The sequence below is a fragment of the Castanea sativa genome, chromosome 2 (assembly GCF_040712315.1).
Source record: "Castanea sativa cultivar Marrone di Chiusa Pesio chromosome 2, ASM4071231v1".
NCBI lineage: Eukaryota > Viridiplantae > Streptophyta > Magnoliopsida > Fagales > Fagaceae > Castanea > Castanea sativa.
Genome location: NC_134014.1, coordinates 55,225,291 through 55,369,469, shown reverse-complemented (window position 1 = coordinate 55,369,469; position 144,179 = coordinate 55,225,291). Strand labels below are relative to the sequence as shown.

At 40.0% G+C, this 144,179-nt stretch overlaps 5 protein-coding genes, 1 long non-coding RNA gene and 2 pseudogenes across 8 annotated transcripts; 5 read left to right on the top strand and 3 right to left on the bottom strand.

Moving 5' to 3' along the window:
* Window positions 1-35,671: 35,671 nt before the first annotated feature.
* Window positions 35,672-37,286, top strand: LOC142626380 (alkane hydroxylase MAH1-like; annotated as a pseudogene).
* A 6,369-nt stretch (window positions 37,287-43,655) lies between these two features.
* LOC142625548 (wall-associated receptor kinase 5-like) lies at window positions 43,656-47,178 on the top strand (annotated as a pseudogene).
* Window positions 47,179-68,549: 21,371 nt separating this feature from the next.
* On the top strand, window positions 68,550-75,556 carry LOC142624716 (uncharacterized). The gene is made up of 11 exons (XM_075798434.1): window positions 68,550-68,855; window positions 68,965-69,065; window positions 69,158-69,290; window positions 69,369-69,416; window positions 69,537-69,663; window positions 69,848-70,374; window positions 70,541-70,655; window positions 71,543-71,595; window positions 74,315-74,421; window positions 74,515-74,602; window positions 75,034-75,556. The coding sequence occupies exons 1-11, from the start codon at window positions 68,685-68,687 to the stop codon at window positions 75,337-75,339; spliced, it is 1,776 nt and encodes a 591-aa protein (XP_075654549.1). The 5' UTR covers window positions 68,550-68,684; the 3' UTR covers window positions 75,340-75,556.
* A 5,929-nt stretch (window positions 75,557-81,485) lies between these two features.
* Window positions 81,486-88,412, bottom strand: LOC142623154 (leucine-rich repeat receptor protein kinase HPCA1). The gene is made up of 19 exons (XM_075796554.1): window positions 88,158-88,412; window positions 87,900-88,023; window positions 87,728-87,799; window positions 87,526-87,600; window positions 87,341-87,412; window positions 87,096-87,257; window positions 86,859-86,933; window positions 86,707-86,778; window positions 86,510-86,581; window positions 86,325-86,393; window positions 86,155-86,229; window positions 85,955-86,026; window positions 85,722-85,856; window positions 85,160-85,632; window positions 84,889-85,041; window positions 84,622-84,761; window positions 84,319-84,538; window positions 83,745-83,980; window positions 81,486-82,134 (listed from the first exon to the last, which is right to left on the bottom strand). The coding sequence occupies exons 1-19, from the start codon at window positions 88,243-88,245 to the stop codon at window positions 81,616-81,618; spliced, it is 2,904 nt and encodes a 967-aa protein (XP_075652669.1). The 5' UTR covers window positions 88,246-88,412; the 3' UTR covers window positions 81,486-81,615.
* Window positions 88,413-94,539: 6,127 nt separating this feature from the next.
* Window positions 94,540-105,867, top strand: LOC142624684 (kinesin-like protein KIN-14E). Of its 3 annotated transcripts, none has more exons than XM_075798370.1 (25): window positions 94,540-94,661; window positions 95,040-95,073; window positions 95,150-95,333; window positions 95,695-95,767; window positions 95,947-96,078; window positions 96,163-96,401; window positions 96,524-96,851; window positions 96,995-97,094; window positions 97,180-97,361; window positions 97,520-97,635; window positions 97,802-97,904; window positions 99,340-99,492; window positions 99,596-99,742; window positions 99,829-100,029; window positions 100,757-100,921; window positions 100,992-101,096; window positions 101,245-101,385; window positions 101,481-101,675; window positions 102,570-102,696; window positions 102,810-103,012; window positions 103,137-103,319; window positions 103,617-103,712; window positions 103,880-104,077; window positions 104,319-104,590; window positions 105,356-105,867. In XM_075798370.1, exons 3-25 carry the CDS (start codon window positions 95,155-95,157, stop codon window positions 105,546-105,548), a joined length of 3,831 nt encoding a protein of 1,276 aa, XP_075654485.1. In that variant the 5' UTR covers window positions 94,540-94,661; window positions 95,040-95,073; window positions 95,150-95,154; the 3' UTR covers window positions 105,549-105,867. The 3 variants fall into 3 exon arrangements, with proteins under 3 accessions (XP_075654485.1, XP_075654483.1, XP_075654484.1); XM_075798368.1 differs by having other exon boundaries at window positions 94,636-94,668; XM_075798369.1 differs by lacking the exon at window positions 94,540-94,661 and adding an exon at window positions 94,860-94,907.
* A 6,079-nt stretch (window positions 105,868-111,946) lies between these two features.
* LOC142624047 (uncharacterized) lies at window positions 111,947-114,692 on the bottom strand. Its single transcript, XR_012842265.1, has 4 exons — window positions 114,595-114,692; window positions 112,523-112,623; window positions 112,356-112,412; window positions 111,947-112,233 (listed from the first exon to the last, which is right to left on the bottom strand). It is a non-coding gene; the product is annotated as an uncharacterized LOC142624047 (long non-coding RNA).
* A 3,449-nt stretch (window positions 114,693-118,141) lies between these two features.
* On the top strand, window positions 118,142-120,238 carry LOC142624017 (2-oxoglutarate-dependent dioxygenase DAO-like). Its single transcript, XM_075797513.1, has 3 exons — window positions 118,142-118,836; window positions 119,333-119,648; window positions 119,758-120,238. Exons 1-3 carry the CDS (start codon window positions 118,490-118,492, stop codon window positions 120,004-120,006), a joined length of 912 nt encoding a protein of 303 aa, XP_075653628.1. The 5' UTR covers window positions 118,142-118,489; the 3' UTR covers window positions 120,007-120,238.
* A 145-nt stretch (window positions 120,239-120,383) lies between these two features.
* LOC142624016 (putative L-type lectin-domain containing receptor kinase S.5) lies at window positions 120,384-124,750 on the bottom strand. The gene is made up of 2 exons (XM_075797512.1): window positions 123,139-124,750; window positions 120,384-121,552 (listed from the first exon to the last, which is right to left on the bottom strand). Exons 1-2 carry the CDS (start codon window positions 124,490-124,492, stop codon window positions 120,711-120,713), a joined length of 2,196 nt encoding a protein of 731 aa, XP_075653627.1. The 5' UTR covers window positions 124,493-124,750; the 3' UTR covers window positions 120,384-120,710.
* Window positions 124,751-144,179: the final 19,429 nt, after the last annotated feature.

The following is a 144,179-nucleotide window of genomic DNA, read 5'->3' as shown; positions in this document are numbered from 1 at the left end:
ACAGGCCACTGAGCCCTGGGCCTGAGCCACAGGCCTGGGCCACTGGGCCTGAGCCCTGGGCCTGAGCCACTGGGCCTGAGCCACTGAGCCTGGGCCACTGAGCCCTGGGCCCTGGGCCACCAGGCCTGGGCCTGGGCCACTGGGCCTGGGCCTGAGCCTGGGCCACTGGCCACCTGAGCCCTGGGCCTAGGCCACTGAGCCCTGAGCCTGAGCCCTGGGCCCTGGGCCTGAGCCCTGAGCCCTGAGCCCTGGGCCCCTGAGCCCTGAGCCCTGGGCCACAGGCCACAGGCCCTGGGCCCTGAGCCTGAGCCTGAGCCCTGGGCCACAGGCCACTGAGCCCTGGGCCTAGGCCCTGAGCCTGAGCCCTGAGCCCTGGGCCACTGAGCCCTGAGCCTGAGCCCTGAGGCCTGGGCCACTGAGCCCTAGGCCACCAGGCCTGGGCCCTGGGCCTAGGCCACTGAGCCTAGGCCCTGAGCCACTGAGCCCTGGGCCTAGGCCTGAGCCCTGGGCCTGGGCCACTGAGCCCTGAGCCCTGGGCCTGGGCCTGAGCCCTGGGCCTGGGCCTGAGCCCTGAGCCTAGGCCCTGAGCCCTGGGCCACAGGCCTGGGCCTGAGCCTGAGGCCTGAGGCCCTGAGCCCTGGGCCTAGGCCTGAGCCCTGAGCCCTGGGCCTGAGCCCTGAGGCCTGGGCCTGGGCCCTGAGGCCTGGGCCACAGGCCTAGGCCCTGGGCCTGAGCCCTGGGCCTGGGCCTGAGCCTGAGGCCTGGGCCTGAGCCTAGGCCTGAGCCCTGAGCCCTGAGCCCTGAGCCCTGAGCCCTGGGCCTGGGCCAGGCCTGGGCCCTGGGCCACAGGCCTGGGCCCTGGGCCCTGAGCCACTGAGCCTGAGCCCTGAGCCCTGAGCCCTGAGCCACTGAGCCTGGGCCTGAGCCCTGGGCCCTGGGCCTGAGCCCTGGGCCCTGAGCCCTGGGCCCTGAGCCCTGAGCCACTGAGGCCTGAGCCCTGGGCCCTGAGCCTGAGCCCTGAGCCCTGAGGCCTGAGCCCTGAGCCCTGAGCCCTGAGGCCTGAGCCACTGAGGCCTGAGCCCTGAGGCCTAGGCCCTGGGCCCTGAGCCCTGAGCCCTGAGCCACTGAGCCCTGAGCCACCAGGCCTGAGGCCCTGAGCCACAGGCCACTGAGCCTAGGCCTGAGCCCTGAGCCACTGAGCCTGGGCCACAGGCCCTGAGCCCTGAGCCCTGGGCCTGAGGCCCTGAGCCCTGAGCCCTGAGCCCTGAGCCACAGGCCTGAGCCCTGAGCCCTGAGCCCTGAGCCACAGGCCTGAGCCTGAGCCACTGAGCCACCAGGCCACTGAGGCCCTGAGCCCTGGGCCTGAGCCCTGAGCCACTGAGCCCTGGGCCACTGACAGGCCCTGAGCCTGAGCCACTGAGCCCTGAGCCCTGAGGCCACTGAGCCTGGGCCACAGGCCACTGAGGCCCTGGGCCTGAGCCCTGAGCCTAGGCCACTGAGCCCTGAGCCTGGGCCACTGAGCCTGGGCCTGAGCCACTGAGGCCACAGGCCCTGGGCCCTGGGCCCTGGGCCACTGGGCCACAGGCCTGGGCCTGGGCCTGGGCCTGGGCCCTGGGCCCTGGGCCTGGGCACTGGGCCCTGGGCCCTGGGCCCTGGGCCACAGGCCCTGAGCCCTGGGCCCTGAGCCTGAGCCACTGAGCCCTGGGCCTGGGCCACTGAGCCCTGAGCCACTGGGCCACCAGGCCACTGAGCCCTGGGCCCTGGGCCTGAGCCACTGGGCCCTGGGCCTGGGCCTGGGCCCTGAGCCCTGGGCCCTGGGCCTGGGCCTAGGCCACAGGCCTGAGCCCTGGGCCTGAGCCTGGGCCCTGGGCCACTGAGCCCTGGGCCTAGGCCTGGGCCACCAGGCCCTGGGCCTGGGCCTGGGCCACAGGCCCTGGGCCTGAGCCTGAGCCTGAGCCTAGGCCTGGGCCTGGGCCTGGGCCACAGGCCTGGGCCTGAGCCCTGAGCCCTGGGCCTGGGCCTGAGCCCTGGGCCTGGGCCACTAGGCCCTGAGCCCTGGGCCCTGGGCCCTGAGCCCTGAGCCTGAGCCCTGAGCCACTGAGGCCTGAGGCCACAGGCCTAGGCCACCAGGCCTGAGCCTAGGCCTGAGCCCTGAGCCTGAGCCCTGGGCCTGGGCCTGAGCCTGGGCCTGAGCCCTGGGCCTGAGCCCTGAGCCCTGAGGCCTGAGCCTGGGCCACTGAGCCTAGGCCCTGAGCCCTGAGCCCTGAGCCACTGGGCCACCAGGCCCTGAGCCCTGGGCCCTGAGCCCTGAGCCTGAGCCCTGAGCCTGAGCCTGAGGCCACTGGGCCCTGGGCCTAGGCCCTGAGCCCTGGGCCCTGAGCCCTGAGCCTGGGCCACTGAGGCCTGAGCCCTGGGCCCTGAGCCCTGGGCCCTGAGCCACAGGCCCTGGGCCACTGAGCCACTGAGCCCTGGGCCCTGAGCCACTGAGCCCTGGGCCCTGGGCCTGAGCCCTGGGCCTGAGCCCTGGGCCTGGGCCTGGGCCACAGGCCTGAGCCCTGGGCCCTGAGCCCTGAGCCCTGGGCCCTGGAGGCCTGGGCCTGAGCCCTGGGCCTAGGCCACAGGCCTGGGCCACTGAGCCCTGAGCCTGGGCCTGAGCCCTGGGCCCTGAGCCCTGAGCCCTGGGCCCTGGGCCTGGGCCCTGGGCCTGGGCCACTGAGCCCTGGGCCACACAGGCCCTGGGCCACTGGGCCTGGGCCTGGGCCCTGGGCCCTGGGCCTGGGCCTGGGCCTGAGCCCTGGGCCTGAGCCTGGGCCACTGAGGCCTGGGCCCTGGGCCTGGGCCTGAGCCTGAGCCCTGGGCCTGAGCCACTGAGCCCTGAGCCTGAGCCCTGAGCCCTGGGCCTGAGCCCTGGGCCTGGGCCCTGGGCCTGAGCCCTGAGCCCTGGGCCTGGGCCTGAGCCCTGGGCCACAGGCCCTGAGGCCTGGGCCTGAGCCTGAGGCCCTGAGCCTGGGCCTGGGCCCTGAGCCCTGAGCCCTGAGCCCTGAGCCACTGAGCCCTGAGCCCTGGGCCACTGGGCCTAGGCCTGGGCCACCAGGCCTGGGCCCTGGGCCTAGGCCTGAGCCCTGAGCCTGAGCCACAGGCCCTGGGCCTAGGCCTGAGCCCTGGGCCACAGGCCTAGGCCCTGAGCCCTGAGCCACCAGGCCTGAGCCTGAGCCTGGCCCTGAGCCCTGAGCCCTGAGCCCTGGGCCTGAGCCCTGAGCCTGAGCCCTGAGGCCTGAGCCCTGGGCCACTGAGCCCTGGGCCTGGGCCTGGGCCTGGGCCTGAGCCCTGAGCCCTGGGCCTGAGCCCTGAGCCCTGAGCCCTGGGCCTGAGCCCTGAGCCTGAGCCCTGGGCCTGAGCCCTGAGCCCTGGGCCTGAGCCCTGGGCCCTGGGCCTGAGCCCTGAGCCTGAGCCCTGGGCCCTGGGCCCTGAGCCCTGGGCCACAGGCCCTGGGCCACAGGCCCTGGGCCACTGAGCCCTGGGCCCTGAGCCACAGGCCTGGCCACTGAGCCACCAGGCCACAGGCCCTGGGCCTAGGCCCTGAGCCACTGAGCCCTGGGCCTGGGCCTGGGCCCTGGGCCACAGGCCTAGGCCCTGAGCCCTGAGCCCTGAGCCCTGAGCCCTAGGCCACAGGCCTGAGCCCTGGGCCACAGGCCTGAGCCACTGAGCCCTGAGGCCTGGGCCCTGAGCCTGGGCCACAGGCCTGAGCCCTGAGCCACTGAGCCACCAGGCCTGGGCCCTGAGCCTGGGCCTGAGCCCTGAGCCCTGGGCCACAGGCCAGGCCTAGGCCCTGAGCCTGGGCCCTGAGCCCTGGGCCACTGAGCCTGAGCCCTGGGCCTGGGCCTGGGCCTGGGCCTGAGCCCTGGGCCTAGGCCACAGGCAGCCACTGGGCCTGGGCCCTGAGCCCTGGGCCACCAGGCCTGGGCCCCTGGGCCCTGGGCCACTGAGCCTGAGCCTAGGCCACAGGCCACTGGGCCACTGAGCCACTGAGCCCTGAGCCACTGGGCCTAGGCCTGAGCCCTGAGCCCTGGGCCACTGGGCCTGAGCCCTGAGCCCTGAGGCCACTGAGCCTGGGCCACTGGGCCACTGAGCCCTGAGCCACTGGGCCACTGAGCCCTGAGCCACTGAGCCTGGGCCCTGGGCCTGAGCCCTGAGCCTGGGCCCTGAGCCCTGAGCCACCAGGCCCTGAGCCCTGGGCCTGAGGCCCTGGGCCCTGAGCCCTGAGCCTGAGGCCCTGGGCCTAGGCCACAGGCCCTGAGCCCTGAGCCCTGGGCCCTGAGCCTGGGCCTAGGCCACTGAGCCCTGAGCCCTGGGCCTAGGCCACCAGGCCACTGAGCCCTGGGCCTGGGCCACTGAGCCCTAGGCCTGAGCCCTGAGCCCTGAGCCACTGAGGCCCTGAGCCCTGGGCCACTGAGCCCACAGGCCTGGGCCTGGGCCTGAGCCCTGAGCCCTGGGCCTGAGCCACTGAGCCTGAGCCCTGAGCCACTGGGCCACAGGCCACTGAGCCCTGAGCCCTGAGGCCTGAGCCACAGGCCTGAGCCTGAGCCCTGGGCCACCTGAGCCCAGGCCCTGAGCCACTGGGCCCTGAGCCCTGAGCCCTGAGCCAGGCCTGAGCCACTGAGCCTGGGCCTGGGCCACTGAGGCCTGGGCCACTGAGCCTGAGGCCCTGAGCCCTGAGCCACAGGCCACTGAGCCCTGGGCCTGAGCCCTGGGCCTGAGCCCTGAGCCCTAGGCCTGAGCCCTGAGCCTGAGCCCTGAGCCCTGGGCCCTGAGCCACTGAGCCCTGAGCCCTGAGCCTGGGCCTGGGCCTGAGCCCTGGGCCACAGGCCCTGGGCCTGAGCCACTGAGCCCTGAGCCCTGGGCCTGAGCCACAGGCCTGGGCCCTGAGCCCAGGCCTGGGCCACTGAGCCCTGGGCCCTGAGCCCTGAGCCTGAGCCCTGAGCCCTGAGCCCTGGGCCACTGAGCCACTGAGCCTAGGCCCTGAGCCCTGAGCCTGGGCCACTGAGCCACTGAGCCTGAGCCCTGAGCCACTGAGCCCTGAGCCTGAGCCTGAGCCTGAGCCTGAGCCTAGGCCTGGGCCACAGGCCACTGAGCCCTGAGCCCTGAGCCCTGGGCCTGAGCCCTGAGCCCTGAGCCACTGAGGCCTGAGCCACTGGGCCACTGAGCCCTGAGCCCTGGGCCACAGGCCTGGGCCACAGGCCCTGGGCCACAGGCCCTGAGCCCTGGGCCTAGGCCCTGAGCCACTGAGGCCTGAGCCCTGAGCCCTGGGCCTGGGCCCTGGGCCCTGAGCCTGGGCCTGGGCCACTGAGCCCTGAGGCCTGGGCCACAGGCCTGAGCCTGAGCCCTGAGCCCTGGGCCACTGAGCCCTGGGCCTGGGCCCTGAGCCCTGGGCCCTGAGCCTGGGCCCTGGGCCACTGAGCCTAGGCCCTGGGCCTGGGCCACTGAGCCACAGGCCTGGGCCCTGAGCCCTGAGCCACTGAGGCCACTGAGCCCTGAGCCCTGAGCCTGGGCCTGAGCCCTGGGCCTAGGCCTAGGCCTGAGCCCTGAGGCCTAGGCCTGGGCCACTGAGCCCTAGGCCTGAGCCCTGAGCCCTGAGCCACTGGGCCCTGGGCCACTGAGCCCTGAGCCTGAGCCTGAGCCCTGAGCCACTGAGCCCTGAGCCCTGGGCCTGGGCCACAGGCCTGAGCCCTGGGCCACTGGGCCTGAGCCCTGGGCCTGAGCCCTGAGCCCTGAGCCCTGGGCCACTGAGCCCTGAGCCCTGGGCCCTGAGGCCCTGAGCCCTGGGCCTGAGCCCTGGGCCCTGAGCCCTGGGCCACAGGCCCTGAGCCCTGAGCCTGAGGCCACAGGCCCTGAGCCCAGGCCACAGGCCTGAGCCACAGGCCTGAGCCCTGAGCCACCAGGCCCTGAGCCCTGAGCCCTGGGCCTGGGCCTGGGCCACAGGCCTGAGCCCTGAGCCTAGGCCCTGGGCCCTGGGCCTGAGCCCTGAGCCCTGAGCCCTGAGCCACTGGGCCACTGAGCCCTGGGCCACTGAGGCCACTGGGCCCTGAGCCCTGAGCCCTGAGCCACTGAGCCACAGGCCACCAGGCCCTGAGCCCTGGGCCCTGAGCCCTGAGCCCTGGGCCTGAGCCCTGAGCCCTGGGCCACAGGCCTGAGCCCTGGGCCTGAGCCTGAGCCCTGGGCCTGGGCCCTGGGCCTGGGCCCTGAGCCCTGGGCCACTGAGGCCCTGGGCCCTGAGCCCTGAGCCCTGAGCCACAGGCCACTGAGCCCTGAGCCCTGGGCCCTGAGCCCTGAGCCCTGGGCCAGGCCACTGAGCCCTGAGCCCTGGGCCTAGGCCACACTGAGGCCTGAGCCACAGGCCACTGAGCCACTGAGCCCTGAGCCTGGGCCACAGGCCCTGGGCCTAGGCCTGAGCCCTGAGGCCTGAGCCACTGAGCCCTGAGCCTAGGCCTGGGCCACTGAGCCCTGGGCCACAGGCCTAGGCCTAGGCCCTGGGCCACTGAGCCTGAGCCTGGGCCACAGGCCACTGGGCCACTGGGCCTGAGCCACTGAGCCTGGGCCACAGGCCACTGAGCCCAGGCCACAGGCCTGAGCCCTGAGCCTGGGCCCTGGGCCTGAGCCTGGGCCACTGAGCCTGGGCCTGAGCCCTGAGCCCTGGGCCACAGGCCACTGGGCCTGAGCCACTGAGGCCACAGGCCCTGAGCCACTGAGCCCTGGGCCCTGAGCCTGGAGCCTGAGCCACAGGCCTGAGCCCTGGGCCACTGAGCCCTGAGCCACAGGCCTAGGCCTAGGCCCTGAGCCTGAGCCTGAGCCACTGAGCCACAGGCCACTGAGCCTGGGCCACAGGCCTGAGCCCTGAGCCACTGAGCCCTGAGCCCTGAGCCTGAGCCCTGGGCCACTGGGCCTGAGCCCTGAGCCTGAGCCTGAGCCACTGGGCCTGAGCCCTGAGCCCTGGGCCTAGGCCTGAGCCCTGAGGCCTAGGCCACAGGCCACAGGCCTGGGCCCTGAGCCCTGAGCCCTGAGCCCTGGGCCACTAGGCCTGAGCCCTGGGCCACTGAGCCCCTGGGCCCTGAGCCACTGAGCCCTGAGCCCTGAGCCTGAGCCACAGGCCCTGGGCCTGAGCCACTGAGCCCTGGGCCCTGAGCCTGGGCCTGGAGCCCTGAGCCTAGGCCTGAGCCCTGAGCCTGAGCCTGGGCCACTGGGCCTGAGCCTAGGCCACTGAGCCCTGGAGCCACTGAGCCCTGAGCCCTGAGCCCTGAGCCCTGAGCCACTGAGCCTGAGCCCTGGGCCCTGGGCCTAGGCCACTGAGCCTGAGCCTGAGCCCTGGGCCACTGAGCCCTGAGCCCTGAGCCACCTGGGCCACTGAGCCCTGAGCCCTGAGCCACAAGCCCTGGGCCTGGGCCCTGGGCCAGGCCTGAGCCACCGGGCCTGACCACTGGGCCACTGAGCCCTGGGCCTAGGCCACCAGGCCACTGAGCCACCAAGCCTGGGCCTGGGCCTGGGCCCCTGGGCCTGGGCCTAGGCCCTAGGGCCACTGGGCCTGAGGCCACAAGCCCTGAGCCAAGCCACTGGGCCCTGAGCCCTGAGCCACACAAGCCCTGAGCCCTGAGCCACTGGGCCACTGAGCCCTGAGCCCTAAGCCACTGGGCCTGAGCCCTGAGCCACAAGCCACCAAGCCTAAACTAAACCCTAACCCTGGGCCACTGAGAGCCCTAAAACCTGAGCCCTTAAAACCACCAGGCCACCTGAGGGCCCTTCCCTGAGGCCCCAAGGGCCTGGGCTAAAACCCTGGGCCCTAAGGCCACAAACCTAAACCCTGAGCCCTAGGGCCACAGCCTGACCACTGAGGCCCTGAGCCAGCCTTGGGCCCCAGCAAGACCTGAGCCTTCAGGCCTGGGCCCTGAGCCCTGAGCCGCCACAAGGGCCTAGGGCCCTAAACCACCTGAGCCCTGAGCCCTGACCTAAAGCCCTGGGCCTAGGCCCTGGGCCTACTGGGCCTAAACCCTGGGCCCTGGGCCCTAAACCTGGGCCACCAGGGCCTGAGCCCTCGGCCCTAGGCCCTCGAGCCTGGGGCCCTGGGCCTGAGCCTAAACCCTCGGCCACAGCCCTGGGCCCAAACCACAAACCTGGGCCCTGAGCCTGGGCCTGGGCCTAAACCCTAAACCCTAAACCTAAAACCCTTAAACCCTAAAACCTAAACCCTAGGCCCTACAAACCCTGAAGCCCTAGGAACCCTAAAACCACTAAACCCTGAGCCACAGGCCACGAACCCTAAACCACTGGGCCTAAACCCTGGGCCACAGGCCACAAACCACAGGCCTAAACCCTAAACCTAAAACCCTAAACCCTAAACCCTAAACCCTAAACCCTAAAACCTAAACCCTAAACACTAAAACCTAAACCCAAAACCCTAAACCTAAACCTCAACCCTCAACCCTAAACCACACGAACCCTAAAACCACTGAACCACAACACACAGCCACGAACCCACGACACCACTGACCACGAACCACACAGAACCACGAACCCTAAAACCCTAAACCCTAAACCCTAAACCCTTAACCATTTATTCAAGTGCTAAACCCTAAACCCTAAACCCTAAACCCTTAACTCTAAACCCTAAACCCTAAACCTTGACCCTTAACCCTAAACCCTAAACCCTAAACCCTAAACCCTTAACCATTTATTCAAGTGCTAAACCCTAAACCCTAAACCCTAAACCCTTAACCCTTAACGCTAAACCCTAAACCCCTACCAATCCCTAAACCCTAAACCCTAAACACTAACCCCTAAGCCCTAAGCCCTAAGCCCTAACCCTAAATCCTAAAACCGTAAACCCCTCCCAAACCCTGAGCCCTAAAACCCTGGGCCCTAAACCCTGAACCCTCAAACCCTCAACCCCAAACCCTTAACCCTCAAACCCTCAACCCCACACCCCAAACCCCAGAGAGATAGAGAGGGATAAAAAAAGACTTCAATCAAAGGAGAGAGTTCACAATGAGGAGAAGTATGAGTAATGAGAGAAACTGAATGAATAACTTTTTATTTCACGTGGATGACACTACAGTAGTGTATTTTTCCTTCAAGTTCAGGTTCGGGGGTGGAGTGTAAAACACACTTCCAATGAGCAAAACATGGCAAGCATGTTGAATCAAGGGTAAAGCCAAAGATGGGAACTGATTTGAGTCCAATTCAACACAAAAATGTCACTTGAAAAGAGAAACTGAATGAATAACTTTTTATTTCACATGGATGGCACTACAGTAGTGTATTTTGCCGTTAGGTTCGAGTTCGGGGTGTAGTGTAAAACACACACCCAATGATCAAAAAATGTCAAGCATGTTCAATCAAGGGTAAACCCAAACATTGGAACTCATTTGTGTCCAATTCAGCACAAAAATGTCACTTGAACATTTTGTCAAACACTTAGCATGAAACACTGTACTACATGAATGGACAATGCATTAACACAAAGAAATTTTCCTAAATACAAGAGTAAAATGCCACAAGTAGCCAACACAGATACACACAACCAAATGGGACTCATCCCAACCAAAATTTTGAAAAAAATTGCTCAAAAATCATAGTTCCTAACCCCTTTTTCTAAAATCCCCAATTCAAGAACCCTAACACAAATTCTGCATAATCTAGAATGTAAAGGTTAAAAGAATGTTAAGAAACATACCTTTGAAAAGATTTTGCAGAGATTTGGACTTGAAATTTGAGGGTTTTGTGTGAAAAATTAGTTTTGGGTTGGGAGTGGTTCGAGTGAGGCAAAGGGAGTGAACTTAAGAGTGTTTTAAAAACTCAGTCACATCAACCCTATAAAATTGAAAACACGCGTTTTTTACGGGTTAGATAGTCGCGAAATTACTCGCGAAAAAAACACCACTGAAGCACAAACACTTTCGCAGGAAGCTTTTGATCGCAAAAGTCGCTGTCTAAAATATGTGTTTTCCTTTTTTTTCCTAAAAATCATTTCGCGATACAGTCGCAATAATCTCTGTATGAAAATGAGATTTTTAGATTTCCCTTAAACTCTTTTCGTGGTAAGCTCTTAGTCGCGGACTTCTCGCGAAAAATGCCTCTGAACCCGTTTTTGATGAACAACACGAAAATGCATTTTGAACAAAAACTTAAAGCATGAAAGTATAAAATCACTTTCAAAAACATATAAAATACTCAAAAAATCTTTTTAGGCTTGATCGATAAGCAATTGAGTATACACATCACATTCGATCATGTATAATAATATAACTGAAATAAGCATTCATTGCACAAAGTTTTGTGTATCGTGTGTGAGTATGAAATGTGGAATAGTCCTTAATCTAGAGTAAAGCTTCAACAATCAATTCAATCAAGTCATATGCAACTAGTACTAAGTCAAGTAGACTATCTCAATTATAGAAATGAACATATATGATCTCCCACAAGAGAATGATTACATTTCTTTGAAACTTTTCATTTGGCTTCTTTACAAATAATAACATTTGATCATTTTGAACAAAATACATCTCATTTTGAGATCAATACTTGAACTTTTTGATATTTCAACTTTGTGAATGGGCCTTTGGCTTTTTGAGACACCATACATTTCAATACAAGTCGCTTTCCCTTTTTCCTAGTTAAATACTAGTATGTGCGATGGCTTTTGCAGCTCAATATCTCTTTTCATTTTGAGATTTACATTTGTTGAGCTCTTTAAGCAAAACGTAAAAACATGGGAAAAGATATAGGCACAAGTCTATGCCTGTATCAAAACCAACAAGACTATTGACTAATCATTCATGACAAGCTTGAAGATCGATTTACAACAGTCACACATAGATTTCAAGATTTTTCCCACAAAGATAGATGTGCATACAAAACAAGCTAAGTTCGTAAATGCACTACACCATTAGTACGAAAGTACTAGGCCAAACTCACATGTGATATACACAACACAACCAATCAAACTTTTTGAAGATTTTTCAATTTTTATGAGTTTTTGAATTTTTCAACACACTCAAAACATAACAAGAAAAGTAAGATCAACAAACACAAAAACAAAATGCAACTAGCAAAAGAAACATGTAATCATACACATGAGACCTATGAAGCATGTATGCAACAATGAACAACATAAGGTCACATAAGGGCTGAAAGTCAAGGGATGATACCGACACCAAAGGTCTTACGAAGAGACTCAAATCGTGAACCATCAAGGGGTTTGGTGAAGATGTCTGCCTTTTGATTGTCGATGTTGATAAACTCCAACCACACAACCTTGTTCTCCACTAGATCTCAAATAAAATGGTACCGAATCTCGATATTTTTCGATTTCAAGTGTTGAACTGGATTTTTTGACATGTTTATGGCACTTGTCTTATCACAAAACACACACATAGTGTCTTGAGTGATTCCATAATCGTGTAAAAGTATCTTCATCCACAATAGTTGCGCACAACAATTTCATGCTACGATGTATTCAGCTTCAGCTGTTGAAAGAGAGACTGAATTTTGTTTTTTGCTCATCCATGACACCAAGTTATTCCTAAGATAAAAATAGCCACCGGATGTATTTTTCCTATCATCAATGCACCCGCCCCAGTCAGCATCTAAATATCCAACTAAGCACTCATCGGAGTCTTTTGAATACCAGATTCCATAATCAAGGGTGCCATTGATATTCCATAATCAAGCACATACTCCTACACTAAAGGCAATGTCCAACCTACTTGTCGTGAGATAGAGAAGACTACCGATCATGCTCCGATAGAGTGTTGGATCTACTTCCATACCGGTTGGATCAAGACTTAATTTTGCCGATGAACTCATGAGAGTGGATGCATGCTATTTGGAGTCTAAGTCGAATCTCTTTACAAGATTTTTGGCATACTTCTCTTGAGAGATAAATATCTCATCATTCCATTGTTTCACTCAAAGCCCTAAGAAGTAGTTCAGCTCCCCCACCATGCTCATTTCAAACTCCTTTTTCATTTCTTCTGAAAATTCTTGAGCAAGGTGATCAATTGTGGATCCAAAGACAATGTCATCCACATAAACTTGAGCAACAAGGAGGGATTTCTCATTTCTTTTAACAAACAGTGTTCTATCGGTTTGACCTCGCTTGAAACCATGATCTACAAGATATGCGATGAGGTGATCATACCATGCTCTTGGTGCTTGCTTCAATCCATATAAAGCTTTCTTCAATCTTAGCACATGGTCCGGAAAGTGAGGGTCTTGAAACCCTTTTGGTTGCTCAACAAACACTTCTTCGTTCAGAAGTCCATTCAAGAAGGCACTCTTCACATCCATTTGGTATAGCTTAAAGGTCATAACACACGCTATGGAAAGAAGAATTCGGATTGACTCTAATCTTGCTACTGGAGCAAATGACTCATCAAAGTCTACGCCTTCAACTTGAGTATATCCTTGAGCCACCAATCTACACTTGTTTCGAACAACCTCACCATCTTCATCAGTCTTGTTCATAAATATCGACTTGGTGCCGATTACATGTGTATCCTTGGGCCTTGGTACCACTTGTCGGACCGTGTGCCTTACCAATCCATCCAATGACCAATTGGTGGAGGATGAGGGGGCATAAATCTTTTATAGCATTCGATCGCAAACCAAGCCCATTGGTATTGGAGCGAATTGTGAAATCCCTCACACAATCAAATTTGGCATGAAATTAAAACAAACACAAAATAGTTCTGAATTACAACTTTACAAAATCATTAATATAAAAGAACGTAATCTTTTTGGCATATCACCCACCGGAAACATATATATAGATAAATCATCTATCAACAACCTTATCTTGAACTACATAACAACTTAATATTTCTTTTCTATCCTAACTGATAATGGACTTCAAAGTAATGGTACACCATTCCTCCACAATAGAAAAGTAGGCGAGGCTTCTATGCAAGCCTACAAAACTTCATACAACTCCAATGGCCATACTTTTGTACCTAGAGATACTTGTAGCAACTTTGGGGCCTAAAGAAGACTATCATATTCAAATGGTTGAAGCCAGACAAGATCCACTCTATTTCATTAGAATCGAAGAAAGTATATCTCACAATGAATTAAGATTTATTTGAGGTAGAAGTCCATACACTTTTAGAAGTGTAATATTTAATTTGAAATTATGAATTAGCTCCATTTCAAATGGAGTTGATATATGGATATTGTTTAATATAGTTGGTATATTACCATTAATTTAATAAGTATTTGCCCAAGCCAATATAATTTGTTAACAGTGCTTAAAATTGAAAGTCTATGACTCAACCAAAATGCCAACCCATAGCCTAAGATACCTATCAATTAACTTAGGCTAAGAAAATAATAAAAATATTAAAATTTAAAGGTGATAAGTGGAGGAAAATTAAGAATATCTCACTTAGCTAATTTCCCTTGGAAAATGAAATATTTTGGCCTCATGTGAAAAGCAGCGGAGAAAATAGGAATTACTATTAATAGTCCATTGTGAATTCTTTGAAAGCGAAGGAGGAATCCTTAGCCTCATTTGCTCACATGATAAGTTATAAGTTATATGCTAAACATGTTTAGCATGTTTGCTTAAAATATGCTAAACATGTTATAAGTTTTTTTTGTGTATGGAGAATGTTCCATTACATCTTAATGCTGTAATCCAAGCTAATAAGACTTTTCTTGAATAGAATTTTTATCCTTCTTCCAATAAAATTAAAAAATAAAAATTAAATTAAATTAAATAAATGTAATGAAAAAGTAAAATGTTTTTCATCTAGGCCTCCCATTTTTCTATCATTACCTAAATTTCTAATTGTGGGGAGTAAAGAACCCAGGCAGGCATTTGGGCCTTTGGGCTCTAGCAAGGAGAGTCGAACTGCTCTTGAACTAAGGATTTGTTAATACTGCAAAACGGCCCATACGCCGAAAGTCCGAGGATATAGCCGAGGGTGAGTTTCTCCTCGGACAGATCCAAGAGAAGTCGGAGATTCACTACGAAAGTCAAGGTAGAATTCTGGAAAGACTGTTGGTTAAAAGGGGGGAAACCCTGAACCTTCTAGATACACCGGTGTTAGAAAAATACCAAGAGCAAAGGCTGCCACCTCCACATTAAGGACTCTGCACCTACCTCCCTGGCCGCATTAATGGGGAAGTGACCCCTAAACAGTAGAACTAAAACTTCTGGTCACTATTCAAAGGCACTAAGAAAAGAAATATCTAGAGGAGAGAGGATTTGAGCAACACGTGGATAAAGCATCAGGGAAAGAAGTATTTAAGGGGGGGATCAGTCAGTAAAGAAGGGGGAGAAAGAAGGAGATTAAGAATTGTAATCTTTAAGAAAGAAAGAGAAATAATACAGAAGTAGTCCTCGGCTCACATCCGAGGAGGTCCATTGTCAATTGTCATTCGTTATTTATAAGCTTTTGCACGCAAAAGCCTGTTGTCAAGTTCTCAGTACTTCTAACCTAGATTTCAAGCCCACACTCTATAAATTTCATTGTTTAAGGCTCATTGGGCCTGAGCCCATAATCGTCTTTGGGTTTAGGTGCAATTATGCACTTACAATTGGCGCCATCTGTGGGAATCTAGTCTGAAAGGAGCTGGGATACTATGGCAGACCTAGGCTCACACCATGCAGAGTCTCAAGGATCACAACCGCAGGATCTTTTCGAGCGTCTAGAGCGTCAAAGGGATCGTGAGGGAAGTGTCCATACAGAATACCCTAGGGCTAGCCATACTCATGGTGGGGGCAGCGCCACCCACGAGCATGGTGCTAAAGCCATGCAAAAGGAGATTAATCGTTTGAAAAGAAAACTGCGCCGCGCCAGACGTAAGTCTTCACCGTCCTCATCTAATCCTTCTTCAGCGGAGGTTCAGGGAGGTAGTTACAGCTCGAGGTCATGCTCACCCCCCAGCGCAATGTCCTCTGGTGAGGAGGACGACCCGCCAACTCGCAGACACAAGAAACTTCCTTCTAGGGGCTTGGGGAACGATGCTATGAGTCAGGCGTTGCACCAACTCTCCAAATCTCCATTTTCACGGAGGATTGAGAAAGGGAGGCTTCCCAGGAGGTTTACCCAGCCCACTTTTACCATCTATAATGGCCGGACTGATCCGGTGGAGCACGTGAGTCACTTTAACCAGAGGATGGCAGTGCACTCTCATAACGAGACCCTGATGTGTAAAGTTTTCCCCTCTAGCTTGGGACCCGTTGCTATGAGGTGGTTCAACGGCCTTAAATCGGGGTCTATAGGTTCGTTCGGGGAGCTTACTAAAGCATTCGCTTCGCGGTTTATCACGTGTAGCAGGGTACCTCGGCCATTGGATTCGCTGTTATCCATAACATGAAGGAAGGGGAAACGTTGAAAGCATATTCCGACCGGTATTGGAAGATGTTTAACGAGATAGATGGTGATTTTGATGAGGTGGTGCTCAATACCTTTCAGGTAGGTCTTCCTACTGATCACGATTTGAGGAAGTCCTTCACCAAAAAGCCCATCCACAGCGTACGTCGCCTCATGGACCGTATTGATGAGTACAAAAGAGTAGAGGAAGACCAGCAGTAAGGAAAGGGTAAGGAGAAGGTTATCCCGTAGGAGAGAAGGGATTTCAGGTCAGACAGGTACCACAACAACAAGCCGAGGAGAGATTACATAGGGCAGTCCGGCTCGGCAGTACCTCAGGCCGTGAACACTATGTTCCGAGAACCAGTACACCAATTATTGGAGAAAGTTCGTAAGGAGCCCTTCTTCAGATGGCCTAGTAAGATGGCAAGAGACCCCGCGAAAAGGAATCAGAACCTCTTTTATCAGTACCATCAGGACGTGGGCCACACTACCGAGAACTGTCGGACCCTTTGGAACCACTTGGAGCAGCTCGTCAACGAAGGAAAACTGAAGCAGCACCTGTGTCAACCTAATGGGTAGGGAAGTCAATCTGGCTCAAACAATCAGAAGAATAATCCATCTCGGCCAGCATTGGGAACAATTAACGTTATCTTTGCTGCGCCCGGCAGAACCAGCTCGGGTCCCACTAGGGTAATGGCGGTTTCCCATTCTCAGGTCGAAGAGGTAGGCTCCAGGCCGAAGAGGTTGAAGGTGAATTTACCCGTCTTGAGATTTTCGGAAGAGGATAAGGTTGGTACCATTCAACCCCATGACGATGCTCTGGTGGTCACTCTCAAGATAGGGAATTATGACGTGAAGAGGGTGATGATTGATCAGGACAGTGGTGTAGATATCATGTACCCTGATTTATTTAAGGGGCTAAGGTTGAAACTGGAAGATCTTACTCCTTATGACTCGCCACTCATAAGCTTTGAAGAAAAGGCCGTTGTGCCGAAGGGACAGATTCATTTGCCCATTCAATTCGGCTCAGAAACGGTTGAAGTGGATTTTCTTGTGGTTGACGCGTACTCCCCATATACAGCCATCCTCGCCAGGCCATGGCTGCACGCTCTAGGAGCCGTCTCATCTACCTTGCATGTTAAGGTTATGTTCCCCTCTGGGGAACATGTTGAGGAGATCCTCGGCAGCCAATCGGTGGCCAGGCAATGCATATCGGCCGCAGTGCTTCATCAGACAGAAGCCGAGTCATCAGCTCTGCTCATCCAAGACTCATAGCAATTAACAGTTCCGGATGCACCCGGAGCGGTGACAAGAGAGGAGGCTGTTTGTGAGGAGTTAGAGAAGTTTTTGATAGCGGATCACCCAGAAAGGTTCTTCCAAGTCGGCATACGCTTGCCGCACCAGGAGAAGATGGAGTTGTTGAAATTTCTGAAAGGCAATATTGATGTTTTTGTGTGGGACCCTTATGAGGCCCCCGGCGTAGATCCGAGCTTCATTTGTCATCATTTAAATGTCAACCCCGCCATTGTTCCGAGAAGGCAGCCACCTCGGCATTCTTCCAAGGAACTTTCCGATGCTGTCAAGGAAGAGGTGCTCAAACTCAAGAGGGCTGGGACTATTAAAGAGGTTTTCTACCCCGAGTGGTTGGCGCATACGGTTGTGGTCAAAAAGAAGAATGGAACGTGGAGAGTATGTGTGGACTTCACGGATTTGAATAAGGCTTGCCCCAAGGATTCGTTCCCAATGTCGCGTATTGACCAGCTTGTGGACGCGACTGTCGGACATCCTTGTATGAGTTTTTTGGATGCCTTCCATGGTTACCATCAGATTCCATTGGTATTGGAGGATCAAGAGAAGACTGCTTTCATTACTCCAACAGGGAACTACCACTATAAGGTCATGCCATTTGGGTTGAAGAATGCTGGGGCTACCTACCAAAGAATGATGACTAGGATGTTCGAACAGCAACTAGGGAAGACCATTGAGGTATATGTAGATGATATGGTGGTGAAGAGTAAAACAATACCTTCACACGTCAAAGATCTGGCCGACACCTTCCAAGTGCTAAGAAAGTACAAGTTGCGCCTTAACGCCTCAAAGTGCTCTTCTGGCGTAGGATCTGGAAAGTTCTTGGGATATATGATCACTCATAGAGGCATAGAGGTAAACCCAGCGCAGGCCAAGGCTATTCAGAATTTGCAGCCGCCTCGGAACCCAAAAGAAATCCAGAAATTGACCGAAATGATTGCCGCACTAAGCAGATTTATCTCTCGGTCAGCTAACCAGTGTCGTCCTTTCTTCCAGTTGTTGAATAAATGGAAGGGGTTTCAATGGACCGAGGACTGCGTGTTGGCCTTCCAACAGCTTAAGCAATATCTTTCTCGCCCACCTATTTTGTCACACCCCAAGGCCGACGAGGTTTTGTTTGCTTATCTGGCAGTGGCCGTCCATGCGGTCAGCCTGGTCCTCATAAGGGATGATAACGGGGTGCAAAGACCGGTTTACTATGTTAGTAAGTCTTTGAATGAGGTCGAGGTGCGCTATCTGCTTTTGGAGAAAGCACTTCTGGCCATAGTTCATGCCACGCGCAAGCTTCCTCATTATTTCCAGTCTCACACTGTGGTCGTTCTGACCTAATTGCCTCTCAAGGCGGTGTTACGCAGCGCCGATTACTCTGGCAGGGTGGCAAAATGGGGAACCATTTTGGGAGCCTTTGACGTTAAGTACAGGCCTCGCACCTCTGTGAAGGGCCAGGTCCTTGCTGACTTGGTGGCTGAGTTTACCAAACCATTGCTAGTAGAAACTCTTAAAGAAGCACACATGGATGGAAAATCAATTAGTGTGATCACGGCCACAGCACCTCCAACTTGGGAAATGTATGTGGATGGGGCAGCTAATCAGAGAAGGTCTGGTGTCGGACTTGTCCTGGTATCCCCTGAGGGAATTGTCTTCGAAAAATCTCTGAGGCTATCATTCTCGGCTACTAATAATGAAGCCGAGTACGAAGCAGTCTTGGTGGGCATGAACATGGTACATAGGATGGGTGGAAATGAAGTCCATGCGTTCTCGGACTCTCAGTTGGTGGTCGGCCAGGTCACGGGGACCATGGAGTCTAGGGACCCAAGAATGCAGGAATACTTGGCCCAGGTCAAACGTCAGCAAGCTAAATTTGATTCCTTTGTCTTGTCTCACATCTCTAGGAGCGGAAACACCCATACAGATTCTTTGGCCACATTAGCCACGTCCTCGGCTCAGTGCTTACCCAGAATTATCCTTGTAGAGGATTTGCTAGAGCCAACTCTTACAGTTGTCAACGCAGCTCGCATCCATCTGATAAGGCCTGGACCTAGTTGGATTGACCCGGTCATATCTTTTCTTAAGAATGACATCCTTCTTAAGGACAAATCTAAAGCAGATAAGATACGTCGAAAGGCGCCACGTTTCTGGTTATCCGAGGATCAGAAACTGTATAAACGATCTTTCTTAGGACCGTACTTATTGTGTGTGCACCCTGAATCAACGGAAGCACTTCTGGAAGAACTGCATGAAGGGATTTGTGGGAGCCACACCGGGGGAAGATCCTTAGCCCACAAAGCTCTGACTCAGGGTTATTGGTGGCCCAATATGCAGAGGGAGGCTCAGGAATATGCCAGAAAGTGCGACCAATGCCAAAGGTTTGCCCCTAATATTCATCAACCTGGAGGGGTTCTAAATCCTCTCTCCAGTCCCTGGCCTTTTGCACAATGGGGATTGGACATCGTGGGGCCATTTTCGAGGGCCGTAGGAAACAAGAGATGGCTGCTCGTGGGGACGGACTACTTCACTAAATGGGTTGAGGCCGAGCCCTTAGCAAATATCAGAGACGTTGATTCCAAGAAGTTTGTTTGGAAAAACATTGTCACTAGGTTCGGAATACCACATAGGCTTATTTCAGACAACGGCGTTCAATTCGACAGCAAGGCTTTTAGGAAATATTGTGATGATATAGGCATCATAAATAGGTATTCCACCCCAGCTTATCCTTAGGGAAATGGGCACGCCGAGGCCGTTAACAAGGTCATAGTCAGTGGGCTCAAGAAAAGGTTGGACGATGCGAAAGGCAAGTGGGTAGAAGAACTCCCACATGTTCTGTGGACGTATCGGACTACACCGCGTAGGTCCACGGGAGAAACACCATTCTCTATGACTTATGGAGCCGAGGCGGTGATACCTCTGGAATCAGGTTTTCCCACCCTGAAGACAAGTTCTTTTAGCCCGGAGAATAACGATGGCCTCCTGGAGAAAGGTCTTGATTTGATTGAGGAACGGCGCGAGGCAGCTTTGGTCCAAATGGCTTATTATCAACAGAAGCTTAAACGGGGATATGATGCCTACGTAAAGCTAAGGCCACTCGCACCTGGGGATCTTGTACTAAGAAAAGTTGTGGGCACCGCTAAGAACCCGGCTTGGGGTAAGCTAGGACCGAACTGGGAAGATCCCTATCGCATTGTTTCAGTAGCTGGCATAGGGTCGTATCGTTTAGCTGATCTAGATGAAAGAATTGTACCACGCCCCTTGAATGTAAATAACCTTCAAAGGTATTATTATTAATAAAATGTGCTTTTGTTAGTTACCAATTCAAAGTTATAAATACTTCGGGGGCTTACTGTTACTATTCTTAAGTGTCAAACAGAAACTTGGTTAAGTATGGTCCTCGGACCACAAACCTTGTGGAAATTAATATCTTATCATTTGTTAAACAGAACCTTAGTTATGCCGGGTCCTCGGACCTCCTACATTGGGAAAATTAACATTTGAAGTTACCATTCTTAAGTGTCAAACAGAAACTTGGTTAAGTATGGTCCTCGGACCACAAACCTTGTGGAAATTGATATCTTATCATTTGTTAAACAGAACCTTAGTTATGCCGGGTCCTCGGACCTCCTACTTTGGAAAAATTAACATTTGAAGTTACTATTCTTAAGTGTCAAACAGAAACTTGGTTAAGTATGGTCCTCGGACCACAAACCTTGTGGAAATTGATATCTTATCATTTGTTAAACAGAACCTTAGTTATGCCGGGTCCTCGGACCTCCTACTTTAGGAAAATTAACATTTGAAGTTACTATTCTTAAGTGTCAAACAGAAACTTGGTTAAGTATGGTCCTCGAACCACAAACTTTGTGGAAATTGATATCTTATCATTTGTTAAACAGAACCTTAGTTATGCCAGGTCCTCGGACCTCCTACTTTGGGAAAATTAACATTTGAAGTTACTATTCTTAAGTATCAAACAGAAACTTGGTTAAGTATGGTCCTTGGACCACAAACCTTGTGGAAATTGATATCTTATCATTTGTTAAATAGAACCTTAGTTATGCCGGGTCCTCAGACCTCCTACTTTGGGGAAATTTACATTTGAAGTTACTATTCTTAAGTGTCAAACAAAAACTTGGTTAAGTATGGTCCTCGGACCACAAACCTTGTGGAAATTGATATCTTATCATTTGTGAAACAGAACCTTAGTTATGCCGGGTCCTCGGACCTCCTACTTTGGAAAAATTAACATTTGAAGTTACTATTCTTAAGTGTCAAACAGAAACTTGGTTAATTATGGTCCTCGGACCACAAACCTTGTGGAAATTGATATCTTAGTCACTGTTCTTATTCTTATCACATGCTTTGTGGAAATCAGTATCTTACCATCCATTAACTTAGATCTTAAGTTCTATATCTTTAAGTGTTAAATAAATTTTTGTAAGGAATAGCCCTCGGACCTTACATCCTACTGAAAGTAATACCTCAAATTACAAAAGTTTAATCATCATATGAGTTTTTTTTTTTAACTAGGGCATTGTTTAATATCCAACTAAGTTAATCTCTGCCAGGTTTTTAAATGTTCTACTTTGCAAAGCAAATATGCGCATGGTTGTTTGGAGGTTATAATTGTGCAACTCCTAGAGTTAGATGTGTTTATTCTGTTCTTCCTTCAATTATGTATTAGTGAGAACTTTCGTGACAAGCACAAAAAGAACAAAGTAAAACAAATACAACATGAGTGAAAGTTGAATAAAATTGTCCTTCATTAATTATATACATCATCAAAAAAAAAAAAAAGGGGAGTATATGAAAGTCCTAAGCCAGGCCCTAAGCTTGGGGAGGAGGGTCTTGGAGAGAGCTGCTGCCAGCCTCAGTATTCTTCAGTTCCAGCTCAAAGGTAGACAAAACTTGCTTCCCTTTGTCTGTTGAAGGAACGAAGGGCTCCACATTCTGAATTTGCTCCTTCTCGGCACCGCCACGCTCATCCTTCTCTTCATGGGAACCTTCAAGTTCTATAGGATCAGGAACGAGTTCTTGCACCACAGGAGGAAGGGCAGGGAAGGCAGCAACAGGAGGGTCTTCTATTTCCTGTATGTCTAGGGGAAGCCAAATGTTTTCGGGCTTCCTCAGCTCGGAAGCTTGAGGAACCCCTGCTGCATTCATGGCCTCTCCCCAGACCTGTTGACAGTACTCTCGGCACAAGGCCGCGAAGGCTTCTGTCAACTTTTCTTGCGTTGCATTTACTCCCTCTTGATAGCTAGCCTTCTTCGCGGCCTCCAGTGCGTGCTTGTGGGCGCAAGCCTCCTCCTTCGCCAACGTAAGCTCCTTCTCCAAGTCAGAGCATGCCTGTTGGGCTTGAGAGAGCTTGTCGTCCTTTTGGTGAAGAAGCTTACGTTGCCCCTCTACTTGGTTTTCCATCGTCTTTAAGCTGGCCTCGGCACCATCCTTCTCTCTTTTTAAATCAGCCAGCTACGATGTGATCTTCCCATTCTCTGCTAGGACCTGGCCTAGGGACCTTTCTGCCTCTTACCGTAGCTCTTGCTCCATCCCAACGCGCTTCCGAGAATCCTCTACGAACTTCTCGGCTGTGAAAACTTCTTGGATGGCCTGCAAAAAATGTCAGGGGGTTAAATATGGTAAAGTATTTACAGATGAATCTAGAGTACGAGTGTGGGGTGGAACTTACCAGAGCTATATCCCTTTTTAATGAAAGGAACAGCTGAGGCTGGCCCATCTTCTCCAAGGTTTCCATGTCCTTAGGCAGCAGAAGAGGACGCTCAAATGCCTCGGCCAAGTGGTGGGCGTGGCCTTGTTGGATTGCCCTAATACTAGAGTGGCAGGGGATTGGTGCGCCGTCCAGTCTTAAGTTAGGAGACCATGTAGCCGATGCTCGGCACACTTCGGCCATATCTCTGATCTCCCCACTCTCGACTGAGCGGGCGCGCCCTTTGCCCTTGTCCAACTTCTGCTACTGGGCCGGCGTTGGCTGCTGTTTTAATTTCTTTTGCTTCTCGCCACCGGCCCCCTCGGCCTCCACCTTCCTTTTCTTCTTCGGATCTTCGGCCGGGGGCTTGGGGTCGACGGGAGGAGGGGGTGGTGGCAAGGCTAGGGGAGCTTAGGACCCCCTCGTCCCCTTTTTGGCCACTCTCGCGGTCATAAGGCCCTTAAGCTCGTCCATGTCTTCCTCAATGGAGCTGTCTTCTGGACGTGCTACCACTAGGCCTGCAATCCCAAAGGTCTCGGCTGGCTCTTCTTCCTCGTCGGAAAGAATGACGAACGGGTTTCCACGAGGTCGTGGGGCATCCTCGAGTTGAAACTGTTCTATCTCCTCGTCCAACGTGTTCGAAGAAGACACTTGCTCCTTTGGGACAATAGTTGCCTGGGAGTGCGTGGCGAGGGTAATCGCAGCAATCGATTGTGAGTACAGTACAGTGTGGGGGTCGTCAGGAAGGTCGTGGTCGGCCAAGAAGTGTGGTCTGGCTACGTGAATCCTCCTACGCCTCTGGTCACCGGCAATGATGGCGTTCTCGATCTCCTGGAAGTCCGAGGAGATGAGGTTGTATCCTAATATCAAATGAGTCGCCCTCAGTTGTAGGTCTTCACTCACGAACACTTCTGAGCGAAGCACTCTGTTCAAATCTGCGACGTTGCAGTGGCTCAAGCAGGGGCACACGTGTTGTTTATCTGCAAAGAAAGACACCAAAACAAACAAACATGGTCAAATTCGAAAAACATGTAATAAACTAAAGTCAAAAAGTTTGTAAAGGCAAATGACATTCTAAGATATTTAGATGGGATTATGGGGCGGGAAGTTAGATCCTAAGGTGTCACACCTGGATCTCCCCACTCAACTGGGCAGTGGGGTCCGTCGTGCCAGTTGCTTGAGACGATGAGGTAGTCGTCCTTCATGCCTTTATTGGACTTGGGCAGACAAGAGATTAACCTAACTACGCTAGAGCGGGATTTGATATAATAACCTACTCTAGTGAGTTTGTAGCATTCGTACATAAAAGCGACATCATGCCAGGTGAGGTTCAGACCCATCTGCTCGTTTAGAGCATCAATGCTTCCTAAGACTCTAAAAACGTTAGGAGCGCACTGATCGGGGCACAACCGGTGGTTACGGAGGTACTCCCTGGTTATGGGTTTCATTGGGAGGGTCATCCCACCTTCTACGAAGGCGATTATTGGGATGATGACCTCTCCGGTTTCCCTAGAACCGGCCACGGCTTCCGCCGGGCAGTATTTTAAACATACGTCGCTGGGAATGTAATACTTAGCTCTAAAACCTTCCATCCCAGTGGCGGTATCAACTAGACACTTAAATTTTCCCATTAGAAAGGAACGAAAGACTAAGTTCTAAGAGGGAGAACGGTTAAAAGGGGAGCCGAGGACAAGATCCGAGGAGAATGGGTTTAGGAAAAAGAATAAGCACTTACAGATTTGAAGTTGTGCGAATTTCCACGGATTTTTGCAGAGAAAAGGTGATTACTGATGTTTTGATGGGATTAGCTTTTGAAGAAATAAATGAAGGCGCAGGTTCCCAAAGCGTCACGACGTGCGGGAAAGCGGCCTCGAAATTGTATTCGTCCCGCCCAAATTTTCGGGGGGGTAACAAGGGCCGTTGGATGCTCATCTCACCGTTGAACGTGGAGGACAGGGTGTAACTTACGGTAATAAATGCGCGCGTTTTTTAAAATTAAACTGCCAAGTGGCATCCTCTAGAACACGAAGCGATCTCCATTCGCGCGGTTATTTACAAAACGTGTGGGGTAAGTTCTCGTTGAATCAAAACCCTATTTTTCTCCTCTGATACTGAAAAATAGAGTTTTAAGGGGCTATTGTGGGGAGTAAAGAACCCAGGCAGGAATTTGGGCCTTTGGGCTCTAGCAAGGAGAGCCGAACTGCTCTTAAGCTAAGGATTTGTTAATACTGCGAAACGGCCCATACGCCGAGAGTCCGAGGATATAGCCGAGGGTGAGTTTCCCCTCGAACAGATCCAAAAGAAGTCGGAGATTCACTACGAAGGTCAAGGTAGAATTCTGGAAAGACTGTTGGTCAAAAGGGGGGAAACCCTGAACCTTCTAGATACACCGGTGTTAGAAAAATACCAAGAGCAAAGGCTGCCACCTCCACATTAAGGACTCTGCACCTACCTCCCTGGCCGCATTAATGGGGAAGTGACCCCTGAACAGTAGAATTGAAACTTCCGGTCACTATTCAAAGGCACTAAGAAGAGAAATATCTAGAGGAGAGAGGATTTGAGCAACACGTGGATAAAGCATCAGGGAAAGAAGTATTTAAGGGGGGGATCAGTCAGTAAAGAAGGGGGAGAAAGAAGGAGATTAAGAATTGTAATCTTTAAGAAAGAAAGAGAAATAATACAGAAGTAGTCCTCGGCTTACGTCCGAGGAGGTCCATTGTCAATTGTCATTCGTTATTTATAAGTGTTTGCACGCAAAAGCCTGTTGTCAAGTTCTCAGTACTTCTAACCTAGATTTCAAGCCCACACTCTATAAATTTCATTGTTTAAGGCTCATTGGGCCTGAGCCCATAATCGTCTTTGGGTTCAGGTGCAATTGTGCACTTACACTAATTTTCTCATATTTTTATTCAATTTTAAATACACTTAATGAAACATACTCTTTGTATAAGAATTCTTTCTTTTTTCTAAGGAATAAGAAAATAAATTCATAAATTTGGAAACAAGAATTCCTTTACCTTTGTACTATCCTAGACTCAGGGACGGACCCAGAATTCAAGCTAAAGGGGGTTGGAATATAAGGGGAAAAAAAACATAAATAGGCATCCGTATAGTATTAACAAACTATAAATACACAAAACTATTTTTTCTTAATACATTAAGATGCAATCACTTACCAACAATGACAAAAAATAATAATAATAATTTTTTAAAATTCTAGGCTGGTTAGGATTTTTATTTTTATTTTTGAAGTTAGAGCATTCACAGTAGTAGTGCTAAAAAATTTAGCTTTAGCACTTCAAAAAGCTTCTTTATCCATTTTACCACCTCATTTTATAATACATCCAACATCAAATGTTCTATTTTTTTACCACTTCATTTAAAATAATATAAATAACTCATTAAAATAATAAAAGAATAGAGAGAATTTGAGTTTTCTAATTGATGGAAGAGAAATAATCTTAATTAAAATATTTTATTTTATTTTTAACAACTTGCTACAATCAACTAGTATTTATACCAATATACGATAGTTTCAAAAAATTTAGTTTTAGCTTCTCAAGTAACACATGGTTTTTTGGTACTAAAATAATTTTTTTGCTATAATACAATCACCATTGTGAATGTTTTTATTGTTTTTTTTTTTTTTGGAGTTGGATAGTTGTTAGTTGAGCTAGGCTAAGCTAGTCTAGGAGGGAGGCCCAACTACAAAAAATGAAATATATAATAAGTATTAAAAAAAAAAAAAAAGGGCCCAGGGGGCTGAGCCCCCTTGGCCCCCCACCTGAATCCGTCCCTGCCTAGACTACCAATAAATGCATCACACCTAAGAAAAGTCTCCTTGAAATAAATGACACTAATGTGGCTTTTATTATTTCTTTCGCAACCTAATTAGTGGTACACTTCCAAGTAGAATATACGTAGTATCGTGCCGTAGAGGGGTAGCCCATTAACAATTGTGAGGTGTAACTTTAACTAATTTAGTTCAGGATAAAATTTGATAACAAACTTGGTTGTAGTTTAATACTATAATTGTGGGGAGTAAAAGGACCCAAGTGGGCATATGGGCCTTTGGACTGTAGCATGGAGGGCCGACCTGCTCCAGAATTAAACTCTACGAATTGGCCCGTACGCCGAGGATCCGAGGATACAGCCGAGGGCAAGCTTCTCCTCGGACAGACCCGAGAGAACTCAAAACTTCATTATAAAGATCAAGGCACAACTCTGGAAAAACTAATGGTTAAAGGGGGACACCCTGAACCTTCTAGATGCACCAATGTTAAAGAAAATATCAAGAGTAAAGGCTGCCACCTCTGCATTAAAGGCTCTGCACCTACCTCCCTGGCCGCATTAATGGGGAAGTGACCCCTGAACAGTAGGACTGAAACTTCTAGTCACTTTTCAAAAAGTATCAGGGAAGGAAGTATTTAAGGGGGGTGAAGGCCAAAGAGAGAGGGGGATCCGCAACAAAGAAAGGAACTAAGAATTGTAACTTTTAAGTAAGAAATAGAAATAATACAGAAGTAGTCCTCGGCTCACGTCTGAGGAGGCCTATTTACAATTATCTTTTGTTATTTACATGTGTTTTGTAACTCTTAGCCTGTTATCAAGTTCTCAGTACTTCTAACCTAGGTTTCAAGCCCACATTCTACAAGTTTTATTGTTTAAGGCTCATTGGGCGAGGCAACTATGGTCCAAATGGCTTATTATCAACAGAAGCTAAAACGGGGATATGATGCCCACGTTAAGCTAAGGCCGCTCGCACTTGGTGATCTTGTACTAAGAAAAGTTGTGGGCACTTCTAAGAACCCAGCTTGGGGTAAGCTAGGACCCAACTGGGAAGGACCCTATCGCATTGTTTCAGTAGCAGGCATAGGGTCATATCGGCTAGCTGACCTAGATGAAAGAATTGTACCACGCCCGTGGAATGTAAATAACCTTAGAAGGTATTATTATTAATAAAATGTGCTTTTGTTAGTTAACATTTCAAAGTTATAAGTACCTCTGGCATTCGAAGCTACTATTCTTAAGAATTAAACAGAAACTTGGTTAAGTGTAGTCCTCGGACCACAAACCTTGTGGAAATTGATATCTTATCATTTGTTAAACAGAACCCTAGTTATGTCGGGTCCTCGGACCTCCTACTTTGGGGAAATTAACATTTGAAGCTACTATTCTTAAGAATCAAACAGAAACTTGGTTAAGTGTAGTCCTCGGACCACAAACCTTGTGAAAATTGATATCTTATCATTTGTTAAACAGAACCCTAGTTATGCCGGGTCCTCGGACCTCCTACTTTGGGGAAATTAACATTTGCTGTTACCATTCTTAAGAATCAAACAGAAACTTGGTTAAGTGTAGTCCTCGGACCACAAACCTTGTGGAAATTGATATCTTATCATTTGTTAAACAGAACCCTAGTTATGCCGAGTCCTCGGACCTCCTACTTTGGCGAAATTAACATTTGAAGCTACTATTCTTAAGAATCAAACAGAAACTTGGTTAAGTGTAGTCCTCGGACCACAAACCTTGTGGAAATTGATATCTTATCATTTGTTAAACAGAACCTTAGCTATGCCTGGTCCTCGGACCTCCTACTTTGGGGAAGTTAACATTTGAAGCTACATTCTTAAGAATCAAACAGAAACTTGGTTAAGTGTAGTCCTCGGACCACAAACCTTGTGGAAATTGATATCTTATCATTTGTTAAACAGAACCCTAGTTATGCCGGGTCCTCGGACCTCTTATTTTGGGAAAATTAAAATTTGAAGCTACTATTCTTAAGAATCAAACAGAAACTTGGTTAAGTGTAGTCCTCGGACCACAAACCTTGTGGAAATTGATATCTTATCCTTTGTTAAACAGAACATTAGCTATGCCTGGTCCTCGGACCTCCTACTTTGGGGAAGTTAACATTTGAAGCTACTATTCTTAAGAATCAAACAGAAACTTGGTTAAGTGTAGTCCTTGGACCACAAACCTTGTGAAAATTGATATCTTATCATTTGTTAAACAGAACCCTAGTTATGCCGGGTCCTTGGACCTCCTACTTTGGAGAAATTAACATTTGAAGCTACTATTCTTAAGAATCAAACAGAAACTTGGTTAAGTGTAGTCCTCGGACCACAAACCTTGTGGAAATTGATATCTTATCATTTGTTAAACAGAACATTAGCTATGCCGGGTCCTCGGACCTCCTACTTTGGGAAAATTAACATTTGTGGTTACTATTCTTAAGAGTCAAACAGAAACTTGGTTAAGTATAATCCTCGGACTACAAACCTTGTCACTGTTCTTAATATCTTGTCACTGTTCTTATTCTTATCATACGTTTTATGGAAATCAGTATCTCACCATTCATTAATTTGGATCTCAAGTTCCACATTTTTAAGTGTTAAACAAATTTTTGTAAGGAATGGTCTTCGGACCTTACATCCTACTGAAAGCAATACGTCAGATTACAAAGGTTTAATCATCATGTGAGTTGTCTAACTGTGACATTATTTAATATCTAAATTAAGTTATGTGGCTGTTTTGAAGTTAGACTTATTTATTCTGTTTTCCCGTTAACTATTTGTTATTGAAAACTTTCATGGCAAGCACAAAAAGAATAAGGTAAAACAAAGACAACATGAACGAAAGTTGAATAAAAATGTTCTTCATTACTTATATACAAAAAAGGGGGAGGAGTACAAAAGATTCTATCCTAGGCCTTAAGCTTGTGCAGGGGGGTCTTGGAGGGAGCTGCTGCCAGCCTCGGTACTCTTCAACTCTAGTTCAAAGGTAGACAAAACTTGCTTCCCTTTGTCTGTTAAAGGGACGAGGGGTTCCATGTCTTGAACTTGCTCCTTCTCGGCGCCATCACACTTGTCCTTCTCTTTATAGGAACCTTTAGGTTCTGTAGGATTAGGAACAAGTTCTTGCACCACAGGAGGAAGGGCAGGAGAGGCAGCAATAGGAGGGTCTTCAATTTCCTGTATGTCTAGGGGAAGCCAAATGTTCTCGGGCTTCCTCAGCTCGGAAGCTTGAGGAACCCCTGCTGCATTCATGGCCTCTCCCCAGACCTGCTGACAGTACTCTCGGCACAAGGCCGCAAAAGCCTCTGTCAGCTGTTCTTGCGTTCTGGTTACCCCTCCTGATAGCTGACCTTCTTCGCGGCCTCCAGTGCGTGCTTGTGGGCGCGAGCCTCCTCCTTCACCCGCGTAAGCTCCTTTTCCAAGTCAGAGCGTGCCTGTTGGACTTGGGCAAGCTCGTCATCCTTTTGGCGGAGAAGCTTACGCTGCCCCTCTACTTGGCCCTCCATCGTCTTCAAGCTGGCCTTGTCACCATCTCTCTCTCTTTTCAAGTCGGCCAGCTGTGACGTGATCTTCCCGTTCTCTACTAGGGCCTAGCCTAGGGACCTTTCTGCCTCTTGCCTTAGCTCTTACTCCATCCCAGCGCGCTTCCGAGAATCCTCCACGAACTTCTCGGCCACGAAAACTTCTTGGATGGACTGCAAAAATGCCAGGAGGTTAAATACGGTAAAGTATTTACAAATAAATATAAAGTACGAGTGCGAGGTGGAACTTACCAGAGCTAAACCCCTTTTTAAGGAAAGGAACAACTGCGGCTGGCCCATCTTCTCCAAGGTTTCCATGTCCTTGGGCAGCAGAAGAGGACGCTCCAACACCTTCTGCCAAATGATGGGCGTGGCCTTGTTGGACCGCCCTAATGCTGGAGTGACCAGGTAGCTGGTGCTCGGCGCACCTCGGCCACGTCTCTGATCTCCCCGCTTTCAACTGAGCGGGCGCGCCCTTTGCCCTTGTCCAATTTCTGCTGCTGGGCCGGCGCGGGCTGTTTCATCTTCTTTTGTTTTTCACCTCCAACCCCCTCAGCCTCTGCTTTCCTTTTCTTCTTGGGATCTTCGGCTGGAGGCTTAGGGTCGGCTGGAGGAGGAGGAGGTAGTGGTAAAGCCGGGGGAACCTGGGACCCCCTTGTCCCCTTCTTCACCACTCGTGCGCCTCTTCCGGTCATAAGGCCCTTCAGCTCGTCCATCTCTTCTTCAATGGAGCTGTCGTCTAGACGCGCTATCACTAGACCTTCTATCCCAGAGGCTTCGGCTGCTTCTTCTTCCTCGTCGGAAAGAACAACGAACGGGTTTCCGCGAGGTCGTGGGGAGTCCTCGAACTGAAATTGTTCTATCTCCTCGTCCAACGTGTTCGAAGAAGACACTCGCTCCTCTGGGACATCAATAGCCTGAGAGTGCACAGCGAGGGGAACTGCCGCTATGGGCTGTGTGTACAACACTGTGTGTGGGGCGTCAGGGATGTCATGGTCGGCCAAAAAGTGGGGTCTGGCTACGTTAATTCTCCTACGCCTTCGGTCACCCGCGATTATTGCGTTCTCGATCTCTTAGAAGTCTGAGGAGACGGGATCGTACCCAGAATCAAGTGGGCTGCCCTAAGTTGTAAGTCTCCGCTAACGAACACCTCGAAGCGTAGCACTCTATTCAAATCTGCAACGTTGCAGTGGCTTAAGCGTGGGCGCACGTTTTGCTTATCTGTAAAGAAAAACATCCAAATAAACAAACATTGTCAGATTTGTAGAACATATAATAAATTAAAGTTAGACGCTCAAGTAAATGCGAATGCACATGCCTAGATGATTTAGGGAGTTATGGCGGGGGAAGTTAAATCCTAAGGTGTCGCACATGGATCTCCCCACTCAACTGGGCAGTGGGGGCTGTCGTGCCAGTTGCCAGAGACGATGAGGTAGTCATCCTTCATGCCTTTATTGGACTTGGGCAAACAGGAGATCAACCTAACTACGCTGGAGCGGGATTTGATGTAATAACCTACTCCAGTGAGTTTGTGGCATTCGTACATAAAGACGACATCATGCCACGTGAGGTTCAGACCCATTTGCTCGTTTAGAGCATCAACGCTTCTTAAGACCCTAAAAACGTTGGGAGCACACTGATCGGGGCACTACCGGTGGTTGCGGAGGTACTCCCTGGTTACGGGTTTCATTAGGAGGGTCATCCCACCTTCTACGAAGGCCACCATGGGGATGATGACCTCTCCGGTTTTCCTAGAACCGGCCACGGCTTTCGCCGGACAATATTTTAGACCTACGTCACTGGGAATATGATATTTGGCTCTAAAACCTTCCATCCCAGTGGCGGTATCAACTAGACACTTAAACTTCCCCATTGGAAAGGAACGAAAGGCTAAGTTCTAAGAGGGAGAATGGTTATAAGGGGAGCCGAGGACAGGGTCCGAGGAGAAAGGGTTAAGAAAAAAAGGAATAAGAACTTACAAATTTCAAGTTGTACGAATTTCCACGGATTTCTGTAGACAAAAGGTGATTACTAATGTTTTGATGGGATTAGCCTCTGAGGAAATAAATGAGGGCGTAGGTTCCCGAAGCGTCACGACGTGCGGGAAGCGGCCTCGAAATTGCATTTGTCTCGCCCAAATTTTCATGGAGTAACAAGGGCCGTTGGATGCTCATCTCACCGTTGAACGTGGGGGACAAGGTGTAACTTACGGTAATAAATGCGCGCGTTTTTGAAAATAAAACCGCCAAGTGGCATCCTCTGGAACGCGAAACGGTTTCCACACGTGCAGTTATTTACAAAACGTGTGGGGTAAGTCCTTGTTGAATCAAAACCCTATTTTTTCTCATCGGATGATGAAAAATAGAGTTTTGAGGGGCTATTGTGAGGAGTAAAAGGACCCAAGTGGGCATATGGGCCTTTGGACTGTAGCATGGAGGGCCGACCTGCTCCAGAATTAAACTCTACGAATTGGCCCGTACGCCGAGGATCCGAGAATACAGCCGAGGATCCGAGAATACAGCCGAGGGCGAGCTTTTCCTCGGACAGATCCGAGAGAACTAAAAACTTCATTATAAAGGTCAAGGCACAACTCTGGAAAAACTAATGGTTAAAGGGGGACACCCTGAACCTTCTAGATGCACCAGTGTTAAAGAAAATATCAAGAGTAAAGGCTGCCACCTCCGCATTAAAGGCTCTGCACCTACCTCCCTGGCCGCATTAATGGGGAAGTGACCCCTGAACAGTAGGGCTGAAACTTCTAGTCACTTTCCAAAAAGTATTAGGGAAGGAAGTATTTAAGGAGGGTGAAGGCCAAAGAGAGAGGGGGATCCGCAACAAAGAAAGGAACTAAGAATTGTAACTTTTAAGTAAGAAATAGAAATTGTAAGTGCACAATTGCACCTGGCCCCAAGAACAGTTACGGGCTCAGGCCCAATGAGCCTTAAACAATATGATTTGTAGAGCGTGGGCTTGAAACCCAGGTTAGAAGTGTTTAAGGATTAAATGACAAGCCAAAGATTGCAAACACTCGAAAACAACGGGGAATATTGTAAATTAACCTCCTCGGACGTAAGCCAAGAGTTGTTCTTAGATTATCTCTTCCTCTTTTTTCTTTTCCTTTTAGATTACAAAGTAGTCCCCCCCCCCTTTTATTTTCAGTTCTAGATTGCTCCTTAAATACTCTTCTTTTTGATACTTTGTACACGTGTTGCCCCAATTCCCCCTTAGCCTAGATATTTCTTTTCTCAGTGCCTTTGAATAGTAACCAGAAGTTTCCCTTCCACTGTTCAGGTGTCACTTCCCCATTAATGCGGCCAGGGTGGTATGTGCAGGGTCTTTAATGTGGATGTGGCAGCCTTTATCCTTGGTATTTCTCTAGCATCGATGCTTCTAGGACATTCAAGGGTTCACCCCCTTTTACCATTGGTTTTCACCGTGTCATTCCCTAACCTTTACAATGAAGTCCCGGAATCTCCGATGTCCGTCCGAGGGGAAAAATCATCCTCGGCTGTACCCTCGGATCCTCGGCGTATGGGCCGACCCATAGTACTAACAAGTTCTAAATCCAGGAGCAGGTCGGCCTTCCTTAGCATGGCCCAAAGGCTCATATACCCATCAGGGTCTTTTTACTCCCCACAGAAATAATACAGAAGTAGTCCTCGGCTCACGTCCGAGGAGGCCTATTTACAATTATCTTTTGTTATTTACATGTGTTTTGTAACTCTTAGCCTGTTATCAAGTTCTCAGTACTTCTAACCTAGGTTTCAAGCCCACATTCTACAAGTTTTATTGTTTAAGGCTCATTGGGCCTGAGCCCGTAGTTGTCTTTGGGTCCAGGTGCAATTGTGCGCTTACAATAATTCTACTCAATATCTTTTTATTGGATATGAATTTTGACAAATTCACCATTAAATTACATTTCCTTCTTATATCCTTCATAGTTGCAAAATTTCAAGAAGATCAAAGATTAATAGCCATATCACCAATCAAATATTTAAATTTCAATTTTTTATATTTTAAAATTATACATAAGAAATAAGTTTATGGATTAAATAGTAAATAACATCTGATTCACACGAAATTTGATACGTATGCTAAGAATATAAAGAACTTGCAACGTCAAAAAAGTGGACATTGCTGGCAAACTAAATTGAGTATTGGTAGAATCTTTTGGTATGTATGAATTATAAAACAGTTTGACATTGACCATTATTTCAAATAATATGTTTCATTGGATGATTTTTTGTTTCCAAAAACTAGTTTTTAACAGGGAAAATAAAAAATATGTTTCTTATATTTTCAAAATCAAACACATGATTGGTTAGTTAAAACCAAAAATTGTTCTATTAAAAAAAAGAAGTTTGAAAATAATAATAATAATAATAATAATTTATCACTCTATGTACCACTCTCTATTCCACTCTATGTACGACAAATTAGAATTTCCATCCGCAATTTATACCTAATTTTTTACCTTTTGTTTCATTTGCCAAAAATAAGAGAAACAAAAAAGTCATCCCCTCTAGTCTCCACCACCAACCTCATGAAGTTGCCACTTAACTTCTGGAAGTTTGGGAGCTTATTCGATTGCCAACACTTGTGCAACCATCAGATCGGTTTTCTTGGGTTAGAGAATGTCAAATGGAGTTCTTATGGTGGTGTGGCTTGCTTGGGTTAGAGAACTAAAGACCTGGGGTGATTGTTGTTGTGATTGCCTCTCACTGGTGGTGTTGCCAGAGGTTGGTGGTGTTGGGAATTCTTTGGGGGGTTTTTTTCTCTTATTTTTGGCAAGTCGAATAAAAGACAGATTTTTTTTTTTTTTTTTGAGAAAAAAGGCAGAAAATTTGGTATTAGTTGACAGATGTCCAGTTCTTATTAATTTGTGGCACATGGAGTAGAACAGAGAAAGTGGTACTTAAGATCTTGATTCCCTTAGGGGTGGCAATTTGTGTTCTCGTGTCAGGTTCAAATCGTGTTGATCTATGAGTATTCATTTATATGAATCGATACTAACCCAACACATTTATTAAATGGTTAAGATTTCTCAACCCTAACAGAACCTGTTTTTTAAAATGATCAATTTTTATCAAATACAAATTTTAGTATTAACTTAATTGATCTGAAACAAATAGATTTTTTTTTATAAAAAAAAAATTGAAATTCAGAATTACCAAATAACTGCATCACAAATATTCATTCAAAATAAAAAATATCTCAATATCACAAATAGTTAATCACAACATGTCAAACCCCATTGTCCTCAAACCCCATTTTCCACAAATAGTTAATCAATATCACATTGTCCTCAAACCCCATAATTCTCTTTGGCAATACATGCCATTTGTAATTTCCTGCATGTAATCTCATAGTAAACTATCTTATCAATGAGGTCGCAAGTAAAATAAGAAAGTACATAATTCATTAATTCAAAAAGTATTTAATGTATTTCAAAAAAATAGAAAAAATTATAAATTATTTATACACTTTATTTTCCTATAATTACTCTTATACCATAATAGTTCATTAAACCAAATAATATTTAGGAGACATCCTAAAAATATAAAAGTAAAATATTTTTAATAAAAAGCTTCTTTATTCATTTTTATTAATGATTTATGGAAATTAGGGATACAAACTTTTCTTTTTCTTTTTAGAGAAAGCATAAATGTCGATTTCATGGTTAGAAGTTAAGAATCCTTTAATTTTTATTTTTATTAATGATATATATACTTAATATAAATGAGAAAATAACATATATTAGATCATGATACAAAAATATTTTGTGTGTGTGCATATACACACACTCATGTTACTCTTTGGATTTAATTTTCTATATATATTTAACTTCATTCCCCTATAGAAATTTTTTAGCTCCGCCACTTAACACAAGCTTAGCCATCCTAGAGTTGGCGGTGAATAAATATACCTAGCCTTGCATGCTTATAAAAGCCATTTACCTCGAGGCTTCATGAAACCACAAAACTTCTATCAACTCCAATGGCCACACTACTTTTGTACCCGGAGTTACTTGCAGCAATATTTTTATGCCTCCTTTTTCTTTGTCATTGGAGATGGAGCAAAACCCGAACCATCACCAATTGGCCTCTTGTCGGAATGCTCCCGAGCCTTCTTCAAAATCGGTTGAATATCCATGAGTATTTAACCTGGCACCTACAACGTAATGGGGGCACTTTCGAGTTTAAGGGTCCTTGGTTCACTGACACGAACATTGTGCTCACTAGTGATCCCATGAACCTCCACCACATTTGCAGCAAAAACTTTTCTAACTACCCAAAAGGGCCGGAGTTCCAAGAGATTTTTGAAGTTCTGGGAGATGGGATTTTGAATTCTGATCATGACTCATGGAGATATCAAAGGAAGCTACTTCAGACATTGTTAAAGGACAACAAGTTCAAGTTGTTCTTTGAGGAAGTTGTCAAGGGAAAGGTGGAAAAGGGCCTCATTCCAATTCTTGATCACGTCTCAAGTTTGGGAATTGAGGTTAATTTACAAGACATTTTTCAACGGTTCACCTTTGATAGTATTTGCTTAATGGTTTTAGGTCACGATCCAAATTGCCTCTCCATTGAATTCCCTGAAGTTGCACATTTTAAAGCGTTTGATGAAGTTGAGGAAGGTCTGTTATATCGACACTTTGTGCCAGAAAGATGGTGGAAGTTACAAAGAAAGCTTCAAATTGGATCAGAGAAGAAGCTATCGCATGCCTTGAAAGTTTTGGATGAATTTTTATACGAATGCATCTCAACCAAGCGAGAAGAACTACTGACCCTGAAAAAGGAGGAACTAAAATTCAACTTGCTTACAACTATAGTTATGGAGGATCAGGAAGGAGAAATGAGTAGTAATATTACAAAATCCAACAAGTTTCTGAAGGACACTACAGCTAATCTCTTGGCAGTAGGTAAAGACACTATAAGTGCTGGACTTACGTGGTTTTTTGGCTTGTTGCAACACACCCATCAGTGGAAGCCAAGATTTTAGAAGAGATCAAGGAGCATTTGTTGGACAAAAAAAAGTCCAAGGACCTAAACATAGACGAGCTAAGTAAGCTAGTCTATCTCCATGGAGCGATATGCGAATCCTTACGCCTTTTTTCACCTGTAACTTTAAGTCTAAAATGTTCAGTTCAATCTGATATTCTTCCTAGCGGTCACTCTATCAGGCCAAATACAAGAATTTTAAACTATTTTTACGCAATGGGAAGGATGGAGAGCATATGGGGTGAAGATTGCTTGGACTTCAAGCCAGAGAGATGGATTTCAAAGCGTGGAGAAATAGTGCATGTACCATCCTTTAAGTTCATAGTGTTTAATGCAGGACCTAGGTCTTGTTTAGGTAAGGATATGACCTTCATTCAAATGAAAATAATTGCAAGTGCCATCCTTTGGAATTATCGTGTTCAAGTGGTTGAAAGTCATCCTATTTCACCGAATACCTCCATTCTTCTTCAAATGAAACATGGTTTGAAGGTGAGGATCACCAAAAGATTTGTTTGACAGGGAAATTACTGAATTAGATAAATATAGTTGGAAGTATCATTTCCGAATAAATATAGTTTGTGTAAGACACTTTGCTGTAATCTAAATCTTTTGCATCATTTTCTCTATTCTACAATTCAAAATTTGCCATGTGTCCACCCATTTAATCAACTCCCTATTTTATGCCTTTTCTTATTTCACTTACCTAAAATAATAATATAAAAAAAATACTCACACGTCTCAGTACCACCATTGACCTTTGGCGCCACTAGTCACAGCCATGCTTTCGTTGCCACAAAATTTGTTAAAAAACTGTAATTAAACAAATATTTTTCTCTCATGAAAAAAATTTATAAAATTAATAAAAATATTTTATAAATTATTTTGTGTGAGAATTTACTTTCGTTAATTCATTACATACTTAACGGAAAATTTTTAATGAAATTGGACAAAATTCCTTTTTATACAAAGAGTTTGTAAAGAGCATTTAACCATTGGTCACCATGAAAACAACCCAAATCCACCAAAAACCAAACAAATTTGCAACAAAAATCATCTAAAAAACCAACCCAAATCACCCAAAAAAAAAAGCTGTAAGTGCACAATTGCACCTGGACCCAAAGACAATTATGGGCTCAGGCCCAATGAGCCTTAAACAATGAAATTTGTAGAGTGTGGGCTTGAAATCTAGATTAGAGGTACTGAGAACTCGATCACAGACTATGGTATGCAAACACTTGTAAATAATGAATGATAATTGCAGATGGACCTCCTCGGACGTGAGCCGAGGACTACTTCTGTATTATTTCTCTTTCTTTTTTAAAGATTACAATTCTTCCCCTCTCTCCCTTGGTTACAGACTGCCCCCCCTAAATACTTCTTTTTCTGATGCTTTATCCACGTGTTGCTCAAATCCCCTCCCCCCTAGATATTTCTTCTCTTAGTGCCTTTGAATAGTAACCAGAAGTTTCAGTTTTACTGTTCAGGGGTCATTTTCCCATTAATGCGGCCAGGGAGGTAGGTGCAGAGTCTTTAATGTGGAGGTGGCAACCTTTGCTCATGATATTTTTCTAACACCGGTGTATCTAGAAGGTTCAGGGTTTCCCCCTCTTAACCAACAGTCTTTCCAGAATTCTACCTTGACCTTCGTAGTGAATCTCCAAGTTCTCTTGGGTCTGTCCGAGGAGAAATTCACCCTCGGATGTGTCCTCGAACCCTCGAAGTATGGGCCGATTCACAGTACTAACAAATTCTTAGCTCAAGAACAGATCGGCCCTCCTTGCTAGAGCCCAAAGGCCCAAATGCCCGCTTGGGTCCTTTTACTCCCCACAAAAGCCATTAGAGGAAATTAAATAAACCCAACACCACTAGAGAAAAAAAAAAAAAAAAACACAAAACACAAAACATCCTCACCATCTGAAACTCACCACAACCGGAAGGAAAAATAAAATCAGCACAACCCACCAACAAGCAGTCAAAATCAACTCAAGACCCACATAATAAACCCAAGCCAAAAATCAATTAGCCCATGACTCAAGTCGTAACCAACAAGGTTGATGGTGAGAAAGTGGAAGATGGTTTCAATTCAATACACGTAGGGTTTGTCTAGATACCGCTTATTTTGCTAAAAATTGAAAACTTATTGCTAAAAACACTGTAGCAAAATTATTTTTAAACTATAAATAGTGTCATGGGACTCAGGATTTACTGCTTATTGCTTTGTTTTTCAGTACTTGGCTGGTCCGTGAACAGTGTCATAGGCAGTAAAAAAACACAAAATGCAAAATCTTAGCTTAGCAAACGCACGCGTAATGAAACAAACTCTTTGTATAAAAAGGAAAGAAATTCTTTCATTTTTTTTAATGAATAATTAAGAAAATCAATTGATAAAAGTAGAGCAAAAAGTCTTTTACCTAAGTACTACCCTAGACTAACCTATAAGTGCCTCACTCCTAAGAAAAGTCTTCTTGAAATCAATGACACTAATGTGGCTCTCATTTTTTCTTTGGCAACCTAATTAGTTGTACACTTCCAACTCCAAGTAGTTTCTCTATAGTATCGTGCCGTAGACTGTAGAGGGATAGCCCATTAATAATTTTTTTGATGAATGATAGCCCATTAATAATTGTGATGTGTGACTTTGACTAATTCGATAAATCACATTATTACCACCGCACACCCTTAGTGCGGTGATCACTCCACAAGAATAAATATTTGTGGGGTGTGAGAGTCAAGGGCCGGGGTTCAAGTCTCGAGAGGGAGCTTCACACACATATACACTTAGATTGGCCTAGAGTAGAAATTATATCTTGTATATAAAAAAATAAATAAAAAGATAAATCACATTATTATTATTATTGTAAGCGCACAATTGAACCCGAACCCAAAAACAAGTGTTGGGCTCAGGCCCAATGACCCTTATACAATAAAATTTGTAGATAATGAGTTTGAAATCTAGGTTCAGGATATTGGAAGTTGGTTAACAGGCTAGAATGCCCCAAACTGTGCAAATGATAAACGAATATGACAAAGAGACCTCCTCAGACGTAAGCCGAGGACGAGTTGTACGAATACTCTCTTTTTATACCAAAGTTTACAATTCTTAGTTCCTGTTTTTCTCAGCATAAAGTGTCGATTCCCTTCTCTTTCCTCTCTTGTTTCCTAATATACTTCTTCTTTACTGGTTCATCCACGTGTCATACAAATCTTCCCCTTAGATAGTTGTCCCATCCGCCACCTTCTTGAAGTCTTCAAACAATAGCAAGAAGGCTGAACTGTACTGTTCAAAGGTCATTTCCCCATTGATGCAGCCAGGGAGATAGATGCAGGGTCTTTAATGTGGTGATAGTAGCTTTTTCCTCAGATATTTCTCACACATCCTTGCTTCTAAAGGGTGCTTGGATCACCCTCTTACCCATCAGTTTTTTCAGAATCTTGTCTCTAACCTCTTTAGTAAGTCCCAGGGTCATTGACGAGCCTGTCCGAGGAGACATTCCTCCTCGAACAACTCCCCGGACCTCTGTAGTGTAAACTAACTTGTAGGCCTAAAAACCCCGGATAAAAATAAACTGGTACCAACCGATCAGGCCCAAAGCCCAAACGTTTATTCAAGAGCTTTTACCCCCCACAATTATTATTATTATTATTATTATTATTATTATTATTATTATTATTATTATTATTATTATTATTTACATTTAATTTGACTTCTACAAGTGATGGGGGATTTTCATTCCGTTATGGTGGGACGAAATTATTTTCTTTCTTAAATTAATGTTAGTACCACAACCCTAACACCCTACAGTTGGCGGTAAATAAACACATCCAACCTTAGCAATTAGTAACCTAATAATTAGTACGCAGTACACTTCAAAGTTCCAAGTAGCATGTAGTTCCAATTAACACTGCTTTGTTAGTTCTTTAATAATTCATTTTAATTATTATTTGATTTTCTTTGTTTTTCAGTTTCTTTTCATTAAGATAGAAATCATACTCTAAACAAATCTAAGTGTATATGTATGTAAAACTTCTTTATGCAAACTTTAACTTTGGTCTTTGCCCTCCCCAACTCCACAGGAACTTGTACTAATAGTTTTTGTGGAGTGACCATTATACTAAGAATGGGTGGTGCTATTCGTTTTTCACTTTCTAATGATGGAAAAAAGTTATTTTACTACACTTGTAGTTAGTCACATTTTCATTTGTAATATAAAATGACTAAATAGGAAAATGAGATAAAATTGTATAATCATTGTGATGCAATACTCTAACTAATTCAATTAATCACATAATTACACTACAAGAAATTCGGGTTTAGGCAACATTTTTTTTAGCGACATTTTTAAATTCGACGCTATAAGTGGTACACTGCGACGTTTTTGAAAAACACCGCTAAAGAGTGAGCATTAAGTGATGTTTTTTGGAAAACGTCATTGTAACTCAAAACAATAGCAACGTTCTTGAAAACGCCACAATAAGTGCAGTTTTAGCAGTATTTTTCTATTTTATAGTGGTGTTTTAGAAAATGTCACTATAGGTATTACTACCCCAGCATACTGCAAAAGGAAACGTTTTGGAAACGTCGCTATAAGTTCCCTCTATCTTTTGACTTTTCCATACTAACTTTTTCCCCTCTCCTTTTTTTTTTTTTTCACTTCGTTTCCCACATTCCCAGAGTCCCACTTCTCTTCTTTTTTTCTTTTTTTTCCACCACTTTGGTTTGCTTTCTTTTCTTTTGTTCACTTCGTGTCCCACACTCCCACTTCTCTTCTTTCTTTTTTTTTTTTTTTTCTACCTTATCTTTTCTTGGCTAAAGGTTCCTCACACAAAATTCAAAACCCTCTCTTTCTCCTTCTCTCTCACACAAGCGGCTCTCTTTGTCACAGCCGCCGACACTGCCCAGCCCAGCCACCGTCGCCACCCCTTGGCCCTCTGCCGCCACCTCACTCCCTCTTCTCCCTGATCTCCATGGTTTGACTTCTTCTAACATGAATCTAAGGTATATCCATGACCCACCTTCTAATATCTTTGGATTTTATTCTATATTGATAGGATTGCTCTTTGATGTTGTGGGTTTTGTTTTGGGGGTTGTTTTGTTGTGTTTGTTTGGACATTTAAGATCTGGTTGGAGGTTTTTAATTTAATGGGGGAGAAATGGATTTATTGTTTGGCAACAATGTGAGTTGGGTTTCTTGAGAAATCATTTGGGTTTTTTATTTATATGAGAGATTGGGTTTAATTTTTGAAAGAGGGTTTTTTGCATTTTGAAATGTCTTTGGCATATGAGGTTGTGATTGTAGTGTTAACTATATATTTTTAAAAGTAATGTGAGCATGTGTCTTTTGCTTATCAAGTATTTGATAAATTTCCTAAATGAGTTATGGGATTGAATTTCTTGGCATGTGTTGTGATGATTGTTATATGAGGTTATGAGTTGTAATTCTAGTTATTTATACGTGCTAACACATGTAGCTTTAAGATTTAATCAAGTCTCAAAGATTTTGGCATGGTGTTAAAACTATAGTATTTTGTTTTTGAGACTTTAAATCTGTTAGGGACAGATTTGAGTCAGATGCACTACGTGATTTTCAATAAATTATAGAAATATTATTTTGAGCTGAATTTTTTATGGTGTAAAGTTTTTTAGACCCCTTAAAAACACAATTGAATTAACCTAGTTAACAAGCTAAGTTATTACTTAGTCCCAATTCCAGATCTAGGTTAACACAATCATATAATCATATCAATGTAAAGTACAGAATATAAAAAACACAAAGATATGATGACCCAGGAAAACCAAACCGGTAAAAAACCTGGGGAGCATTTAACCTAGCTATCCTCAAGATAAAACTGAATCCACTATGAAAGAATTGAAGTTTGTACAATAGTAACTTAGACCACTAACATCCTATTGCTACCCACCAATAGAAAACTTACTGACACGACCACGTGCAAGCTCCGAGACCACGGACTCCTTCTTTCTTGGATTCTCCAGTAAGTACAAGCACTCCCGCTTGTGTATCTTTAAGCTCTTATGGCAGCAACTGAATAATCATCAAGCTCTTGAAGAAATCTCCTTCTTAATAATCCTAAGCTTGTGTGAAGGGAAGCACCTCTTAGATCTCACTAGAGATTCACACAAACAACAATATGAGCAACCTCAAAAACGTGGCTAGGGTTTTCCTTTTATACCTAGGGTAAAACATAAAACCCTACACGTCATATGGGCTTAGGGCTGAGTTGGAAATTCTGCAGAAAAAACAATCTGCATGACTTTCGATCGGTCGAGTCTAATTCTCGATCAATCGAGCCAGACAGATTTACACATTAACTTCTGCAGTTAACTCGATTCCAACTTTACATAAATGACATACTTTGAGCAAGTCTAAAACAAGACTAAACACCTATTTTGATCATAGTTTGCCAATAATACATATTAGAGTTCTAATACATTAGTTCCTAAGTACTTAGAACCTAACATATGGTACATACTAGACATATAAGGGATTCTCCATATTTAATTTCAAGCTTTTTGGATAACACTAAGTGGACCAAAATATTTTTTAAAAAGAGCTGACCTATTGCAAATTTAATCAGAAAGTATGTTTTGAATTTTGAGACTTTAAGGAATTTACTACAAGCTTTTGTTGTGTGATTTATCTTGTAAGTTCATATGTGCTTTCTTTAACAAATTTTTTACTTTGTCTAATTTTATCATGGTTTGGTAATGACATGCTTTGCATTAAGGTGGTAAATGCACATTGTTTGTGGTAGGGAAATGAAAGGTTTTGGTTGTGTTATCTATGAGTTTCTTGTACTCTTGCTTGGTTCCCATTTGGGTAGGGGTACTCGTCTTAGGATGTTTTTAGGCAAGATTTTAAAATATTTAGTTAATGGTCATGGAAAAAGTCTATTTAAGTTTATTAAGGTGAAAACTATATTCCTCTTTATGGATATGTCTTCTAATAATGAAACAGAAATTGACAAGCCTTCTTATTACTCTAGTGGCTTTTGCTTATAATGAATTGCTTTGTGGAACTCTAATGGTTAATGATGAAGAAGGTATTTATGACTTCTGTTGACTGTAGAACTGAAGAATATTCTATTTTTGTTACTAAGTTCTACGACTGATTTGTTTCTGTTACAATATTTATATGTCAAATTTTACAATACACCTTCAAATTCTTGCTCACTCACACACGCATGCTAACACGTGGAGAAAAAAGAGCCCTACATTCACCACATCAACATATCAACTAGAAGTCTCCACTTCCATGATCAAGACAAACCATTTTAGTTGATGTGTTATAGTCTTCGCAGATAAAACGCTCAATTTCATCAATGACTACGAACTACATTTTGAGTTTATAAGAAACTTGTGATTTATATCTTCTATAACTAAATCACATACATTGCATCTCAAGGACAATAATAATGTCCAATTAGTTTATTTACAAATAGTCTCATATAATTAAATTATTTAATTATTTATAACATGTCAATAAATTGGATTTTAGGGCATAAACCTTAACACATTTAACCATAACAACTATTTTTTTTCTTTATATCTATCCGTTGTTGATCTTGTTGTCTAATGTTGAGATTTCACCCTAAGCTTGAGGGAGAAGTGCTAAAATACAATAAGATATACGGTAAATACATTAAATTGTGGTTTTGCAAAATACCATGGACTATCGTGGGTAAGGTCCATATTAGGCGTAATTTATTCTTATAAATACTCTTCGTTGGGTTTCTTATGAATAATTCAATATAATAAATATATAGTTACTCAAGTCTTTCCAGGGTGAAGGAATGCCATTAAATAGGCCAAATCAAGTAAATCATTACTTCCACTCTCTATTTCTTTTTTTTCTCTACTAGTCACAATTTCAAAAATAAATTCTATTGACATCTTTGATTGAGGGGAGAAAAAGTTACACTCCTATTCAAATATGAAAAATTTATAAAATTCAGTCATGTTATACTACCTTTCTGAAAGCAAAATTAATAGCAAAGATAACATCAAAATTCAAGGTTAATTGGCTTCTTCTTACTAAGAAAGAATGTTAAGGTTTTAACAAAGGACTCCAATTCAAAATTTTGGTTTACTAGTTCTATTTTAATTGTTATAATTTTAATATTCATGTAAGTTGGCATGAACCACAATTAGAATCAACGGCAAATTTATATACTAATGCAGTAGTCATTTGTTAGGGACATATGTAATTGGCTAATCATTTGACAAAATGCACTTTACTTGTAATTGGGTAGATCTAGGATGGGTTTAAGACTTCAAGAAACATGATATTCAAGTCAAGTGTTAAAGCCATAAAAATCTAACCAAGAAACAAGTGAAGAAGAGCTGTTCATTAAACTTTGACAGCAATCTCGACAAAAAGACTTCTACTGAGATTTAATGTTGAAACTCGACACAAGCTGTTTCTGTCGAACTTACAAAATTAGAATTTTCAGATCTGATTTTCAGCCCATGCTTGTATATTTGTATAGGGTTTCTTTTCTCACAACCCTAGACATATATAAGGCTGATTTTAAAGGCCGTCATACAAGAGAATGGATGCAGAAAGTGTCATAGTTCATTATTCTCTCTGAAGAAGATACTGTTTTTACGCCAAGAATTTTGTGACCAAATAGCTCCCTAATCTTCATTGTTGATGAATTGAAGAACTTTGCAGCCAACAACCTCTTCAAGTTGCTGGAGTTAGTTACGTACTAGGATCCGTGCATCATTGGTTAGTCATGTACTGAGATTCGTGCATTGAAGGGAAAGATTACCGCTACAATACAAGTCTAATTGGGCATTGGGATAAGGGTTCAACTATAGGTTGGTATTTTGGGATAAGCCAAAAGGTTTGGTAAGATTCCTTATACTTGTAACCTCTTGTGATTGATAATAGTGGATTCTTAGGAGTGGTGACCTTAAAATCACCAAGTGAGGTTTTGCCTCGATAGTTTTCCCCATTCGTAAACAAATCACCTGTGTCAAATTTATTTTTCGCTGCATTTAGTATAATTGGTGATTTGTTTGTGCTACCATGGTATTGCATGTAATTTGATCTAATTAATTAACTTGGGTAATTAATTAATTTGTAAAGGGTCAATTCATTTTAACCCAACATCATTAACTACATTGTTATTCAAATATTAATTGACTCATTTTTATATGATACATATGTTAAATATTTAGTTCTTAAAGGTATTGAGAAATATAAAAGGCTTAAAAAGTTCTACAAGGTGAAAATGCATGTGTGAATGTGTGCAGGTATCGGTGTTGGCCTTTTAGTCTTGCTTGTGGGAGGTTCTTGGATATATTGGGGACTAAGAAAAAGAAAGCTTATTGAGCTAAAAGAAAAATTCTTCCAACAAAATGGTGACTAACTATTACAACAGAAACTATCTAATCACCGAGGTTCTATGGAGACAGCCAAAATTTATAGTGTAGAAGAGCTTGGAAAGGCCACCAACAACTATAATGAGAGCGGAATTCTTGACAAGGAGGTTATGGTACAGTTTATAGAGGAATATTACCAAATAACAAAGTGATTGCTATTAAGAAGTCCAAAATTGGTAGTCAATGTCAGGTTGAACAATTCATAAATGAGATAAATGTGCTTACTCAAATTATTCATCGAAATGTGGTTAAGCTATTAGGTTGTTGTTTGGAAACAGAAGGACCCTTACTAGTTTATGAATTCATCACAAATGGGACTCTTTCTAACCATATTCATGATAAAAGTCGGTCATGCTTACTTTCATGGGAAAAGCGTTTAAAAATTGCAGCAGAAACTGCAAGAGCACTTGCATACTTGCATTCTGCAACTTCTGTGCCAATCATACATAGAGATGTTAAAACCGCAAATATATTATTAGATGATAACTTCACAGCAAAAGTGTCTGACTTCAGAGCTTCCAAGTTGATTCCTCTTGATCAAACAGAATTAAACACATTGGTGCAAGGAACTTTCAGGTACATGGACCCAGAATACTTCCATGCTCGTCAACTAACAAAAAAAAGTGATGTCTATAGCTTTGGTGTTTTTTTGGCAGAGCTTCTGACTGGTAGAATGGCATTTTCTTTCAATATGCTTGAAAGTGACAGAAGTCTAGCAAAGTGCTTTGTTTCTGCAGTAAAAGATGATCACTTATTTCAAATTCTTGAGGATCACGTTGTCAATGAGGGTAATATTAAGCTACTAAAGGAAGTTGCTAATATTGCAAAAAGTTGCTTAAGTGTGAGAGGCGAGGATAGGCCTTCTATGAAGGAAGTGGTAATGGAACTGGAGGGCTTGGTTATCATGGAAAAACGTCCTTGGGGAAATGCTAATGTCAATACAGAAGAGATTGAGAACTTGCTCAATGCACCTACGCAATTCATTCAACATTAATGTTCGCACAAATTGTTCCAGTAGTACAAATACAAGGTATGATAGCATCATCAACCAAGTATTGAAACCGTTGGATGGGGGGAGATAATTAGTTAGTCCACCGTAGTATACTTGCATCAATTGAAACTAAATTATCGATATATGTAATATGTAGCTACAATCATTATAGATTAAATGATAGAATTGGAGGTGCAATTGAACTTATGTACGACATTATATTTGAATATGTAGATTGGTTCGTTTTGTGTATGACATTATACACATGTTGTAGACCAGATAAAATTTTGGCACATGGTGAAAGGAACATGCATTCCTACCGAAATGTCTTTGTGGTTTTATTTTTTCTTTTTTTGAAAATTTGATAATTAGAATAGGAAAATTTGAATCTTGAATGTTTTTACCAAAAATATCAAATACAAATTGAGTTATAAGACACTTGACATTTTGGTAATATTCAATATCATCTAAGTCATACCACTTGATATTCTACTTTCAGTGGTCGAAGTAGATCCCACTGAAGGCCCTGCATAGGTGAGCAATCATGTTGCCCAGAGTTGTCATAGTGTAAAGAGATTTAAATATCTGCTTTAAACTTCCACTAGTGATAGGATTCCCTTGCCTAAATCCCCTACTAGTCTAGCTGTCTGGACTTACCACCAATAATAATCAAGATCTCAACGAAGACTATAGAGACACATTCTGCGATCCAATGATTGAACTTTTCACTGAATCCAAGGTTGCACAAAACTAGCCTTAATTAGAAATCTCCATTTGACTCTATTAGAGGCCTTTTGGTGGTCTAACTTAATAGCTAGCATACCGTCCTTTAGGTTTCTCCTCCTGATGCTATGAAGAATTTCTTGGAGCACTACTTCATTCTTTGCAAATTCACTCCCAAGGATACATGCTGATTGATTAGGGGCAATTTGACTCCTTCATCATATTAAAATAAGCTTGATGATCATTTTACACACCACATTACGAAGGATTAGTGAATTATTTTACCTCTTTTGGCATTCTTCAATGTTGAGGAAACTAGCAACTACACTCCCTGTTACCCCTCCCCCCCCCCCCCTTGTCTCTCTCAAATACTTCTTGTAAAACAACAGTAAGAACCATCCAGACTTGGATGCCCCACCCTTCTTAATCTCCCGCGGGCTAGAATTTTATATAATTCTCAGTTTTTAGCGTCACTCACACAAGGTGTTATCAACCCTTCTAAGTCTGGAGGGCAGTCAATATCTAGTTCTCTAAATAAATCAATGTATCTAGCTTAGAAGTGATCATTAATAGATTTCTTATTTATGACCTCTCCTGTTATAATTTCTTCCTATATGCAGATAAAATGGAATTGACTTGGGTCTAACGTGGTTCAGCATGTTGAACCAATAGACCTAATCATTGCCCACATCAAATATGAAAAGCAAACTAGTGTTCAATCACCCATCACATGGTCACTTTGGATTAGTCTCCAAATCATGTTGCAAAACCTATTTGAGTTAGAATTTTAAGAATATATTTTTGCCCTTAGGGATTGTGAATTATACAAAAATGCAAGACTTAGGTACAATACTTAGGTGTTGTTCCTTAGATTCCCCTCTTAAGATTTTGCAATGTGGATTTTTTCTCATGAGATGGAAGTGTATTTTTTAATTTAGTAGACACATGGCTGAATTTTAAGATAGAAACCTACGGAATAATACCTAAGGTACTGGACCTAAGTTTTGTCCTATACAAAATTACACATCTATCTTTGATTGAGTTAATTACGTGATTATATAGAATTTTGAGTTACTTGTAGATGTAATTAAATATAGACAATCGAGAGTAACTATTAGTCTAAAATAATTATTATATACATGGGGAAATCCAAAACTCACATGTGAATATCTATATATATTCATGTGTATATATGTACTCTTGCTTTTATATTTATAATATTATTATTATATTATTATATGAATACATACTATTGATTTTTTTATAGGATGAACAAAAAATAGGTAGAAGGGGTGACCTAAGTTGGTGTCTACTACTGAATTGAAGCCCTTAGGAATATTAGTGGTGTCATGAAACTTAGAGGTTGTTTGGCACTGTTGTTTAAACAACAATTTTTAGGGTTTAATCAACAATAACATTTCTGACACGGATTTCTATAACACTCAAACACGTATTTTTAAGACACTGAAAACTGAATAACAATACTTAAACACTATTACCAAACAATACTTAGTGTTTTTATCAGTTAATTGCTTACAGAGGTTACAAAGTCAATTAAAGAAGAACAAGCATGCAAGCTAGTTATTAGAAAATTAGAGCATGCGAGCAGTTACCAAATCACATGAGAAGCACATGACTGTACGAGCGGTTCCCAAAGCATATCACAATTAGTCATTAGGACGTAGGACCTTTTTTTTTTTTTTTTTTGAGAAACATTAGGACGTAGGACCTTATCAAAGTCTACCAATGGAATATTAATGTAACATGCACTTCCAAAATGTAAAGTTTAATTAAGGCAAAACAATAATGTTGGTCATTTACCATGTGTGCGCAATTGGTCCTTCAAGTTTCAAGTGAGCGCAATTGGTCCCTCAAATTTTAAAAATGAGTTATATTAGTCCTTTTACTAACTGTCGTTGGTGGTGTTACTTAGGTGGCTAATGGAAAAATACTTGACATTTTTTTTAATGATGTAGCATTTTTTAATTAAAAAATTACAATAATTAATTTCTACGTTAGATCAAATCTAAAACAAACAGACCCGGTTTAAATCAAGTCTAAAACTACAACCCAATTTCAAATAAAAACACACGCATTTGTGATTTTGGATTCACTGTGAGGATACCAAAAAAAAATTCAGCTAATTTTTTTTAACAATTTTTTTTTCTATCCAAAATTTTTAAAAATAATCATATAATAAATGTTTTAATGACTATGGTCAAGTCAAGCAATCCATGTACACAAACAGATGAAATTGAAAATGGCAACCCACATTCTTCAAGTATCCAGTTCCATGTCTTTACATCTACAGTTACGCACTCTCTCCAAAACACAATCCCTCACCGACTCAGATCCCTCTCTTCCAATTGCAAAATGTTGACCGAGATCGAGTCATCATCCCCTCCGACTCACTCCATCACCCTCCCGACTCAACTCACTGAACCGTCCAGATTGACTTGGCTTTTTTTTTAACCAATCCAAAAGACTTCTATTCCAATATCTATTGTGCCGTCGTACATATGTGATTTTATTTGGAGTCGGGTTGTGATTTTAGATTTGATTTAAGCTAGTAGATTTTATCATAAACCAATTATTGTAATTTTTTAATTATAAAGGTCACATCATTAAAGAAAAATGTTAAGTCATTGTTCCGTTAGCTAGGGGTGGCAAAATCGGAAACGGCCTGCAAACCTGATAGGACACGACACAAAATTAGCAGGTTATGAGTTGAGATTTAATAGGTTTGTGTCATATTCAGGTTGACACAACTAATCCGTTTAATAAACAAGTTGAGTTAGTGTTCAACATATGGAACCCGTTTGACCCGTTCAACTTGTTTAATTAAATGACATTTTACCAATATACTCTTCAAACCCTAAATAAATAAACTTATTAGTTGTTGGGGTTTATTTTCTTTGACATAATGTGATTGATTATTTGCAATATTGAGATATGCTTTAATTTTGAATGATTATTTGTAATGTAGTTACTAGTTAGTTCTAAATTTTATATTAAAAATATTTATTTGCTTGTTTTTGTACTCTTCTTTTTTCATTTTGATAAAATCTAATAAACAAGTCAACACGACTAACCCGTTTGTTAGGGTTGAGGAATCTTGACCCGTTTAATGAATATGTTGGGTTAGTGTTGACCCATATAGTTGGATACTCATGAGTTGACACAACACGAACCCGACACGTAAACACAAATTGCCACCCCTACCGTTAGCCACTTAAGAAACACCGCTAACGACAGTTAATAAAAAGACTAATACTGCTCATTTTTAAAATTTAAGGGACCAATTGCACTCACTTGAAACTTAAGGGACCAATTGCACACGCAAGGTAAACTTGAGGGACCAACATTGCAGTTCCATGAATAATTAATCACAAAGACTATGTTGTATGCATTGAACTGGTCTTCTTCTCGTTGCATATAAGAAGTCCAGCATTTATGAAGCTTTCCATTGACTCCACGGCAAGATGAACATCTTGATGTTAACTCCATTGACTATGACAACAAATCAGGTATGCCTCATAGTTTCTGTCACCCTAAACATGTTCGTCGCAATTGGTTGTGAAACTTATGCATATGTTAATGGTAACCTAAACAATCAACCGTTCTCCACTGGTTTTCTATCAAGATGTAAAAACATTCTCAATATAGTCAATAGGGCTTGTTCTGGGATTGGGTGTTGCGAGATGCAGATTCCTGAAGGATTGAATAATATTAGTTTTCAAGAATTTAGCTTTGTTGAAAAACACATAAAAGTTTGGGATTTCAATCCATGCAGTTTTGCTTTTATTATCCATGCAGACAAGTTCAATTTCTCCTCAGATTATCTTATCAGCAACAAAACCTTTCTCGTGGTTCTTGATTGGCAATTGGTAATGAGACTTGTGATGTTGCTCAGACCAAAGTGAATTATGCATGTAAGCAATGATGCCACATTGAAGAGTTTGCAAGAACACCGATGAAAGCAGTGAGCCTTTGAGCCTTATTTTTGGAGAGTGGAAGAAGTTGAATTAGATACAACCCGTCTCTACTTGGCCCTTGCAAAAGCGTTTGCCTTGTGAGATTGTCCTTCACCACAAAATTATCAGCTGTTAGCTTAAACTAGCAATTATCCTTACAAAATCTTTCGATGGATAAAAGATTAGTGGCAGCCTTTAGGCAATGAAGAATATTGGATAATTTCATATTTGAGTTTGAATTTGCTTGAAATGTAGAGAAACTAGTGTGTGAGATATACAGACCTATGCCATTGCTTACTGTTACATCATTGTCACCTTGGTAAGGTTCACTGAATTCGAGGTTGCTAAGATCACTAGTTATGTGGTTGTTATCTCCATTGTCGACATACCCGGTTTGATCACCATTTGCATAACTCTTTGTAGCCATTGCTACTAACTGGGCTAGTGGGTGATGGCCTTGATAGGAGAAGTTCATCCCATGGAAGTAATCCAAGGCTTGATGTCCATGCTTGCCACAAATTTGACACAGAGGTCTATTATCAGATGAGAACCCACCAGGTGATGACCCTTGTTGATTGGATTGAAAGGAATTTTTCTACTGATTAGACTGTGAGTTGTTGTACTCCTGTGAGAATTGTTGATTGTTCTTGTTTGAGCCATTGTACTTGTTTTCTTGTTGGAGTTGTTCTTAGGTTTTTGAGAATACAAAGCAAAACCTCTAGCATTTGTATCAATTGAAGTTTGCCTAGAGTTCACCAACATCTCATAGTTTAATAATTCAGTCTGAAATTCATCAATAATTAGTGGCTTATCCCTAATTTCAAAGGAATTTGAAGTAACAAATGGCTGAAAAACAGGGTTTAAACCACTATTTATATAAGATATTAAGTCATCATCATCAACTAATTTACTAACCACGGCCAGCTAATCAGACCAAGGTTTGGCAGATTGCACGAACTCTGCACAAGTTTTGGTCCCTTGATGCAAGGACTGAAGCTTTTTCTTCAAATGTGCTACTTGTGATCTCAACTAGGATACAAACCGAGAAGCAAGCAAATTCCACACTTTTTGAGAGGTATCGAGTCCATATACAGAAGACAATACATTCTTAGTCAAGGTGGCACTTAACCAGCTCAACAAATACTGGCCTTTCTTTTGCCAGATAACAAAATCTGGGTTGATGGTCATGATCTCCTTTCCTTTGTCATCTAGGTGAAACTTTGGTGGATAGGGATCTATGCCATCTATGATTCCCATGAGATCATGACTTCGAAAGATTGGAAGGAATTGAGATACCTATAATAGATAATTCAAGCTGTCAAGTTTGATTGAAACAACTGGAGTAAGGTCTAGTGCATTGAATGATGGAAATAAAATAGAGGATGGTGATGAGGCCATTGAAGGATCAATAGTGCTACTAAGCTATAGCTCTGATACCATGAAAGAAATGATACTTGCAGAAAATGGCAGCTTAAACATATTAGTTGTCCATGCTTGTATTTATAGAAGTATCAATATACAAGTGATATTTATCACCACAGAATGTGATAATTACAAGTAATAGGAAAAGATAAAGATAAACTTTGCAATCATGATTACACCTATCTAATAATCTACTGGTATGGACTGCAATCTGGTGTTGGCAACAATCTTAGCTTGATTAGTTGCCTAGCAAGTGTGACAATAGCCCCAAGTGACCTTCCAATATAGGTCCCGGCAATTTTGTAACCCAATATCGATGCTTTTTAAAAAGTGAAAACTACTGTAGTAGGTGAACCTATAACAGCAGTTTCAAACTGCCGCTATAGAACTTTTATATTTTTCTTATATAACTTTTAACAGAAATTTTGGAACCCTATACCGACGCTTTTTTAAAACTTAAAACCATTGTAATAAGCGTGGCCTATTCCTGCGATTTCAAAACTGCTGCGATAGGATTTTTTATAATTTTCCAATATAGCTTATACCAGCGGTTTTAAAATCGCCACTATAGGTTTTTTTTTTTTTTAGGCATATAAATTTCCTCTGCATTTTGCTTTCACGACCTATTGCTAGCTAAACAAAAATCGATATTAAATATTGGACTGGATCTAGTTTGCACACGCAATATAGACCCCACAATAATCAAACATATTCAAATTATCAAATTAATATTATACTGTACTACGTACGGTAAGAGGCTTATTCCCCTTAAGCCCAAACTTGAATAGGCCTATGAACGATACCCGACCATGGGCCCTTTGTTTCTCATGATTAACCATTAAGCGGCCCAAAGGCATCAGCCCATCACCTGCGAGTTCAGTGCACAGTAGACGATAGTTGCACCGATAAGGCAAGGCTACACCTTGGCAAACCAGGAGTGCCTTGGGAGACTCCGCTGCCAAGAAACTTTCGAAGGCCAGCACCAGTCCCAATGAACCAACTCATTTTCCCAACAAAGCATATTCCTTGTCAGGAATAATTAATTTGGGCCCCACCCCACCCACACAAGCAGAATCAGAGGGCAATCATGACTCTGCCACAATCCTCAAGCTATAAATATTAGAAGAGACGATGAAATTGGGGTTAGACAATTGAGAGGTAATACTGAAAGAGTAGCTGAGCATACAAGAGAAAGTTGTGAAAGAGAAAAGGAGAAGTTAGACTTTGTATAAAGCCTTTCATTGAACCCGTCCGGGAGCTACCCATTGTAGGATGAAATGTTTTGGACTTAAGTGGTATTTGCCTAAACCTCAAGAGAGGTTAATGGAATTTACCCATTATATTATTTTTTAGTGGAATGATATGTATCAAGAATTACGCACAGAAAGCTAAAGAGAATTATGTTTGTTAATTGAGAAAATTTTCTATATGTAATTGTATGAAAGCTTAGAATAAAATACATAAGGCTCTGTTCTTATATAAAAGAACCAGAGTTGAGTGGGAAATAAGGAAATTGAGTAACTAACTATACACGTGTCACTAATTAACTAACTAACTTCCACCTTTTAAGCTTAAGTTATTTCTATGTCGTTTAGCACTATTATACACAGAATGACCTGTAGCTTAGACAGAAAAAAAAAATTTAGTTTCAGCATATATCCATTGCTGATTTGTACTAAGCTCCTCCCAAGGCATGATATGTCTGTATGACAAGGCATTAATGATATTTTAAATAAGAAATTTAGAATTCCAAACTTCGAGTCTTGCTTCTTCTTCTTTTTTGGGTGAATACGAGCACCTAAAACTAATTGATATTGAAGATCAACCACCATAAATTGGTGTCTCGAAGAAAAAAAAAACCATCATAAGGCAAACACTTAGGTTGAAAATTGAATTCTATCAAATCTATAAGGCTATAACCATAGTTGTAGTATCATATGACATGCGATACGTATTGTGTACAAAAAATTTTGTATGGTAAGGACGTATCGTAAGTGCTCATAAATTGTCTAATACATAGGTACGTAGTGTATGAATTGTACATATTGTGTGGTAAATAAACACGTGGGTTTAAAATGAGATTTTTTTTTTGTTAAAATTTGTGGTTTTTTTTTTTTAATTTAAACAAGTTGTTAGACTTTTTTTAATATAAAATTATTGTGATATCCAATAATATAACATGTCTATGAGTTTTTTTTTCCCTTCTCTTTCTTCTACAAAATTTGGACTATTCACTTTTTTTTTATACAAGACAAAATTCTATTTTAGCCTAATCTAAGTATATATGTGTCTGAATCTTCCTCTTAAAAACTTAAACCCCAACCCTTACCTCTCACACTCCACGAGCACTTATACTTATGGAGTGATCATCTCACCAAGGGTGCGCAGTGGTGAATATACACTTGATACTTCACTTTCATGTTTACAAATTTCTTTTTTATACTAAATAACAAAAATACCCCTACAATATACTATCGGGTATTTCACTATTCAAAATTGAGACAAGGTTACCAACGCGCGCCCTTGGTGCGGTGGTCACTCCACAAGTATAAATGCTTGTGGGGTGTAAGGGTAAGGATCGAGGTTCAAATCTCTAGGAGGGAGTTTCATACACATATACACTTAGATTAGGCTAAAGTAAAAATTGTATCTTATATCCAAAAAAAAAATTTTGAGACAAGGTTATATACAAAATTTACCCTTGAATAATGGACTCCCACTCTTCAACCACTACACACAAACGTCATGCTATGCAAATGCTAACTTCTCACTATAAATCAAAATCTCCCAGGATCAATTACTACTCTTACATCTCTATCTCCCCCACTTTTACCTATTCTTCTACTCATTTTTCAATTCCCATTATTTGGGTTTTTCCTGAGTTACTATAAGAGCTCGAAAATGCTAGGCCCACTTAAAACATTGGAATTAGATTTTACAGGCCCAATGCAACTAATTTGTTAGAGTATGGGTTTGCTAGGTCAACTTTATGCTCTTTTATGCTCCAGATGTTAGGTTATTAAAGTTAGGGCTTAGAGAGTGGTAAAAAGAAGTACTAGATGTGCACTTCCTTGGGTTTGGCTAAGGAGGCAATGTTCATAAAAAGTGCTCAAGTTCTTAATACAGGATGATGTTCTACAGTTTCTATTCTTTTTCCAATTTCTTGTCCCCTTCCTTGGAGGGATTTCTTTTCTTTATATAGTTCCTACTATTGCATTTAAGCCCTCAACTTGTACAACTCAAGGCATTAGTTTGAATGCTTGTCCCATCAGAGCTCTACTGGAGGTGGTAAGAGTGTATTGTGAGCTGTGAGATTACTAATCAGGGGTCATTCCTTCATTAATGCGGCCAGTTGAGTTGGTACAGTGCATTGAATGCAAAGGTAATGGCTACTTTACCTAGATATTTCCTCTATTTCTTACTCGCATGTGTCTGCAGTCTTCCTCAATATCTTGTCCTTTGGTGCAAGTGGCTAGTTGAAGAATTCTTGAGGAGTGCTCGTTCTTCAAGCTCCTCGGATGATAGGCCTCTATGTCTTCCCTCCTCAGATTCTTATCCACGTGTCCAGTCTGGACTGGTGTGCAAATTGGCCCTTTTTTCATCCTCAGACTGGGCTTGTGTGCTCTATTTTGCATTTGGACCCTGCCCTCCCATAGTTACTTTCATCAATTCAACTACATTTCTAAAGGAAAACCTTTTTCTTTTCTTTTTTTTTTTTTTCTTTTTTTTCTTTTTGAGGTGAACTAAATGAAAACTAAAAATTTGAAAACATGCAACAAGAATCGTTGGAGAAATGAATACAAGGTTAGAAATGCAGAATTTGAGTTGGTACTGTGGGGGGCGAAAAGATCCTGATGAGAATGTGGGCCTTTTGGGCCGTGTTAAGGAAGGCCGACCTGCTACTGGGTTTAGAATTTGTTGGTACTATGGGTCGGCCCATACGCCGAGGGTCCGAGGATCCAGCCGAGGGTGAACTTATCCTCAGACGGACACCGAAGAACTCGGGGTTTCGCAATAAAGATTAGGGGATGACACAGTTAAGACCAATGGTTAAAAGGGGTAAACCCTAGAATGCCCCAGAAGCACTGGTGTTGAAGAAATGTCAAAGATAAAGGCTGCTACCTCCACATTAAAGACCCTGCACCTACCACCCCGGCCGCATTGACGGGGAAGTGACACCGAACAAAGGGAAGAGAAACTTCTGGTTACTATTCAAAGGCACTGGGAAAAGAAATATCTAGGTTAAAGGGGAGGTAAAGCAACACGTGTAAAAGATATTCAAGAGAGTAGTATTTAAGGGGGAATCTAAGACAGAAAGAAGGGATCTCCCTTTTTGTAACCTAAAAGAAAGAGAAAAAGAAAGAGAGAGAAATTATATAAGAACAGTTCTCGGCTTACGTCCGAGCATATTGATTCATAGCATTCTTTGTTGTTTTTAAGTGTCTATCATATTTAGCTTGCTATTTAATCCTCAAACACTTCTAACCTGGGTTTCAAGCCCACACTCTACAAATTACATTGTTTAAGGCTCGTTGGGCCTAAGCCCGTAACTGTTTCGGGGGCCAGTGTGCAATTGTGCACTTACAATTGGCGCCGTCTGTGGGAAATCTAGTCTAGAAGAGGTAGGGATATTATGGCAGTTTAGGCTCTCACCATGCGTAGAGTCACAAGGATCACAACCGAAGATCATTTCCAACGTCTTGAACATCGTAGGGATCGTGAGGGAAGCGTCCATACAGAGTATCAGGTGATGGCCATATTCATGAAGGGGGTAGCACCACCCATGATTTACGAGGGTTCTAAGTCCATGCAAAATGAAATCAACCGTCTAAAGAGAAAGCTACGCCGCGCTAAGCGTAGGTTTTCATCATCCTCATCTAATTCTTCCTCGAGGAGGATAGGAGAGCTGGCCACAGCTCAAGGTCGCGCACTCCCACCAAGGCAACATCCTCCGCCGAGCGAGGCGCCCAACCAACTCGCGTACGTAAGAAGCCTCGTTCTAGGGCCTCGGGCAACGATACCATGAGTAGTGGCGTTGCACCAACTTTCAAATCTCCGTTTTCACGGAGGATTGAGAGGGGGAGGCTCCCTGTGCGGTTCACCCAGCCCACCTTCACCATTTATAATGGCCGGACCGATCCGTGGAGCACGTGAGTCACTTCAACCAGCAGGATGGCGTGCACTCTCACAATGACACTCCGATGTGTAAAGTTTTCCTCCACTGGGACCCGTGGCTATGAGATGGTTTAACGGTCTCAAATCCGGGTCCGTAGGCTCGTTCGGGGAGTCGATCTAGGGCATTTGCTTCGCGGTTCATTACGTGTAGCAACCCTCGGCCATTGGATTCGCTCGCTATCCATGGCCATGAAGGAAGGGGAGACACCGAAAGCATACTCCGACCGATACCGGGAGATGTTTAACGAGATAGATGGTGACTTTGATGAGGTGGCGCTTAATACCTTCAAGGTAGGTCTCCCTACCGACCACGACCTAAGAAAGTCTTTGACAAAAGCTCCGTCCGCAAGGTACGCCGCCTTATGGATCGTATTGATGAGTACAAGAGGGTAGAAGAAGACCAGGACAAGGGAAGTGGAAAGGAAAAGGTTATCCGTTGCAGGAGAGAGGGGATTTCAGTGCCTGACAGATACCATAACAACAAGCCGAGGAGGGATTACTTCGGCATCCGGCTCGAGAAGACTCAGCCGTAAATACCGTGTTCCGAGAGCCGTGCATCAGCTACTAGAGAAAGTTCGTAAAGAGCCTTTCTTCAGTGGCCAGGCAAGATGGCAAAGGGGACTCCCGCGAGAAGAAACCAAAAATCTCTTTTGCCAAGACCATCAGATGTAGGCCACACTACCGAGAACCGTTCGACTTTGTGGAACCATCTAGAGCAGCCGTCGTTGAGGGAAAGCCGAAGCAAAGACTTGTGTCACCCACCGGCGTGCCGAGTCCAAGTTGGTTCAAACAACCAGCAGGAACAATACATCTCGGCCAGCCTCGGGGAACAATTAATGTTATCTTCGCCGCCCCCTGGCAGACCGGCTCGGTGTCCCACTGGTGGTGATGGCGGCTTCCCATCAACCGACCGAGGACACGGGTCACAGGCCGAAGAGGTTGAAGGGCATTTTGCCCGTCTTAGATTTCTGACTGAGGATAAGGTAGGGACTATCCAGCCCCCATGACGATGCTCTCGTGGTTACCCTCGAATTGGGAACTAAGACGTGAGAAGGGTGATGATAGATCAGTGCGCTGCGTATATCATGTACCCCGATCTGCTTAAGGGGTTAAGATTGAAGTTGGAAGACCTTACTCCTTATGACTCGCCACTTATAAGCTTCGAAGGGAGAGCCGCTCGTGCCGGCGGGACAGATCCGTTTGCCCGTTCAGTTCGCCTAGAAACGGTGGAGGTGGACTTCATCGTTGTCGATGCGTACTCTCCATACACCTGGCCATCCTTGCCATGCCTTGGTTGCATACGCTTGGAGCCGTCTCTTCTACCTTACATGTTAAAGTTAAATTCCCCTGGGAATGTGCCGAGGAAATCCTCGGCGCACCGCAATCAGCAAAGGCAGTATCGCGCGGTACCGCATCGACGGAAGCCGAGTCTTCGGCTTTGATCAACAAGGGATTATAGCAAGACGGCTCCCGACTCATCCGGGAGAGGTGACAGGAGATGAGACACAAGGCGAGGGATTAGAGAAGTTTCCTGGCCGATGACCCGAGAGATTCTTCCAAGTCGGTGTACTTTTACCACATCAAGAGAAAATGGAGTTGTTAGAGTTCTTGAAGGATAATGTTGATGTTTTTGCATGGGATCCTTATGAAGCTCCGGATCCGGCTTCATTTGTCATCACCTAAATGTCAACCCGGCTATCATTCCGAGAAGGCAGCCACCTCGCATCTTCCAGTGAACATTCCGAGGCCGTGAAGGAAGAGGTACTCAAACTCAAAAGGGCCGGGGCTATCAAAGAAGTTTTCTACCCCTAGTGGTTAGCCCATACAACTTGTCGTTAAAAAGAAAAATGGAACGTGGAGGGTATGTGTGGACTTTACCGATCCGAACAAGGCCTGTCCCAAAGATTCGTTCCCAATGCCACGTATTGATCAACCGGTGGATGCCACTGCCCAGACATCCCTCGATGAGTTTCTTAGACGCCTTCCAGGGTTATCACCGCATTCCCTTGGCACTGAGGATCAGAGAAGATCGCTTTCATTACTCCAACCGGAACTATCATTATAAGGTCATGCCATTTGGGTTAAAGAATGCCGGGGCTACTTATCAAAGGATGATGACCAGAATGTTCGAACAGGAGATGGGGAAAACCATTGAGGTATACGTTGACGATATGGTGGTGAAAAGCAAAACAATCCCCTCACATGTGAAAGATTTGGCCGACACTTTTCGTATAATTAAGGTACAAGTTGCGCCTCAACGCCTCAAAATGTTCTTTCGGCGTGGGTTCTGGGAAGTTCTTGGGATACATGATTACACATAGAGGCATAGAGGTAAACCCGGTGCAGGTTAAGGCTATTCGGGACTTGCAGCCTCCTCGGAACCCGAAAGAAATTCAAAAGTTGACGGGAATGATTGCCACTTTGAACAGGTTCATATCTCGGTCAGCTGACCGGTGTCGTCCTTTCTTCCAACTGCTGAATAAGTGGAAAGGGTTTCAGTGGACCGAGGACTGCGAGTTAGCCTTTCAACAGCTTAAGCAATATCTATCTCGGCCACCCATCCTTTCTCGGCCCCTATCGCATTGTTTCCGTAGCAGGCATAGGGTCATATAGGCTAGCTGATCTAGACGAACGAATAGTACCACGTCCATGGAATGTAAATAATCTTAGAAGGTATTATTATTAATGAAATGAGCTTTTGTCAGTTTGTATTTCAAAATTATGAGTAGCTCTGACGCTTGAAGTTATCATTTTTAAGAATCAAACAGAAACTTGGTTAAGTGCCGTCCTCGGACCACAAACCTTGTGGAAATTGATGTCTTGTCATTTGTTAAACAGAACCTTAGTTATGCCGGGTCTTCGGACCTCCTACTTTGGGAAAATTAACATTTGAAGTTATCATTTTTAAGAATCAAACAGAAACTTGGTTAAGTGCCGTCCTCGGACCACAAACCTTGTGGAAATTGATGTCTTGTCATTTGTTAAACAGAACCTTAGTTATGCCGGGTCTTCGGACCTCCTACTTTGGAAAAATTAACATTTGAAGTTATCATTTTTAAGAATCAAACAGAAACTTGGTTAAGTGCCGTCCTCGGACCACAAACCATGTGGAAATTGATGTCTTGTCATTTGTTAAACAGAACCTTAGTTATGTCTGGATGTTAATGCGTTACTGTTTATTAAACTCGGACCTTAAGTTTCATGTCTTTAAGTGTTAAGCAATTTTGTGTAAGGAATGGTCCTCGGATCTTACATCCTACTAGAAACAGTGTTGTGCGTCATAAGGGTTTAATCATTATATGAAGTCCTCTTTTCTTTTTTATCAAGGCATTGTTTAAATATATTAACCATGCCACTTTTTATTAAATCTTCAATGATGTACATAAGATTATGTGAAAGTTATGATTGCGCAATTCTTGGAGTTAGATTTGTTTACCCTGAGAAGTTTTGGTTATGTGCTAATGGCAATATTTATAACAAATACAAAAAAAAAAAAAGTAAAGTAAAGCATAACAGATACAACCCAAGTGAAAAGCAAATGAAATTGTTCTTCATTAATCAGTTAAATATGCATTACATAGATAATTCAAGAATGGAAAAAGAGAAGCCCTAAGCTAAGTCCTAAGCTTTTGGGGGAGGCTCTTGCTGAGAGGTACTAGTACCCTCGGTCTTTCTCAACTCCAGCTCAAAGGGAGTCAAGATCTGCTTTCCCTTATCTACTGTCTTCGTTGGAGGGACGTTGGGTTCAACTATTTGGCTTAAGTCCTTCTCTGCATCCCCTCCTCCTTCCTTCTCTTTGTTGGAACCAGAAGGTTCTGTAGGATCAGGAATTTGCTGTGGGACCACCGGAGGCAGGGCAAGAAGAGTTGTCTCAGGGGTAGGAGTAGCAGCAGGAGCCTCTTCAATCTCCTGTATCTCTAGGGGAAGCCAAACGTTTTCGGACTTCCTCAAATCCGAAGATTGGGGAACTCCTGCTGCGTTTAAAGCTTCCCCCATACTTTCGACGGTATTCGCGGCATAAAGCCGCGAACTCCTCTGTCAGCTGCTCCTCGGTGGTTGCTACCCCTTCATCAAAACTTTCCTGCTTGGCAGCTTGAAGAGAGAATTGGAAGGAGCTGGCTTCTTCCTTCATCAGCGCCAGCTGCTTCTTCAGATCCGAGCACTCCCTTTGAGCTTGGGAGAGCTCTTCATCTCTTGCATGAAGGAGCTTGCGCTGTCCTTCTATCTGGGTCTTCATGGTCTTCAAGTTTGACTCGACCCCATTTTTCTCTCTCCTCAGATCTGACACCTCCGAGGTCAGCTTCTCGTTCTCAGCAAGGGCTGTGCCCAAAGACTTCTCAGTCTCCATCCTGATTTCGAGCTCAGTTCGGGCTACTTTCCGAGTGTCTTCAATAAGCTTTTCAGCTACAAAGACCTCCTGAATAGCCTGTAACAAAGTATGATGGAGTTAGGAATAAATAAATAAAAAAAAAAAAAACAAACTTACCTATAAATATTATTAAAAGTGGAACCTTCCTAAAAAAGGAGAAAAACTTACCAGCGCTAAGTCTCTTTTTAGTGAGAGGAATAGTTGCGGCTGGCCCATCTTTTCCAAGGTCTCCATGTCCTTGGGCAGCAGAAGAGGGCGTTCCAAGACCTCGGCCAGGTGGTGGGCGTGGCCTTGTTGAACCGCCCTTATACTGGACTGGCAGGAGATGGGTGCACCGTCCAGCTTTAGATCAAGGGACCAAGTGGTCGGTGCTCGGCGCACTTCAGCCTCGTCCCTGAATTCCCCGATTTCAACCGAACGGGCTCTACCCTTGCCCTTGTCCAGCTTCTGCTGCTGGGCCGATGGGAGTTGTTGGCGTGGTTTCTTGGGGTCTTTATTAATCGTCCCCTCATTATCCCCCTTCCTCTTCTTCTTGGGATCCTCGGCGCTTTGGCTCGAGTGGAGGAGGAGGAGGAGGTAAAGCTGGGGGAACTTGGGACGTCCCCGTTTTCTTTTTTTCTGCAACCTTAGCAGCCCTATTCGTGAGGAGACCCTCCATTCTTCCCATGTCTTCTTCAAATTCGTCCTCGGGAAGGGCAACTACAAACCCTGCAATTCTAGAGGCCTCGGTGGCTTCTTCCTCCTCGTCGGAAAGTACCACAAACTGGTTCCCGCGAGATCTCTCGGTGTCTTCGAGATGGAATTGATCTATCTCGTCGTCAAGAGTGTGTGAAGAAGACACCTGCTCTTCTGGAATGACAGTTGTTTGTGAGTGCACAGCAAGGGGGATTGTTGCTATAGGCCGGTTGTACAAAACGGTGTTGGGAGCGTCCGGGAGTTCGCGGTCGTCCAGAAAGTGGGGCCGAGCTACGTTTATCCTCCTTCGTCTTCGGTCGCCCGCAATTATGGCGCTCTTTATCTCCTGGAAGTCCGAGGAAAGGGGATTGTACCCTAGAATGAGGTGAGCAGCCCGGAGTTGTAAGTCTTCACTAACGAACACTTCGGAGCGAAGTACTCAGTTTAGATCGCCAATGTTACAATGACTCAGACGAGGACGCACGTGCTGCTTATCTGCAAAAAAGACGTCAAAACGAACAAATCTGGTCAGATTCACACAAATATTTAACAAATTTAAGTAAATATGAATACGCATTTCTGTGTGTGTTAGGAGAAGTTGTGTTGTGGGGAGATTAATCCTACGGCGTCGCACCTGGATCCCCCCACTCAACCGGGCGGTGGAGGCCGTCGTGCCGGTTCCGGACACGATCAAGTAGTCGTCCTTCATGCCTTTGTTTGATTTGGGCAGACAGGAGATTAGCCTAACGGTGCTGGACCGAGATTTAATATAATAACCTACCTTAGAAAGTTTATGGGACTCATATAGGAACACGACATCGTGCCATGTGAGGTTTAAACCCATCTGCTCGTTGAGAGCATCTACACTACCTAGAACTCTAAAAACGTTTGGGAGGCATTGATCGGGACACAACCGGTGGTTGCGAAGATATTCCCTCATTACGGGTTTCATTGGAAGGGTCATTCCACCCTCTATAAAGGCTATCATAGGAATGATAACCTCTCCCTCTTTCCTAGAACCGGCCACGGCTTCTGCCGGGCAATATTTTAGTCCTACATCGCTGGGAATACGGTATTTAGCCCTAAAACCCTCCATCCCAGCGACGGAATCAACTAGACACTTAAACCTACCCATTATAAGAGAACGAAAGGCCAAACTTTAAAGGAAAAAATGTTTACGAAGACAGCCGAGAACTGTATCCGAGGAGAAAAGGTTAAGAACAGAGAGAGCAAGAACTTACAAAGTTGGAGGTACGGGTTTCCACGGTTTTCTGCTGGTAAAGAATGATTGTAGGTGTTTTGATGGGATTGATCCCTGATGAATTAAATGAAGGCGCAGGTTCCCGAAGCGTCACGACGTGCGAAAAGGGGGCCTCGAAATTATATTTGTCCCGCCTAAAATTTCGTGGAGTAACGAGGGCCGTTGGATGCCCATCTCACCGTTGAACGTGAGGGACAAAGTGTAACTGGCAGTATTAAATACGCGCGTTGTTCAAAATAAAACCGCCAAATGGCATCTTCTGGGACGCGAAACGATTTCCACACGTACCATTACTAACAAAGTGAGTGGAGTAGGTCCTCGTCGGATCAAAACCCTAATTTTCTCCTCGGACGATGAAAATTAGAGTTTTGAGAGGCTATTGTGGGGGGCGAAAAGATCCTGATGAGAATGTGGGCCTTTTGGGCCGTGTTAAGGAAGGTCGACCTGCTACTGGGTTTAGAATTTGTTGGTACTATGGGTCGGCCCATACGCCGAGGGTCCGAGGATCCAGCCGAGGGTGAACTTATCCTCGAACGGACACCGAAGAACTCGGGGTTTCGCAATAAAGATTAGGGGATGACACAGTTAAGACCAATGGTTAAAAGGGGTAAACCCTAGAATGCCCCAGAAGCACTGGTGTTGAAGAAATGTCAAAGATAAAGGCTGCTACCTCCACATTAAAGACCCTGCACCTACCACCCTGGCCGCATTGATGGGGAAGTGACACCTGAACAGTGGAAGAGAAACTTCTGGTTACTATTCAAAGGCACTGGGAAAAGAAATATCTAGGTTAAAGGGGAGGTAAAGCAACACGTGTAAAAGATATTCAAGAGAGTAGTATTTAAGGGGGAATCTAAGACAGAAAGAAGGGATCTCCCTTTTTGTAACCTAAAAGAAAGAGAAAAAGAAAGAGAGAGAAATTATATAAGAACAGTTCTCGGCTTACGTCCGAGCATATTGATTCATAGCATTCTTTGTTGTTTTTAAGTGTCTATCATATTTAGCTTGCTATTTAATCCTCAAACACTTCTAACCTGGGTTTCAAGCCCACACTCTACAAATTACATTGTTTAAGGCTCGTTGGGCCTAAGCCCGTAACTGTTCTTGGGGCCAGGTGCAATTGTGCACTTACAGGTACAATGCACTGAATGCAAAGGTGATGGCTACTTTACCTAGATATTTCCTCTATTTCTTACTCGCACGTTTCTGCAGTCTTCCTCGATATCTTGTTCTTTGGTGCAAGTGGCTAGCTGAAGAATTCTCGAGGAGTACTCGTTCTTCAAGCTCCTCGGATGATAGGCCTCTATGTCTTCCCTCCTCAGATTCTTATCCACGTGTCCAGCCCGAACTAGTGTGCGAATTGGCCCTTTTTTCATCCCTGGACTGGGCATGTGTGCTCTATTTTGCGTTTGGATCCTGCCCTCCCATAATTACTTTCATCAATTCAACTACATTTCTAAAGGAAAACCTTTTTCTTTTTCTTTTTTCTTTTTTTTTTCTTTTTTGAGGTGAACTAAATGAAAACTAAAAGTTTGAAAACATGCAACAAGAATCGTTGGAGAAATGAATACAAGGTTAGAAATGCAGAATTTGATTTAACTATTACGTATTATGCTGATGTGTTGTTGGTTCTTTTCCATGTAGCCTTTTCAAATTGAATAGAAAGGACCTGCTATTAATGAAAAATCCCATAAATCATGATCCTATTTTAACAAAAGAGAGATTCATTCATGCTAAGTTATTCCTCTAACAAATTCAGTTGCTTACCCTAGGGTACATGCCATTGAAAAATGGCATACAAAGTTACAGTCTCATGTAATGGTGAATAAAAAGTTATGTTCAAATGATTTTTTTTTTTCCATACTTTTGATAAAAAAAAAAAGTGTCTGGTATCAAAATAAAATAAAATAAAATAAATAATAATAATAATAATAACAACGTGTCATTGGAATTATAGTAAACTACATATTCATGATTATGTCTTTTGTCTTATGTTTGTTTCTGCTTAAATATCGTTTATATTGGCAGATGTTATCTCTCAATGGTTCTATGTTTATGTCTATTGGAAAGGAAATCTCAAGCTCAAAGTTATGAACAAAGAGCTATGAGTCAAGCTGTACATATTTTTCACTAGTAGAGTGAAACAATTGATCCATAAATTCAGTTTTTCTTAGTAACCACTTTTTCATTACTTGAATAAAAAAAATAAAAATTGATAAGCATCATTGTTGGACATTTTTTGCCGAAACATCATAGATAACATGTCTTAAGCAAATGACAAATGAATGTAATTTTTTTTTTTTTTTTTTGGCTGAATGTAAATTTTTTATGCCTATAGTTTCACGCTTTCATATATGACTTTAGTCTTGCCTAATGTTGATATTTTGAATAAGCTGAAAAACTTATTATCTTCTACTACCTCATTTCATGTTGTACACCTATGCTAATTACAAAGTGGATTATTGGTTTCCATTCTTAAAACTTCTCATGAATTAATGAGTGTTTAAGTGTGATGAAGATAGGAGTGACTGTTGGGACTTCTCTTCATAATTAAAAATTTTAAAAGCTAATGAAGAATTGGAATTGTAGGGAGGATTGGCCCAGTAGTATATATTGGGCCGGGGGCTCAGTCTAAGGATACCTAATTGTCCGAGGACGAGTAAACATTGTAATGGGGGTCGGCGTTGATGAATAAAGATAGGGGTCTAGTTATGATGATCCGAGAAGGAGGTCCAAGGAGGGATGCCTTCTCAGCTGAGCAAAGTAAAGGTCAGAAGGTAGGAACGTCCATCTAGGAGCAACGTTCCAGGAGATTCTATTGATAAGGATATACATCGCAAGAGCACAGGACAAAAAAAAGCTATGAAATATCTAAGGGAAAGCTACTACTACCGCGTTGAATGCTCTGTAGCTAACTCTCTGATCGCATTAATGAGGAAGTGATATCTGAATTGTAGTTTTCAACCTTAAAGCTATCCCTTAAGGCTTTAGGAAGGTGCTGATGGGATAAGGATAAAGACCAGCAATCTGATCTACATGTGGAGAGGAGAGATAAAAGAAGGAATATAATATAAAAGAGGAGGAGGACCATGAAGGAAGGGAATCGGAGAAAAAAGAGAGAGAAAAACACTGTAGAGTGGAGAACAATACTTGTAGTTAGTCCCAAAAGAATAAGATATAAGAATCAACCTCTTCGGATTGTGTCCAAAGACGATTTTCTTTAGATAAAATCAGCTCATCTTTATTCTATTGTCATGATCACTGTTTAATCTCATTAGAACCTAATTTTTTAACCCACTCTCTACAAATTCATTGTATTTGGCTCTTTAGGCCTACTCCTTTTTTTACTTTGGCTTAGGTACAAAAATCGTGGCCTTACAAGAATATACAATAAATTTTGGTTCAAATGGGCCACAAACAAAAATACTTTACATCGAGGGGGCACATTCTTTATATTTTAATAATCAAAATCAAGAATTATCATCAATGTGCAATGTTATGGCCGACTAGATATATGCCAATTATGATAGGCTACCATACAATATATATGACACAACTTATGTCACAAGTACCACCATAGTCTATGGCTTGATAGTTGGGAGTTTTCAAATTACTTCACTTGGTGAATAGTTTAAGCAATAGTTTTAATAAGGTCTCAGTAGTACACATGGTACTACTCATTATTATCACGACATGACGTGAGATGAATGTCGTAGTGCGGCCGACCCCTTCCAAAATTACTAATTATTCGCTCAAAAAAATTGCTAATTATTAACCCTCAAATGAAAAAATAAAATAAAATAGCCTTTTTAAGCAGGCACTTTAAAATACTAAAAAAAATAAAAAAGAAATGAAAACAAAATAACCAAGCCGGGGGATACTAGTACTACCAGGTAGAGGAGGCGAAAGAGGAATGGCGTATGGAAATTAGAAAAGAAAGGAGTCGGGTGCGTTTGTTCTATTAGTAGTAGTGGTGGTTGAGTTGTAGGAGATTAGCGATGGGTGAGGGTGATAGTGGTAGTAGTAGTATTCAGGGTCAGGGTCAGTGTCAGGGTCCTGTTGTATCATTCAAGATAAACAGGAAATCGGAAGCCGCTTCCGTTCTCAAATCTTCAATTGCCTCAAAGCTCCCTGACTTCCTCTCTGATTATTCCGACGAAGTTCTCGCTGTAAGTTAGTGTGAAATTTCTTCAATCAAATCAAATCAAATCCATTTCCGATGTTTGTTTTCAATTGATTCTTTTCTTTTCTGTGTATAATAAAAAAAACAAACAACAGGAATATATAACGGTGCTTGTTTGCAACGGAAAGCATCAATATCAGGCAAGGGATGATTTGGAAGCATTTCTTGGCAAGAGAAGTGCCGATTTCGTATCTTGGTATGCATGTCTCCTTCCCTCGCCCAGGCCTCCTTCTTCTTCTTCTTCTTCTTCAATCAATCAATCAATCTGTCTTTCGTTTTTGTGTGTAGGTTATGGGGTCTTCTCTTCAATCGTGCTCGTCAATCTGATTCACAGATTACTATTACTGCCTTATCAGATCCGATACATGTTGCATCTGTCACTACCAAAGATCACCATGCATTTCCCTCCTCCTTGTCATTGGTATATGCATTCATTTGCATTTTGCATTTTGCATCACGCTACCAAAAATATTATATGTATTTTTTTTTTAATGTGCAGACCAAAAAGGAACCCTGCATTCACTCTATCAATAAATCTAATTCCAAGGTTGGCAAGCCAAGAACTATAATTAAAATTATTACTAGTACATTGGATTTTTTTTTTTTATAAATTTATTTGTCTAACTTATGTGTACATATCTGCTTGCATGTTTCATTTGTAGAGCAGATTGTTAATTGCGAGTCCAACCCATTACCATTACCTAACAAGCAGCTTTTACAACCAAAAAGAGGAATAAAAACACCCTCTACCTCTGCCCATTTAAAGTCCTCTTCCCCAATCCCATGGCCATCAGGTGAGGTTTCTATTTCTTAGCGTACCAAGCTTTGCATATCATATGTAACTCCTTCTACTTTCAATATTATCTCATTCATCCCACGTTTGTAACAATGTAGAATTTGCTAGAGAATGTAATTGTATTCTGGTTTAATTGTGGTTGCTCATATGCCAATCACATTGAACAATTTTTTCCCTTGCAGAAAACCCTCATCCCAGACATATTTCTGCCCCTAATGTCACTGGAATAAACCTTTCTGCACAACCTGCAGCTGTGGTATCCCACCACATTGATAGGCCACGGGGTAGCGTTTGGGATAGACTGGGCAAGCCATGTGATGACATATCTCAAGGAAGCAGGACTGTTGATGTTAGTGGTGTTGTTTTTGTGAAGCAACAGGAGCAAATACTTAACGTAAAACTATCAGTAGTTCCTGTTCCAAATGGTGAGCAAAGCAGGACTATCACAGGGGAAGTTACTCCGTTTGGTAACAACCTTTCTGAGACTAGAAAGTTGCCAGATGTTGTGGGTACAAAGTGTGATCCTCATTCTGTGAGTAATATCAAGCGAAAGAGACACTTTGGTGAAATTAGTACTGGCCTTGGTGCTGATTCAGTTCCTGTGGTGGATGAAAGGAATGTGGATCTTCAATGCAAAGAAAGTACACAGGATTTCAAGAATTCAAACTTGACCAAGGATTCCAAAACCACAACTCCAAACATGGCTTCAGTATGTTCTCTTCCTGCTAAACCAATGTCATTGAATAATGAATAGAAACATGATTGCTAATCGCAGTACACAAATTTGAGAGGGTTGTGGCCCTTTGGGAACATCACAGAAACCAGAATGATATGGAGAGAGGGTTTTACTTTGTTCAATGTCCTTATGTATGCAGGAGGTTTTAGATGTGAAGCATCGATTGCATCAGATCGAGATCGAAATGTCCAAGCTACGATCAAGGCGTCTGGCAATGGAAAAAGATGGAAAGCCCAATTTGTTGTTGAATTCTCGTAAGGCCATTACATAAAATTTCTAAAGCATTGGATTTATTCGGTTTTCTTTAGAATTTGAGCTGATTTGCCATTGTTATTGTCAGAAAAAGGGGTGGGGATTGGTGGAGAATGAAGTTACAGTTGGTGGGGAGGGGGGGTTTGGGGTTCCTTAGGGTTTTTTTTTTTTTTTCTTAAATTTCTCTGTCCTTTTACTTCTCAGACAGGGCATAATACTTTCTTTTATTTGTATAAATTCTATGCTTACAAATAAGTATTTCTACAAATTGATATTGTGTTCAAATCAAATGTTGATCCTCTTTTAGTAGAATGGAACTAAATGTTGAGAATAGTATTGAAACATGGTTAGTTATGCCCTCAGATCCCTAGTAGAAACTACTTGGAGGCGATATTCAGAATAGCAATACAGAAATATGTTTCAAATACCGGAAAAGGCATTTACAAAGGTTGCTCAATTTTTGGCCCTTTACCTCTTCAATTTGGATTTGACACTTCAAATTATTACACTATCTGCAGAGGATCAGTCTTCTTCTTTTTTATCTTCTGAATATATAATGAAGAAAGTAAATGCTAGTTTCAAATTTTCACTTTCTTAAAACTTTTATTTTTGTGGAGGCACATTTGAATTTTTCTTACAGATCAAATGATCAATCATCTTCTAGTTATGTCTTCACGGGCACTGCTGTTCTCCCCTATTGAATTTACAGATTCTTCTCTTTAATTGATACTCACTTTTTGAACCTTTCCTTTTTCTTTCTTTCTTACTTTTTTACAAAGTTCTAATATGTAGCAAGCTTAATTAGTTGACAGTGAAGATCATTAAGTGTCTAGTATGGTACTAAATGCTCAACTTCATGCAGGATTTTTATTGACTTGTTTGTTTGCAGGTTCATCGAGACTTCCGGAAGAATACAGTGAAAGAACCGTGCTTGTGACAAATGTAAACTCAAAAAAAATTTTTTTTTTTTTTTTTGAGAAACCAAAGAAAACTTTCTAGTTCCCTTAATCACTTTAAATAATTTTAATCCTCATAATTGTTTCTTAGTTGTTTATACTATTTCTTTTTAGTCTTCTTTAGCCGTCCATGTTAGCCAGGCTAATCGATGCACGTTCTTTGGTGACAGTTACTAAGGCCTATATCTCGTGTCTTTTGTTTCTAGTTATAATCTTGAACATAAATCATCAGTCTATTTCTCAAATAGAATGACCTAAATGTTTTTTAGGATACATCTCCTAAAAATTTTAGTTAAGTGGCTTCCAAAAATTGATTCAAAATAGATATCTTAGCCTTTACTATTGAGAGGAAGATCATCCTGATTATAGTTCAACATAATTAGATCTTTTTAATTTTTGCCCCCCTTCCTCAGATGACAACATATTAGATTTGGTGCTAATGGTCATGGAGTAAGAGAAAATAAAGCCCCAGCTATTAGTTCTTGTGTCAATCTAATTAACTATGTTTGCCAAAAGTCTTGTAACTCATTGGTATCTCTTGGTATTTCTAACAGAGACATTCAGGATTATAATCCCCTCCTCCCATTGTAACTATTGAAAAACCCGATTAACAGTGTTATATGAATGTCAACAAAATTACTGATATCAGTTTGTGTGACAGATTTAGATTGTATTTGTAGGGGAGGCAAATCCGAAAATGTGAAATATTGATTTCAAAAAACTCCTGTTTGCTTTATAATTTTAAACCATTATTTTCTTGAGTATGGTAAGTTACATGCACGCAGTGGATTTAGAATCCGCGATGTAGAGGTGGTTCAATTTTTATGCTTTTAAATAAAATTTAATCTAAAGGCCAAGACCATATGCTTGTCAAGTATGCTGATATTCAATGCTACAATATAGCCAGCATGGCACTTCATAATTTATTAGTAATGTTATTCTTTGGCTCCAATTCCAAATTGGCCTTGGATGAATGCTCATCTCTTGGAGATGATGCCAAAGTTATGTTGGGGTAGCAACCTGGCATTGGAGGAAAATGAGGTTTCTTGATTAAATGGTTGCAAAGTATAGGAAAAGATTGAGGTTTTAATTTTCTGAAGTTTTGGAAAGGGGAATAGGGGGTTATTGGTTCAAATTGAGCTGGAAATCACCGAATGTTGATGGTTTTTAGGTTTCTGGAAGCAAGAATGATGGTTGCTGGGTTTTCATGAAGTGGTTTAAGGAATGTCATTGTACCTAGGATCTTAAAATAGTGGTAGGGAATTGGTTTGGGTTGTGGAAAAAAGGTTTTGTCATGAAAATCTATAGACATTCACTGCTGGTTGTGATCAATGGAACATAAAGAAGAAAAAAATAATTTCTGGACATCACCCTGGAGTTTGCCAAGCATCATCACACCTAGATTTCCTATGTACCACACCTTGTTATAGGAGTGAAAGCCTTACATCAATATAGTCAGAATTCTAGTAATACCAATTTTAGGACATAATCCAATATTTGAAAACTACTAACAGTAGGTTTTTACTACTAAAGACTACAATAATAAGTGATGCAGCCATGGAAGATTGATTTGCCATTACTTTGCAAATTTGCGTATTTAATATTTATTTTATTGCGTACATGTGTGAAGTCCAATTGAAGTAAAAGTCGCGTGATTTTAAGAGGTCTAAGTATGAATTGGGTTTTTATTTTAGTAGTTATGGTCAATTTTATATTTAGGGGCAAATCTGCAATTTCTACAAGTCCTGCAAATTAAGGGTATTTTGGTGCTTTAGTTGAGTAGAATTTTCTAGGAGATCTGAAGTATCTTAGGTTTTAGTTTCTTTGAGTCCAAGTTAGTCTTTTATTAAGTTTTAGTTTACTAGTCAAGCTAGTAGTCCTCTTAATAGTAGAAGTCCTAACACTATATATATTTGTGTTCCACTGCTCCTTGCATTCAAAGGAGACTGGAGCTGATTAATAAAATTATGGAGTGATTTGAGCATTGACGCATGTTGGCTGATGTATTCTCTCTCTTCTCTTCTCCTTCTTCCTTACAACCCCAAATCAAGCCTGTCAAATTCCTAAATTGCCACATACTTCTACCAAATAACTCATTAAACCACCTTTTAGTTCCTAATACAACCTATACCCAACAACTCTAAATCCTATTTATACAAATCCTCCTAATCCTTTACCCACCACAACCACATGTAGACAAATTCCCCAATTTTTCTTACGTCACTAAGGACCCAATACCATTACCTAAAATGAACACAAGTACAGCCTGAGTTTGAAAAATCTTGAAATTCCAAATACATATCTCACACTAAAACTCAAGAAAATGTAAATAAAACTAATTTCTAATAGAAACAACTTTCATATAGAAGAGTGACCTGTGGGGGATCCCAATTGGACCTCATGTTGAAGTTAAACCAGATTTTAGGAGTTATTGGTATGCATTTGATCTGTCTTTCCTTTGAGGTGACTGTGTCAACTTTTGAAGTTCTATTTGTTGAGTGTATTTCAAATTAAGTGGCAAGGAATTAAGTGACAGGGAATTATTTCCTTAAAATTTAATCAAACTGTTACGAAAAAAAAAAAAAAAAAGAAGAAGAAAATGCGGTAGGGCACTTTACAATTTCAATGTCATTATGTTTGGACAAGTTTCTCCCATTGATAATAACAATGGATTGTTTTAACATAGTTTGGTCTGGAAATATCAGGTACATTTTGCAGCAACTAAAGAAGGGTTGTCATTGTACTTTGCCAAATGTGGGGAGATTGCCAACTTGGTGATTTTGATTGATGAAGCAACTGCACAACCAAAAGGGTAATAACATTTTTTATCATTTATTCTGTTATGGTCGCTGACTATGTTGATAACTTTGTCTGGGACAGGTTACTGAAATTACTTCTCTTTTAGGTCTGCTTTTATTACCTTTTCCAGCAAGGAGTCTGTTGACAAAGCATTAGAATTGAGTGGGACTACATTTTTGTCAAGGACTATAAAGGTAAACACTTCCTGATTATCCTATAATCTAGTCGATCATTCTTGGCTGCAATATGGCCATTTGATGATTAAGCAGTTAGAAAAGATTGAACTGGTACAACTTTATGTAGATTGACTCTATTTTGTCAAATGACTTGATTGAGGTTGATATTTTGAAAACCTGATAGTTGTGTTTCACTGAAAACTTGTGAGGATGGAATTGAATTAAATGATGAAATTCTGACGTGCTGTTTTCTACCTCATTGTCCCCTCCCCTGATCCGGGTGGCAACCCTTCTTTTCCCACTATTTTTCTGCTAAAGTTTTCAAATATAGGGAAACGCCACTGGTCGGTATAAATTTCTCAGACCCAAAATGATCTAAATAGTTATACTAGAGATTAAGATAGTTGATAATGAATTTTTTTTCAATTACCCTTGGAATCCCTGTGTAGGTGCTGAGGAAGGTAGAAACAGCTGCTTCAACTTCTGGACCAGTCCTGCTTGCTGGGAGACAGTGCCAAAAACCTTTAACTCACATCAACAGAAATTTTATCCCCAACAAACTATATTGTTCAAGCTCTCCTCTACAATGGCGAAGAGTGTCCATCTCTACTCTATCAGAACCATCAGCTTCAACAAATGATAAACTGAAAGGAGCTGCGTCATCTACCTTCCAACAACAGCTTCCTAGTTCAACTGCGTCATTGAGAACCAGTGAAGTAAAGTCATTGTCTAGAGTGCACCCAGCAGCTTCCTAATTTTTCTGAACATCATATAAACTAATTGGTTGCAGAGCCTTGCATCTGTTGAGGGATCAATGTCTCTTTAGTGGGATAGTAGCGACCTTAGTAGCTGTTGACAATAATGTGCTAGTAGTTGGATTCTGGAGTTTGATGAGCATCCGCTTAATTTGAAAGTCTAGTTAACCTTTGAACCGAAGATTAAAATGAATTAAGATGCAAATTTCTTCTCATCCTTTTCTTTTGTTTCGACTATATTTTGCTAATTTGGTTCGTGATGAGGTCTGTTGATCCTCCTTCAGGATAGGTAGATTTTGCACCAGATAAAAGGATATATAGATTTGTAATATACTTTCACAGTTCTAGTGGGGCTAGGAGATGTGTGTGTTACTGTGTTAATATAAATTACATGTATAAGATCAGTGGTATTTTTTTTAAGACTAGAATGCTCTTGGTAGTTGGAACAATTTTCTTGTTGATTCGGTAGTTTGAAGTTGGATGTCAGGCAAACAATCTCTAAGACTTTTGTGGATTTTGAGTCAGCCGTGTTCAACTTTGAAGGCTGGTCACTAAAACTATTTTAAAAACCGGTACGGTGAAAGAACCGGAAAATGAGCTAGTTACCGGTTTTATGGTCGGACTCGATGGTTGAACTGGTAACGTCATTAATAATTTAATTATTATTTATTTAAATTATATAAATAATTAATAATATTTTAATATACTAAAACTAACAAACCAATAGTAATAAATATGTTTCCTTTAAAAAAATACAAGTATATAAGTATATAATATCTTTTTAAAGAATTTAACATAATAACATTACAAAACAATCATTCTTAACATAATAAATTTTCAACAAAACCAAATAAATAAGTTCATTAGTCATTATATTTACATCCAAATGGCAAATAACAAATAAGTTTATTACATCCAAATAGCAAATAAGTTTTAAAGTTTCAAACAAACAACTACTAAGTTTTAAGACCCAAGCCTCATTTGTTATGAAGAAAATTGAAATCAATATCATCATGTGAACCAAATGCTCTACCACTAGCATCATTATCATCATCCTCAACCTCATCTTCTTCATCTTCAACATGAATAGAATAATTTTTATCTCTAAATCCGGGAGGAGCATCATCTTCATCACCAAATGATTTCAAATCGATGTCATCATCATCCTCAATCACTTCACTGTCCATATCTATACAAATTCTAAAACCAAAGAACAATAAATGAAATAACGATTCTAATAATCATTTCTCATAAATCATAAATAGTCGAATTAAAATATGCAACTAAGCCAAGAATTGTTATAAGCTAACCTTTTTGTACATGGCTAGAAGACCCTTCTTCGATTGAATAGGCTCCCTCTTCATATAATGCATTCTCTATCTCCTCATGATTTAGAAATGGAGGTTCCTCATCTTCTACTACCCAAAATTCCAGTTTTATCGATACTTGCATAATCAATAGGATCAAAATTGAACTTCTTCCTTTTGACTCTATATCATAAGATGAACATAATGAATATATGTAACCAAATCACTTATATTTCACAATCACAAAGAACCCACTTGACCAAATCAGTGAATCACTCATATTTCCCCACAAAAACATTGAAACAAAGAGATTATATAATATATACATTTCTTTCAATCGATAGTTATAATGAACATACACAAGATCATTAAGTCATTGATGCTCCAATCTATTTCTTCTTTTGGTATGTATTTGTTCAAAAACACTCCAATTCCGCTCACATCCCGAAGAGGCAGTTATTTGGCTAAAGATCCAAATTACAAACTTTTGTAAGGTTGGAGCACAAGATCCAAACAACTTCCACCACTCATCTAAGTTCCATGCAACACAAAACAAAGATATAATGAATAAAAAAAAAAGAGTTATGATCTTTAAAACATATTTTTCATTTTATTATTAGTTAAAGTAAACAATATCTTACCCGACTGAGATGTCTTGGCTAATTCTTAAGCAAATTGGGTTCCAAAAGTTTGTTCACGCTCTCGGAATAGCCTTAATTCCTCCACCAACTTCAATCGACCAACTGAAACTTTTGATTCAATAATATCTGTCACAGTAGATTGTGTCTCTAGTTTCTTATTAAAAGTGGATGAGTCATATTGGAATGCAGGAGTCAACCAATAAGCAGCAGCATGAATATCTCTATAGAATTGATTATCCCAACAATCCCTGATAATATTAACATAAGGCTCCCATAGTCTCTTCTTGTCCTTGAAATTTTTTTTGATTCCATCAATTACTCTATACATGCCATCATATACATAACTCATAGTTGGTTTTTCATCAGAATCAACAATGCGTAATAAACGAATCAATGGTGACATAATATATCCAATTACATGACAATCATTTCAAAATTGATTGTTAAGAATAATTTTCACCACTGCCTTTGCTTTCTTATCTTTTACATATCTTGATTCAACATAAAATTTGTTAGTCACCAATGCTTGTAAATCATACTTATATTCCTTAAGACTCTCTAAAACAATGAAAGTAGTAGTAAACCTAGTTAGCCTTAGACGCACAATTTCTGTTCAATTTTTTCTAGTCCTTGACCAAGCTTGCAAAGCCACATGGTTATAGATGAACACTGTGATCTTGGATGCACGTTTTGCAAGTTTAGCTACATGATCCGTCTTCCCAATCTCCTTAAAAATTAGGTTTAGGCAATGTGCTGCATAAGGTAACTAACTAATGCTCCTATATTTTCCACACAAAATTCTTCCAACAGCTACATAATTTGTAACATTATCAGTGACCAAATGTACTATATTTGCAAGACCAACCCAATTAACAATTTCATCAAACAAGTTACTCAAATTAATAACATCCTTAACCAAGTCAGAAGCATCAACATAATGACAAGAAAATTAATCAATGCTCTATGCCTAGTATCAGTCCATCCATTAGCCATTATTGTACAATCAGTGTCAACCCAATATGAACGATGAGAATCAACAATCAATTGGACTTCTCTTTTTGCTTCTCTCAACAAAGGCACTCAAAGGGCATGATAATTTGGGCTTCTATATTCAGGACCAGAAGAAGCTATAGCATTGAACATAGGTTGATAATAACTAGAATTCACAGCATTAATTGGAATGCAAGCATCATACATCTATCTTGCTATAGCCATATCAACCCTCCACCTCTTTTCTTTGCCAGCAAGCACACTTTTAATAGAAGGTTGAGCTCTCGGTGTTGTTCTAGGAGCGAAATAATTACCAATGTCACCAACCTTTCTCTTGCCAAGATTGGATCTTGGTGAAAAATTACTAAGACCACTTCTATTTCCCCTCCCTAACCCCCTACCTCTAGGAGTAATTTCTTGGACATCTTCAAATTCTAGTGAGTCCTCTAATAGCGAATAATTTGATGCTTCTTGATCACTTTTTGTTTGTTCTATAGATTTAAAAATTTCCTTCAAATTCTCAACCATTTGAAACCTAACATCATAAGATACACCCATACATGCAACCACATCACCTTTAATTCCAGCTAGATGTCTTTTCATCCTATTGATGCCCCCTCTTTTATACTTTTCCCACAATGTATATATCTATAACTACTTTTTCCGTCTTTCAACTCTTCAGTTACATGATCCCATGCAGGATCACATTTCACTCTCACCGATGAAGAATTAGCATTAGACCAGTTGCAGAAGCATGTTCATTAGATGGTACAGAGGCGGACTCCATTTCACTCAACAATTTCAGACTGGCAGCAACCATTTTATCAACAAATAAATTCATCAACACAACATACACAAACAATAGTCAATAATTTCAAACTGTCAGCAACCATTTTATCACCAAATAAATTCATCAACACAACATACACAAAGAATAGTCAATAATTTCAGACTGTCAGAAACCATTTTATCAACAAATAAATTCATCAACACAACATACCCAATCAATAGTATAATACTTTGTAAACTATATTTCACAAACATTAATGCTCTGTAAATCAAATCGACAACATACACAAAATCACAAATAAACTAAAATGCTATTGTAAACTAATAATTGAAGTTATTACTTACCAATGAAGTCACGGAAGGGAAACCTGAGATGAAGCCGAGAACATGACCTGAGAATCTGAGATGAAGCCAAAAAAAAAAAAAAAACCAAGAAAATTATCAAAATCAAGTAATCAAAATCATAAAAAAGAAAAGAATATTAATTATTACCTGATGAAGCCGAGAGAAATGAAAAAAAAAAAAACAAAAAACAAAACCAAGAAAATGAAAATGAAAATAAAAAGAAAAGAACATTACCCAATTAGAAAAGCCAAAACCCAGACGCTGAGAAGTAGAGAGTAAAGCTCAAAGGGCAAGGGTGAGAGCAACCAAGAAAAAAAAAAAACCCAACCGAGAGGTGCGTGGCTGCATGCTGCTGTGCGTAAGGCAGAGAGAGGTGCGTGTAGAAAATAGAGTGAGGGCTGTGAGGCAGAGAGAGCTTGAGTTGAGCTGAGAGTCTTGAGACTTGAGAGCTTGAGGTGAGTGAGAGAGTGAGGCAGAGTAAGGCATGATCGTGAGACTGAGATGAGAGAGTGAGGACTTTAGGCTTAGGGTTAGTTTTTAGAACTTTATTGAGGACCAAAACGACGTAGTTTTAGTGGAAAAGTCAAAAAACCCCCAACTGGTCATTAACCGGTTCGACCACGCCAGTTTTCGGTTCTTAAGTTGAACTGGCCGGTTTTTACTATTTATCGATTTTAAGCTCATTTTTGGTTTTTTACCATAACTAGATCGGATTAAATGCCAGTTCCCTGTTGAACCTATCGGACCGGCCGGTCCGGTCTCGTTTTTAAAACTATGCTAAAATTACTTTCTACCTTTTCAGATTGGCAAGCAATCTATCAATCATAGGAGTAGGACTTCTATTGTTAGTTGAGCTTGAATCCTATGTTTACATTGGAAGAAGTAATTTGCTTAGACTTGTTATGAATTTGTGGTTTGCATGTCTCCTTTTATTTCTGAAGCATCAATTAGCTTTGAATATGTTGAAGACTAGATTAAATTATCAATACTTTAGTCAGCCACTTAAAACTTTATTAGCGTTTCATCCAAATTAAATTATATAAATGCAAGCATAAATCAAGCCCCTTGGGGTAAGAATGGTACGTTATGTGTAAATTTATTGGGGAACTTTTTCCCTTTATATTTGGGGTAGTTTGTAATTCTCTCTATTATTTTTGAATGCAACCAATTTCCCTTCTATCTTTTGGAAATGAGCAAATATAATTCATAATTCTTTCTTTTGTTTTTTAAACTAACTAAATATCCCATTCATTTATTTTTTAAACTGACTAAATACTCTCATTCCCTTACTTTCTCGGTTAAATCTGATGGAATCTTTTAATTCCAAATGTATTCAACCGTGAAATGTCTAAAATACTACCAAAAATACCTCTAACACTAAACCTATTACTTTAATTAGTTTTTGGTGTAGGCAGTGATTGAATCTCAGATTTCTTATTCAACTATTATAGACTTTTATTAATTAAGCTAACCGAAATCCACACATACTACAATAAGGTAAAACACAAAAACATTAAACCTATTACTTTAAGTCTTTAACTAGTGGACTCCCATAAATTTTGTAATTATCATACATATTACAATAAGGTAAAACACTATAATACAAAGCTGAGGAACAAAATTATCCTTTGTCTAAGGAGCAACTTGATCTGGAGAGATAAACTCCAAACACAAAACTCAATTGAACTCTATTACTCTCCCCAAAAAAGTTTGGAACTAAAATCGTGACTTAGAATTTTAGTGCAAAAAAAAGTGTTTACGGTTGTGGCACATAACTGGTGTAAAATAAACATTGCCCATCTCCATAAAGAGTCTTTTTGTGAAATCATCGTTAACTTAGGAATTAGAGTATTTAGGTCGGTGCCACCCAAGCCACCTTTTAATTTTTGTAATTATTAAATGATCAATATTTGAAAATATTTTCATATTCATTGGTGTGTCTAGAATAACACTAGTCTATATAAAATAAGAATAAAATACTAATTAAACTCTATCACTACATCTACATAATCAACAATTTAGAAGGTTCTTCCTCAAAAAAAAAAAAAAAAAATTTAGAAGGTTGGTCGAGTAGTAATAAAGCCAACGTTAAAGTCTTCTAAATTTTTCCCATATCAATATGCAAACAAATATTTGTGAACATATGGCGCTTCAATTTGTGAAAAGCAAAATGAAGAGAAAAATGTGAACAGAAACCGTATGTGCTACTTGGGTTCAACTTTAGCTGAAAGCGTGTATCCACCACTGTAATCAAAGGCATTGGCATTGCTGTCACTAATAATATTCTTTTTTGGTAAAGTATCATTGTAAGGATGCTTAAAGGCACCATTTGAAGCTCCAAAGTCAGTGGCGGATGAGGATGCGGACGTTGAGTTTGTAGTCATCCCATCGTTATGTAAAATAGTCTCAAGTGTCTTTACCACTTCACTCATTGTAGGACGGTCTGCAGCTGAATCTTCAACGCATTGCATGGCCAACTCCAAGAACCTCCCGAACCCTAAAAGACCAGCCGTGTTTATAATGGATGAATCAATCATGTCCCTCAAGCCATAGTGCTCTTCATCATACTTATCCATCACCATTCGCACCTCACGGACAATGTACTTTCCTTTCTCAATCGGTTGCTTGGCTGTTACCAGTTCAAGCATAACCACTCCAAAACTGTACACGTCACTCTTCTCAGTTAATTGTTGCGTCATGTAGTATTCAGGATCCAAATAACCCTGCAAGAAGAAGCCATTTTGTGAACAAAAATTCAACAGAATTTCTTGTGAATGGAGAATCTACATTCATTACATATAGACATGAGACGAGACATCTAATCTACCAACTTGTTGGCCACAACTTTCTATTACATGCAGTGAGTTCCACTTCTTCCAGCATCTGCCTTCAATAAATACCGGTAATCTCTCTCTCTCTCTCTCTCTCTCTCTCTCTCTCTCTCTCTCTCTCTCTCTCTCTCTGATATCATGACCTTTCATCATCCTAATTACTTATTAGGCTACCCATCATCCGTTATCTTGAACCAATCTACCACAAACATTATGCAGAAGCTAAATCAATCACTGAAAATCTTAAAACTACTCACTTCCATAGGCAATAACCAACTCTACTGCCAGTAAGTTAAATAGAGCAGAAGAACTAAACACAATTTTATAAGAAAAATTTGTAAAGATTTTAATACCAACAAATATAGGGGGGGGGGGGGGAGTGAAGAGGAACTAGGTATGTTTCATTGAACTCTCTAAGTATAAAAATTTGAGATTTATTCAATTCCCAAAGAAAAACCTCATAATATCAAACCTGAGAAAATGCCAACAAGAAGTTCCAATGCTTAGTGATATTCCCAACATCTTAATGGTTCAAATGATCAATTTAGAATAGTAATCAGTTATAGTTAAAGTAGCAATTTTTTTTTATTAAAGCCTCTTGTTATGTTAGGAAGGAAAGTCATGACCTTTCATCTTTCAGTTAGGAGGGAAAGTTATCAAATGATATGTTTACACTGGAAGAACTTGTTTTAAGAAATTTAAAAGGAAAAGCGTTAAAGTAGCAAAATTTTGATTAAAGCCTTTTGGAGTGTCTACAACTTGCAGAAGACATTATATCTAGTTCATTATCTCCAACAGAAGTAGTGCACATATATAAATAAATGCATCGAAAAGTGGTGTGCAGACACAAATAAAGCCTTTTTGAGCCTGTTTGATTTTCATACTTCATGGGGTATGAGAAATTGGGAAATACCAAGAGATACAGAATTAGGTAGTACATGAGTTTTTATTTATTATTTTTTTTAAGAACAAACAAATGATATTAACTATATACTTGATGCATTGTCTGTCAGCATGTTTTTTTTATATAGAAATAGTTTAAACCTTTTGGCATTCAGTCCGGATGATTGCTCTTTATCATCAGACCAAAACACTAATTAGTTTTTTGGCGTAAGTGAGAATTGAACCCCAAATATTTTATTTAATGATAAGAGACTTTACCAGTTGACAAGCATGTGTGTGTAGTGTTTGTATGCCCATCTATATGCCTGCATGTATTTATTTCACTTTCGAATTTAAAAATATGTTGGCCTCATTCCTTGTAATTATGATGAAGGTATGCATCTATTAATGCATATTATTTTACTAGGATGCTTTATTAAGGAGGTTGAGTTGAGAATCATCATCTGGTTAAGCAACTAGCATGGACTCAATAGTATCACTCAGACAAAGATTTGCTTGAATAGATTTAATTTCATTTGACTCCTTTGCATGCAAATGCAGGGAGAAAAGGTAACTGCCCATTGAACATATCAGAATGAAGAAATCTGTAGAATAATTACCAGCGTGCCTTTAACTTGAGTTGAAACATGCCCTTTTGAACTGTCTGATACCAGCTTAGACAAGCCAAAATCTGCAACCTTTGCTGTTAAGTTTTCATCCAACAGAATATTGGTGGACTTAACATCTCTGTGGATTATAGGAGGATTAGCAAGCTCATGCAGGTAAGCTAGTCCTCTAGCTGAGCCAAGAGCAATGCGGAGTCTTCTCTTCCAATCAAGATGAATGCCAGATCTCCCTACAACTCGTATTTGTGCAAAAAGTTTCCTATTAGACATTTAAAAGAGGTGGGCATCAAGTATTTTATGATTTACCAAAGGGAACTCTCATTGTGGATATATTCACAATCAAAAAAAGGGATTTTTTTTTTTCCGATGACATGGAACCTCACCGAGGCCACCTTTGGATCCACCCCTAAGGAGTAATTTATGCATGCTGCAAAAGAAAGTTCTACAACCTAATATGCAACAATAGCCTACTAACTATTACAACATATTATCTTGTCTAAACCAACTTTTTTTTATCACTTCATTCGTGTACCTGCCCTTTTGATTAACTTAACTAAGGTGAATGTACCTGACAAGCTCTCCCTAAGAGCTCGATTTGGCATAAATTCGTAGACCAGCATCTGCTCTCCTTGTTCAAAACAAAAACCCACAAGTCCAACGAGATTCTTGTGATGAACTCGAGAAAGCATCTCAATTTCATTCTTGAACTCAAGTCCACCCTGCATTGATCCATGCTGAGCTCTTTTGATTGCCACAACTTGTCCATCAGAGAGCATCCCTCTATAAACCTAAAGAGAAAATTAGAACAACAAAAACCAATGACTAGAAGCTAAAATTTTCACAAATCTCAACTAGATAGTGGGACATTTACCTTGCCATAGCCTCCAGATCCTATCTCATTGCTTTCAGAGAAATTATTGGTGCACTTTTTGAGTTCATCATAAGAGAACCATCTTGCTCCCTTTAATTGTGGTGCACCCCCACTATCTTTTCCACTTGGTGCCCAGGAAGCTGGAAGAGAGAGAAGATTAATGATATAAGCCAAGAAATGTCTGGTGTTTCATCTTCCCAACATACAGATGCCTGATTTTTGAACAACCCAATCAATCACAAGAGCAGTGATTTATATATTAATTACCAAATGGTTTACTTAATCCAATGGCTTTTTCTGCACGTTTCTTTTGCTGAATAGCATATGTGCCTACTCCCATGAGCCCTAGAACCAAAATGGCACAGCCAATTGCAATCCCAGCTATTACACCAGTGCTAACAGAAGTTCCTCCATGTGTGGCTGCAGAAAATTTATGTTGTCAGTTCCATACTCTAGCACTAAAATTGCATTTCAAGGGTAAAGATATAATTTTCTCTGCTGAGAGAGAGAGAGAGAGTACGGATGTGATTTGAACTACCTGGGAAAGCATATGGAGATGCAATAAAATAATAGGGTCCAAACTCTGGAGGTGGCTTATAAGTTTGATTACTCAATTCAAATCCAATTCTCTGTATCTCTGACCTATTAAAATATTTTCCTGTTGGTGGAAAGAGCGCCAGTTGTACTTGAAGATAGTCGTCATTATTGAAGAAAGGATTTTGAAGAGAAACTGAACCGGGAGTGAGGCCCAGTTTCACCCACATGCTCATTTCCAGTGAATGAAATATATTCACATTGGACAGTTCCCTGAAAAAGGGTCCTCTGAAGTATAATGTCCCTTCATATGGATAGGCACATTCACAACTCTGAGGACTAATCTTCTGATCAAGGGGACATAATTTACTTCCACAATTAGCCAGGCTGGTAGAATAAGGCTTTGTAGGTTGTTGCTGAAGCTGGCAGTAGTTAGTATTGGAGAGAGGAGTGGTACACACTGGGTTTCCTATTAGTCTGAAGTGCAAAAAATTGACACATAAGATTGATGATTAGGAAAATACAAAATATCATTCAAAAGAGTAAGGAGCGATGAGCTCTCTCACATTAGTGTATTTGTGTAACTTGAACTCAATGTTACTGAGGAAATCTGGTTGTTTTGCAAATCAACAAGCTGCAATTGTGGGCTAATGTTTTCACCTATGTTCAATGTGTCATTAAATGCATTGCTCCTCAATTTCCTGAGAATTTGAAAGAACAGAGTTGTCAAACGTACAGTTCCTCTTTTGCAAAATTATTTTTATCAAATTCTAATGCTCCTAGTCAAATCAGAACATACACTTGCTGTATCTGTGGAAAGCTGAAGAGTTTTTGTGGAACAGGCCCTTGAAGTGATCCATATTCCATAACTCTGCGCACCAATCACGTAAGGTTATGACTATAATTCAACAAATTTATCAGATCTCTCATTTACAATTTTTTTTTTTTTGGGTGAGAAATGCAGGGAGTATTTCCATCTGTAACCTACTAAAGACTTACAGAGTGGTGAGTGATTGCAAGGTTGAGAACCAAATGGGAGCTTCTGATGGGTCAAACAAGTTGTTACTAATGTCCCTGTTAAAAATAAACCACCGAGAGGATTCATCAGTACAAGAGAAAAGGCCATAGGAAAATAAAATTGGAAATGCAACTCCATGCCATTCACTTACACATAATTGAGGGAGTTCATTTGAGATAAGTTTGGTAAAGGGCCTGTCAGATTATTGTGGGCTAAATTCCTAAGCACAAAAAAAAAATGTATATATATATTATGAAGGAGAAAGGTAACAGTAACCACCAATTAGATTATATTAAAAGCAACACCAGTGCATAGTGATAAGAACTAAATACCCACAATTCATTGATGTTTGTAAGGTTGTTGAGATTTGATGGGACATTTCCTGTCAGAGCATTTCTATCAAGCCGACTGTTGCAAATGAGAATAGTTTTAACTCCAATGAAATGTCAAAGAGAGGATGTTTAACGAAGAAAAAAAAGGTGCATTAAGGAAAAACGGAAGAAGAAGATTAAATTAAGGTGGTTTTTACTCACAGAACCTCAAGAGTCTGCACAAGTGCTAATGTTGATGGGATACTTCCAGAAAATTGATTTCCATCAAACAAACTGTAATTAAAGAACCATGCGCATTTAGAAGGGGAAAGAGAAATATTGAAACCAAATTGATGCATGGGGTATCAACTTACATGTGTATCAATACCATCTCAGAGCTGAAAAGTTTGGCTGGAATGATACCTGAAAGCTGGTTCTTGTTGAAATGGCTGCAAGATCGTAGAATCAAACTATATATTGTTATTTATCCCAAAAATATTGTTTTGTGCAAACACACAATCAAAAATAGTAAAAGATGCAGGTACATTCATCCTTACCGATATTTTTGCAAGTACCAGAGGTGAATTATTTGGGGTTTGGGAAATACTTACAAGTGTTTAGCCTTGAGAAGGAGATCCAAGCCTGGGGTAGTGGAGGTTGATATTGGGAGGTGTCCTGTCAACTGATTATCTGCCAGATCCAGCCAGTAGAGTTTGGAGAGTTTACCCAATGATGGAGGTATCTTACCAGTGAAGTTGTTCGAGTTGAGAGCCCTGAGAGAGAGAGAGAGATTAGTTAGTGTCGAATAAATTGCAGACGTATTAATTGATTCATGCATAATTTTGGTAGATCTTACAGGAAGGACAGCTCTGCAAGATTGCCCAACTCATCTGGAATATCACCACTGAAGCTGCAGCCAGCTAGAATTCTGAAAAAAATGTACTTGCTTCAGTTATATAGAAAATAAAACAAAGGAGAGTTGGATCATGGATAAGAAATATATAGGAAAATTAATAACTTTGTTTATTTATTGGATCTTACAAGATATTTAGCTTTTGCAAATCTCCCAAGCGTGGAGAGAGGGAACCTGTGAGTCCTCTGTTGAAGGACAAGTCCCTGGAATTTGGATAATATTAACATCACAACTACTTTAACTTCAATGAACAGACTACCGGACCTATTTATTAATTAGTACAACTTACTATATTAAAGAAAAAGAGGAAGATCGATCAAAAATACTCACAAGGATCTTAATTCAGTGAGTCCCCCAATGTCACCACTGAGTTTCCCTTTTAATCCCATGGTGGATAATCCCCTGAGAAAAAAAATGGAAAACAACACACACACTCACACACAGTGAATAAAAAATAGGAAAAGGAAAAGGAAAAGTAACAGAAGCGAAGAAGAATAATTACAATGCAGTGACCCTTGAATTGTTGCAGGTGACTCCTTCCCAGGAAGCTCCACAAGGATCATCTGATTCTTCCCAAGTCGGTGGTGTATTTTGCCATGAGTCCTTTAGAGATTGGAGAGCAGCGGCTGCACCGCACCAATAAAATTGATAGCGTAGTTAATTATGTAATATATATAGCCTGCTTATTAATTACCAAATATAGCAATGGCATCAAATATAAATATGCATGGAGATGGAGTACATGTACAGGTGAATTTACCATCATGAGGATCTGTAAGTGAGGAGATGAGGTGAATTCCTCCTGCAGAGAAGAAAGCTAGAAAGAGAAGCAACCGGATGACTGTCATGGCTACAATAATATTAAATTTATCTCCCTCTCAGTCTCTCTGTATGTGAGTGTGAAGATTAATTATCAAGAAGGTAACAGTTAGTAGTAGTGTGGGCAATTGTTGTTGGTGAAGGGCCGTAGCAAATTAAGCAATGCATGGCATGTGCTTGGCTGAGGCTGAGACTTAGCTCCAAGCTCCAGGCTATAATAAGAAAAATAGTAGTGGGATCTCGGAGCTAGCAGAAAGGAGAAAAGGACCTTTTTCCGCTTTGATTTGATTTTTGCTTGTCTTTGAAGCCAATCTAGCCATCCTACTACCTCCACTACCACTACTCCACCACTCATCACCAATGCCATCACACTACTTCTCTCTCATTATAATTTATAATTATAATGATAATAATGAATACTACTAACTTAGAGTAAGGTAATTATTTACGCTTGCTCTCAGCCCGCAACCACGATGGCCAACATCGTCATCATTTTTACTTACCACTTTAGTTATAGCTTTTTAGTAGCTAATGTCTGACCCCGTCGGGTGATATGTATAATATATATTGGGTCCCACTTCTACAACAAATCAACAAACAAGCTAGCTAGGTCAGGTGCTCTTCTCACTCAACGTGGTCCCACGAGTAACAAACTCAAACACCTGACCTGACCTGACCTGACTGACTCTGAGAAACAACAAGATACCATTCCATCCCAAGACTGATGAGATGAGATGAGATGAGATGAGCCTCGATTGATACTTCAGCCTAGATCGAAGACCTCCCTTCTCTCCGCGGGCCTAATTATAATGAGAGATGCATGTCCACTTCTCACTCAAATATTTTCCCCATCATTCTCGGCTTGGCTCTCTTTCCTCATTTTGGAAACTTAAACAAAGCCCATATTCTAAGCCCACTTTCAAAATACTACCTTTTAATAAGAGCTTCATTTTGATTTGGTGACTACTCTTTTCCTCCTTATCTCCGTGACTAATCCATCTAACCCCTTGCGAAAATGAACCAAGGAGCATTTGAAAATAAAAATCGTAATCAAACTTGATGTATGTCATTTTCTTTGTGTGAGAGAGAGAAATTTGAGAACCATCATTTGAGCCCAACCACAAGAACCATTTTGTAATTTTATTTATTGTGATGGTCAATCTCACACATCCATTCATGTTAGAGTTACTAAACAAGCCAACCGACACAAGATGAGTAAAATTTCTTCATTATTTATTTAGTTTTATTTCAAATACAAGTCAAGCTTGAGCTCAATACCAATCAAAATGATTTATTCAAGTTAGTTCATTTTATTGTTGAACAAACTCGAATTTATTCACCTACTAATTAATTAGCTTATTCTTTTCTATGATATAGTAAGTACTACGATTGAAATCTTTTACATCTTCACAAATCTATGTTATTAATTAATATAACTAAATTTCTACTTCAAAATCCTCTATTCATCTTATCAATAAATAACATCTAATAATTTTTTATCCTACGAGTTTATTTACAAACTTAAATAATCCAATTTTAAGTATATATAGACATATTTTTATACATATGAACAGATAATATTAAATATACTTAAATAGAGTTTCATAGTTATGAAATTGTATAGAAGCACATTGTAATATGTTTGAATTTTGTTTGTTTAAGACAAAGTTTGACTACATACTTAATTGTAGCTAATGGTTATAACTCTACTTAATATCTTTTTATTAGATGTGAATTTTGATAAATTCACAATTGAATTATATTTATATTCTATATCTCTTATGCTTGTGAAATTTTTTAAAAATAAAAAATTAATTATATTTGTTTTTGTATGGGTACTGTAGAGAAGGGCTTTTTTTTGCCTACTGACTAAGATAATAAATCTGGTTGGACGGTTTTACAGTTTACACAATTCTCTCCTTTTTGATGAAAATCTTAAAGTATCCACTTGTAAGTGCTCCTCAACTTTCTCATGCTCGACTTAAATACAGGTACCTTATTATTAATTAGTTATAGTTTCTGGTTTTAAGGTTGGTCTTTACAATTTCAAAAGAAATAACAGAAATAAAGAGAGGTTTTTATGTGATTTAATGGATAATTTAGTAGTCAGTCAAGTGGCACTATGGCAGTTCTCGTGAGTTGCATCGAAACATTAATTATACCTGTTCCTCCTTAGTTGTTCCTGTCCGTAGAACTTTTCTTAAGGCCAGAGTCGCCGGCATTGCCGGCTATTGCATATTTTATTTTCTTCAAATTTCTGCTCATTAAACTTTAACAGGGTAGTATTTAAAATTTCTTAAAATTTAGGTAGGCAAAAAAAATATTATTTATTTTAATATATTTATTATGGATCAATTTCAAAAAATATATATTATGGGTTTATTTGGTATCCGTTTATTTTGCTGAAATTAAAAACTTTTTGCTAAAAGTACTGTAGATAAAGATAAAAGTTAGCTGATATAATACAACAGGATCCATAAACAATACCAAAAAGTGCAATGGGGCCCATGAATAGTAGCTCTAAGGTTACAACAACAGTAAAAAGGAGATAGACCCAAAAAGCCCAATACAATGAAATTTATAGAGAGTGGACTTGAAATCTAGGTTATGATGATGTTGGATAGCAAAAATGATGGGCTCCTTTCTAATATCACACACAATGAACTGTTTATGTAACATAATCTATCATTAAACACAAGCCGATGATGAATTGTATTAGTTTTTTCTCTTTTTAAAAATAGATTACAATTATGGATAATGATGTGTACAGTCTTTCTCTCCCTCTACTCCAATCCCCCCTCTTGGACGTCTTCCTTTGCCTTTTATATCCTCCACCTTCTTCTCCCCATCTTCCACGTATGGATCAGATTACTGATTTAGATACTTGTCCCATCAACCTCCTTGAAATCTTTGGAGACAGCTGTAAGGCTGAACCTTGATACTCAGGCATCATTTTCCCATTAATGCGACCAGAGAAGCAGTTGCAGCGCATTTAATGCAATGGTAACAACTTTATTTTAGATATTTCTTAACCCCTCTACTTATCTTGTATATCCTCCTTGCCTACCCTTACCTACAGGATCTTCTAGAATATTGTCTTTGGACGTTAGACAACCCTTTCTTACCTCGGCTTTACATAGCTGATGACATATTCTTCCTCGGACCACTTTCTTGGATGACCTTGATCAAATACCACTTCTTTATCCATCTATAGTGCCCCATGAGTCGATCTTCCTACATCTTCGGACCATTCAGTGTCCTCGAATTGGGTCTTTAGCCCAACAAACATTCTTGAGTCAACCCAACACATATCCCTGGGCCTATTGACCCCACAGTAGCAAAAATAAGTTAAATAATAAAATAAACTGATTTTTTAAGCGGATGTTAAACACACAACAATACGTCACCTTGTAAAAACTAAAAACACAATATATAATTATAATGTATAACATTTACATTAAATCACACACCACACGTACAATATGTAAGGATCAATCTTAATTATTACTGTGAGGTGCCGAAGACCCAAGAACCCGAGGACCCGAGGAAGGGAAGCTCGAGACATAGTAAACAAGGAAGAATAAAGGAATAAGGAAACTTACCCGAGGATGAAGTGGCACGGGCATTGATGACATAGGGAATGTATTGCGACTAGCTGAATGTGGCAGGATAACTTAGAAGATTGCATTAAATGTCTGGCACCAACCTTTCTGGCCGCATTAATTAGAAAGTACCGACTTTATCCGTTGCATTAATGTAGACGTGACCTGAACAATATAGAACGCAAAGTTAGGGCTTTGCTCCATTACCGACGGACAGGTGTCGGGGGAAGAAGCTTAATAGATTGCAAGGTGTAGGGTTGAGATGAGAGGAGCCAAGGATATAAATAGGAACCGGAAGATACAGAGGGGGGACTTTTATTGTTGGACCCTCTCTACCAAATATATTGTATTCGGATCTTTAGTCAGGGAACTAGCTAGGAGAAACTTAAGCTGGTTTATGATTTTTTGGTCCTTACAATTACTTATCAAAAAATTTATTGAAATAAACAAATTAAGGTATATGATTAAAATAATTTGAAATGAATAATAATTTTTTTTTAAATTTCTTTATATTTTTGGTATTTGAGTTTTAATTGGAGCAATAGACACCTTTAATTTTTTTTTAATACTTTTGGAAATTAAGTTTTAATTAGAGCAACAATTTAAATTTCTTGGAACTTGTTGCAAAGAGTTAATAGCTACTTGACCTAACTACAACTTCTATGATCCATATTAATCCTTTTATTTCTCATTTTTGGCTATATTTAGTCAAATAAGACTCTACAATAAAGGATACTGATACAGATAAAAACTACTTGTTTAAGTCACAATTTATAGTACCCAACATTTATGATAAAATTTATGCTAAGATATACCCACTATTTTTATTTCAAACAATTACATATATATATATGTATATTTTACTTTAGGTGTGTATCTAATCTATAAAAATGCGGACAGCTGTAGTAAAAAAACAATGTGGCTCTATTTGTTTCATTGTAAAATATATTTTAAAAACATTTTTTAAGTAATTGTTTCATTATAAAATTTTTGTCAAACCTGTAAAAAAAAAATTTATTGACCAAAAAATTTGTGTTTAAAAGTTGTAAAAATATTTTACCAAAAATTTGTTAGTATAACATTTTCAGAAACTCAATACCCCTTTCTTTTCTTTTTTCTAGTGGCATTGGGCTTCAATGTGGGATTTGTGGAATTATAAAAATTTATTATATAAATTTCAGAAAATATTATATATGCAAGATTTGTGGAGTTGTAAAATTTTCTTTAACAAATAATTTATTTGTGGAGTTATACAAATTCTTATATCTTAAAAAAGAAAATTTTAAATTAATTAGTTTGCATCTCTTAATATTGATATATATAAGTTCAAATCTCTCCACCTAATTATTGAGGTATAAAAAGAAAATAATATTTTTTAACTATAAAAATATACTAGTTTTATATTTACTGTTCAGGATACTTTGAAACTGAGGAGTGAAGGACGAAAAGAAAAGAGTTAAACTAAAGACAAAAATAGAGAGGATGAGGACTAAGAAGATAAGAATTCTTTGAACATATGAGTTCTGGTGTGGTAAGTTTACTGAAAGTGTGTCTTTGGGTGCAGGCACCAAGACAGTGCAGACCTGGCGGTCTGTGCAAGTTTTTGGCATCTTCCCGCCTACAAAAGACTGGTCCTTTATTTGAATTTTATATACTGGCCCGGGTTTGGCTAGATTGACCGGGTCTGGTTATATATTATTGATTCGCCGATTATTTCGGACTTAAAAAAAAAAAAAAAAAAGTGTGACAATGAATGAATGCGTTTTTTCTAATAACACCCCCAAACTGGTATCACACTAGGGCTGATTTTATTTTATTAAAAAAAAACTAGGGAATTGATCTTGATGATTTGTTCCAGTTAAAAACAAATGCAAAATACGCGTTAAAGTTCTTACAAATTCTTATATATAATTTTTTGGATAAATTGTATTTTGTCTCTAAAATTAAAATATGAAGTCTCTTTGATTTTAATCTTTTTAATAAAAAAAAAATAATTTAGTTCCTCCATTATTGTCTTTTTATTATTTCCAACCTATTTCTTACTTGTATTATTGGCCCATCAAATAATGGGTGAGTTCAATTTTAATTACTTAATACTATTTCATTGTTACTTTTTTTAGGAGGAATTATTTCCTTATTACTTAAACAAGAAATAAACACAGACTAAAATAAATTGTTACCATTTTAAAAAATTGAAGGATTGAAATATAACATTTTAAACACAATGCACTCTTTTAAACATTGTTTAAATAAGTGGAGTTGTAGCGTACTTTTGAATTAAAACTCATTTTCCTCTCTTTTATGTGTGTGTCTTTGTTTCTCAAAAGAATTGAGGATCAAAATCAAATATAAAAAGTTCATATATTTAAGGGATTCAAAATGCAATTTAACAAGAATAATAATTTTTTTTGTCCAGCAAAAATCTGTTTTTGAAAAAATTTATCAAAATTTATCAAAATTTTTTTAATTTTTAATATTTTTTTTAAAAAAATAATATACTGTCGCGTACCCTTACTTACATATTTACTAAAATCCATTTTTTTAAACATAATATGGTTTAACTTGTCTCCAAAGTTAATGTACGAAGTGACATAAGAACGGAAGCTTTACTCAACTTATAAATCACATCACATAGATATTTTAATAATTAAAAAAAAAAAAAAATCAGATTCGATAAAATTTGGTAATACTGGCAAAAAAGAAAAGGTCTAAGTAAGAACGTGGATGAAAGAATTGAAGGAACATATTCATTTTATTTTGAACACTCTCGTGACTCCCACCTTCTTCTTTCTTTCTTTCTTCTTCTTCTTCTCTCTGGGCTGGGCTTATTGGATGAAGAACTGGTTAGTAGTTAAGTTTTGGTTTTAGCTCAGATCTATTTCTGTTTGAATTACATTGTAGTCGTACTGGAGTGAGTTTTTCGATCCCTTTCTCTGAGTTAAGTTGTGTCGATCTATGATCTATGTTGTATTTAGTGTGTTGGTTATGCGGATTCAAATCACCTCCTCCTCCTCCTCAATGCCAAACTAACCACTAGTGTCTCTATAAACCTAGAGATGATTTTATCCCATAACTTGTATAAAAGCAAGGTGTGTCTGTTGTTTGGATCTGTACATTTTCCATGTTTGCGCATTTCGATTTTTGGAAAGGGATTGATTTTTATTTCTGTATTTTCTGACTCTGCTGTTTATTTATTTATTTACTTAAATCTTTCTTTGCAGTTAATTGAGGATTCGATTCGAAGAACAGTTAAATGTATGTTGTGGGAATAGAGGTTGTTGTTAACTTTTTTTTTTTTTTTTTAAATTAATTTATTATGAGGTGATTTAAGGGAAAATGACGATTGATATGCAACCGAGTCCAACAATGTCAATGTCCCATAATCAAAATGTGGGAACAAGTAGGTCTTCCTTCAGCTCTAGCAATGGCAATGACGATACTCCTTTGCACAATTCTGCTGTCTCCTATGGCTATGGGGATGACTATGACAGTGATAGTTCTAATTTTGCACCCCCGTAAGTGTCTTCTCTTCTCTTCTCTTCTCTTCTCTACCTATACCTGTTCACTGATGATTTTCATTCACAACAACTCACACCAATATTGTCTCTCTGTTTTTTTCTTATCTTATTTACTGTTTAATCTAATCCAAGTCAAACCTTAACCCATTTTTGTAGGACAATTAACAAATTTTGTTAACTGTATAACCTAATTTAGCTTACAGAAACGTTTCACTAATATTATTTCAGAATTTTGCTCCCAGCCCACGCCCACCCTTTCTTTCCCTATGTTTTTAATATATGTATTTGCACTTGCAGTCCTTAACTTGATAGTTTAATTTTTCCAATTGTAGTTACCATTATTTATTGTTTCTTGCAGCACACCAACAACCCTTTCAATGGCTATTCCAGAAGAACTTGCTGGTGCTATACCCTTGATTAGTCGATTCCAGGTGGGAAGATACATCTTCTACCCCTCTTGAGGGGAAATAAACTAACCCTTCCAATTCAAAAGATTTTTTTTTTGTTTCCCCTCACCTCAATCCACATTAAAGCATATTCTTCCTTGCCTTTTAGGTTTATGCTAGTTGCTAATTATGCTCTTCTAATCTCTCATTTCTTCTCCCAACAGGTGGAGGGATTTTTAAGGTTGATGCAGAAACAGATTCAGTCTGCTGGAAAACGTGGGTTTTTCTCTAAAAAATCTGTAGGCCTTCAAGTTCGTGAAAGATTCACCTTTGAGGATATGCTTTGTTTCCAAAAGGTGATTACTTTCTCTGTTTAACGATGCCATTTTCTTTTACACCTAAAAAAAGCTTATCAAGATCTAAATCACAAAATTTTACAGGATCCAATACCAACTTCATTACTTAAAATCAATAGTGACCTAGTAAGCCGAGCAACAAAACTTTTCCAGATAATTTTGAAGTACATGGGAGTTGATTCATCTGATCGAGTTACTCCAACAAATTTAGATGAACAGATTGAGCTTGTTGGAAAATTATACAAGCATACTTTGAAGCGTTCAGAGCTCCGAGACGAACTTTTTGTTCAGATATCAAAACAAACTAGGAATACTCCTGATAGGTATGGCTCTACTGCGATTTCATTATTATAAGATTGTTATTATTATTGGGGCATCTAGTTATTAGTGTTGGAACACTACTGTCACTTCTGTGCTTAATACTGTTATCATACTTGATTTACAGGCAATACTTGGTCAAAGCATGGGAGTTAATGTATTTGTGTGCATCCTCCATGCCTCCTAGTAAGGACATTGGTGGATATCTATCGGAGTATGTTCATAATGTTGCCCATGGTGTGAATGTGGATTCTGAGGTTCGAGCCCTTGCATTAAATACGCTAAATGCTTTGAAGCGAGCTGTTAAAGCTGGTCCCAGGCATACAATACCTGGGCGCGAGGAAATTGAAGCTCTTTTAACCAGTCGAAAACTTACAACTATAGTATTTTTCTTAGATGAAACTTTTGAAGAAATCACGTATGACATGGCAACCACAGTGGCCGATGCTGTAGAGGTACATTTCAGCCTTCTGTTATCTGTCCATCTGAAATATATGTATCTCTTGTGCATGTGTTAGTAAAAAAAGGTTTAGTTCTAAGCCTTATCTTGTTTTTTATTGACTTTTAAAGAAGTTAAATTAACTTATATCCACTTCAGGAACTTGCAGGGATAATTAAATTGTCAGCATACTCTAGCTTTAGTCTGTTTGAATGCCGTAAAGTTGTTGCTGGCTCTAAATCACCTGATCCTGGAAATGGTATCTACTCTATCTACTTTTTGATTCTTTCCTTACGTCAGATTCACAGAAATAGTCAGCTATTCTGGACTTTGTTGTCATGCAGAGGAGTATATTGGGTTAGATGACAACAAATATATTGGGGATCTGTTGGCGGAGTTCAAGGCTGCAAAGGATCGAAGTAAAGGAGAAATTTTGCACTGCAAATTGACATTTAAAAAAAAGCTATTCCGAGAGTCAGATGAAGCTGTGACAGATCCAATGTTTGTGCAGCTGTCCTATGTTCAAGTAAGAAATTTCTTATCTATAACTGATGTTCATTTTCAAGTTTACAATACCGCTTCATTAACATTATGAAAATACTGCCTTACTTTCATAAATGATTGATGTATGTCTGACGTAATAGCTATTTTTAGTTGTCTTGATACATATGAGTATTGTTACAGTTGCAACATGATTATATATTGGGCAATTATCCTGTTGGAAGGGATGATGCTGCGCAGCTGTCTGCATTGCAGATCTTGGTTGAGATTGGATTCGTTGATACCCCTGAATCATGCACGTGAGTGTTTCTGTCACTTTGTGTTATGTAATTATATCCCATTATTTTTCATTTATATTTTTATGGTGTTTTACTTGCTTTCATTTTCTATATTAATTAAAATCATAGGGGAGTTCAATTTTACCAATCATTATCCACATCTAATTGTTGAAGTAATATTTTGTAGTGACTGGAATTCACTTTTGGAACGATTCCTACCCAGACAAATAGCAATAACACGAGCAAAGAGAGAATGGGAATTGGATATTCTTTCTCGTTATCGTTCTATGGTAAGAGTCAAAATTTTGAGATTTCTTATGCATCCACAACTTATTTGCTCCAAAGAAAAATTGTGTTTCAAGTCCATTTTGTCACACAATTTTATAATGAAGTATTTGCAATTAGTGTTTATAACTACTTTTTGTAAGTTCCTATTGGGTTAGCATCTGCTGTTTCAAACTGAATTTGACAATACATGTGGTCTACTTTGATGTAGGACAAATTGGGAGATTTGTCTATTTGTGCTTGTGGTGGGTTAGGAGAATTTGTGGATCTAGGTGTACAGTTGTAGAAGAAAAAATTAGGGCTTGAAATTGGCTAGGATTTGTGAGGGTTTTTTTTAGGCTGTTTGTTAGAGAAAATATGTGCAAGGGGTTTCAATAGGTAAGAGGAAGGGCTTGACTTGGGATTGTAGGGAAGAAGGAACACAAAAAATAGGAGGAAACAGAGAAAATAACACGAGGTCAACATGCCTCAACATTCAAAAAACTCAATATTTTTGTTAATCAACTCTATCTATTATTGTACTAGAAGTATTAGGACTTCCAGCTTGACTAGTAAGCAAAGAACCTAATAAGGTAATAACTAATAAAGATTAACTTCTTATAAAAAAAGAAAGAACTCTAGGAGGCAAAGAAAACCTAAGACACTTAGGATCTCATAGAAAATTCTAGACTCAATTAAACTACCAAAATACCCTTGATTCGTAGGGTTGCAGAAATAACAATTTTTTCATGAATACAAAGTTGACCATAACTTGTTAAATATAAACCTAAATTAAAAATTGTCTTTAACCCTAGGACACTTTAAAAAAAAAAAAATTAAGCCTACTTTTTATTAAAAGAGACTGCTTAATGAAGCAATACACAAAGTAGACTAAAAAGTTGCAACAAGAAAGAATTATGTACTGAAAGGCAAAAACTCTATAAATGATACAATAGAGGTACTACTTATCAAACGCCAGTGCAGGACCATTCATTCTTGAACTAGTAGCATCAGGGGTCCTATTTTGACTAATAAACTAAAAGTCTAATATGGTCATAATTAATAAAATACTAACTAGGACTCAAAGAAAATAAAGCCTAAGATACTTGGGACCTCCTAAAAAATTTAAATTCAACTAAACTACCAAAATATCTTTAATTTACAGAGTTGCATAAAATTTTGTCCTTAAAGAAAATTGACCGTAATACGTTAAATAGAAACCAAATTAAATTTTTTTTAACCCTAGGACAAATATAACTAAACTTTTAAAACTACACACCTTTTATTTCTATTGCTGTATTATATTTCAAGTCTTTTCTCTGTTTCGGTTGTCTAACTATTTGCTCATGCATGTTGTATTAGCTATCTGCCACTTATCAGCCAATCTTTGATTTTGTGATCACTGTATGCTAAACTAATGGTGATAATTCTTCTATAAAAATTTACATTTTTCCTCTCTAGGAACATTTGACAAAAGATGATGCAAGACAACAATTTTTGCGAATATTGAGAACACTTCCTTATGGAAGTTCAGTTTTCTTTAGTGTTCGTAAGATTGATGACCCTATTGGACTACTGCCGGGACGGATAATTTTAGGCATTAATAAGAGGGGGGTAAGTCATCAATATATAAGTTTTATATACTAATTACAAAATGGCATTTCATATTGCCAATCTTTCAATTACTCTGTTTATTTGTTTGCACACTTGCCTATAGGTTCATTTTTTTCGTCCAGTTCCAAAGGAATATCTACATTCGGCCGAGTTACGAGACATAATGCAATTTGGAAGCAGTAATACAGCTGTTTTCTTTAAGATGAGAGTTGCTGGCGTTCTTCACATCTTTCAATTTGAAACAAAGCAGGTTTGATATTCTATGTTTTTTTTATACGTCAGTTGTCCATTATTAGATTTCAGTTATCGACTAAGTAGTGATTTCCCCATTGTTAGGGAGAAGAAATTTGTGTTGCTCTGCAGACTCATATAAATGACGTCATGTTGCGCCGTTACTCCAAAGCCCGATCCACTGCCAGCAGTTCAATAAATGGGGATATTCCTAACAATCCTAAACCTCCTACTGAGGAAGTGCATGAGAAACGCGTTCAAGAATTGTCTAAAGCTCTTGAAGAATCTCAAAGGAATGCAAATGAAGTAAGACTTGAAGAAAATTCAAACAGATTGAACTCTAGTTGAATAAATTATTATTTAATAAATTAGTCCATCATCATATTCCAAGGTCCTTATCCCAGAGGATGGATAAATGGGCCTATAGCAGTTGCTACCATATGACAAGAAATCAGGGGCACATAATGAAGTTCTAATCTATTGATAAAGCCACCAATGAGCTATAGCTCAATTGATACTTCCTTCTCTCATCATAATTGGTTGGAGGGCATTGTGTGTTTATACCCACTGGGTGTGTATGGCTTAGCAGTAAAATTTTAAAAAAAAATCTATTGGTGAAGTCCCTTCAAGATCCCACATTTGAACTTATAGGTAAAGTTGCACCAACTAAATTTAGTCTAAAGCAATCATAGGTTAGATAATTACTAAGACTAAATCTTTCAAGATTGCTTGGATCCTTTCAGTCTTCCATTGACTGATACATATACTGAACACTCATATAGGAAGGTGAACTCCTTGGTTTGGAAGTTGGGGGTTCCTTGAAAAATCCATACTTGCCAAATAGGCATTGTTTTTGTACAGTAGAAATGACCTAATAAGCCATCTAGGTCTTGTAAGGAAGGCTTTGGTCAATGGTAAGACTGCTTCATGTGCGGTGTAAAAATTTCTTTTATGCATCCTATAATTTAAGAAGTTTTAATGTATCTCTCTCTTGGAATTTCACATGAGATTTAAGTTAAGTTTGTTAATTTAGTTGCTGCAAGAATTGCAAGAAAAACAAAAGCAAAAAGTGAGCATGCAAGAAGAATTGGAGGAATTGAATGAATCCTTGAGATCTGATAAACAGAACCTAGCAAAAGTTACTTCTGATCGTGACAGACTTCGATCATGGTGTGATGAAAAGGATAAGGCACTTCAGGTCAGTATTATTAACCTTGTGGATTTAATTGTTTTTAAATAGCCCTATTAATTATTTTGAAATTAATTAGGCTGCGCTGCTGGAGAAAAGGAGCATGGAAGTGAGGTTGGCTAAGTTAGGGAATCTTATGATAGAAAACAATACCAAAAAAGACGTGATAGGGGCCGATTCCAAGGTAATCTTTGTTGGAATTTAATTTTATGCTATCAATAGAGATGTATCTATTAGAGTTCATGTGTTCAAGATAATCCCTTTTATCAATCTAGTTTATTTCTCCTGTGATGGGTAAATAACATTCAGATTATTAATGGTATTTAACACAGTTGTTACAAAAGCTCCAAGATGAGTTAAAGCTTTGTAGTGAGCAGTTGCATGCAGCAGAAGAAAATATAAAGAAGCTGGAAAATGAAAAGTTGTCTTTGGAACAAAGGATGTCTGAACTTGAAAAGACAAAAGCTGATGAGGTAGTACTGTTAACACTTGAATTTGATGGTAGGAACCTGTATTTTTTTTTCGTAGGGTTGAGAATTCTTATCCATAGAAAGTATTGAAAATACAGATGGATTTTCTTGAAAAAAACTTTGAGCAAGAACGTAAAGCCTTAAAGTTTCGAGTGCTTGAACTTGAAAAGAAGCTTGAAGGGATCACACAAGAGTTAGCTGTTGTTGAGTCAACTCTTGAAATCAGAAATTCTGATTTGACTTCATTACAGCATAATCTAAAGGAATTAGAGGAATTGCGAGAAATGAAAGAGGTTTGATACTTATGATCTTCTCCTTCATTCTTTTTGTTTCAGTGTTTATCATTTGCATCACAATAGTTCAAGCCTTAATTTACCATGTATTATATATATATATATATAGAGAGAGAGAGAGAGAGGTTTAAATTACAATTGCTGTTATTCTTGGATAATATTGCACTATTCAATAATATTTTATTCGATCAATATTTTGTTAAACCCATCATTGAATAAAATTCATCATGCTCACAAAAAATCGAGATATCAAAGACTAAACACTATCATTTAAAAATGATTCAAAAGTATAGTTTTCAAATTCTTAAAAATTCACTAAATATATGGGTTTTGGGTTGGAAAGTAAATGACATCCGATCAACATTAAATTGGTGTGCTTAGTTAGTAGTTATATTGTTTATTAAACCTAGATGCTAACTTTCATGTCAATCCAGTGCCATTTACCATCCAATCCAAAACTCATTTATCTAGTAGATTTTCAAAACGTATAGTTTTCAAATTCTTAAAAATTCACTAAATTTTTAGGTTTTGGGTTGGATAGTAAATGACATCTGTTTAGCATTAAATTGGTATGCTTAGTTAGTAGTTATATTGTTTATTAAACCTAGATGCTAAATTTCATGTCAATCCAATGCCATTTACCATCCAATCCAAAACTCGTTTATCTGGTAGATTTTCAAAATGTAAAATGTTTAAGATGGAATTCTTAATTTTCGATTATCTTGATATTGGGTATCTATGATAGGCACTGGATTTGGAAAAAAATTGATCCTGTAAGGAGTTATTACATGTGGTAACATTGTATATTTGGTACATGTTTACTTGTTTTTGTGTGTGCATGTATGTGTATATAAAGTGAGCATATTTTGCTAATTGCTTTCCACTTGCATGTAGGACATAGATAGAAAGAATGAGCAAACTGCTGCCATTTTGAAGATGCAAGGGGCTCAGCTTGCCGAGTTGGAAGTGCTTTATAAGGAGGAACAAGTTTTAAGAAAGCGTTATTTCAATACCATTGAAGGTTTGCATTTGCAAAAAGAATTTTATAACTTCTGTAATGTAATGCAAGTTTGAAAACACCTATATTCTTTATCAATGACATTAGCGATATATTGTTCCTTTGATACATTCCAGATATGAAGGGCAAGATTAGAGTTTTCTGCCGATTAAGACCTCTTAATGAGAAAGAGATTAGTGAAAAAGGAAAATATGCACTTACATGGCTTGATGAGTTTACAGTTGAACATCCATGGAAAGACGATAAACCCAAACAACATATATATGATCGTGTCTTTGATGGCAGTGCTACCCAAGAAGATGTATTTGAGGATACAAAGGCAAGTTTGATGGAATTTAAAGATTTATTAATTTTAGGGATCTGACCTTGTTCTTTTATCTAATATATAAAGAGTGCAATTTCTAATTTCTAAATGTCTTTTTGTTTTTATTATTATAATGCAGTATCTGGTGCAATCTTCTGTAGACGGGTATAATGTGTGCATATTTGCTTACGGTCAAACCGGTTCCGGAAAGACATTTACAATTTATGGATCAGAAAACAATCCTGGACTCACTCCCCGAGCTATTGCAGAACTATTTAAAATTATAAAGCGTGATGGCAAAAAATTCTCATTTTCATTGAAGGTGATTGCTCCCAATCTATATGATTAGTGGCGATTGTTGCTTATGCTAGATATTGAGTTGTTATCACAGCTTATTATGATTTTTTTTTTTCAAAATCTGCTGCATCGGTTTTTGGTTGATACATCTTGTATTCACTTTTTGTACGAGTTTTAATATTACAACCCTCATAAAAATTAAGATGTAGCTATTGCTCTCTTACTTTTCCTTCTTTGCATGACAATTTTCCTAATTAGTTGTATAGCTATTTGTTATTTATCTTGTTGTCTTAGACTCAACATCATTCTTTTTTTAATGCAGGCATATATGGTGGAGTTATATCAAGACACACTAGTGGATCTTCTTTTACCAAAATCTGCAAAACGTTTAAGATTGGAGATTAAGAAAGATTCAAAAGTAAGTATTATTATCCAATTCCATTTATATTTCTAAGAAAATATTATAAAGAAGTTCAACGATTTAAATGGTAAACAATATCATTTATGCAATGGGATAATATCACTTAAAAAAAATCACTTCCTTTCAGAAATTGCTCTTGATGGTTAGATATCTTGTGATGTTAGGGTATGGTATCAGTAGAAAATGTGACGGTTGTATCAATTTCAACATTTGATGAATTGAAGAGCATTATTCAAAAAGGATCTGAACAACGACATACATCAGGAACTCAGATGAACGATGAGAGTTCAAGATCTCATCTAATACTTTCAATTGTTATTGAAAGTACCAACCTTCAAACTCAATCTGTTGCCAGAGGAAAGGTATTTCATTATCAATCAGAATTTTTTCTACAAATATATGATGAAATATGCTTTTATGCACTTTGGCTATGGGGGATTTTCATGGTTGTGCACCTACTCTCTCTTGCTCTTTTGTCACGCAGTGTGAAGAAGCATGAATTTAACTGTTAGATCTTAGATGTTTTAGAGTGAGTAGGTTATTTGTTGAGTTGATTTATTTTTTGTCTGTTAATTTGTGACTATTATCTGATTTCAAATGCAGCTAAGTTTTGTGGATCTTGCTGGTTCAGAAAGAGTGAAGAAGTCAGGCTCTTCTGGTTATCAACTTAAGGAAGCTCAAAGCATTAATAAATCACTATCAGCACTAGGTGATGTTATTAGTGCGTTGGCTTCTGGTGGTCAACACATACCTTACAGGAATCACAAGTTAACAATGTTGATGAGTGATTCTCTTGGTGGTAATGCCAAAACACTCATGTTCGTAAATGTATCACCAGCTGAATCAAACTTGGATGAGACATACAATTCTCTCATGTATGTTTTCCATCTTTTTAAAGCATTTCTACTCCTTTTTTATTAATTGTTTGGGTGGGCTCAAGTCTGAGAGTTACACTTTTGAGTCTCATTCTCCCCTAACTACTGTAAGTATCCTTAGCCTAACATAAAAAAAATATTGTTATTGAAATTGAGTGATAAGCCACTAAATATGTTTAAATTATAGAAATGCCTCCTAGGCATTAGGACACACTACTTAGCCTGGATTACCCGGTAATTGGCTTTGGCAGGTGGGGTCAATTGCCCCTAGGAGTTTGTTTAACATTGAGGATTAGTGTACAATGTGCTCTGCGACATTCAGCTAATCTAAGTGAAGTTCTTCTAATTCAAAAAAAATAAAAATAAAAATTGTTTAAATTATAGAAATATGCATTAGCAAAAGGTTTGCTTTATACTTTCTTATTCTTTATGCATATGAGATCCTATCCAAGTTTACAAATGTGGAATTATTGAATGACAATGTGAACTGATCATTATACTGATTTATGTTTCTATTCTTTTCTACAATTCAAGTTCATGGATTCTTGATGCTTGTAATAATTTGCAATGGTTGTAAGTGGTTAAACTTAATAATTTCAGTTTCGACTTTGCTAGTGGCATATTGATATGGGATAGCATTGTTGGTCATCAATAATTTTTAGCTCAATTTCAATTTTGACACTGGCCTTGATATAGTGTTGTTCTTTCTCCTTACATTTTATTGATCTGTTCATTCTAATAATTCTTGCCTCTTTGCTTACTCAGGTATGCATCAAGAGTCCGATCAATTGTGAATGATCCAAGCAAAAATGTTTCATCAAAAGAGGTAGCTCGATTGAAAAAGTTAGTGGCATACTGGAAAGAGCAAGCTGGTAGGAAAGGGGATGACGAGGATTTTGAAGAAATTCAAGACGAGCGACCAGTTAGAGATAGGCCAGATGGCCGTCATTCGATGTAATGTATCTGTGGATACTATGAAACTTTTCCCATAAAAGAAATACTTCAGACAAGTTGATAGGCAGGGTTATGAGGTACCTGAGCGAGGGCTTTGCCAAGGTTGATGATATTGGTCAACCTAAGTAAATTGACTGCTTGTTGTAGTTACTATGTTGTGGAGTCTTGATGATCTTTCTCCAACATTTTACTAAAGCTATAGGAGCTGTAATTAATTTAGCAGGATTTAAGTTGTATAGGTTTGAGTATTGTGAATATCTTAGTTTCTGTATCTTACATCTCGTTTGGTAAATCCTCCAATTTATGGGAACTTTATGCTTAAATTGATGCGTAGACCACTATATACATTCGAATGTATAACCATGAAGGTACAAATGAAAGTTTTAGAAGTGTTAATCGTTATATTTCACTGCAAATGCATATATGAAAGGAACCAACTTGGTGTTTCTTAGAAAAAGAAAAATAGAAAATCTAAATTAGAGACCTTTATTATTATTATTATTATTATTATTATTATCGTACGGGCGAGATTTGGATCTTGGGCCCAAATAGCAATAGGACTAGGGCCTAAATAGCCCGGCACAATGAATTTGTAGAGAGTGGGCTTGAAGGCTGGGCTTCAATGGAAGGATCAACGTGCATAGTAGATTAATAATAACAGGAAAATAAAGAAGATTAGACTGTATGTAAAAAAAATCGCTCCTCAACGAAGTTCGAGGAGAATAGTTATTGAATATATTCCTTTTGACTTGGTTACCATTTCTATTCTAAATTGCTACAGTATTCTTTCCCACCATTTTTTCCAGTCATTTTTCTCCGAGGGTCTCACATTATATAGCCTCCTTTAGGATGATCTTGGCCCTTCAATTGTTGGTCGCCTAGACTATCACTTAAGTACTTGTCTCATTAGATCCTTTATCAAACTCCTTATGAGTTGCGTCAATCAAAACAGCACTGTTCAGGTATCTTCTCTACATAAATGTGGCTAGGAGGTTTGGTAAAAAGTATTAAATGGGGTGGCAGCTACCATCCCTTCAACCAGGACTGGCCCCTTCCCTGAAGCTCCTTCTTTTCATTGTGACCTCTTCTGGTAACGTGCCACTGAAGTGACTTTACCATTCGAGAGCGTGACCTCCTTGGAGTTACAGTAGCCTCCTCAACCTCTGTTATGACACGTGGCATGATCTCCTCATTGGATTTCTATATCTCATAACAATAATAATAATAATAATAATAATAATAATAATTATTATTATTATTATTTTCTCATATTCGTGGAAAGTAAACGTAAGTGCACAATTGCACCTGGACCCAAAGAAGATTATGGGCTCAGGCCCAATGAGCCTTAAACAATAAAATTTGTAGAGTGTGGGCTTGAAACCTAGGTTAGAAGTACTAGGAGCTTGATCACAGGTTTTTATAAGCAAACACAAGTAAATAACGAATGATAATGACCAATGGATCTCCTCGGACTCGAGCCGAGGACTACTTCTTTATTATTTCTCTTCCTTCCTTTAAGATTACAAGTTCTTAATTTCTTTCTTAATTTTTCTCGATCCCCCTTTTCTTTGGCCTTTACCCCCTTTTTATACTTCCTTCCCTGATATCTTTTTGAACAGTGACTAGAAGTTTCCACCTCACTGTTCAGGGGTCACCTCCCCATTAATGCGGCCAGGGAGGTAGGTGCAGAGCCTTTAATGAGGAGGTGGTAGCCTTTTTTCTTGATATTTTCTTTAATACTAGTGCATCTAGAAGATTCAGGATGTCTCCTTTTAACCACTGGTCCTTCCAGAGTTGTGCTTTGACCTTCATAATGAAACTTTGAATTCTTTAAGGCTTTTCCGAGGAGGAGTTTGTCTTCGGCTGTATCCTCGGACCCTCGGCGTATGGGCCAACTCATAGAGTTTAATCCTAGAGCAAGTTGACCCTTCATGTTACAGCCCAAAGGCCCATATGCCCATTTGAGCCTTCTTACTCCCCACAGTAAAAATAGTAAAGAATTTTAGGACTTGTTTGGTAAGGTTGTTCTAATAACATTGTTTGTATTTTTTGGAAATACGTGTAAGTGAAAAAGTGTATAAAAATACGTATAATGTTGTTTAAACACTGAAAACTATTGCTCAAAATACCCTATCAAACAGGCCCTAAATATTTTAGACGATCAACTCTGGAATTTAAGTTTTGGGGGATTTTATTATATTATCTATATATTAAGAAAATTTAAAAAGTTGGCTATCACTTCAAAAATTGTTAAAAATACTTTTAAAGATGGCTCAAAAAGATGATTATCACTTTAAAAATTGTCAAAAATACCTGTAATTTATTTAGATAGTCTTAAAATGAGGTTAAAATGTAATTCAACAGAATGAAAAGTTTCAAAAAATATATATATATATATATATATATGGGTAATTCTAGCGTACCCCCCCTTTTTTTTGGGGGGTATGGTACCCACTAGTAATCAACCTGCTATATCAGGTTACCAAAATATCACATTTGATGGTACCATCTTCATATTGTGTAGTACTAATATCACATGTAACTGTACTTTTGTCACATTCGGTAGTTTCCTTATTTTTTCTCACATTTGATAGTACCATCCTCACATTGTGCAGTACCAACATCACATGTGACTGTACTTTTGTCACATTCGATGGTTCCATTTTTTTTCATCTCACATTTGATGGTACTATCCTCACATTGCGCAGTACCATCATCACATGTGATTATACTTTTGTCACATTCGATGGTTCCTTTATTTTTTCTCACATTTGATGGTACCATTCTCACATTGTGTAGTACCAATATCACATGTGACTGTATTTTTGTTACATTCGATAGTTCCTTTATTTTTTTCTCACATTTGATGGTACTATCTTCACATTGTGCAGTACGAACATTACATATGACTGTACTTTTATCACATTCGATGGTTCCCTTATTTTTTTTCTCACATTTTATAATACCATCCTCACATTGCGCAGTACCAACATTACATGTAACTGTACTTTTGTTACATTCAGTAGTTCCCTTATTTTTTTCCTCACATTTTATGGTACCATCCTCACATTATGCAGTACCAACGTCATATTTGAGTGTACTTTTGTCACATTCGATGGTTCCCTTATTTTTTTCACATTTTATAGTAACATCCTCACATTATGCAATACTAACATCACATGTGACTGTACTTTTGTCACATTCGTTAGTTCCCTTTTTTTTCACATTTGATGGTACCATCCTCACATTATGCAGTAACAACATCACATATGATTGTACTTTCATCACATTCGGTGGCTCCCTTGTTTTTTCTCACATTTGATGGTATCATACTCACATTGTGCAGTACCAACATCACATATGATTGTACTTTTGTCACATTCGGTGATTACTTTATTTTTTTTCTCACATTTGATGGTACCATTCTCACATTATGCAGTACCAACATCACATGTGACTGTATTTTTGTCACATTCGGTGGTTCCCTTTTTTTTTTTTTCCCACATTTGATGACTCTTTTATCATATTAGGCAATATTAACATCACATTTGACCATACTTTTCTAACATTTGGTAGTACTTTAATTTTTTGTCACATTTGACGATTCCGTTATCACATTAGGCAGTACCAACATCACATATGACTGTACTTTTACCTCATTCAATTGTACCCTTATTTCTTTTCTTACAAGTGATAGTTTCATCGTTACATTAGGCAGTGTCAACATCACATGTAACCATACTTTTATCACATTCAATAGTTCCTTCCCCCCTCCCCCCCGGTCCCTCACATTTGATGGTCCATTGGGTGATACCAACATCACATGCGACCAAAATACCCTGAAACTCTCACAAATTACTAGGATACCCTTAAAACCAAAAACATGACCAAAATACCCTTAGAACCTATAAAATGACTAAAATGACCCTAAAACCTGAAAAATGTTCAAGATACCCTTAAAACCTAAAAAAATGACCTTAAAACCTAAAAAATGATCGAAATGACTTTGTAACCTAAAAAGTTATTAAAATTCCCTTAGAACCTAAAAAATGACCGTAATACATGTAAAAATGACAGAATTACCCATAGAACCTTAAAAATGACTAAAATACCCTTAGAACCTAGAAAATGACCGAAATGACCTTGAAACCTAAAAAATGACTAAAATGACCTTGTAACCAAAAAGTGATTAAAATACCCTTAGAACCTAAAAACCAACTATAATGCACTTGAAACCTAAAAAATGACTGAAATACCCTTAGAATCTTAAAAATGACTGCAATGACCCTAAAACTCAAAAAATGACCAAAATACCATTAGAACCTAAAAAATTACCAAAATGACCAAAATACCCCCTAAACCCCTCTAAAATTACCGAAATATCCTTAAAACCTAGAAAATTATCAAAATACCTTTGGAACCAAAAAATTTACCGAAATACCTTTGAAACCAAAAAAATGACCGAAATACTACTAAAACCTAAAAAATTACCGAAATAACTCTAAAACCTAAAAAGATGGTTGAAAACTGCAAAGTGTGACCTAGATCACACTAACATGCATAATGAAATAGATCACACTAAGTCATATTGATATCCCTGCAAACACTTATTTTCTATTATTAAGGTTGAACATTTGAAATAGATCACATTGACATATATAAAGAAAAGATAGTTGAAAACTACGAAGTGTGACCTACTTTGCAAACATGAATCCCAAATTTCTCATGTACATTCATGCATAAGATTATCCTAAGTTAATTTTGATTGGTGATTAATAAAATATTAATTCAAATTTAATTGTGAGATCTATATATCTTAACTTAGTGGTAAGCATAAGATAATTAACATTCATGCATAGAATTATCTTCATGTATATGTATTTTTAAACATCTTAGAGGCAATAACTTAGTGGTAAAACAAGCGAGTTTTAACCAAGATACCCTGGTTTGAGCCTTCACGTTGATCCCATACCATTAATTTAATTTTTTTAAAATAATTAACACTTTAAAACATAACCCTTGCTGGTATCTTTTTCTATTTACCCTAGATTATTTATTTGTATATGATGCAATTTGTTTACTAAGAAGTCACTTTTCCATATTCACATATGAATAGATATAGAATTCACTAGTTCTGTTTGTATATACCATAGATGATCCAAAGAAATCAGACCAACTACTTGCACTTGGAGCTATAAATGAAAATTTTTATCTCATAATATCTATAACTTGATTTGATATGTAACTCACTTTCATGTACTACAAGCAGGTCTCTTGTTGCAAAGTATATAAGCAAAACAACTACAAAGAAATCCATTTAAAAAGGAAATTTTCATTTTAAAAAAATATCTGCTACAATGTGTTTCATTCACATCTATATCTAAATACCATCATGGTATCAATTGGAAAAGAGACAACCAAAAGCATCTCCATGTCTGGATTTCATTCTTAAATTCTCAAGAGGGCAACTTCTAACTTGTAGGAATTTTTTATTGTCCATTCTGCAACTCCAATGCCAACTGAAATATTTGCATTTAAATGGTATAACTATTAGTGCTTAAAAAAAAATAAAAAAAAAAAGATGTTAGTAAGAGCATATCTCTTTGCATAGAGCCTTAGATATTTAGTTATTATTTAAATAACTACAATTACTCAAGAACTTTAGCTTATCTAGCTCAAACTGACAATATCAAGTTCAAAATCATATGTAACAAGTTTATTATAAAAAGAATCAAGCAAACAACAACATGCTAAAAAAAGGGATATAATTAACCTTTGAGAGGTTTCTTACCATCTGAAAGTTTAGTAATAATGTAAACTCCAAGCTAGCTGAATATATATATATATATATATATATATATATATATATATATATATATATATATATATATATATTTATTTATTTATTTATTTATTTATATAATATAAGGCATCTCTATATCACACAACTACAATATTACACTTAAATTATTACAAACCAAATCCACACTTGCAATAATCCAGATTTACTTTATATTAATTTTGAATAGCCCATTACTCATATAACCTTTTCCCACGTACATGCTATTCTTTGTGAGTACAAACTTGTCAGATTCAATGACCAATTTGAAATCATTCTTACTCAAAAGTGAGCAAGAAACAAGATTCTTACGAATATCTAGCACATGCAGTACATCATTCATTGTAAGTTTCTTGCCTGAAGTCATCTTCAATATTACCTTTCCTTTTCCTACAACCTTAGAGGTTGTGGAATTCCCCATAAATATTTCTTCTCCAATACAATTTTCTATTGATAACCCTTGCATCATTACATAGTGTTGAGATTGACCATAACATTTAATCTGAAGCTCCCTTGAGTGCATGAAAGCATGATTTGGCATCCTCTTTCACTATGATGTTATCGCACCTACACTTTTATCTTAGTACAAACTACAAATGTCAAAAATCAAAATTGAAGGTTGTGTATTATCTAGATGATGTCTACAATGCTCTTGTTTGCTAATAGATAAAGACTCACATTCACACTTAAACAATGCGTTGTCATTTGAGAGACTGAAAAAAAAAAAAAAAAAAAAAAATCCAATAGCTCTATTTTTTAGTGCTTTAAATAATTTAAAACGTTGTTGTTTATTATCCTTTGAAAGCACCAGCTCTACTGCCAACTTGTATCAAAAAAGTTCCAACAAGTCCTCCTACAAATAATGAGACATGTAATTAGAAATTATTCCACAACAATGGAACCAAATCTTAATATAATTCTCTCTTCTAATATAAAAAAGAAAAGAAACAAACATAAATTTATTAGGCATACCTGTATAAGTGCACCAATATTAAAAAAAGAATTCTGCAAGGAAGGAGCCACAAGAACCTGCTTCATAATGGAAATCAAAAGTTGTCCTGCACAAATATTCCGTTAAGATGGATATCAAAAGTTGAGACATTATAAGAGCTTTGTATAGAAAGTGGTTTTGCACTTACATAACATGAATTCCCTTTCATCTTTGATGTAGTCTTGAATTCTTAGGGTTGCTTAACTTACCATAAAGGCATAAAGTTATAATCCAGACTTTGTTTGACATCTATAAAAAAAAACATATAAATTCATTAAATTGGAATTTTCTATGTGCTAAGTTGAATGCTTGATGGTAACCAAAAAATAATAATAATAATAGATAGCAAATAAGGAAAAAGCATATAGTTATAAAGAAGACGAAACTACACTATTGGTCCCCGAACTCAATTATTGAAACCAAGTTCCTTGTTTTATTCTAATTTCTTATTTTTGATATCTCGTTATTTCTAGGAAATCAAGTGCCCTAGAAGAAACTATTGTTGCATAGGGAAATAATTTGGCAAGGAAGAACCGAACACCAATGCTTTCTCATAACAATATTATCCTCAAGAGGTTTTTCGTAACCAAGAAAAGATGCATTGTTCAAGACAAACAGTAAGGTGACATTTCCTTGTTCCTTCAAAATCTAAATTGGTCTCCACTAATTACTAGAGCATCAAGAGAAAATCTTCATTTTTTTCTTTTTTCCCATAAAGGTTCTTTCCATTTATCGACTTCTTCATATTATATGGTTGAAAATTTTCATTTTTTGCACTCACTAGATCCGGAAATCAAAGTTCGTATGATATAGATGTTTGAGAATATATATGTTAGTCCATCTAATTTTGAAATATATATTAAGAAATTAAGGTGAAAACTATTGTAAAGTTATATGTGATGTGGTATTCGTGTTGCGTCCATGTATTGTTGATTTAGATGCCTCTGTAGTCCCTTTATCCTCTCGTTTCTTTTCTAGAAATATGAAGGAAATATTTAGACATATTTCAATGAAAATGATTTTTTAGCAAGATCTTTGGCAGGACACCTAATAGCTGTTCTGGATTTCAGCAGTTTTGAGTTAGGACAAAAACAACTCTTTTGATCTCTCGTTAAACAAATTGCCTTTGTTTCACTAGTATTCAGCCCTAAAGCAACATGCTAGGATAATATTTCACGTAACAGGACAATGATGTTGTCTGAATCCCAATGTATTTAGGTTATCATTTATAAGTCCAAAGTTATTGCTAATTCACATAAAAATGATAGAAAGACAATTGTCTCATATCCTTCTATATTTTGTTTCTTGTGGATTTCAGGATTGAAAGACATGAGTTTTGGCATATTGACAATTAAAGAATTTTGGTCTCAAGTTGCAGTTTTTAAATTACTCCAACATCCATAAGAGTAATAGAAAAAGATGCTACTAAATGGCAAGCTGCAATGGGCTAACAGATGATTAAGTTTTAATTCTTTCCCTAGCAATGTGGCTTCTTTCGTGGGCGATTTAGATCCCTGTGCATCAGCCGTTCTAAACCTTCTGCATTGTGCCCTTTTGGAAGTAACTATACCACATCTTTATCTGTATTCTTCTTCTTTTTATATTCAATGGAAGAGTGAGGATGGTTTCACCATCCATCCCACCTCCATTATTTGAGGATGAGAATTTGACATTGTTTTCCTATCTTTTGAGTTATAATTTGTCCCCATTTTTGAACTTTGTATAGTTTCCACTTTCCACTGTGTTTTTTCCATTCTAAAATCTTTTATTTATGTCAACACTTGTATTATAAATCAACAATTTCTTAACAGAACTAAACCAACGCAGTTCTGATCCTTACCAGTAGATACAAACCCACAAAAAATCAGAAACAAATCAAACAAAACTCGCAGAAAAATCAGAAACAAATCAAACGAAACCCCAAAAAATCATAAAAAAATCAAACAAAATCAACAGAAAAATCATAAACAAATCAAATGAAACCCACAGAGGCACAAATAAACCTAGACAATCCTATAAATATTTTGTGATTCAGATTTACAATTGATGGAAGAGACAGAATCCATGGCATGCAAACAGATCACTAAGGTTTTTCCCTAACTTCAACTTATATAGAGGAAAAGGGTTAAGAATCAAAATCCCTAAATGAATGCTAAAAGAAATTTAGAGACTTTAGATTGTAAAGACACAAGGTGCCAAAAAATAAATTCAGTGATTTACCTAAGAACATCAGCAATGAAAGTTGGAGAGAAGAGACGTCAAGATGCGAGAGGAGAACTTGCTTCAGATCAGATTAGATGAGATGCGAGAGAAGCAGACCAGAACCAGAACCGCATGTTTTTTTTTTTTCTTTTCGGTTTTATATGTTAACTTGATCGGTAAATCGATATCTTATTAAAATTACATAAACGGCTAAGATTAAAACAAGTAAAATCCAACGGCTAAAACTTATGTGGGTACCGTACCCCTAAAAAAAGAGGGGGTATGGGAGAATGACCCATATATATATATATATCAGGAGAAAACTCCTCAAACTTCCCACTAAAAAAAAAAAAAAAAACTTTCCACTTCCTCACTTACTCTCCATACTTATCGTTCCAACATCCCCACCTACAGGTAGTTACTACTTAATCTTCCAATACCTATATAGATTTCCTCGCTCCTTTTCTTCTTTTTTGATATTCCAATCTAAAAAATTAAAATACATTACAACACTGCTTCACAATCTGATCTGATTGGATATGAGACAAGCCCAAGGGAATATCCATTTATAATTTTATTTCAGTTCAGGGTTCTGTATCAATATGACTTCTAATCCTATTAACAAAAAAAAAAAAAAAATCATATTCAACCACTGTAAACCAAACTTCCTTATCTTCTGCAGTACCATCTCAGCGCTAATTTCGATTTTTCAGCCTCTTCAAAAATCTGTGTATAAGCCTAGGTTTGTTCTTCCAAAAAAGTATATATATTTTCTATGTTATAATTCCTACCTCTTTCTCTCTCTTAAGGATTGACCATTAACCAAGCATGTGTGTAAATTGAAGCTTAATTGGCGATTTCATATCTCTCTATAGTTTCAAAACAGGGACATATTGCTAAATATCTTTAAAAATAGGGGTAAAAGCTTATTTTCTCCTACCAAATGGATACCAATTACCAAGTAAGGAGAGTCGCCTTTCTTTTTGGTTTGGTAAATGGCTAAGAAAAGGGACGTTAAAAGAGCTCATTTCAGGACCTCTAAACCGGGGAGAAAAGCTACTGCAGCTCAAGGATGTTTATAAGCTGGGTTTCTGGGATAGGAATACTATCTCCTTTGCTATACCTATGACATTGATCCAAGACATTAAAGCCATCCCAATGCCCTTAGGGACGATTGGTATAGACCAGCTCTCATGGTTCTTAGCCCCTAGTAGGGATTTTGATTTAAAGGAAGCTTACTTGAGGACAATAGCTCCGCTTTTGGCACTGAGATTGGCAATTGGGTTTGGAAGATTCCATCCCTACCAAAGATCAGATGCTTCCTTTGGCAGTGTTGTCACCTAAGCATTCCGGTAAGAAGGGTGCTTGCAGCTAGGTGTAGGGATATCTCTCATTTCTGTCCTTTATGCAATAATGCTCCTGAGTCTATAGTCCATTTGCTGAGAGACTGTACTGTGGCTCGCCAATTCTGGACTTTCTTGGCTCCCCTGTTGAGGGCAGATAATTTTTTGGCACTAATCTGGTGGATTGGCTCCGCACCAATTGTAAGTGTCACTTGACCTCCTACACGGGCATTCCTTGGCATTATATTCTCCTTTGGGGTTTAGAGCCTCTGGTTGTATCCCAACAAGGTAGTGTTCAGAGACAAATATCCTCCTACACTTCTTAAGGCTGAAGTTCTAGCCAAAGTACCATAATATGCTTTCTTGGGCAGTAATGAGAAGAATGAGAGGGTGAGGACAACCATTTAGTTGCAATGGTAAAACCTCTGTTACACTGGTTTAAGCTTAACACAAACGTTTCTTCAATGGGGAATCCAGGACGTGCGGGGGGAGGTGAAATCATCAGGAACGTTAATGGTGATTGGGTCAGTGGATATGCGAGAGCCATTGGGAATGCTACTAGTGTAGCTGCTGAGTTATGGGCTTTGAGGGATGGTATTCTGTTGTGTTTTTATCTTTAAAATAATTGAGCTTGATGCTATGCTCGTAGTGAATCTATTAAGGAAAGAGATACACAACCCAAATGGAAATGACACCATAATTGCCGACTACAAAGAAGCGCTGTCCAAGATTCCTAGAGCAACACTGTTACAGGGAAGCAAACAAATGCGCAGATGCACTCACTAGGAGGGGAGCTTTATTGCCCCAGGATTTTGTACTCTTTTCATTTCCCCCAGCTGATGTCGCTCTTTTGTTGAGCTTAGATGCAGCTGGGACTATGTATGAGCGTAGCTGCGCTCCTTTATCAGTTGTTTAGTTTATAAAATTTCTCCCTTTTACCAAAAAAAAGAGTTTCTCTATACATGTTGTATTATTATGGTCTTTACCTTTTGGAAGACTTGGTAGAATTACAAACGTGGATTTTTCTATACATGCCGTTGTATTATCATGGTATGAATGAGAATAAAGATCCTTCCAGGTGCCAATGATACTATCTTGGCTAACTGCAGGCTGGGTCTGAAACGTATCCCTTTGGTGAGCACTTATAGAGAAGCTAACAAGTGGGTAGACACCCTTGCAAGACGTGGAGTATACCTCCACTAAGATTTTATTATTTTTCTTGATCCTCCGGGATGTTCTTTTGCTAAATTTAGATGCCTCTTGGCCTGTTGTACGAATGTATTTGTTGCCCGTTACTTAATAGTAGCTTATATTTTATTTTTTAAAGGTTAATAATTTTCATTCATCATATTTAAGAGTTGCTGCATTTTTTAATAACAAAAATACCCAGAGGTATGATAAGATTTATATATTTCAAAATTATTCACCTTTTATAATTGGCAAATACAGCAGCCCCAAATTATAATGAATAAAAATTATTAACCTTAAAAAAAAAGAGGAAAAAAAAAAGCATCTAAGAACATGTGCTTAGAAGCTAGTTGTTTATTATTCACCCAACTATTACTATAATCGCCTTATCTTTGCCAAGTATGAGTAATTTATTGACCGAATAGTGAATAACATTCAATTTAAACAAAATTTAATATGCATGCTAAGATATAAAAAAAAAAAAAAAATTTTTAAAATTTACAATATATATAAAAAGTTTAAAGAATTTTTTTATAAACTAACCTGGAGAGAAATTATGTTGAAGAAATATATTTAATTTCATGTTAGATCAATTTTTCACCCACATGTATCAAAAAAAATACAAATATCACTACTCAAATTACTCTATCAAATAGGCCATAAAAAACTAAAAACATTGAAAACTTAAGTTACATCGTATTAAGACGAGTTTAATAAACAGGCCGAAAAGTAAGGAAAAGGAAAGTTGGTAAAAAAAAAAAAAAAAAAAACAAAGGAAGGGACAAATGATCACGGTTTTTCAGATACCGAACCTCGAGCTAGGATAGCTTTCGGAGACGGCAAATTAAGAAACAAAAAAAAAAAATGTTACCATAAAGTGGTACCAAAACTCGTTTATGCGATGAGTCGTGGATGATGAAGAAGTATCTTCACATATATATTCACCATCACTTTTTTATTTTTGGCAACTTGCCAAGCGTGGCGCAAGCATATCTCTAAAAAGAGAAAAGAAAAGAGTGTAAATTGGTCAACTAAAGATTAAAAAAAAAGTTGTCTTCTTTTTTTGCATCGTCCGACTCCGAAATGAGATGAGTCGCTGGGACTCTTATCATGTTCAGTGTTTTGTAGAAAGTATTCCATTAATTTACTTACTAGTTACTCTTACTAAGAAGAAAGTAATATATAATAATAATAATAATAATAATAATAAAAAATAAAAAAAAGGTAAAGCATTTATTTATTTAGTGTAGTATGAGTATGGAACGGAGAAGGCTATATATTTATTTATTTAGTAGAGAGTAGTTAAGATCAAGTATTTAGTGATTCTCAAAAAAAAAAAAAAAAAAAAAATCAAGTATTTATTAGAGAGTAGTAGAGATAAGATGGAGGGGAAATGTATCCCGGTGATTGATATGCAGAAATTGGAAGAAGATGATGGAGAGCAACAGCTAAAGAGACTGAGAGAAGCATCGGAGGAGTGGGGTTGTTTCAGGATTGTGAACCATAAGATCCCCTCGAGTCTGATGTCAGAGATGAAGAAAGTGGTGAGAGAAGTGCTTGACCTTCCCATGGAAATCAAAATGCGCAACACAGACGTCATCGCCGGCAGTGGTTACATGGCACCCACCCAGGTCAACCCTCTTTATGAGGCCTTGGGTCTCTATGATTTGGCCTCTTCTCAATCTCTGCGTACCTTTTCTTCTCAATTGGATCTCTCCCCTCATCAAAGGTTTCCTTCCTTCCTTCCTTTTTCTTTTTTCCCTCTTAATTAATACTTATGCTACTACTCTTGTTCTAGTGTAACAATTTTCTCAAAATTCTAAACACAAATCACAAATAATTTGCATGCCAAGACTAGAGATTTTTAAAGTACAACATATATGATGGCTTGAAATTATAACAAGTTGATTTTTTTATGTTGACAAAATAAGAATATAATGTTTCATAGATATTAAGATAATCACAGATTAATAACTGTTTTGATAGTAAATAAGATCTTATTAACATGAAATTTGAAGTCCATATTAAGTACGAACATATATATATTATGTTGATGGGGCATCCATCAATTTGTGAAGCTTATGTACTAAAAATTATTGGTAGTTTCCTAGGTGATTTTTCCCTAACCCAAGTTTTGAAGCATGTTTGTTATTCACATGTTTGAACCACCTGTTTTGTTTTGAAAGCTTAATTAATTCTACTTGGGCAATACTTTTTATTGTCAGAGAAACAATAGAGATGTATGCTGAAGCAATACACGAGCTGGCCATTGATTTAGGACGAATGTTGGCCAAAAGTATGGGTTTGGCAAGCGACTTGTTCAAGGGATGGCCTTGCCAGTTTAGAATTAACAAATACAACTTCACACCTGAAACTGTAGGATCCTCTGGTGTACAAATACACACGGATTCAGGATTCCTAACCATACTTCAAGATGATGAAAACGTGGGTGGTCTTGAAGTCATGGACAAGTCTGGTGCCTTCGTATCTGTGGATCCCTGGGTAGGCACCTTGCTTGTCAATCTTGGGGATGTTGCTAAGGTATGCAATATGCGTATATGCAGAGGATCCCATTTTATAATAATACTATATGATTTGATTTTTAATTTTTGATTTTGAGTTAATTAATGTTTGTTAACATATGTTGAAGGCATGGAGCAATGGAAGATTTTGTAACGTGAAGCATCGAGTACAGTGCAAGGAAGCATGTATCCGAGTGTCAATTGCTTCATTTCTCTTAGGACCCAAGGAAGAGGCAGTTGAAGCCCCACCAGAACTTGTTGACTCTGACAACCCTCGCCAGTTTCTCCCTTTTACTTATGAAGAATATAGGAAACTCCGGATTTCCACAAAATTGCAAGCTGGTGAAGCCCTCCAATTTGTACGCAGCAACCCATAAATGCATGAGTATCAACTATCAAGTCAAGACTTGCCAGTTTATGCAACTGATAAAAGGTTTTAAATAAAAGGCTCATCTTAGGCCTAAGCTTTTTATGTTACTTTAGACTTTGCAATTATGCATGTTGTGATATCATTTGGAACAGTTGGTATCGAACATTGTTACAGTAATAGTCTTAACAATGTTCTAAGGTATTCAATATACTGACATAAGCATTTAAGCATGGTTCAAACACACGAGAGGACAAAAGGATGATAGGAAATCCTGGAAAGAACAAATGAAAATTTCTGAGATTTGGACTAATTTAGATGACAATGGACGTGTAATTAAGAACATAAACGTCATGCTGTGTGAAACATAGCAGTGAATTGACCATATACAGAAGTAAAATCATGAGATCTATATATATAATTTCCTTGGTAATTAAGTTTTTACACATTTGATATTTTAAAGCCAAAAAAAACCGTTTGTTTAATACGGCTTGGAGCTTGAGCCCACCCATTCACAACCCAAATTTAATTGAAGAATGTTGTTTAGAATTTAGAAATTTGTTTCTTCAGAAAGAAGAAGGAAACTAAAACAGAAAAGTAGAAGAGGAAATATCAAACAGGAAATTAATGGTGCATCGATCAATAGTACTGTAGTAATCCATCCCTACTAGAGAGAGCTAGCTATATATCACTGGAACCTCCACCTGCACCTCCCTAGCTTTCCCTGCTTGCGTAGTGAGGTGTCCAACCAGCCGATTCCGAACCTGACCCAAAACGCCAAGATGACATGGAAATGGGGGTGGAATCAGCTGTTGTAACATTAGCCATCATGCTGTTACTATTGCTGCCCTCTGGCATTGTGGAAGGCCACACAAAAGCGGGCTTGAATGGTGGCACGGGGGGAACCGCCACTGCTCCTGATATAATCTGAATAATGGTCTGCGTTTTGGGCCTCTCCCCAGCAATCGGATGTGAGCATGCAAGGCCAAGAAGCAAAAGTCTCTGTGCCTCCTCAACCACGTATTCATCTCCCTGCAGCCTCTCATCCACAGCGTCCAATATTCGTCCCTCGCGATGCAACCACCAAACCCAATCCACCAGGAACTGGAAGCCTGCAATCTTGGTCCATGGACGCTGACCACATACCACTTCCAGCAACACTGCCCCAAAACCATAAACATCGGACTCGCAGGTGGCTTTGCCAGTATGGAAGCACTCGGGAGCAATGTAGCCCATGGTCCCTGGCACACCCTCGAGCTCCGCGTAAGAGTTTTTCTCATTGTCTAACGCTCGTGCTAGCCCAAAGTCGCCCAGACGAGCATTGAAGTAGGAGTCCAACATGATGTTGCTGGCCTTAAGGTCCCGGTGCACCACTCTCTGGTCGTACTCGTTATGGAGGTAATGCAGCGCTGATGCCACTCCTGATATGATCTTGTATCTCAGCTCCCATTCCAGGGTTGTATTGCTTTCTGGCCCACAAAATAAGTGATTGTCCAAGCTGCCATTAGGCATGTACTCATACACCAAAAGCAGTACTCCATTCTTGTGGCACCATCCTGAAATCATCATGTATATATGCGATTGCGAGCGTTAGTAATTGTGAGCCAATTGCCAAACCATAGCTAGCATTAATTAATTGTTGATTAGTGTTCAGACTGGGATCCGAGATGGGTTATTAATTAATTAATTAATTAAACAAATGCAACCAAAAGATACACATGCTACACGCCAGTATTAGTTATACCTAACTCCTTTCCTTTATCTTTTTTCAAGTGGGGTTAAGTAAAAACAAAAAGTATTAAAACATAGAACAATAAAAAATAAAAATAAAAATCTTTAACAACTAGTTTTGCTTGTGATTGATACATAATAAAACTAGAGTAAGTTATGAATGGTTCCATGTGATCAAGGAGGATGTGCATCATCTCTCATAATTTGAACTCCACAACTATGTGAAATGATAAAGGTATAATAAATGCATGAGAAAATGGTAATTGTGATGTGATAATGATGTTCCTATCATCGTAACAAGTATTCTCAATGGTGGAATAATAAGGAATAGGGCTGAAGTCTTCTTTCTAATTTCATGGTTGAAAATCTGTCTCAAAGCCCAAGCCCAAGCCCGGATAAAAGCTATTAATTTCATGAAGTCTTCTTTCTAATTATTTATTTTTGGAGAATCAGCTTTAGCGAAGTATTTTATTACGTATCAGGTATTATATACAGCATCCTTGCACAGTAGTATGTCATGAATAGTTTGACTATATATATATGTGAGAGTGATACGATACCCACTACTATACGCTATACGTCAAAATTTCCCGCGGTCGACAGTTGGATCGCACGTTTAAAAATTTGTTTCGTTTTGCTGTAGCATGTGCAGAAGATTCCTATTAATTAATTTCTAACTCCGCAACAAGGACCCAATTCCCATGAAAATAACTTCAATACAAATTGTGACGTGACCTAAGCCCCCGCCCAATTTCCACCCTAGGTAAATACGTGAAGAGGCAACTGGTGGGTTCAATACTTTTAGAGTAAAGCTAGCGATGCGGAAATTGGCACAATTTTGTGCCATAATAAGTTTTGAATAGTAAAAGAAAGTGTGTTTCTATATGAGTCACCATCACACTCATACTTTTAACCTTTTTCTTTTTTGTCTAGAACAATAATAACAAAAGATATTATTGATATTTTGATACTGGGACAAACAAAACAGATTGGCTAACTAAAAAGTGGGTACCAAAGAGCATCGGTTCAACACAGGTAACAGGGCACGAGTTCGAATCATGGAGAAGAACGAACAGAAACATGAAGTTATTGGAATCCAAAGTCATATTGTAGTCAAATGTCAAAACCTTATATTTCGTTCCCCCATCCCTGGCCCTAATATATGGTAAAAAAAAGAATAGCAAGCAGTGATAATAGAAATAAAATCAGAGCAAATTTGAATTTTCATTAGCTAGCTAGCGTTGGGCTTAATTTGTTGAAGGAGATCAACTCAATGCATTGCATATGGTGTTTAACAAATCAGTTTATTAAAGAAAACGTATTAGATTAGAGCAAATTAAGTGAGACACGGCTAACACATACTATATGTATATATAGAAACAGAAGAGAAGAGATTGAAAAATGAGTTTACCGAGCAATCGGACGAGATGTTTGTGACGAAGGCGATTGATAATGGTAAGCTCAGCCAAGAAATCATCTATACCCTTGAGGTTGTCCCTGGAGAACCTCTTGACGGCGACTTGCAGATTCTCCTTAGGAATCACACCTTTATAGACCACACCGAAACCACCTTGACCCAATCTATGCTTCTCGTCGAAGTTGTTGGTAGCACTCTTGAGTTCCTTAAAGCTGAACTCTCTAGGCGTTCCTGGGAGGCTTTTAAGCGCACCCAATATATTGGGACCTGAAGCAGCTGCTGCTGCAACACGCTTTTTGTGCACATAATACCCCAAACCAGCAATCCCCATCAGCACCAAAACCAAGCAAGGCACTCCAACCCCCAAACCAATCTTAAGCCCCTCGTGACTACCTGATGATTCTTCATCACCGCCCGGAAGCTTCTCCACGGTCAGATTCCACCTGAGCACGCAGTTAAGCTGGACATCGCTCGCTCCAGTGGAGGCGGCGAATCCGAAGTAGGAGTTCTGGTTGACAAGGCTTCCAAGGTCAAGATGATCCGCAGTGAGCACAGGCTTGTTGGGCTTGTCTACAGTGTACTGTAGGGGATTCCCTTGATTATCTTGCATTTGCTCTGCCATGAACACCGATAGAGACTTGTTTCCCCCGTCGTACTGGATCCAAACCATGTAAAATTTGGTGCCATTAGGGGCCAGCTGGATGCCCAATGGGGACAGAGACACGGTTTTGTTAGATCGAACGCTGTTGATGTCGAGACCCACATGGTTGCTGTCCGGGTCGAAATCCTGCTTCAAGGTGTCCAACTCGATGGCGATGAGACGGTTGGTGGAGTTGCCATCGGTGGTGGAGTTGGTCAAACCCAGGTATTGACCGTCACTACCCGTTGGGAGATCCAAGTCCGGGGCGATGATAAAAGCAAGACCCTCTCCTGCGGTGGACTTATTAACGCGAAAAATGTTGATGAGAAAGGAAGAGTTGAAAGATGCCACCTTGACTCCACCTCCACCTCCACCAAGATCTTCCCAAAGCTTGAATGAATGGTTGAACAACACTCGGCCTGATCTGTTTGAGAGGCTGAAATTACCGGCTGAATCTGGAGTCACTTGAAGGGCACCATTGCTGATTGTGGCCGGCGATACCACCTCAAAGTCAAAGGTGGTGTAGTAGGAGCTGTTGAATGGACCAAATGCAAAAATATCGGCGGCTGCTGGTGTGTCCGACTCCAGGCCATCTGCTTGGAAGATCGCTGCCGCTGCCAAAAACCAAAGCAACACAATAATATTACTATTCCTTATAAACCTCACCCGTACTTGTACCTGCAGATCCATCATAATTAGTGTTTTCATTTAGCGCCGCTGTTCCCCTCCTCTGATTAACGATTCATTAATGACGATTTAAATTTTGACAAGTTTATTTTTGACCCAACCTGTCCCTTTTTTTCTTCTTCTTCTTAATTTTTGCCCCCTTCCTTTCCTTTATTTTGTCTTTGGGTCCTCCTGAGAACAACAACTTGAGAACTGTTTTGTTTTAGAGTTTAGACTTTAGAGAGAGAGAGAGAGAGAGAGAGAGAGACAGAGACAGGCTCCAGGCCTTCCACTTTTTTGTCAATAATACTCAACAGTCATTCTCAAAAAAAATAATAATACTCAATAGTGCTAGCATGCTGCAAATATTCAACTAAAATATTAGAATATTGGTAAAATAGTGATAGGTACCTTCGTCATCCTAAATGATAAGCACGGTTATTTCTTTCATATTATAATAATGGTAGGATAAGATACTATATATTTATAAAAATAAATAAATAAAAATATGAATTCCAGTTAGTTTATTTGGTAAAATTTTATATTTTAAAAAAATTGATAAAATCTAATATTAAGAGATCTAATCTTCCATCTTCATCTACACAAAATTAATTATTATTATTAAGAGTTGACGTCATAAATTAAAACTCTCTCTAACAAAAAATAGTAATACACTTATTTCAAAAGAAGTAATTATTTCACTTCCCCCAAAAAAAATTTTGGAAAATAATGAACGCGTTTTTTTTTTTTTGAGAGCGAACGCGAATTGAATTTATCATAGGATAGAGACTTTTATATGGACTAGTGGTTGTCCCCTATTTTGCACGAATTTTTTATTTATTAATAAATGTGTAAATATTAGTCTTTATTAAATTAATATCTTTTTTCTTTGCATAAATTCAGGGGCCTATAAATTTTGTTTAGGGGTCATTAAAATTTTTTTAATAAAAATAAATTTTAAATATGTCAAGTTATCAACAAAAAAATAATACTAATACATTAAGGTTTATAGTTTTCTTTTATAAATTCTTAAATTTTGAATTATTACGTGATAGTTCATTACGAGTATTTATTGTCAATATGGGTAGTTATGAACCTATAACCATTTTATTTTGTTAAATTTACCTAACATTTTTATATTTATGCAATTGTTATTAACTTATCATCTATTTGTCAGGAAAAATATTTGGGGGTGTAGGGTTCCAAATAAAGTGAAGAGTTTGCTTTGGAGAGCTTGTAAAAATTCCTTACCAGGTAAAACAAACTTAGTCCGCAGGAATGTTCTATCTGGAGATTCTTGCGATAAGTGTAAACAGTTTCCTGAGGATGTGATCTACGCTTTTATGGGCTTGTCTTGAAGTTTCAGTTGTGTGGAATTCAGAAGCAGCATGGACTTTTCGGGATAGCAAGGTTTTCTCCAAATTTGTTGATCTGGTTAAAATGTTAAATACGTGGTTGAAGAGAAGAAGGATTTAGGAACATTTTACATGTATATTTGGACTTTTTTGTTTAAAAGGATCAGAATTCGGGTGGAAGACAAAGCTTAACCAATAAATGATGTGATTCCTGATGAGTCCATAAAAACCATTAAGGTCTTCTATTTTAATGGACGATCATTGCGTCATAAGTAGGCCATCAAAGATAGATGAGTAATCACCCAACACATTCAATAACGACCATCAAAGGTCTTAAACTCTCTCATCAAGATAAAGAACATTACAATTAGGGTAATAATCACCCTCATTTATGTCCAACAGTTACCTAAGTCACCTATAAAAGGGACAATTTGTCCATTTTCTAAGGTATGTCAAAAACCACTACAAATTGCTATCTATAGTAAAAAAGATATAGGCCGATACTAACTTAAGCATCGGAGACTCCCCCACCGGGCACAATCCGGTGGTCTCTTCGATCAACTCTTTTTATCTTGCAGGTCCTACAAGGTCGTCTAAAGCTCCGAATTAAACGAGTGATCCAATTGACGATTTTAGCATCATCAGTTTGGCACCGTTTGTGGGAAAAATTTGCCATTAAGCCCTTCCTACAACAAAGGGTTACTCTTTTCAATTTGGAGTAATGGACACTAAAGTGCAATACCAAATAACCCAAAATATCACTCCAATCAAGGAATCCTCCCATCTAAATCTCTAATACACTACTGGAGCACCTTCGTCGTTTTGCTAGCGAAGGACACATGTAAAGAAAAAATCTTTCTCATAAATGAATGGTAAATGGATGCATTCCATGGGCTAACCCACTAATCCGTCCATTGAGTACAATCGCTCAGGTATGTTTGATGGCTTGATTCTCCTTATAGTAATATTTTTATTTGGTAGAAACGTATTGCCTAAGATCTTAAAGTCTTACCGTTTAGGTGACTCTAAATAAGGCATAAACTTTTCTCGGAAACAATTACGTTATAGTTATCAAATCGTGTATTTACAATTTGGTATTGCATAACTTAATTTTAGGTAAGTCTTCTAGAAAATTTGCTTAAAAAGGAATGGTTCCAATTAAGCCAAGTACCTATTAAAGAGGTCAACTATAGAGATAATAGATACATGCATAACAATTCAAATTCTTTTAGAAACTTACCATAATTGTCGCTACACCAAAAATAGTGAATGATTTCACAAGAATAGTTTTATTCTCATATTACTTGTTTCAAATAGTCATAGAAATCAAAAAGAGATACACTTATCCAAAAGAGGGTTTAAATATTTGTACAACTATGAAGTTTAAGAATCTACAACCTATACACGAAACACACTATAAATATATAGTAAAAGAAAGAGGAATAAAAAATATTCATGGCCAAATACCGGCAAAGTATTATGACCTTGAATCCAATTCATGGCCATTAGAAAGGGTTTTATTACCTTTCCTAATATTGTAATAGACCGTTTATGTCTTCAATTGATATTCTGATAACATCCTAGTTGATATTCAAGCATTATGGCTTTTCATATCACTACTTTTCTTTCCTAATACATCTTGCTAAGATAGGAAAGATGGAAGCCAAGGATTATTGCTTTGCCAAAGATAATAAATCTTAACTTTCTGCATTTGAAAAAAGTAAAACTGAAATTTATTATCTTAATATAATTATAGCGTGTCATAATTCTGAGCACTAAAAAGGTGTACTGGAATCTTATTGCCTGTCTAAATAATTAAAAAATAAAAAAAAAAACTGCTTTAGGTATTAAACCCGAAGTTATTCAATTTCGATTTTTAAAGTTAAAGAATTTCTGGATGAAGAAAGTTAGTGAATACTCCTATATGTTTTTACTTTCTACAATTAGTTTCCTAATGGAAATTAATTTTATAAATGCTCCTTAGAGCAGTCAATTAAATGAATAAAATGTTATGTTTTTAGTTCCAGAGTGGTCAATATCATTAGATATAAGATGATTTAAAAAATATGATAATGACATTATTTTTGGGTCAAAGGATCCAATTATATAAGGAATGCAAGTTTGTAAAATTTCATAATTCAAAAATCATTGGAATTTATGCCAATATACGTAAAGATATTATTTAGTATCAGTACATTTCTTCTTGAAATAAATTCCATCATCGTTACTAAGATATGAAATTTTATATCTTGAAATGTTCCACCATAGAATGAACAAAATTTACTATTCAAACTTTTCCATGTATACTTATATGTTGCTTTGACTTTGAGAATGGAGAATTAAATTGTTCCATTTATACATCCCACCATATGGTTTCATGAAAACTTTAGTGGTATCTATATGCTTGACAATATAGCTCTAAATCTAACACTTTATGCAGTAAGAGCACACTATAGTACAACAACTAGACTAGCTACTGTACATATATTCTTTAAGTTCATAAGATTAAGAATGAGAACTTGTTAAGAGACCCTGCCAAGAAAAAGATCAAAGTTTTGTCCCTCGATACTTTAAAGAAGCATATAATCAGTAGCTTTAGTATTCATATATCGGAGTATACTTCTCTATGATTCACATTTAGTTCACTTCGTCAAAAGATATCTATTATAGTTCAACATGCAATTTGCCTATTTGGATATTGTCATTCCTAACAAAATGCAACAAGAATTATTGAGGTGACTCATTTTGAGTACAAAATTAAAGCTAAGATTAAGCCCCAAGAAAGAAATATACGGGTTCAAACCATGACAGTTCATTCCCTTGGTTATCATCAAACAAATGACTAAAACCTTCATGTTTAAATGGGGGCAAACCCTTTGGTCGACCTCAGATACCAAGGACAACAACGATAAAAGAACTTAGGATGACCTTCATCAATCCTTTGAGAAATGAAATATAGCCCTGGAGTGACCTCGACGAAGTACAACAATGTGGCCTAGCTCTCATCCCTTCAAATGAATGAAGCAAGAGAGATCTAGGCCTTCAACATGAAATATCATGTTAAGCTTAACAAAAAAGATCTCAAAGGAGGAGAACTCGTCAAGGAGACTCCAATAGTAAAAAGATCAATGTACGTGTCAAAATAATGTCATGATCTAAGGTCTCTTATTCAGGTAACTTATTCATTTATTTCTTTTTAAAATGCATATGCATCTGACATGAAAACATTGATAGCACCCACTTTTACTTTGGTGCCTACTTCAAATCCAACAAATAAGAGCTCTATAAGTAAGAGTTCAATGACGGAGAGTTCGTCAAGAAGACTACGACAATGAAAAAATGAAGGTATGTACAAAATAGTATCGAAATTCAAGGTCTTCTATTGAGGTAACTCATTTCTTTCTTTCTGTTTAATTATCCATGCAAAAGATTATTTCATTGAAGCCAAATAAATATCAAGCTTGCATAATTATTACAAATGTGTATGTAGAACATGCTGAAAATATTGCTATAAAATTGTTACAACTATCACAATCAATATGACTATATTATTAATGGCATATGTTTCATCGTCATGAATTTGAGAAGTTCTTTTAAGTTTCCTAAACTTAAAATGCTAGATGACCGTGTTCACAATATGCTCATCAATTTAAGTCTCAATAAATTTCCGCTATCTCCATCAACTCACCAAAATCTTCTTAAATTGCTTTAAAAATCATATACAGTGCAAGCACCTAATAAAGACCAGTTTAAAGAAGCATATAGTCAAATAGCTTCAATTTTTGTACTTCTCTATGATTCATATAGAATGCACTTCGTCTTGTATAGCATGCAATTGCACATTCGTACATTGTCATGCAACTAGCATTATTGAAGTGACTTAAGCATACAATTAAAGAAGAAGGAAGAGGAAATTGCTATTACAAACGGCAATGACCATAGTCATCAAAGCACGCCAAAAAAAAAAAAAGGATCCAATCGTGATAAACCATTTCTCTAGTCGTCAAAAAACGAGAATTGTACCTTTCACGTTTGAACGGGGGCAAAAATGTGGCCTAGTTTTTACGCCTTCAAAAAAAAAAATTGAAGCAAAAGAGATCTAGGCCTTAGACATGAAGTATCATGCCGGGCTTTATAAAAAAAAGAGAAAAAAAATCTTGAAAAGCGAAGAGCTTGTCATCCTAAAAAGGGAAGAATTTGTCAAGAATATCCTAGCAATAAAAAGATCGATGTATATGACAAAATAATATCGTCATTTAAGGTAACACATTTGTCTCTGTCTCTTTTATATTCATCTATAAAAATTTACACCTAGTAAGGTTTCATGCAAAAATGTATGTATTACTAGACAGATCACAAAAGAGGTAAAACTCTAGGATTACAAGGAAATAAGAAAAAGGTTCACCTAGGCTATTGGTAACTTATTATTCATATATGAATTGTTCTAAAATTCTTGTTTAACCAAGTCTTGGCAAGTGCATGTGCTACTTAATGCAGATATCAACATAGCCTCAAGAAGGTCCAAAACGACATAGCATCAAGGAATCATTTCAGCAACAAGTGACAAGATTCCTTAAATAGATGTAAGTCACCAAAAAATGGCTAAGTGATAAGATTCCGCCAAGACGGATGCAAATCACTGACGAAGCCTAAGTGACAAGATTCCTTAAATGGGTGTAAGTCACCAAAAAATGGCTAAGTGATAAGATTCCGCCAAGACGGATGCAAATCACTAACGAAGCCTAAGTGACAAGATTCCTTAGATGGATATAAGTCACCAAAAAATGGCTAAGTGATAAGATTCTGCCAAGACGGATGTAAATCACTAACGAAGCCTAAGTGACAAGATTCCTTAGATGGATGTAAGTCACCAAAAAATGACTAAGTGATAAGATTCTGCTCAGACGGATGTAAGTCACTAACGAAGCCTAAGTGACAAGATTCGTTAGATGGATGTAAGTCACCAAGCTAAGTGACAAGATTCCTTAGATGGATGTAAGTCACCAAAAAATGGCTAAGTGATAAGATTCTGCCAAGACGGATATAAATCACTGACAAAGCCTAAGTGACAAGATTCCTTAAATGGATGTAAGTCACCGAAAAATGGCTAAGTAATAAGATTCTGCCAAGATGGAGGTAAATCACTAACGAAGCCTAAGTGACAAGATTCCTTAGATGGATGTAAGTCACCAAAAAATGGCTAAGTGATAAGATTCTGCCAAGATGGATGTCAATCGTTTACGAAATCTAAATGACAAAGCTTTGTAACTGGATGTAAGTCACCTAAAAGTGGCTAAATACCCTTAGACGAGTGTAAGCAAACAAGGATTCTCACACAAACGCAAGTCACACACTAATCAAGAATATTAAACGTGACAACCAGAGAATGAATGAAAGAAGAAGCATCAAAGTGATCAAAAATGGTCGTCCAAAGAAATTAGCTTGCTCTTTAGCAGTGATAAAAAGTGGTCACCCAAAGAAATTAGCTTGCTCTTCAATAGTGATAAAAAATGATCGTCCAAAGAAATTAGCTCACTTTCAAGATCAAGCTATGATCCCTCGAACGTCCAAAAAGACCTTCAAAAGGCAGATACTAAGAAGTCGTCACAAAAATACTACCATTCTTAAAGAAGAAAGTAGTTGATCATAAAGAAGTCCGAATCTAAACTAGTCAAGAACATTCCCTAAGTCTGACCAGCATAAAGCAAAATCAGACTTGGGAATGGGGGGCAACTGATGAGTCCATAAAAACCATTAAGGTCGTCCATCTTAATGGACGATCATTGCGTCATAAGTAAGCCATCAAAGATAGATGAGTAACCACCCAACACATTCAATAACGACCATCAAAGGTCTTAAACTCTCTCATCAAGATAAAGAACGTTACAATTAGGGTAATAATCACCCTCATTTATGTCCAACAGTTACCTAAGTCACCTATAAAAGGGACAATCTGTCCATTTTCTAAGGTATGTCAAAAACCACTACAAATTGCTATCTATAGTAAAAAAGATATAGGCCGATACTAACTTAAGCATCGGAGACTCCCCCACCGGGCACAATCCGGTGGTCTCTTCGATCAACTCTCTTTATTTTGCAAGTCCTACAAGGTTGTCTAAAGCTCCGGATTAAACGAGTGATCCAATTGACGATTTTAGCATCATCAGATGAAGCCAAAATCGTCAGTTGGGTCACTCATCCAATCTGGAGCTTTAGATGATCTTGGAGGACCTGCAAGATAAAGAGAGTAGATCGAAGAGACCATCGGGTCGTGCCCAGTGGGGGAGCCTCCGATGCTTAAGTTAGTATCAACCCATATCTTTCATGTTTAGATAATGATTTGTAGTAGTTTTCTTACATACCTCCGCTAATGAGATAGATTGTCCTTTTTATAGGTGGCTTAGATAGTTGTTGTATATAAATTAGGGTGATTATTACCTTGATTGTAACGTTCTTTGTCTTTATGAGAGTTTATGACCTTTGATTGTCATTATTGAATGTGTTGAGCAGTTATCTTTGATGGCCTACTAATGATGCAAGGTTGTTCATATTAATGGACGACCTTAATGATTTTTCTAGACTCATCAATTGCCCCCCATTCCCAAGTCTGATTTTGCTTTTATACTGGTCAGGCTTAGGGAATATTCTTGACTTGTTTAGATTTAGGCTTCTTTATCTTCAACTATTTTCTTCTTTAGGAATGTTAGTATTTCTATGACGACTTCTTAATATCTACCTTTTGAAGGTCTTTTTGGACGTTCAAGGGATCATAGCTTGATCTTGAAAGTGAGCTAATTTCTTTGGACGATCATTTTTTATCACTGTTGAAGAGCAAACTAATTTCTTTAGACGACCATTTTTTATCACTTTGATGCATCTTCTTTTATTCATTTTCTGGTTGTCACGTTTGATATTCTTGATTTGCATGTGACTTGCGTTTGTGTGAGAGTCCTTATCTGCTTACACTTGTCTAAGGGTATTTAGTCACTTAGCCACTTTTGGGTGACTTACATCCAATTACGGAGCTTCGTCATTTAGGCTACGTCGGTGATTTGCCTCCGTCTTGGCGGAATCTCATCACTTAGCCATTTTTTGATGACTTACATCCATTAAAAGAATTTTGTCACTTAGGCTTCGTTAGTGATTTACATCCGTCTTGGCAGAATCTTATCACTTAGGCTTTGTCAGTGATTTACATCTGTCATGGCAAAATTTTATCACTTACCCATTTTTTGGTTACTTACATCCATTTAAGGAATCTTGTCACTTAGACTTTGCCAGTGATTTACATCCATCTTGGCGGAATCTTATCACTTAGGCTTTGTTAGTGATTTACATCCGTCTTGGCGGAATCTTATCACTTAGCCACTTTTTGGTGACTTACATCCATTTAAGGAATCTTGTCACTTAGACTTTGCTAGTGATTTACCTCCGTCTTGGCGGAATCTTATCACTTAGGCTTCGTCAGTGATTTACATCCGTCTTTGTGGAATCTTATCACTAGCTATTTTTTGGTGACTTACATCCATTTAAGGAATCTTGTCACTTAGGCTTTGCCAGTGATTTACATCCGTCTTGGCAGAATCTTATCACTTAGCCATTTTTTGGTGACTTACATCCATTAAAGGAATCTTGTCACTTGTTACTGGAAAGATTCCTTGATGCTATGTCGTTTTGGACCTTCTTGAGGCCATGTTGATATCTTGATCTTTTTATTGCTAGGATCTTCTTGACAAGCTTTTCTCCTTTTAAGATGACGAGCTCTTCTCTTTTCAAGATTCTTTAAGCTCAACATGATACTTCGTGTCTAAGGCCTAGATTTCTTTTGCTTTAACTTTTTTGAAGGCGTAAGAACTAGGCCACATTTTTGCCCCCGTTCAAACATAAAAAGTGCAATTCTTGTTTGTTGACAGCTAGAGGAATGGCCTATCATGATTGGGATTTTTTTTTTTTTTTTTTTTTTTTTTTTTTTTTTTTTTTTTTGTGGAGTGCTTTGACGACTATGGCCATTGTAATAACAATTTCCTCTTCCTTCCTCTTTAATTGTATGCTTAAGTCACTTCAATAGTGCTAGCTGCATCTTGTTAGGAATGACGATGTGCGAATATGCAATTTGCATGCTATACAATTATGGATGTTGATGTGGGATGAAAACACTCAAACCACCCAACCCGTCCATGGACGGTCATCACCTCGGAAGCCGTCCAGAAGTTATCCTCAGGACGAGGGTAACGAACAAGGGCGTCCAGAGGGCGATAACGAAGCTACATCCCTCGTCCGTGGGGTGCGCACAGCCTACCCTGAGAGGACTCGTCCACGTGAAGATCCATGGACTAGGATTTTACACTTGGAATCAGCAGGTGCACTCGACGAAGGAAATTCAGGACGAGGGTACCATACTTGGGAGAATCCCCGAATAAAATGTGACAATCCCTTATCCCACGCATAACGGTCATGTATCCGTTGTGAAATAGAAATGTAACTCCTGGACGGTTATGGCAGTTACGTTTAAGCCTCGAATCCAGGAGAGGTTCCCATTTCGATAACCGTCTATGAAGGCACTATATAAAGACTGATTCAGACAAGGCAAAGGTATGTTCAGTTTTTACTCAAAGAAAGTTGGAACTCAGATTACTTAGAGGGAAAACTAACTTTACCATCGGAGGATTTTTGGCCGGCAGCCCCGGTCGCCTTTGATACGCTTTTCTTTCTTTTTCAGGCCGTAGAAAGAACCAGTAGTCCTTTCAAATTCGAAGCATCCAGCCTACTGATTTTCTTGGCATCATCAGTTGGCGCCGTCTGTGGGAACACTAGAGTAAACTTGTTATTCTATCCCAAACAAAAGGTTGAATGATTCGAACAAGATCAAGGGCTACTAGCCCAGGCCACCAGGAGAGTAGGGATGCTTCCAGCAATCCCCTTCGTGATCGCAGATCAGCACCTGTAATGCAACCGCCCTCTATGCAGCACATACAATCCATGGCGGCTGCTATGGCAGAACTGACATGTCAGAACCAGGAATTGAATAAGGAGATCAACTTCAGGAGGCAGCGTCAAGGACACATGGAGGGAAGGGCCCCAAGTCAGGAAAGAGGAGGGGAGAATGTAGAGTCCGAAGATCAAACAAGGGGTACCGCTTCAAGAAGGGTGCCGCACTTGGAAAAAGAAATGGACCAGATGAGAAAAGCCATGGATGAAATGAGGGAAAACATGAGGCGAGCAAACCCAGTAGATGATATGGTCCACCAAACGGACTCCCCTTTTTCAGCCTCCATCAACAGTCACCCTCTACCCCCGAAGTTCAAAATGCCTTCTCTAGACTCGTACGATGGAAATCGCGACCCCTGCGATCACATTGCAACATTCAAGACGACCATGCACCTGCAGGGGGTCCCAGACGAGATCATATGCAGAGCTTTTCCCACTACACTCAAGGGACCAGCGCGAGTGTGGTTCAGCAAGATTCCCCCAAACTCAGTGGGATCATTTGAAGAACTGAGTAAGCTGTTTGTCAACAACTTCATTGGAGGACAGCGTCACAAGCGATCCTCCTCTAGCCTACTGACCATAGAGCAAGGGGACAATGAGAGTTTGCGATCTTTTATCACCCGGTTTAAACGAGAAGCCTTAACGGTGGACGAGATGGATGACAAGCTATTACTGGCCGCTTTCCACAATGGGGTCAATTCTGACTTGTTTATTCATAAGCTCTACGAGCAGGAACCCCAGACTATGGCCGAGCTTGTCCATTCGGCCCAGAATTTTATGAATGCTGAAGACGCCATCATAGCCAAGAAAAGAAAAAGGGCAGAGCGCTCGGAGGTGGGCCACCATCGCTACCAGGACCAGGGACCTCGTCCGAAGAAAGTTCGGGCAGACGAGAGAAAAGATAAGGATGGTAAGAAAGCCAGTTCCTCGGCAAGGAATCAACAATACACGCCCCTGACTATGCCGTTAGAGCAGGTTCTTATGCAGATCAAGGATGATCCGTCCTTGAAGTGGCCAGACAAAATGAAGGGAGACCCCAACAAGCGTAATAGGAGCAAATACTGCCGTTTTCATAGGAACCACGGGCATGATACAGACGAATGCTTTGACTTGAAACAACAGATAGAAAATCTCATTAGACAGGGGAAATTGAGGAACTTCCTTGGACGGGACCAGAGAGATGAGAAAATGAAGGCCAAGGTGGAAGAATCATCACGCCCCCCACTAGGAGAAATAAGGGTAATTATAGGAGGAAGCACGACGGCGCAGTCGTCCAAATCAAGGAAGACATACTTGAGGGTGGTGCAGAACATCCAACAGTCTGGACGACCTCCTAGGACGAGGGAGGTAGACCAACATGCTGTTACTTTCACGGACGAGGAGGCAAGACGAATCCACCATCCACACGATGACGCGATAGTCATCACCCTACTCATCTCTGACTACACGACCAGGAGGGTATTGATAGACAATGGCAGCTCTGCAGACATTCTCTACTACCCCGCGTTCCAACAAATGAAGCTAGGACGAGATCGATTTCAACCAGTGAACTCGCCGTTGGTGGGATTTGGAGGAATGAAGGTGCAACCTGTGGGCACCATCAAGTTGCCAGTGGTCGTCGGGACGTATCCGCAGCAGATAACCAAAGAGGTGAATTTCCTTGTTGTTGATTGTGCATCGTCATACAATGCAATTATTGGAAGGCCAACTTTGAACAGCTGGAAAGCGGTAACCTCTGCCTACCACCTGTCCATTAAATTCCCGACCGAGCACGGAGTAGGCCAGGTACAAGGAGACCAGTTGGCTGCCAGAGAATGCTACTTAGCCATGCTGGCCATGGACGAGCATATGCAGACGATGAGTATAGACGGAAAAAAGGGTCGTGGCTGAGCCCACTGAAGCATTAGAGGACGTCCCTTTGGACGATGACCAGCCCGAGAAGTCTACCAGAGTTGGGGCGAGCATGGAAGAGGGGGCAAAGCACGCTTTGATCCGGTTTCTGAAGAAAAACCTTGATGTCTTCGCATGGAGTCATGAGGACATGCCTGGCATTGATCCAAACGTCATTACCCACAGCCTGAACGTGTGTCCCTATTCGAAACCAGTACGTCAGAAGAGAAGAGTTTTTGCTCCTGAGCGAGATAATGCCGTTAAGGAAGAGGTGCAGAAGTTGGTCGCCGCGAAGTTTATCCGAGAAGTTCATTACCCAGACTGGTTGGCGAACGTAGTCATGGTCAGAAAAGCCAATGGCAAGTGGCGGATGTGCGTGGACTTCACTGATCTCAACAAAGCTTGCCCCAAGGATAGCTACCCATTGCCGCGCATTGACCAGTTAGTGGACTCAACGGTAAGTCACAGGATACTTAGCTTCATGGACGCTTTCTCAGGGTACAACCAGATTAAGATGAATGAAGTGGATCAGGAGAAAACCTCATTCGTCACAAGCCAAGGGTTGTATTGCTACAAGGTTATGCCTTTCGGTTTGAAGAACGCAGGGGCGACCTACCAAAGACTGGTTAACCATATGTGGACGACATGTTGGTGAAGAGCCAGGACGAGGCTAAACATCTTGACGACCTTCAAGAGACTTTTGATACGTTACGACGGTACCACATGAAGTTAAATCCGAGCAAGTGTGCTTTCGGAGTTTCGTCGGGTAAGTTCTTGGGGTTTATGGTGTCGCATAGGGGAATTGAGGCGAATCCGGATAAAATCCAGGCGATACTGAACATGGAGCCACCGAGAAATATCAAGGAAGTCCAGTCTCTTACTGGACGAGTCGCCGCCCTCAACAGGTTCGTATCGAAAGCTACTGATAAATGTTTACCTTTCTTTAAAGTCCTTAGGAAGGCTTTTGAATGGACGGACGAGTGTCAAAAGGCCTTCCAAGACCTGAAGGCGTATCTGATGACGGCCCCATTGTTGAGTCCGTCTGTACCTGGGGAAGAGTTGTACTTGTACTTGGCAGTGTCCCCACACGCAGTAAGCTCAGCGTTGGTCAGAGAAGAGGGGAGAGTCCAAAGGCCGGTCTATTACACAAGCCACGCGATGAGAGGGGTAGAAGGACGATACCCGATGATGGAGAAACTAGCCTTCGCATTAGTCACGGCTTCCAGGAAGCTGAGACATTATTTTCAGGCACACGTCATCAACGTCCTGACAGACCACCCCATTAAAAAGGTAATGAGCAGGATGGAAGCTACTGGACGGCTGGTACAGTGGGCCGTTGAGCTCAGCGAGTTCGATGTTAGGTACCTCCCGAGGAGCACAATAAAAGCGCAAGCGTTGGTAGATTTCATTGCAGAATTTACCCCCAGTCAGGACGACCTGAACAAGGACGAAGGAAATGAAATGTGGGTGGTAAATGTAGACGGATCGTCCACAATGCATGCAGGAGGGATTGGAATTGTACTGAAGTCCCCTGAGGGTGACAAGCTGGAGTACGCGGCCCGTCTGCAGTATCCAACTACCAACAACGAGGCTGAATGTGAGGCTCTACTCAAGGGGTTGGAATTGGCTAAGTCCTTAGGGGTGGAGTCGTTAACAATCAAAGGAGACTCTCAACTGGTCATCAACCAAGTAAATGGGATGTGCGATGTCAAGGAGGATCGAATGAAGAAGTACCTTAACAAAGTGAAACGCCTTGCCCGAAAATTTTCAGCCATAAGTTTTATTCAACTTCCCAGGGAGGAGAATGCAGAAGCAGACGCCTTGGCGAAAGCCGCCTCGGCAGGGGTCATAGACGAGTTCGACGACATCCAGTACATGCCGAGTATAGACATCCCTGACATACAGCAGATAGGAGGAGGAGAGAATTGGATGAGTCCGATAATAATTTACCTCAAGGATGGGAGGCTTCCAGAGGACAAGGATGAGGCGAGAAAGTTGAGGGTCAGGTCGGCCAAGTATGTCCTCATTAATGAAGTGTTGTACAAGCGAGGCTTTTCCCAACCCTACTTAAGATGCTTGGCTCCTGACGAGTCAAACTATGTTCTAAGGGAAGTTCATGAAGGATCGTGTGGAAATCATTCAGGGGCAAGGTCCCTTGTCCATAAGGTCATCCGTGCCGGCTACTATTGACCAACAATGCAGGCAGACGCTAAAGCCTATGTCAAGGTATGTGACCAATGCCAGCGTTATAGCAACGTACCTAGACAGCCGTCAGAGTACCAGACCCCAATGACGGCCCATGGCCCTTTGCACAGTGGGGCTCGGATATCCCGGGTCCTTTCCTCGTAGGAATCCGGCAGATGAAATTTCTGGTGGTTGGAATAGATTACTTTAGCAAGTGGGTAGAAGCCGAGCCTCTTGCAGCAATCACTCAGCAGAACGTGAAAAATTTCGTATGGAAGAACATCCTATGCAGGTTCGGAGTACCTAGGGTATTAGTATCTGACAACGGGCGTCAATTTGACAACGCACCCTTCAGGGACTTCTGCAATCATTTTGGAATTAAGAATCACTACTCTTCACCCTCCCATCCACAAGCAAATGGGCAAGCAAAAGTAGCAAACCAATCCCTGCTGAAAATCATCAAGACTCGGCTTGAGGGGGCAAAAGGGATATGGCCAGACGAGCTACCGGGTGTTCTTTTGGCCTATAGGACGACCGCACGAACTCCAACAGGAGAGACCCCGTTCAAACTAGCCTATGAGAGTGAAGCTGTCATACCAGCGGAGGTCCACATGGCGAGTCACCGAGTGATGGAGTACCAGGAGAAAGACAACGGGGAACAACTTCGCCTTGACCTCGATCTTATCGATGAGGTAAGAATGGATGCGGAACAACGGACAGCAAGATACAAAAATCTCATGGCCAGACAGCATGACGCCATGGTGAAACCCAGACGGTTCGGTGTGGGGGACCTTGTCCTTAAAAGGGTCTCCTTGGCGACCAGGAACCCAGCTCATGGAAAACTGGGACCCAATTGGGAAGGACCCTACAGGGTGATCAACTGCAAAAGGCAAGGGTCCTACTACCTGGAAGCCCTAGACGGGCGGAAGTTAGAGCATCCTTGGAATATGGAACATCTGCGAAGGTACTATCAGTGATGAGCGGGGACAAGGGAAGTCAGTGGCAAAATTACAGTTGTGATTTGCGTGTTTGCTTATGTTTACTTGTGCTTTTACTATTATTATGGTGTGTTATGAATAAAAGTGCACTAGTTCTTAAACTTTTGCACTACTTACAGACTAGCTTATGAAAGACGATGCTATGTACTTGATATCTTAATAAGGCACTAGCTTGTAAGCGTGTGCCAAGTTTGTGAACAATGTTCATGTAATAATATGGTTTGGATTTCTTATGTACTTGAATTCCAGTTTCCTTGATAATATCCACGGACGAGGCAAAAGCCTTAGACAAATAAAATCTCAGGACGAAGGCAAACTCGTCTAAGACTTTCTTTTTTTTTTTTTTTTTTTTAAAAAGAGGGATAAAGCAAGAAAAATGCCAAGGCCTTCTCGTCCAAAGCTTTCTTTTAAAAAAAAAAAAAGGATTAAGCAAGAGAAAGAAGCCAAGGACTGCTCGTCCAAAGCTTTCCTTCAAAAAAAAAAAGGGGGCAAGAGAAAGAAACCAAGGACCTCTCGTCCAAAGCTTTCCTTAAAAAAAAAAAAAAGGATAAAGCAAGAGAAAGAAGCCAAGGACTGCTCGTCCAGAGCTTTCCTTCAAAAAAAAATAAAGCAAAAGGAAGGCCAAGGCCCACTCGTCTAAGGAAGAAAAGTAAGCCTTAAGATATAACATTTCATAGACGAGCACTCGTCGAGACGAGAAAGCATAAACATTATAAACTGCTTTCGAGAAGGCAAAATAATTGCCTAAAGGACAGGCTAAAGTAATGCAGTCATCATCAGTCCTAAGTGGGTCGTCCATAAAGAGATTGTAGACGGTCATTCAACACTTAGAGTATAGTTTAAAGGACAATGACATAAATGATAAACAAACAAAGAAGATATTCTTTAACTTGAAAAGGGTAGACGGCCACCGTCCAAAAACCCTTATAAAATAAACAGTAAAAAAACATTGTTCATAAGCTCGTCTAGAACACTCTAGACGAGGGAATTGTACTTAAATAACATTTCAAGTTCTCAAATACATTTTGAATAAAAAAGAAAAAGAGAAAAGAAGAAAGCTAAACAACAAATAACAACTTCTTCAAGAGGAAGGGGCGTCAACATTGGGGTCGTCTGAGCCTGTGTGGACGAGGGAACTTGTAGCGGCAGCAAGGTTGAGTTTAATGGTGCTAAAGTCAACTTCAGGAAAGTTGTCCATAGCATCCATTCTAAAGTCCTCAAACCCTGCTGCGTAGTTTGTATCCATCAGGTCAGTGAACTCTTTGGACGCTTTGAATTCTTCCACTGCCTCGTCTTTAGCCTTCTTCAAAAGTAGATTCAGCTCGTCGTTCTCCTTTTGAAGAAGTTCAAGACGCTCGTCTTTCCTGGCAGTGTCAGATTTCAGCTCCCCCACCAAAGCTTTGAACTCCCCAGCCTCGTCCTTGGCCTTGTTCGCCACGTCTGCCCACGTCCTGCAGTCGTTTTTGACCTCTTCTATTCTTTTCTCCAGGAGAACCCTCGTCCTGTCCATCTCTGTGGCCTGCCTGGACGCAGCTATGAACTTGGACATTGCCTACATAGAAGAATAGGAAATTTAGATGATAGAAGTAATATCGGGAAAACATGGACAAATCAGGACGAGGCAAAGATGGTTACCTTGAAGAGATCGTGGACGCTAGAGTGTTCGAACTCTTTCAAGGACATGTCGTAGCACGCAGCTACGTCCTTGCCCTTCACAGCCTCTTGGAATCGTTCCCAAGCCAGGTCCTCGTTCTCCAATAAATTAGTAGAAGTCCTTCGAGGAGGCTGGGACGAGTCAGGAGCAGGAGACTTGGACGGAGTGGCACTGAGAGGTGTGGACGAATCTACATCAACGACCAGGACGGGTGGCTGAGGAGGAAGTTTAGTCCTAACGGTTTCAGTCCTGGACGGCCCAGACTTAGCTTTCTTGCCCCGACGACTTGGCAAGCTAGCCAAGTCCACATGCTTGGACAGGCTTTTCCTTTTTTCTCCAGAGGCAGGACGAGGCTCAGGTCTAGCTACCTCGTCGACAACTTCCTTCCCCTTGTTTCCCTTCATGGTTGCCATTCCTAAAAAAATAATAATAATAATAATAATAAATAAATATACAAGTAATCATAAACAAAAATGAAAAGTGCATATCTTAAGAGGAGCACTCACGTCTACGGGTAGTTAACTCGTGTGCTAAAGCTTCGACGGAGGGTTCAGGGCTGAGTCCCCACTTGTGTAGACGCTTAAGGGTCACTAACGAGTGGAAGTCTCGTTCAGGATGTAGACGGGCCCTGTGGACGCGGTCACGATGGAACTTGCTCAAAGAGGGTCGTCCAAAGGCTGGAAAGGGAAGAAAGAAATTAAGGTCAGACCATCGTCCAAATAGAAAGTATAATGTAAAAGAAACAAAAAAGAAGAACGTGACATACCTTCTGGACGAAGGTTCCCTATGTCTCCGGTATAAGGAGCAAATGAGTCTCTACCAATCTCAACGGGATGCCCCGCCCAGAAACCAGAGACGAAGAAAAACTCCGTCTTCCAGTTTCTGTCAGACGAGGGCAAAGACTTAATCAGTCTACAGTCATTGCCCCTGGCTGTGAACTGATGGAAGCCTCGAGATTGACTTATCTCAGAGGGTTTATAGCAGTACAAGAACTCGTCCACGATAATAGGACGGTCCCCGTCAAACACCTCCATCCATAAGACTTGCATGGAGACAACTAGTCTCCATGCATTGGGGTTAAGCTGACACACTCCCAAGCCCAGCCTAGTTAGTAATTCCCTAGCAAAGGCATTTAAAGGAAGTCTAAGCCCCCTAACAAATAGGCTTCATAAACACCTATTCCAAAACGAGGCTGGCAACACCACTCACCTCGGACAGCTAGCCTAGGGTTTAGATCATCAGGAATCTGAAACCAAGTCCTAAGGGAATCTAACCTTCTCTCGTCCGTCCTCGAAGGAACCTCTAGAGCACAACTATATACGGTTTCCTGTTCATCTAAAGGGGAGGACGGTGGGGAGCTCGATGAGGTGTCAGCCCCAGAGGCTGTCCTCGTCCTAATACTCTCTTGAAGAGTTTCTACAGGGATTCCAGGAACACCAGATGTATATTCCTCAGTTGTGTGACCACTACTACTACTGACGTTACTAGAGGTGTCATAACTAGAGTCGTCATGATACTCGTCTATGGCCCTGACCACACTGTCGCTAGACGAGCAGGAGGCCATTGAAAACGTCCTAACACTTAACAAGGAAAACTAAAATGAGAATAGAAAGATTACCTGGCTCTAGACGAGGGACACTAAGGACGCTGAGGATATTCTTAGACGAAGCGACGGACGAGAGTGTCAAAGCGGAAAATTTGAAAAAGTGAGAGGGGCATGAGGGAGAAACCACTATTTATAAGCAGAAAAGTCTCGGTAACCGCAACGACGGACCTAATTATAAGGTGACACGTGGCGCATGCCTTGGAGGAGTAAACCGGTTGACTAACCTCCTATGGATGTGTGACACGTGGTGCGTTTTAAAATCTATTGATACATCGTATAACTCCTGGACGAGGGGCAACTGATGTGGGATGAAAACACAAACCACCCAACCCGTCAATGGACGGTCATCACCTCGGAAGCCGTCCAGAAGTTATCCTCAGGACGAGGGTAACGAACAAGGGCGTCCAGAGGGCGATAGCGAAGCTACATCCCTCGTCCTTGGGGTGCGCACCGCCTACCCTGAGAGGACTCGTCCACGTGAAGATCCATGGACTAGGATTTTACACTTGGAATCAGCAGGTGCACTCGACGAAGGAAATTCAGGACGAGGGTACCATACTTGGGAGAATCCCCGAATAAAATGTGACAATTCCTTATCCCACGCATAACGGTCATGTATCCGTTGTGAAATAGAAATGTAACTCCTGGACGGTTATGGCAGTTACGTTTAAGCCTCGAATCCAGGAGAGGTTCCCATTTCGATAACCGTCTATGAAGGCACTATATAAAGACTGATTCAGACAAGGCAAAGGTATGTTCAGTTTTTACTCAAAGAAAGTTGGAACTCAGATTACTTAGAGGGAAAACTAACTTTACCATCGGAGGATTTTTGGCCGGCAGCCCCGGTCGCCTTTGATACGCTTTTCTTTCTTTTTCAGGCCGTAGAAAGAACCAGTAGTCCTTTCAAGTCCGAAGCATCCAGCCTACTGATTTTCTTGGCATCATCAGATGTCATTTGACGAAATGCATTCTAAATGAACCATAGAGAATTATTCTATGATATTAAAACAAATTGAAGCTATTTGACTATATGCTTCTTAAAAATGGTATTTGT

What these genes read in the sequence shown, in the direction of transcription:
- LOC142624716 (XM_075798434.1), top strand. Translation starts at nt 68,685, where the DNA reads ATGGGTGAGGGTGATAGTGGTAGTAGTAGTATTCAGGGTCAGGGTCAG. An exon ending in TTCCCTCCTCCTTGTCATTG is followed by an intron (nt 69,291 to 69,368) that starts GTATATGCATTC and finishes TTTAATGTGCAG; the next exon opens with ACCAAAAAGGAACCCTGCAT. An exon ending in TTTTGTCAAGGACTATAAAG is followed by an intron (nt 74,603 to 75,033) that starts GTAAACACTTCC and finishes ATCCCTGTGTAG; the next exon opens with GTGCTGAGGAAGGTAGAAAC.
- LOC142623154 (XM_075796554.1), bottom strand. Translation starts at nt 88,245, where the DNA reads ATGACAGTCATCCGGTTGCTTCTCTTTCTAGCTTTCTTCTCTGCAGGA. An exon ending in GAGATGGTATTGATACACAT is followed by an intron (nt 86,779 to 86,858) that starts GTAAGTTGATAC and finishes CTTTAATTACAG; the next exon opens with TTTGTTTGATGGAAATCAAT. An exon ending in GTGCAGACTCTTGAGGTTCT is followed by an intron (nt 86,582 to 86,706) that starts GTGAGTAAAAAC and finishes CATTTGCAACAG; the next exon opens with TCGGCTTGATAGAAATGCTC.
- LOC142624684 (XM_075798369.1), top strand. Translation starts at nt 94,875, where the DNA reads ATGATTTTATCCCATAACTTGTATAAAAGCAAG. An exon ending in ATATGCTTTGTTTCCAAAAG is followed by an intron (nt 96,079 to 96,162) that starts GTGATTACTTTC and finishes AAAATTTTACAG; the next exon opens with GATCCAATACCAACTTCATT. An exon ending in TTATTTCAATACCATTGAAG is followed by an intron (nt 102,697 to 102,809) that starts GTTTGCATTTGC and finishes GATACATTCCAG; the next exon opens with ATATGAAGGGCAAGATTAGA.
- LOC142624017 (XM_075797513.1), top strand. Translation starts at nt 118,490, where the DNA reads ATGGAGGGGAAATGTATCCCGGTGATTGATATGCAGAAATTGGAAGAA. An exon ending in GATCTCTCCCCTCATCAAAG is followed by an intron (nt 118,837 to 119,332) that starts GTTTCCTTCCTT and finishes TTTTATTGTCAG; the next exon opens with AGAAACAATAGAGATGTATG. An exon ending in ATCTTGGGGATGTTGCTAAG is followed by an intron (nt 119,649 to 119,757) that starts GTATGCAATATG and finishes CATATGTTGAAG; the next exon opens with GCATGGAGCAATGGAAGATT.
- LOC142624016 (XM_075797512.1), bottom strand. Translation starts at nt 124,492, where the DNA reads ATGAAAACACTAATTATGATGGATCTGCAGGTACAAGTACGGGTGAGG. An exon ending in ACATCTCGTCCGATTGCTCG is followed by an intron (nt 121,553 to 123,138) that starts GTAAACTCATTT and finishes TGATGATTTCAG; the next exon opens with GATGGTGCCACAAGAATGGA.